General features: G+C 40.0%; 3 protein-coding genes across 4 annotated transcripts; 2 read left to right on the forward strand and 1 right to left on the reverse strand.

Annotated features, from left to right (window-relative positions):
- Positions 1–756: 756 nt before the first annotated feature.
- Tbc1d8b (TBC1 domain family member 8B) lies at positions 757–76,390 on the forward strand. Its single transcript, XM_052171148.1, has 21 exons — positions 757–1,056; positions 14,468–14,578; positions 20,870–20,988; positions 22,195–22,420; positions 23,166–23,406; positions 27,807–28,014; positions 28,812–28,976; positions 37,723–37,872; positions 38,592–38,742; positions 39,207–39,421; positions 47,903–48,020; positions 49,812–50,097; positions 51,707–51,836; positions 52,346–52,444; positions 57,332–57,400; positions 57,554–57,794; positions 58,753–58,818; positions 60,628–60,711; positions 61,760–61,816; positions 72,387–72,484; positions 73,897–76,390. The coding sequence occupies exons 1-21, from the start codon at positions 927–929 to the stop codon at positions 74,284–74,286; spliced, it is 3,354 nt and encodes a 1,117-aa protein (XP_052027108.1). The 5' UTR covers positions 757–926; the 3' UTR covers positions 74,287–76,390.
- Positions 76,391–98,806: 22,416 nt separating this feature from the next.
- Ripply1 (ripply transcriptional repressor 1) lies at positions 98,807–101,388 on the reverse strand. The gene is made up of 4 exons (XM_052171911.1): positions 101,258–101,388; positions 100,275–100,350; positions 99,645–99,709; positions 98,807–99,150 (listed from the first exon to the last, which is right to left on the reverse strand). The coding sequence occupies exons 1-4, from the start codon at positions 101,386–101,388 to the stop codon at positions 98,874–98,876; spliced, it is 549 nt and encodes a 182-aa protein (XP_052027871.1). The 3' UTR covers positions 98,807–98,873.
- A 19,261-nt stretch (positions 101,389–120,649) lies between these two features.
- Positions 120,650–130,974, forward strand: Cldn2 (claudin 2). Of its 2 annotated transcripts, none has more exons than XM_052170737.1 (2): positions 120,650–120,905; positions 128,166–130,974. In XM_052170737.1, the coding sequence occupies exon 2, from the start codon at positions 128,350–128,352 to the stop codon at positions 129,040–129,042; it is 693 nt and encodes a 230-aa protein (XP_052026697.1). In that variant the 5' UTR covers positions 120,650–120,905; positions 128,166–128,349; the 3' UTR covers positions 129,043–130,974. The 2 variants fall into 2 exon arrangements, with proteins under 2 accessions (XP_052026697.1, XP_052026695.1); XM_052170735.1 differs by having other exon boundaries at positions 120,650–120,892.
- The last annotated feature ends 10,554 nt before the right edge of the window (positions 130,975–141,528 follow it).

The following is a 141,528-nucleotide window of genomic DNA, read 5'->3' on the forward strand; positions in this document are numbered from 1 at the left end:
GGCTGCCCTGCAAGGAATTTCTTTTTTCTTAAGACAGCTTAAGAAAAAAGATATACCCAAAAAGTTGGAGTAGAGATTTTTTCAGCCGTTTGTACCAGTAGTCAGAGACACCATGGGGGATGGGATAGTCACAAGTGTGTGTGATGAGGTTTTCTAAGATTTATATTCTTCTGTTATGAACCATACAGAATTTAATTTAGGCAAGGCTTTTGGATAATGAATCTTTTCACCAACTGTGAGACCGTGGGTAAGTAACTTCAGTTGTTAGCGCTTTCCATTTATTAGCGAGCAAAGCGGAGGATCCACTTTAACAGATTTCTGTGAGGACTACCTGAGAAATCACCTAGTACCTAGTCAGCACAAAGTAAATGGAAGTTGCTCCAGGCTACTGCTTCCTGGATGGGCTGTTACTCAAAAATGCCTGAAACTTTGTTTTCAACAAACTAGTCTTCTCACTACAAAAGAACTAGGAGCACTGCTGTCATACACTGGGTTAGCTTATTTGAAGAAAAAAAAAAACCGTAACTTTACACAATCAAAACTCTCTGAACTGGTGGCTGGAGCGCCTCAAAGGCGCCCCCAACCCACCCAACTAGAACCCAGTGTATTGTGGGAAATGTAGTCTAGCGCTATATTAGAAATAGTATGGAAAAAATGGATAGAAAACTACAACTCCCAAGAGGAGGTGAAGCGGGACTATTTCCCTGTCTAGATGTAGCTCTGTGGGAGGGAGTTGGCACTCTCTCTGCCTACGTGGGAGAGAAGGCACGGTTGGGGGAAGTGTGGAAAACCTCCGGAGGCGCCGCCGCCGCCGCCAACGGAAGACTTGGTAGGAGGAGAAGTAGAGGGGTAAAGACAGGCTGGGAGGGTGGAGGTGAGGAGGACAAATAGGTCGCCGCTCCTGAGGCGGCACAAAGTTCTTCAAGATGTGGCTGAAGCCCGAGGAAGTGCTGTTGAAAAATGCGCTGAAGCTGTGGCTGATGGAAAGGTCCAACGAGTACTTTGTCCTGCAACGGCGTCGAGGCTACGGGGAAGAAGGCGGAGGGGGACTTACAGGTAAGCGGTGGCCGGCAGTTGTGGCCAGCTACACCTGCGTTAGGGCTGGGTCCGCTGTCGCTGGTGAAGCAAACAGTTACTAGTCGCTGCCCGCCGCCTCATCTTAAACCTAGGGCGACTGATTGAGGATTCTGCTCCCGCCACCACCTTTCCTCTGCTTCCACAGAGTCCCGATGGTCCTGCACAGGACTCCCAGTTGCTTTTTGGGTCTAACAGGGATGGGAGAAGCTAAGGGATCCAGCACCTGATGGGTCGCTTCCCATGGCGAAGGGCGCTGGTGGACTGTGTGCTAACTAGACTAGTCCCGTTAAGACCGGCGAGGAGAGCGGGTTGGCGGGTGTGGACTTAACTTTTTTTCCAAAATAATCACCACCCTAGGGAGTGAGTGCGAGTGTGTTGGGGACATTGCTAGGATATGGGGATCCTAAGGAGAAAGAAGTGCTCCAATCACTCCTTGAGAAACAGGCTGCACGTGAGGATTGGGTCTGGGTGTGGGGCTGCTTGATGCTGGGGAAGTGGAGGGGTAGCACCTCCAGAATTATTCACCTCCTCCCAATTTTGCATCTTTCGATATCTATATCTATCTATCTATCTATCTATCTATCTCCAAGTTTCCAACCTTTGGGATCTCTGTTTCTTCTAAGAGTATGTTTCTCTCCAGCGAGTTTGGCCCTGCCTCTTCCTTCAAAGATGTGTAAACCAAACCAATAAAACAAGAAGGAAACTCAACTCTTCTAAGCCAATCTCCCACAGTTGTTAATCTTAACAATTCAAAACTGGTCCATGTCTGAAGATTCCAAAGAAGGCTATTTTTAGATTCTTAGTCTTGGATAGGGACTTTTTAATAATTTGGACCTTGTGGAGACAAGAACTGTTTTTCACTGTAATTCCTAGTTTGGTATTAGGGCCTTGAAGTGGTGGAGCGAGCTTAATTTGGGGAGGATGATGTAGAGCGAAGAAGCAGAAATCTGACAACCTGAATTTTGATCCTGTCCTTATCTGTTGGCTGCTGGTTGCAATCTTAAGGCACCACTGTGAGCTACAGTTATAATTTTGGTCACCGCCTTTAAAGTGCTGGGTTAAGAGAGGAGGGTAGAAGTAGACTAGGAAGCTTAGCTAATTTCCTAGGAAAAAAATAGAATCAGAACCAAAGGACTACTGACGGGTTGAAGGAAGAAGCTTCTTGGCTTACCTGACATTAATTTCTCCCTTTGGCTAAAAAGAATGGTGCCTACTTTATGGAGATAAGACTGTAAAATGGAAGATATTAAATGGCAGTTTCATTTCAATAGAAATTTCTTTTTAATTATTTCATTTATTTACATTCCAAATGTTGCCCGCCCTCCAGGTCCCCCCCCCCCACTCCCAGAGGTCCACTTGCCTCTGCCTCCCAAGTGCTGGGGTTACAGGCGTGCTCCATCACACCCGGCTTTCTTAATTATCCTAGTTTACAACACAATGGAAGTTTTGTAAAAATATTTTTGTTATACCCTAAGTTGTTATTGTTGCCTTGGTTTTTTTGTTTATTTGGAGACTATTTTAACCTAGATTTTTCTAGTTACCTCACTTTCTCCCTTGCCTTCTCATGGTTGATAAAGGTAAAGACTTCACAATTGCAGCTAAATTTAGCCTCTTGTTTTATATAATTAAAATAATTTATGCATACTTGGCTTATTAAGCACAAATCAGCAATTTTCTCTGCTTGGCAGATGAAAGCCACTACATAGACTACCTCCTGTTAAGTACTTTCCTGAATGTGGCTTAGGGAGACCTGCCAATCAGGAAGTCTAAGTTGTTTGTTGAGAGAATTTTACTCTTGAGTTTTCCATACCTGAATAGTGGTAAGCAGGTTCTTAGACACTGGATTTATAATTACCACCAGCAGACCTCTTTTAAATTTCTGAGTTCGAGGCCAGCCTGGGCTACAGAGTGAGTTCCAGGGCAGCCAGGACTCCACAGTGAAACCCTGTCTTGAAAAAAAAAAGACAAAAGTTTGATAAACAATCCTTAATCTAACCAGATGCCCACTAAAATGTAGCTTATAATTCTAGAAAAGGGACCTTGGGATTCTAATGTGAAGACTTTCTTGAGAGAATCATCATTATAAAAGAAAAATTAGTCCACCAAGCTTAGTGTGGTAGTGAATACCTATCATACGAGCACTTGGGAGGTTGAGGAAGGAAAACTGTGAGTTTGAAGCTGACCTGAGCTATATAATTAGACTCCCCCCCCAAATGGAATCAACTTATTTCATCAAATCCATCCTCAAGATATAATATTACAGGAGTGGGGGGTGGGGGTTACTCCCCAATCATCACATATCAAAGAAAACCAAACTTAAAGCACAATAATTAACATTTCTCAAAGGCCACTATCATTTCTCCATTATACAAAACATATAAACTACACTTATAAAGGGGTAGTACATAACACATCAAATAAATGAAATGGACAAAGGCAAGTTTGTGGTGGCATATACTGGTGCTCCGGAAATGAGGACAGTGCAGCAGCTCTTAGCTTCACAAGTTTAACTAAGAAGGCGGCCATGAAAAGCAGCAAACACTTTTGTTCTGGACCAAAAGGAACAAAAAAAGCCATTTAAAGCATCTCTTTGCTCCTTTTTTAGTTATTTTGTTAAATTTATATGACTTTGGTGTTGATTTCAGGCATTTTATCATTGTCACAAGTAAAACAATCATGCAGATACAAATTGACTATAAGTCACTTGTCACAGCAAGTATATGCAAGTGATAGAAATTTTCATTTATTTCTTCAGACAAATTTCCTTGTGTTCTAGCAATGGGGAACTAATAAAATAGGTGAGTGGGATAAAGAGAAAACCAGTTTTAATTGACCTGTTTGATACCCCCAGAGAAGGGGGATGAGGGGGGAGGGGGACCCTCACAGATGTGAAGGGAGATGGGTTATCAATTTTCTAGCTTTTAAAATTAAGCTAAAAGGTACATATGTTACTATTTAATACTATAAAACTATTTCTCCCCCCAAACCTTTTGCATATAATCTGTGTAATTATGACTTTAACTCTTAAGGACTACAGGTTCATGGCACTAAGGTGCATAGGAGTAGATATTCTACTCTTTGCTGCAAAGGAAGGGATCCTAAGAGTAGATAGGGGAAGGAAAATGGTGACACATACAACAACAAGTACCTAAAACAGCATAAGGCTTATAGTTAGGCAGTCAATAATCCTTCCTTTTATCAAGAAAACAAAATGACTAAACTGACCATCTTCATTTCTCAAAACTTCAACTTGGCCTTTCATATTTAAAGAGATGTTATATGCCTTTGGAATTTATATAGATATAGATATCACAGGCAAAGAAACACACACACACACACACACACACACACACACACACACACACACCTACACCTTCATAGGGATTAAGATGTTCCAGGCAGGCACGTAGGGGAAACACAGTATGAAAGATTCCCCATCTCTGGATGTTATAGAATTTTTGCTTCAATAATTCAACTTTAAGCCGGCATTCACAGTGTACAAATGCACCATCCAGTGATGTACTTCCTTCATTAACCCTGTTTCTTTTACCTTTTTACCCTTTTTGGTTCTTTAATATGTATTTGGTCCCCTTAGAGTTGAAAGTGTTTTTTGTTTTTTTTTGTTTGTTTGTTTTTTGTTTTACAAATAAAGGCTTAGCTTACTCATCTATGAAGTAAAGATAACATTGTCTTCTCTATCTCAGGTCACTGTAGTGTAGGTCAAATGGGTTTTGAAATCAATTCTCAGTACCCACGTGGCAGTACCCAAGTGTGACAAACATTTCATATTAAATGCTATTTTAGGGCCCCAAAGACCAAAGAAATCAGTCTCAGTCCTCCCACTCTCTTCCTCGCTCCCCAGATTCTGTATATTCCCTAACCATTTTCCCTAATAATTTTCCATGTATATAGAAATAGATTTGAAGGAATAATATTTAATATGTCCAACATAATGATAACACTGTAAGAGCAAAATACTGATAATCACTAGAGAATATTATGATGCTGAGTATGTATCTGTTGTTTGTAATTGAAATAATTTAAGAGAATTAGGATAATTTATCATGACCAAGTTCCCTTTGATCTATGATTGCTCTAATCCCAGAAGTCCCCTAATAGTACTTTTACAGATCTAAGTAGCACTTGTACTGGAGAATGTTATTGAAAAATATATATAATTTTGGTTCCCCTATTAGTATTTTTAAAGCATAATTCTTGAAAAATGAATAACAATTTAGCTAATGAAATCTCTTGTTGCATGTAGACAGTTCAGGAAGGACTATGGGTATAAAGTAAGCTGAAAATAATAAAAGCATTTTGATATTTGCCATATTGCTGTAATGGTGGTTATATGGGCTTTGTGTTGCCTTTTTGTTAGGAAATTTTTCCTGTTTGCATTTTTTGGCTACTGCTATGTAAGTGCAAAGGATAATACAAAATCTCAAATGTGATGGTATAAGCATTTGCTGAGCAAAGTATTTACTAAATGCCTTCTAACAAGGATTGGTTTGCTTGTTTTTAATTGTGTGTGTATGTATATTTTGACTGCATGCATGCATATATGGGTATATGGTGCCGATGGAGGCCAAAAGAAGGCATTGGGTCCCATGAAACTAGAGTTACAGATAGCTGTGAGCCTTCGTGTGGGTACTGGGAATCATACCCAAGTCTTCTGGAAGAGCAGCCAATGCTCTTAACCACTGAGCCATTTCTCCAGCCCCCAAGAACTGTTTTTAATTGCTGAAGATAAAGCAGTAACTAGGGCTGGAGAGATAGCTCAGCGGTTAAGGACACTGACTGCTCTGCCGAAGGTCCTGAGTTCAAATCCCAGCAGCCACATGGTGGCTCGCAACTATCCTCTTCTGGTGTGTCTGAAGACAGCCACAGTGTACTTAGATATAATAAATAAATAAATCTTAAAAAAAGAAGAAAAGAAAACAAAACAAAAAATAAAGCAGTAAATGAAACAAAATTCTTTTTCATGGAGACTCATTCTAGCTGAGAGGGATAAACAGTCAAATCCTGTGTGACATGAGTGGAGGTGATAAACAATATAAAGAATAAAGTAAGATGTTCTGATAAACAAGGAAGGGGTTCATATTTTAGATAAATTGATCTGTGAGTAGATAGTGGGGAGATTTAGAACATGTGAGCCAATTTTATCTGGTAACAGAATAAATTGTACTAATTCTTGGAATGATTTTACTGTAATCAGATATAGTGAAATGGGGTGGTAACTGGTCGTTGTTACTGATTTTGGCTAATAGAATAGGCATGGTTCCTATAAAGTTTGCAGTCTTCTAGAGCAGTTGACAAACAAGTAAACAAATATTTTATTACTGGGATAGTCAGTAGCTCAGTTTGTTGACTTATCTAATCTATGAATAAATACATATTGGAAACCTCCAGTCCAGTTTTCTATACCTAGCTCTGATATAATTTATGATTAGCAGAGGTGCTATAAAATGAAACAAAGGTTTTCTAAAATCAGTGATAAATAACAATAGCTGGAATACTTGTAGCAGAATTCCAGTGTGGCATCTGTGGAGCTTTTTGCCAAAATCCAATTTAGATCATTTTTTAATTAAATCATTTGTCTGTAAGCACTATCAATATCTGGGAGGCTGTATGCTAGGGAAAAGAAGGTGTTCTAACTGAGGAATGATAATATAAAGCAAAACATAGCAGTTGTTGGGGACAGAGAAAATATTCCAGATGCATTTATTTGGAATTTGAAACATGAGACTCAAGATATGATGCTGTTAATAACTATATAAAGGTTGTTGGAAAAGAACATCTTCATCTATACCAGAGGAAAAACTGAAACAGTGAGTTAAGAGACCTACAAAGTTAACATTTAATTGGTCTTTGATGATATTTCTTTTTTTATTGAATATCGTCTTCATTTACATTGCCAATGGTAAAACCTTTCCCTATATCCCCCCTCCCCTAAGACCCCCAACCCCTCCCCCTCCTCCTTCCCCCTGCCTCCATATATATGCCTCTCTACCCAACACACTCCCTCCCCCCCCTCGGTTTCCCTTTGTTTGGGCCTCTGTTGAGCCTTTACCTGACCAAGGACCTCTCCTCCCACTGATGCCCAACAAGGCCTTCCTTTGCCACATTTTTGGCTGGAACCATGTGTACCCCTTGGTTGATGGTTCAGTCCCTGGGAGTCTTGGGGCATCTGGGTGCCTGAAATCATTGTTCTTACCATGGGGCTGTAAACCCCTTCAGCTCCTCCAGATCACCCTCTAGCTCCTCCATTGGGGACCCCATGCCCAGTCCAATAGTTGGTTGCTAGCATCTGCCTCTGTATTTGTAAGGCTCTGGCAGGGCTCCTCTGGAGACAATCATGGCATACTCCTTTTGGTATACACTTCTTGTCATCCATAGTAGTGTTTGTTGACTGTTTATAGGATATTTCAATGTAAAGTATAGGGGCTTGATTTTCTCTTCCTTATATAGAGTAAAGGAGTAAAGTTTTAAAGCAATGGATAATAACAATTTCTGGTTTTTATTATCTTTATTTTCTCCTTATTTTAAATGAGCCAAAATGTTTTTAAAATGTTCAAGGATGAAAAATAGAACCTAAAGAAGAATTAATTTTCATTAACTGTTTTCCAAAGCTCTTGGTGTAAAATTGGCAGCTTTCAAAATGCCATGTGGCCATTGGGTTATTCTAAAATAAGCACTCACAGTTCTGTTTGAAGGGTTTAGATCTGTTAGCAAAATAATAGAATCAGGAAAATCTATAACCTCTGTTTAAAACACTTTTGGCTTATTTGAATATGTTTCTTACTAAGTGCATTGGCAGTTTACTAATTAGTTTTCTTATTAACTTTTAATGAGACTGACATTATAAAAAATTCAGTAAGGGTGTACTGGTTAGACTTTGTAAACATGACAGCTTATGATTAAAGAATCAGCTGTAAGGTTACAACAATCATTACTATGGACAAAATTTATAATCAGACATTTTATAGAGACTAGAAATGAATCCTATTGGTAATTGGAAAGTTCATTTACATTATTCTTCTGTAGCTAGAACAGTGTTGTATTACACAGTGCCCTCAATCTATTTTATAAGCAGAGATACTTCCCCAAAAAAGTACACATTATTTTGTGTACTAGACTAGAATATTGGTAATGAACACTCCATAGTTTGCTTTTCTGTTGCTGTGATAGAATACTCTGATCAAAACCAACTTGGGCAGGGAAAGTTTTATTTTATCTTATATGTTACAGCCCATTATCTGGGGCCAAAGCAGGAACCTAAGGCAGGAGCTTGAAGCAGAAACTAGGAAGAAACACTGCTTACTAGCTTGCTTCCAGACTCTTACCTTCCTTAGACAGCCATGGTCCACCTGTCTAGGGATAGTACCACTCACAGTAGGCTGGGTACTTGTACATCAAATAGCAATAAAAAAATACCCCCACAGATGTCCCTACAGGCTGATTTGATGGAGGCAGATCCTCAATTGATGTCAAATTGACAGCTAGTATTAGCCATTAAAAGCACCATCTTCAATCTGTAGCTCTTTCAATGGTATTTACTTTAACATTCAAGTCTTGATAATTCCTTGCTTAATCACAATCATTGCTCCAATACAGACAAAAGGCATTCATTGTGTAAAAATTGGAAGGGACAATCATTGGTCTGTGTACTTTTTTATTAGATTTTATTTGTTTACTCTGATGCTCTGTATGTGGGTGTGTATGAGGGACAAGAGGACAAGTAGAAGTCAGTTCTCTTCTTCACTGTATGGGTCTTAGGGATCAAACTCAGTGAGGCAGATTTGGCAGCAAGTACACTAACCTACTGAACCATCATAGATCTATGTGTGTTCTTAGCATTGGCTGCCTGTTAGATTTGCCTGAGGAACTTTTAAAAGTTACTAAATGATATTGCTGCATTTATGGAGAAATTGATGTTTTGGACTTAATTTAAAGTATTTCTGGAAAGAAGACAAAATAAAAGTGTTGATAATTATGGAAACTAGATTGTAGATACATAGAAATTCTGCTATATTTTAAGTGAAGAAAAATAGAACAATATTAACCCTTGTCTCCAGTAGTTTCAAAACTTAAGTTTTAAAACTCCTCTGAATGACTCAAATTTGTTGTTTGAGTTGAGAATCATTGAGGTGGTTTGGTTTGACTTGTTTTGGAGATGGGTCTCAGGTAACCCAACTAAGTCTTGACCTTGCTGTGTAGTGAAGGATGACCTTGAACCCATGACTTTCCTGGCTCCATCTCTAAAGTGTTGTGGTTATAGAAAGGAACCACTATATCTGTTTTAGTAGTATAGTTTGAGTGACACTTTTAACCATTATAACCAGGATAGGCTGTGTAATAGGTAGAACTAACTGCAAAGTGAAAACTAAATAACCCTTGAAATCATGAGGATTGCAGGGTATTGGCAACAACATTAAACAAAGCAGAGTTCTCCTGTACACAGAGGTCTGTTTACAGATCATAAACCCAAATAACGGACCCTGACTATAACCTTTGGGAATACAAGTCCTTCTTTATTTTAGAAATAGGAAGCCTTAGAGAAGTAAGGGCAAGGGAAACTATGAGGAGATAAATGTGCTAGAGGGTAGACTCTGACTAGTCAGGATATTTTTCATCTCCAAAGTCTGTGGTTCTTTATCCAGCCAAAAGTATTGGCTTGTCAACAGTAATCATTGTTCATAAAAAGCTGCATTAAAAAAATCACATAACTTGGCATTTTTGTAATCTCACTGTGTGAAATAAAAAAACATTTTACATTAATTAATGTACTTATTTCCTTAAGAAGGTAGATATAACTTATTTTTCCAGGATGCTACCAAAATCCATGGACATTCTAGAACATTGCTTGATGTCTTAGCCATTCAAAGGGTAATTTGAGTATCTGTATTTTCAAATTTCTTATTCTACCATGAAGCTGATAGTGCCTCATCTCTTTTGAATTTACAGTAGATACAAAGGTTTCCCATGAGTAGGCTGATTCTTGAGCTTCAATGGTCAGGCAGTCAGGTGATGAACCCTCTGTGTAATATGGAAAAGCAACCCATTGTCGCTTGCTTATTTTCTTGTACTTTTAGAACTCAGACATTGGCACACATTAATTCCTGCACGACTTGCAGGGACTTCATGATAATTACACCTTAATGAGCTGCGAGAGTTTCCCCAAGTGACTAGAAATGTATTGAGTGCTAGCTTCCAAATTACTTGTTGCACAGTTTTATATTAACTAACTAATTTCATGCACTTACAAAATCTTAACAATTTCCTTTTATATTATGTAAGGCATAATGTTGTCAATACTGCTGTTGCTCCCCCAAATAGTAATAACCTTTCTTGTTAGTGATTTGGACCACTTAGTCCCTAGTGTCCCAACCTATCAGAGGACTGTTGTGTCATTTAGAAATGATTTTGTGTCCTCTTCCTGTGCTCTGTGCTTCCTCAGACATCAACAATGCCAGTGTTCTTTCTGTCAGACTTTACCCATTTATCTTTTCACCAGTTCTTCTAATATTATCTTTTAGAATGTGTGCAAAAAGGAGGAGAAATAACAATTGAGCTAGTTTTATTAAAAATCTCATAAATAAATAAGTAGCTTTCCTTGCAACTATACATTACTCTTTTCCCCAAGCCTTGTTTAAAATTAAACTCTTGGAAGTTAAATGTCAAATAAACAAGCAGCCAAACTGCCCTGTTGTAAAGAAATACTTATTGTTTCCCCTTTGAGATAGGACATATAGCTCAGGCCAGCCTCCAACTAGGTATGTAACCAAAGCTGGCTTTGAATGCCTGATCTTCCTAAGTGGTAAGATTCCAGTATACTTGCAGAGGTTTTAATTTCTTAACTTTGTTAATTTGCTCTATGTATTTGTACACGCACACGCACACACACACACACACACACACACACACACACAGATTTTCAGTCCATCTCTTTTGATTGTCATTTGCTACTTACCGTTTTGTCTTTTGAATATGTTCACTGTCCTGCCTTCAGATTGAGAACATTCCTCCTTTCTTCATTTCCTGGGTAATTTCACTCACATTATTCTTAGACGACTATCTGCGTATGTTCAACTCCTCTTTCTTTCATCCTTGACCAAATGCCCAAGTTCTTACAGCTACTACTTTGATGCTTAATTATCTTTCTTTGTATACTGAATTCCTCTGTTTCTTTCCTCACTATTGAAGCATTATCATTTCCCCATTCTCGTTTCAGTTGTCTCTTATCCAGTACCTCCTCATAAATAGTATCTGTCTAGATTTTCTGATCCTTGATTCTTCAATAAAATCTTCAATTCATACCTTACTTTTGTTTATCTTTTGCAGCACTGAAGATCAAACTTCAGGGTCTCATGCATGTTAGCAAGCACTCTGCCATCATGCACATCCCCAGCCTGCACCCTAACTTTTGACTGTATCCGATTTATTTTTTTATAACCTACAAGATGCCATTGCAGAACTCTTTTTTTTTTTTAAATCTTGCTTCATTTTCTTATGTAAGGAATGAACTACTTGCCATATGGCTAGAAAAGCATAGCACTATACAATTTTCAATAGGCTTAATTTAAATCCACTACAGGGTGCTATCCTAGTTTGTAGCATGTCAGTAGGTAAAACTTTGTCCCATTTTATTATTTTTTTTTACTTTTATTTATTTATTTGAAGAATTATCCTTTATTTTTGAGACTATAATTACACCATTTTCTTCTTCTCATACCTTCCCATGTAGCCCTCCTTGCTTTCTTTTTAATCCATGGGCTCCTTTTTCAATAACTGTTTTTATATATTCCTAGATATAACTTGCTTAGTTTATATGTTATTTGTATGTATATTTTCAGGGCCTGCCATTTGGTATCAGGGTGCACTGGTATCATGTATGCTTCCTTTTCAAATTTGTATACAATGTATTTGAACATATTTTTCCCCTTCCAACTCCTTCCAGATCTTCTTCACCTCCCTGCCCACCTAAGTCCATGTGTTTTCCCTGTTTCTGTCTTTGTCTCTCTGTCTCTGTCTGTCTCTCTGTCTCTGTCTCTCTGTCTGTTTCTATCTCTGTCTCTCTCTGTCTCTGTCTCTCTCTCGCTCTCGCTCTCTCTCTCTCTCTCTCTCTCTCACACACACACACACACACACACACACACACACGCGCGCGCGCGCGCGCGCGCGCACACACACACACACACACACACATACCAAAGGTCAAAGCAAACAAAAGTTTTTAGGTTTCTTTTACTTTATGTGTGTGAGCATTTTGGCTGCATGTCTGTGTATGCACTGTGTACATGCCTATCGATAGTTGTGAACCATGTGGTTACTTAAGAACAAGTGCTTTTAACCACCAAGTCATCTCTCCAGACCCCAGAAATTATTGAGGGATTTTTTGCACTATCCAAATCCTTGGTCACGTTACTAAGTTACATTATACTACATTCCTGACCCTTTTTATTTTATATTTAGTCTCTATCCTCACTCGGCTGCGTCAATGTTCCTTTCTATCTTTTATTCTCTATTTTGCTTCCATTTATGATTTTGATGATTTCCTGTCCCATTTATGTCAGCATACTTATATCTTCATTCAAAGCTAATTAGAAATATGAACTCATTTCAAATGGGTAAAAATAGGAAAAGAGTCAAAAGCTTGGTTTGTATTTGTCTTTAATTTTTTGAAATTAGGTATGCTAAGTTAAAAAATGCTCATAGAGCAAAAACATCACTCAGCCAACAAATGCTTTTAAAAATAGAAAAGTGGATGCATATAGTTGAGCCATTCCATGACATAGTTAAGGCCACACACTATGCCTCATTGTGCTTAGATTTAAGATACAAACCCAGAGGTAGGTAACATAGTTATTTTCAGGGAATATATATGAAACTCTTAGAAAGTAATTGTAATAACCAACCTAATAAGTAAATACCCAGTTATGCAGTATTTAAGTATTATAAGTATCCAGAGAAGAAGGAAAATATTGCTTGGCATTACTACTAGATTTTATAGGGAAGTAGGTCTTAAAGGAACTATGTACTTTGGATTAGCTGGACTGAGTTGGAACACTTTTGTTAACATTTCTCAGTAAAAGGATAATTGTTCAGCAAAGACCCTAAGGGAAAAATTAGCTGGCTGTGTAAGAGAACAGAAAAATTTGTTCCAGGAAGTAGTAGGAAATATAATAAGATAATTACAATGGAACTAATTGAGCAAGATCCTTGAATTCCTCAAAATTGAGGAATTAGGAATTGTTGAAAAGGAAATCATTTTGCCAAAACATTCTCAATAATGATAATTTCCCCCTTATTTACATATGTAAAATGTTCTTATATATTACAAAATAAATAATATCGTATGTTCTACTGTGTACTGAGCATTGCGCTAAGTCCGCAGCTCTCAATGTGTGGGTTGTGACTCCTTTAGGAGCGGAACAACCCTTTCACAGGGGTTGTATATCAGATATCCTGCTTATCAGATATCTGTATTATAATTCATAACAGTAGTAATTATAGATATGAAGTAGCGATGAAATAATGTTATGCCTGGAGGTCATCACAACATGAAGAGTTCACAGTATTAAGAAGGATGATAACTACTGATCCAAGTAATAGCTCATTTAATGTTTATGGTACCCTTTGCAGTTGAATCTGTTTTATCCCCCCTTATTTTAAAAATGAGGATAGAGACATGGAAACTACTTTAACATGTTCAAATTGGCATAAGTGACAAAGCCAGAATGCAGCTCATCTAGTTAGTCTCAGGTACTAGTTCTGCCTCCTTGTCTAAATAATAAAAAAAAAGCCTTATTATAGAACTTTTTAAGTACCTCAAGTAAGAGAGTTGGACAATTGAGCCTCACATATTTTTATTAAATTAATCATTTTCCAAAACACCACTGATATTTATCAGTGTTGGTTTTTCCATTCCAAATATATATTCTTTTTTGTCTGTATTACGTTTGGGTAGGTGTGAGCATGTGTGTGTCTGCGCATGTGCTTGGAGAGCAGAAGACAGCCATGGATGCTGTTCCTCAGGCATCATCTACCTTTTCTCTCTTTGAATCTTGGTCTTCTATTGGTCTGGAACTCACCAAGCTGACTAATCAGTGAGCTCCAGGGACCCAACATGCCTCTGCCTCTCCAGTACTGGAATTGCAAAGCAGGTGCCATCATTACTGACATCTTTGATTTAGATTCTGGGGATTGAACTCAGGTCCCTGATTGAACTATTTCCCTATCCTTCGTGTATATATATATACTTTAAGGAAAAAAAATCTCAGTAATGACTTTGGAGTAGATTTTAAAAAAAATAGGTCCATTAATTTGACATATAAATTGATACTTATTTTATCTCTTGTAAAGTCTCTAACATTTTTTTCTCTTACAACAGGGCTGTTGGTTGGGACTCTTGATTCTGTCTTAGATTCTACTGCTAAAGTAGCTCCATTTCGCATCCTACACCAGACACCAGATTCTCAAGTGTACTTGTCAATTGCATGTGGTAAGTGTGGATGTTTAGAAAGCCCTACAGTTCAAGTAGAATCAAGATACTAAAGATAATCATTAAAACTAATAGAGCTTCACATTCCAAATTGAAGAATTAATAATTACTGAAATGAAAATACTTTTACTAATCATTTTAACTAATGAAGATTTTAATCATATTTAAATGTATATAAAACCCAAATCACCTAATATTGAATGTCAATGCACTATTGCATGTGCTTTGTATATAGTAAAATGAATATTAAACTTACTTGTACTTTGCAGTTGTTTTGAGATTTGGAAGCCAACTAAATGCAGCTATTCATTGAGAGAATTATAGGGTCTCTCTTTAAGAATGATTATAAGTTATTGGGTGATTAAAACTCCATTGATGTGAGAGACCTGAAGTATGTGGTTCAGCAGTGCAGATTCTGAGCATTTGGTGTTCCTGCTACCTGACTCCTTTTTATCAACTCTTTAATTTCTTTCCAAACTGCTGGGAAGATTGGATATCCCCTGATTAAGTATAGGCATTCATTATTTTTTTTCTTCTTTTTCTTCTAATAACTGAGGTGAGGAGAACTTGGAGTTTGTGGTGAGCCTAAAATTAAAGGTAGTTCCCTGAAAAAGTGGAAGCCTGAATATTTGAAATTTACTTTTGTTCACATACATGCAGTTTCACAAAAGCATTGTAACCTTAAAATACAGAGGAATGATTTACAAGTAGTGCTATATAATCATTCATGCTCAAATTATCCAGCTCTTTCCACAGTGTATATTAGTGGTGTGGAAAAGAAATAAGTCTTCCTAATAATACAGATCAGATTTTTTTTTAACTCACAATGACAGTTTGGTATCTTCTATAATTCCATTGTAGTATTAAACAAAACTAAAAAAATACCTCATCATTTCTAGTCTTTTAAAAATTGTATTTCTTTACATATGTATGTACGTATGTATGTATGTATGTACGTATGTATGTATGTATGTATTTTACTTTGCACACATTGTTGCTTTGCTTGCTTGCATGTCTGAGGATGTCAGATCCCCTGAAACAGGAGTTACAGGCAATTGTGAGCCACTATGTAGTTGCTGGGAATTGAACCTGGGTCCTCTGGAAGAACAACTACTGAGCCATCTCTCTAGCCCCTATTTATGGCTATTTATTTATTTATTTATTTATTAGTTCTTTTTTTTTTAATTCGATATAGTCTTTATTTACATTTCAAATGATTTCCCCTTCCCTGGATTCCCCCCTCCTCAAAAGTCCCATAAGCCCTCTTCCCTCCTTCTTTTCCCCCATTCACCCCTTCCCACTTCCCTGTTCTGGTATTGCCCTACACTGCTGTACTGAATCTGTCCAGAACCAGGGGCCACTCCTTCCTTCTTCTCAGACATCATTTGATATGTGGATTGTGTCTTGGGTATTCCAAGCTTCTAGGCTAATATCCACTTATCAGTGAGTGCATACCATGATTGATCTTTTGAGACTGGGTTACCTCACTTAGGATAATGTTCTCCAGTTCCATCCATTTGTCTAAGAATTTCATGAATTCATTGTTTCTAAATTTACCACATTTTTTGCATCCATTCCCCCGTTGAGGGATACCTGGGTTCTTTCCAGCATCTGGCTATTATAAATAGGGCTGCTATGAACATAGTAGAGCATGTATCCTTATTACATGGTGGGGAATCCTCTGGGTATATGCCCAGGAGTGGTATAGCAGGGTCTTCCGAAAGTGTCGTGCCCATTTTTCTGAGTTTCTTTTCTATTAGTTTCAGAGTGTCTGGCTTTATGTGGAGGTCCTTGATCCACTTGGAGTTGAGCTTAGTACAAGGAGATAAGAATGGATCAATTCTCATTCTTCTGCATGCTGACCTCCAATTGAACCAGCACCATTTGTTGAAAATGCTGTCATTTTTCCACTGGATGTTTTCAGCTCCTTTGTTGAAGATCAAGTGACCATAGATGTGTGGGTTCATTTCTGGATCTTCAATCCTATTCCATTGATCCACCTGCCTGTCACTGTACCAGTACCATGAAGTTTTTAACACTATTGCTCTGTAGTATTGCTTGAGGTCCGGGATACTGATTCCTTCAGAAGTTCTTTTACTGTTGAGGATAGTTTTAGCTATCCTGGGTATTTTGTTATTCCAGATGAATTTGAGAATTGCTCTTTCTAACTCTATATTTGGATTTTGATGGGGATTGCATTGAATCTATATATTGCTTTTGGCAAGATGGCCATTTTTAATATATTAATCCTGCCAATCCAGGAGCATGGAAGATTTTTCCATTTTCTGAGGTCTTCTTCAATTTCCTTCTTCAGAGACCTGAATTTCAATTGAGTCCATTGATGTTAAGAGGTATTAAGGAATAGTGATTATTACTTCCTGTCATTTTTTATGTTATTTTTATATTTGAGTGGTTATCTTCTTTTGGTTTTGATGAAAGAAGGCTACTCTCTTGCTTTTCCCAGGGTATAGTTTCCCTCCTTGTATTGGAGTTTTCCACATATTATCCTTTGTAGGGCTGAGTTTGTGGAAAGATATTGTGTAAATTTGGTTTTGTCATGGAATATCGTGGTTTCTCCATCTATGGTGATTGAGAGCTTTGCTGGGTATAGTAGTCTTGGCTGACATTTTTGTTCTCTTAGAGTCTGCATGAGATCTGCCCAGGATCTTCTAGCTTTCATGGTCTTTGGTGAGAAGTCTGGTGTAATTCTGATAGGTCTTCCTTTATGTGTTACTTGGCCTTTTTCTCTTACTGCCTTTAATATTCTTTCTTTGTTTAGTACATTTGGGGTTTTGATTATTATGTGACGGGAGGTATTTCTGTTCTAGTCCAGTCTGTTTGGAGTTCTGTAGGCTTCTTGTATATTCATGGGCATCTATCTCTCTCTTTAGGCTAGGGAAGTTTTCTTCCATAATTTTGTTGCAGGTATTTGTTGGCCCTTTAAGTTGTAAATCTTCACTCTCATCTATACCTATAATCCTTAGGTTTGGTCTTCTCATTGTGTCTTGGATTTCTTAGATGTTTTGGGTTATAAGCTTTTTGAATTTTGCATTTTCTTTGACTGTTGATTCAATGGTTTCTATGGTATCTTCGGCATCTGAGATTCTTTCTTCCATCTCTTGTATTCTGTTGTTGATATTTGCATCTATGGCCCCTGATTTCTTTCCAAGGTTTTCTATCTCCAAAGTTGTCTCCCTTTATGATTTCTTAGTTGTTTCTACTTCAGTTTTTAGATCCTGGATGGTTTTGCTCAGTTCCTTCATTTGTTTCTTTGTGTTTTCCTGTAATTCTTTAAGAGATTTTTCTCTTTCCTCTTTCATGACTTCTGCCTGTTTATTCAATTTCTCCTGCATTTTTAAAGTGTTTTTTGCGTTTCCTCTTTATTGGCTTCTATCTCTTGGCCCATATTCTCCTGAAGTTCTTTAAGTGATTTTTGTGTTTCCATTGTAAGGGCTTCTAAGTAATTCATCTTCCCCTGTATTTCTTTAAGAGATTTATTTATGTCCTTTTTGTGTTCCTCTAACAGCATCATGACCAGTGATTTTAAATTCAAATCTTGTTTTTCTGGTGTTTGGGGGTATCCAGGACTTGCTGTTATTGGAGAATTGGGTTCAGATGCTGCCATATTACCTTGATTTCTGTTAGTAACGTTCCTACATTTGCCTTTTGCCATCTGGTTATCTCTGGCATTAGTTGGTCTTGTTATAACTGGCTGGTGTTTGAACCTCCTGTGAGCCTGTAAGGCTATTTCCGCACTGATGGATGACTGGGTTCCCCCTGGCACAGATTGCTGATGTGCTGTCCTCCTCTTGGGTGCCCTTGGAGCCCTGTTGTGTCTTGCCCCAAGAAATGCTATACTCGGGTTGTCTCTGTGAACCTGGTGCTGCCTGTCTGCTCTGTCAGGGATCAAAGATGGCGGATGCTGCAGGGGACCTTTTCCAAGTGCTGATCACTCTGCAGGGCAAATGACCCTGGACAGAGTTGGCACATAAATGGCCTGCAGAGCTGCCCAGGCCCTGGGTGCAAAAGCAAAGGCCTAACAGGCTGATACCCATGCGATGTTAGCCTCAGGCTATGTCTGCATACTTGGAGCTGTCTGTTAGATCTCTCTGGCTTCCGGGATCCAAGATGGTGGAGCGCCCCTCCAAGTGCCAGGCAGTTTGCAGGGCAAACAACCCTCGACAGGGTTGGTCCTCAGATGGCCCTCAGAGATGCCCAGGCCCTGGGTGCATTCAAAAGCCTGATAGGCTGAGACCCAAGCAATTTTAGCCTCGGGCTATGTCTGCTTACCTGGGGCAGTCTGTTAGATCTCTCTGGTGTCCGGGAGCCAAGATGGCGGAGCACCCCTCATTTATGGCCTTTTAAATAGTGGATGATTGATTCTTTTTTTTCCAAAGAGTATGTTTTTGAAAAAATACACATAAATTTGTAGATGGTTCATATTTGTGAAAATATAGCATACAACTACATTATTAGGATGTGTGGCTTTTAAAGACATTTTCTAAATTTCCTTTAGTCTTGCTGCTGAGTCTTTTTTCTTGGTCTTTTTTAATTAGATTCCCTCAGAACTAAATGCAGATAAGATTAAGACAATTTTGTAATTTTAGCTGGTTGGCCAAAATTGTTTTAAAGGAATGTCCTTTCCATTCTAAAAGAGGTAAAGGTGACTGTTCTTGCAAATGAAGCTGATTACATAAATTTAGTTTGTATTCATAACATGAATAAAAGTCTAGCTGGATTATGGAAAATAAACAATTTTTCAGTCTCAATAAAATTTTACTGTGATCCTCTACATATATCATGGGAAAATTCTATATGGTTTAGATTATTCGTTTTGAGATCTGTATAATCCATATCTCTAGGAAGATTCTTTTTATTTAGGAATTTTTTTTGCTCCACTATGTCCATAGCTGCCTTATTTATAATAGCCAGAAGCTGGAAAGAACCCAGATATCCCTCAGTGGAGGAATGGATACAGAAAATGTGGTATATAAACACAATGGAGTACTATTCAGCAATTAAAAACAATGAATTCATGAATTTTTTAGGCAAATGGATGGAACTGGAAAATACCATCCTAAGCGAGGTAACGCAATCACAAAAGAATACACATGGAATGCAGTCATTGATAAGTGGATATTAATTAGCCCTGATGCTCTGAATACTGAAGATACAATTAGCATATCAAATGATTTCCATGAAGAAGGAAGAAGAGGGCCCTAATCCTGGAAAGGCTTGATCCAGCATTGTAGGGGAGTACCAGGACAGAGAAAAGGGAAAGATAGGAGAATGGATGGAGAGGACTTATGGGACATATGGGGGGACTGGGAATGGGGAAGGCTTATAGAATGTAAACAAAGAATATAGAAAATAAATAAAATTTTAAAAAGATATATTCTTTATTTACATTTTGAATGTTATATCTTTTCCTGATTCCTCCCCATCCCCCTACCCCACCCCCACCCCCACAAATCCCATAAGCTGTCTCCCCTTCCCCAATCAACCCTCCCCTGCTTCCCTGTCCTGGTATTCCTCTACACAATGGCATCAAGTCTTTCTAGGAAGATACTTAATGATACTGAGTAATGGGAAGAGTTGGTATTGATAATGAAACTTTCTACAAGTAAAATCAAACCTATAAATAATAATATTTAACATGATCTTTGGTAAGACAACTATCACTGATGCAGTAGGTCTTAGGGTTTACTATTACCACATGGTTCCTGACTTCTATTATGAAAATCCTGTAACTTTGTTAGGTTTTTAAATGAATGGTCTGGTTGTTACCAAAGATTTATGTTTTGTGACTATAGTAAAAAGTCCTCATTTATACAGCAGTATGAAGCACTGTCACGTGCTTGCTGTTATAAGCCATGGAGAATTTAGACATAATGCTAGTAGTTGTATTTTAGGACCAAGTGGTAAAATGTGTGTGTGTGTATGTGTGTGTGTGTGTGTGTGTGTGTGGTCTGTTCTGTGTGTTTACATGTTTTTTAAGGTAATGATTACTTTGTAGGTACTAATTACTGTTCAGAATTTTTTTTATATTTTCTCATACACTATAATCACCTTTTCCCATTTCATTAAATACCGCAGTTTTTCATTTATAATAACTATAGCTCTACTGTTCATGCTATATACTCAGATAGAACAGAGAATAAATGTACTATCTTTGCTTTTATATAGCCATAATTTGTGAAAGTAACAGATTTCTTCTTAAACTAAATTTAAGTATCAAGAAGTTTATTAAGGAGTTTTTCTTGAATCTTTCTTTTCTATATTATAAATCAGGAGCCAACAGAGAAGAAATAACAAAACATTGGGACTGGTTGGAACAAAATATCATGAAGACTCTATCTGTATTTGATTCAAATGAAGATATTACTAATTTTGTACAAGGCAAAATAAGAGTAAGTGGGATGGATGAATACATAAAGAAGATGTATATATTCACAGAGGAGTTTATTCCCCATAAAGAAATTAGATCATTTGCGGAATATGTATAGAATTGAAAATAATTTTGTTAAGCAAAGTAATCTAGATTCAAAGTCAAGTATCCCATATTTCCTTCATATACAGAATTTAAATTACACACACATACACACACATAGAGGCACACACAGAGGGATGCACACGTGGGCGCGCGCACACACACACACACACACACACATACACATACATATACACATACTCAAAGTGAAGGACAAGTCTACACGGAGGAAGGAAGGGAACTAATGGGAACACAGAGAGAAATGGAAATAAAATGAAAGACAAATAGTGCATATTTCTCTCATACACAGATTTAAATGTATATTAATATCCAGATTGTAGGAGGAGAAATTGTTACATGTTTCTCATGCACAATATAAATACATATTAAAATTTATACACACACACACACAAAACATTGAAATTAAACGTAAGAAGGGATTTTTAGGAGTTCAGTAGTGGGGGACAAGAGAGGCCTATGGACATGAATGATGAGCAAAGTACAGTGATACAAATGTGTGGAAATGTCATAGTGAAACCCAGTATTTTATATCTTTTTTAAATAGTAAGAATTTATGGATATCAAGTTACCTTCCGTTTCCTCATTGCTTAGACAGTTGGTATGAGTTCTGTAAGGGCCCCATATAAAATGTGCATGATTCCAAAAACAGAAAGTGTATGGATGTATTCTCTGACTGGAGAACTAAAATCTTCAACCCTCTTACATAAAGATTGGAAGTGACATGCAAGGTCATCCATTTGCTGGTACTTTTTTCAGAAGCACATGCATGAACACCAGGATGAGTGTTTCAGAAAATTGTAAAATGGCTCGGTTTCAGTGCCCTTGTAAATATTCCTGTTGGTATTTTCATTTTATTATATCTTAAATTGGATTGTGAACAAAGCTTTTGTTCATTCAGATGATGTTTGATACCTACATTTGTGATATTTTCTTATGAAGAAAAAAATACTAATACAAAACTCACAATGTGCTCATCTCTTTCCTAAGAGAAGTGTGCATATTCATATTAGGTCCATTTGATCAACTATACTTAAAACTAAATATGAAAAAGATTTTTGTTGATAGGTGATGGTAAGTTTTCAGAAGATATTTTTTTCTCTTCTAGGGACTAATTGCTGAAGAGGGAAAACATTCTTTTGCTAAAGAAGATGATCCTGAGAAATTTCGAGAAGCCCTTTTGAAATTTGAAAAATCTTTTGGTTTACCAGAGCAGGAAAAACTAGTAACTTATTATTCCTGCAGTTATTGGAAAGGACGGGTTCCTTGTCAGGGTTGGCTCTATCTAAGTACCAACTTTCTGAGTTTCTATTCTTTCTTGCTAGGATCAGAAAGTAAGTGTTTATTGTTTATCATGGGTTTTGATTTTGTGACTGTCCTTTCAACTCAGTGGTGTTAGGTTGTCAATATAGTAATGGGATTGATATTAAAAGTAATTAAATTATACACATATCAAAAAGGTTTCAACCACAGAAAGAATCCCTTTAAGGCTATTTATGTAACACAGGGAACAATTAAAATGTGTATAGAAAAATCTTTGACATTGTGATTAGCGGATAAATTTTAAAAGATATGCATGTAGTATCTTATAGAAGTTAGCTACCTACTGGCTTTAATGTGTGTTTTAATTTTTGTCTTAAACATAGAACATAAACTAATAGCTATTGTATCTCATGAGTTACATCTTATTTTGCAGCCACAAAGAATCAAATGCTACTACTTGTAACATATGTATAGCTTTTATATCAATGATTGTATAATTTAATAATTATATATAAAGAAAGATTTAAACATCAAAATCATTTTCTAATTCTTTAAAATGATATCTGTTCCAAGTATTGGATATATAGCTCAGTAGTAGAACACATGTGTGGTATGCATATACATTGGGTTTAATCCCTATAATATTCAAAAAACATAAAAACAAGACCATATATCTATTTTTAGAGTCACCGACTATATATATTTATGACACTGATTCAAAAAATACTGTGGCATTTTGCCGGCGGTCATGATAGAGTAACTGAATTATAAACATAAATCAATATTGAGAATTTAATCACACTTACTTATTTGCAGTTAAACTCATTATCTCCTGGGATGCAATCTCAAAACTTGAAAAGACATCAACTGTTATACTAACAGAGAGCATTCACGTATGTTCTCAAGGAGAGAATCACTATTTTTCAATGTTTTTGCACATTAATGAGACATACCTTCTTATGGAACAACTGGCAAACTATGCCATAAAGAGACTTTTTGATAAGGAAACATTTGATAATGACCCAGTCCTTGATGATCCTCTGCAGATTACCAAAAGGTATTCAATTATTAATATTTACTTCTCTCTTTCATTTATTATTTTAGAGGTTATGGGGGAGTCATGCATTCCAAGGCATGAGTAGAGAGGTCAAAGGATAGCTTGCAAAAGTCAGTTTTTTCTTTCCATTGTATGTTGATTCTGGCAACTCAGGCTTGGAAGCAATCACCTTTAGCCTGTGAGACATGTCACTGGCCCCAGTGTTTACATTTTAAAGTATTTCTGGCTATAAGAATCATAAAACTGATTAACATTAAAAGTTAACTGTTCTTTATTATATGATTATTTTGCTCTGGGGCTGATCATTGATGTATATATTTGTAAGCTTATTTGAACTCTTCCTCCATGAAATTTTATTCTAAGAGATAATAGAAGTTAGGTTTTGAAATTATTTTTTAACTTAAATAGGATTCCTATTAGAGTATGTCTTAGGATTTCTGTTGCTGCAATGACACACCATGATTAAAGAAACTTGGGGAGAAAAGGGTTTATTTGACTTACACTTCCATATTCACTGGTCATCATCAAAGGATGTGAGGACAGAACCTCTCCAACAAGGCAGGAACCTGGAGGCAGCAGCTGATGCAGAGATCTTTGAGGAAAGCTGCTTACTGGCTTGCTCCCCAATGCTTGCTCAGCCTGCTTCCTTAGAGCACCCAAGACTACCTGCTAATATATGGTACCACCCACAATGGACTAGGCTCTCTCCCATCAACCACCAGTTAAGAAAATGCCTTACAGGCTTACATACAGCCCAGTCTTTTTTTTTTTTTTTTTTTTTTTTTTTTAAGATTTATTTACTTATTGTATGTGAGTGCTCTGTCACTTTTTCAGACACACCAGAAGAGGGTGTCAGATCCAGTTACAGATGGTTGGGAGCCACCATGTGGTTGCTGGGAATTGAACTCATGACCTCTGGATGAGCAGTCAGTGCCCTTAACTACTGAGCCATCTCTCCAGCCCCATACAGCCCAGTCTTATGGGATTTTTTTTCAGTTGAGGCCCAATCTTCTCTGATGACTCAGCTTGTGTCAAGTTGACATAAAAGTAGCCAGCACAGAGTAGTTTCAAAAATGCAGACATTTTAATGTGTTTAGGTAACTCCAAATTTGTCTATTTGTAGTCTAGATCACTTTAATTCTAGAGTAGTTAAACATATTGTTTATTTTTTCTATAAATTTAATGATACTCTAACATGTTTTATGTAGAGACAGGTTAATTGAACCAGTGGAGCATAGGCTTTAGTTTGAGAAAGGAGAAATCTCTCGAAGTTATCATTATGCAGGGCTTCTTCCCCTCTGACATTCTACCTTTGTGGACCCTTATTAGGAAGGAGCAAAATGTGTGGTGGTTAAATATAAAAGAATGACCTAAGTACTAATCATTATTAGTGCCTAAATCAGAAGTATCTGATTAGGTGGGAATGGGGACATGTATACATAATTCTGGCTCTTGGAAGGCTGAGGCAGGAGGATCACTAACTAATTCTAGTCCAGTCTGGCCTACACAAGGAGACCATGTCTTCAGGGAAGAAAAAAAAACAATATCTGACTGATCGTTGTTCATCGTTATATTCAGTTTGCTGAAACTGAACAGAGCCTTTCATTCTGCTCAACACTTAAACAGTTGACTGAAAGGAACTTGCCAGTGGGGAGGAGGAAAGGGAAGGATCCAGAAATAACTAGTGCAAGCTGCTTTTGGCAAGGAAGATGAGGATATAGACTGGGAAAGTTTCAAAGAGGCCTAATCCAGAGTCCTGTGGATAGACTAGAAGAAGGAATATGGAGGCTTGGTGCATACTACCTAGCCCTAATCAGGTTTCACATGGTTCTTAAACTTCCTAAAATTCAGATGTATAAAGGTTATATTGAGAGTCTGCTTTTCTAGAAATTAGAATGAGGTGACTTTGCACTTTATTACCAAAGTTACATCTCTGTATGATTTCTGAATGGAACTATTTCATTAAGAATTTAAAACTCAGAGATGGCTCAGAAAGTAAGAGCACTGTCTGCCCTGGCAGAGGACCAGGGTTTGATTCCCAGCAGCCATACAGTGCTTAACAGCTTCCTGTAACTCCTGTTCCAGGGGTTGGACATGCCCTGGCCTCCTCAAACACCTGCATGCACATGGTCCACATAAGCTCATACATTCACATAAATAAAAGGAATTTAAAAATTCACTTCATATTACATTATTGCTGGCATTTGTTTCTATTACAAGTAAATAATCACTGCTGAGAAAGGGAGGATTAGTCTTATCCAGGGCTGAGCCCCTAATTGGTTACCTAATACCAAGTGGCCAGCCCTAAAATCGTGTATACAAGAGACACTAAACAGACTTAGTAAGTTGTATTTATGTATTTATCCATACATATATCCATACATTCATATAAACATATACATAATAATTAAAGAAAAAGAAACTATGAATTTGAGAGGGTGAAAGGGGTGGGAAGGTTTGGGGTTGGAAGGAGAAGTGATATAATGTTTTAATTAAATATAAAACTTTCGGGCTGGAGAGATGGCTCAATGGTTAAGAGCACTGGCTACTCTTACAAAAGACCTGGGTTCAGTTTCCAGCACACACATAATGGCTTACAATCATCTAGAACTCCAGTCCCAGGAGATCCAACACCCTCTTCTGACCTCTTCAGGTACTACATGCATATGGTGTGCTTGCTGATGCAAATGCAGACCAAAAAAAAATGTACACAAAAGTAGATAAAGGAAAAAAATCTAAAATTTAAAAAAAATATAATTTGTCCCTTAAAATAGGATGTAAGAGATCTTGTTTCAGTGAGTTTATCCATTGCTAAATCTTTATTTAAATGAGATATAGTAAATTTTGTCTTTATATTTTTGACTGAGAATATTAAAAGTTATGTATGCCTAAATCATTTCTCTAGTAAGTTAAGAATAACTTACTAGGACAGACTTTAGAGCACATTTTTAAATGGGAACTTTCATGCCTATGTTTGCTTTATAAATATGTACTCTATAATGTAAACAATCTGGAAGCCCTATTGCAGACATTTAGTATATATCCATTCATGTGTTTTATCCCAGAAAAATTTAAATGTCAGCAAAATTAGAGCTTAACACAACATACTTCTTTTTATTTTGTAGTAATATGCCACAGAATTTTTTTTTCTATTCGCACGAATGGGCTGTGATTAGTCATTCATTTAATTATGAAATAACCCATCAAATTGCAACTTAAATAGAGTAAAAATGTACATGGGTTTCTGGCTATATATATATCAGGATTATTTTGCCAGACACGATGACGTACTACATTTTCCAACTGTTGCTGCAGGAAGGATGAATTTAGTTTCAATTTTGTTGGCTTTGAGTTAGAACTTGCATAATTTCCTTACTACCCCAGATGGCATTGCTGCTTAGCGCAAGGTATTTAGTGCCCCTAGAAAAATCATGCTATTTAGAGCAACAGCTTTGTATTTATATATTTATCTGTCAGTTTCCAAGATTCATCTGTTTATCAACTCTAGTTCTCTGCCCAGCATGGTGCAAGCAGTGTTGTTTTGTTCTGCTCCAACTTTGGACGCTTTTAAACAATCATGTAAATTTTTGCTTAACTGAATCTTGATATTCTGCTTTATTTTTTTATTGGATATTTTCTTTTTTTAAAATTTATTTATTTTTTATTGAATATCATCTTCATTTACATTGCCAATAGTAAAACCTTTCCCAATATCCCCCCTCCGCTAAGACTCCCAACCCCTCCCCCTCCTCCTTCCCTCTGCCTCAATGTATATGCCTCTCCACCCAACACACTTACTCCTCCCCCCTCGGTTTCCCTTTGTTGGGGCCTCTGTTGAGCCTTCACCTGACCAAGGACCAGTCCTCCCACTGATGCCAAACAAGGCCTTCCTCTGCCACATTTTTGGCTGGAACCATGTGTGCCCCTTGGTTGATGGTTTAGTCCCTGGGAGTCTTGTGTTCTTCTTTAAACTTTAATGCTACCAATTTTCATTATTTAATTTTGTTTTATTTGTATTGCTGCTTGTTTATCTAATAATCAAATATGCAATTATTGTATTCTAAGGTTGGGTTTAGCCATAGGAACATATTATTAATGTATTATAATACTAGTCCTCCAGAATAATCACTTCTAACACATCATGTTGAGACCTATATTATCCCTAACTTTGTGTATCCTAATCTGTGAATAAAATGAGATTGGAATAAAACAATAAATGAAATTTATCAGGAATCTACGTGTTATTTTTCCATTTAAGAATTCATGGAAGAGCATACCACTTAATGTTTCATTTTTTCTGCTTTAGAGTTTATATAGCTTAAATACTATTGGTATATTCATACTGTAGAATTTATCTCTTGAGCCTCTCCCTCCTTTTTTTTTTTTTTTCTTTTCTGCAGAGGTTTGGAATATCGAGCCCACAGTGAGCAATTCAAAGCCTTTTTTAGGCTACCCAAAGAAGAGACTTTGAAAGAAGTACATGAATGTTTCTTATGGGTACCATTCAGCCACTTCAGTACTCATGGAAAAATGTGCATTTCAGAAAACTATATTTGCTTTGCAAGCCAGGATGGGAATCTATGTAGTGTAATCATTCCATTACGAGAGGTAATATAAATTTGAGTACATTTAAGTTTTTAATTTATAGAACATCCTATAATTCTGTGAATTAGTAAAAGGCTCAGGAAATGTATAGTTTTAGCTATTTAAATAATCATTTGAGTACAAAATTACTCTTCAGGTTAAAAATACTATCTTACGGGATATTTTTAAATTCCTTTTAGAAAAGCTTTGAAAAAAGTGGGGAGTTTTTAAAGCAGATAAAAAGGTTTAGGGCAGTGGTTCTCAACCTTCCTAATGCTGTGACCCTTTAATACAGTTTTTCATGTTATGGTAACCCCTAACCATAAATTTATTTCATTGGCACTACATATCTGCAATTTTGCTACTCTTGTGAATTATAATTTAAATATCTGATATGCAGGATCTCTGATATGGCCCTCAAAGGGGTCACAACTCGCAGGTTGATAGGTGATGATTTAGGGTCACACAAAATAATTTTGATCATTCTGACCCTTAAGGTATGATTACCAAAGTTTAGATTGTCATATTTGATGTATTTGATCATCAGGAATAGAATTGGTAACTTTCATGTCAGTCAAAACTTAGTATTCATCACTGAATGTTTTGTTTGAATTGATAAGTTTAAAGGCCATGTTAATTTAGCTTTTTCCTTGAAAAGTAAAGTAACTTGAACTGAGGAGTTGTGAATCATCATTAGCATAATTCGTATTCACTAATCTCTTAGTAAGTCATACCACAGACCAAACTTTCAACCAAGCACATATCTGAATATCAGCCCTAGGAGAAAGTGTGATTGACTTCTTTATCTTTTTACTCCCCAGGTCTTAGCTGTAGATAAAACTGATGACTCCAACAGATCGGTCATCATTAGCATCAAAGGAAAAACAGCTTTTCGCTTCAGTGAGGTTAAAGACTTTGAGCAACTGGTGGCAAAACTCAGGCTCAAGTGCCGGGCAGCTTCAACTCAAGATGATGTTAGCACAGAGGTAATTTCTATAGCAATCACATAGTTTTGAAGAAAAACTTTGTCTTTAGAATAGTTTGGTATTCCAAAAGGAACCCATGGCAATTTTCCTGTTGATATCTGTCTTATTGTAAAAGCCTAAGTCTAAAGAAATTATATACTCTATATTATATGTAAAGTAAAAATTAAGGACTTCAATGTGTTTAGGAACTAATACATTAAGAAATACTATAATTTGATGTTCTACTTTATTTGCTGTGTTTCAATAAACATAAGTTATATGTTCATACAACTTGACTTTTTAAGTCAATCTATATTTGAGAACTTAATAAGACCTTAATTATTCTCTTTTATTGGGGCTGGAAACAAGGCTCAGTGGTTAAGAGTACTGACTACTCTTACAGTAGCTCTTGATCTCAGCATCTGCATTTGGCAGCTCACAACCACCCATCATCCCAGTTCCAGTGGATCTGACCCCCTCTTCTGGCCTGTATGAACATGCAGCACATATATACCATGCAGGCAAAACACACATACACATAAAATAAAATAAAAAAGAATTAAAACTTTTCTTTTTATTGCCATAGAGATAGTGATTTTAAACCAGATGAAATATTTTAATACCTAATTTTTCAACTTTATTAATATAATTTGGTCCCAGACAAAACAGTGGTGTAGGCATTTATTAGGAAAATATTAGGGGAGGGGATGATGAGATGGCTTGGCATGTAAAGCCCTGCTTGCCACACAAGCCCTGCAACCTAAATTTGATTTCTAGAACCAAGCAAGGATGAAAGAAGAAAATAAGTCCACAGAGTTGTGTCCTATGATTTCTGTACACACATACCTGTATACATACAAAGTGTAGCAATAATAATTTTAAGTTTTAAATATACACAATGATTTTGCTGAAAATTTTAACTTATAAAAATGTTAGAGATAATAAATACTCTGAACGAAGAGTAGTTAGAAACCTGGTTTTTATTTTTAGTATATTTTTTAAGAAAATGTAGACAGATTGACAGATTGAATTCAAATGAATTTTCAACTCTGAATCCAGGAGTGTTATATTTTTACATATTTATAAAATGTACCAAATTTAACCATTTATTTTTAATTAAAGATTCACAGGTAAATAATCAACATTAACTTTGCTGGTTACATTATTTTATTTAGATTGACATATAGAACCGTTTATCACAGGAGAATGAAGACTAAATGATATGCGAATTCATTTATAATACAGTATTGGTAGACTAAGTCTTCCCCTTCAATAAACTTCAGTATTGTAATAAATGTGTGTCATCTGAGTCCCAGATTTATATAGGCCATGAAGAATTTTTCTTGCCCATATTTGCTGTCACAAATTTTTTTAGAATATTTTTAGCCAGAATATTCTTTAGCCAAATGCAAGGACACAAATAAAATTTAACCAGTCTTGATAATTACTCTCTTACTAGTCCCATATTCCTGCTTATAGCTAATCTGCCCTACCCTTTTCCTATATCTCAGGTTTAGTCTATGTTAGATCCAGTGTTTATTCTGAGTATCCTTCACTTTCCTTTCATTTCCCACTAGAAATTTTCTTGGACACTTCACATGTCTCTGGTAGATGAGTGTCCTTCATTGTCAAGGAAAGATTTTGTTTTAAATGTTCATTTCTAGATGCATTAAAATGCTAAGGATTTCTAGTTGTTCTTTCCTATTTCAGAGGCTTTAATATAGGGATATTTACAATATACTAATCAGGGTAAGAGCTTGCATGGAAATATGATTTTTTTAATTCTTGTGTTTTATTTTGACTGATTTTAAGTGTGTGTGAGGTGTGTGTGAGAGATGGGGGAGGGGATCATGTAGCTGTCAGTATAAAATGACTTCTGGGAGTCACTTCTTTGCTTCCACCATATGGGTCCTGGTGATGGAACTCCGGCTAGCAGCAGACTCCTTTACCTGTTAAGCCATTTCACTGGCTCATAACTGAAGATTTTCATCTTAGCAATGGTGAATAATTTTGGCCCATTTTAGTATTATCTGTATATACCTTGCTATTTATGTAGGACATCATAAAAAGTAATGAAGAGAAACCTTTCTAAAACAAGAGCTAGGGGATAGAGACACAACTCAATGGTAGACCACTTATTTATCATGGCTAATGTCCAGTATTAATTGCCTAGCATTAAAAAAAAGGCATTGCATTTGATTTCTAAATAACAGAAGTTGTCACTCCATTCTTTTATAGCTGTAATCAACTTATCTGAACAATGAGAAAAGTGATTATGTAATTTTAACAAACCCAGTGACTTTTACTATAACACTTTTTAAATCTAAATCTCAGAGTCTAAATCAACACGTTTAAATCTGAGCACAGAAAGGACTTCAGGATGTTTTTCCCATGTCAAAGGACCTGTGAGGACATAAAAATATTTTACAAAGGACAAACAGTTCCAGAAGTAAATGAGATTATGCATAAAAACCAGCTCTGTCCAAATTTTAACTAGGTATCAATTACCGTGTTCTACAGTTTAATAAGTTACACTAAAACATGGGCACATGAACAGGTTTCATAAAATCCTGACCAACTGTTTTTTGATGTGTATAATAAAAAAAATAGTACTTGATAAAATCTGAAGCTACTAAGTATGGGAACGTTGGGCTCTTTTAGTTTAGCATGAGGCAAAGTGGTTCCAAAGACTAGAAAGAACTATCAGAGATCCATTTATTTTAAATTGCATTATAAATGAATCTAAGACAGTGTTTCTCCACCTGTGGGTCTTCACTGCTTTGGGGATTGAATGACCCGTTCACAGGGGTCATCTAAGATCCCTGGAAGAAACATACTTACATTACAATTCGTAACAGTAGCAAAAATTACATTTATGATGTAGCAATGCAAATAATGTTATGGTTGGGGTCCCTACAATGTGAGGAACTATTAAAGGGTCACAGCGTTAAGAAGGTTGAGAACCACTGCTATAGAATGTCAAGAAAATAGAGCTAGATTTATGCTTTAACATGTTTAGATAGGCAAGTATTTTCTACAGATTATCAAAGCATATGTAATTAGTTCTTGGGTTTTTTTCTGAATTTGTACATTTTTAATTGTAAGTAGTGAGTTCTGGGAGCACGTGTTCTACTTGACATAATGATGTTGCCTAATGCTAGAATTGCAAATAAAAGCTGATGGAGCCAGGACCTGTAACCCCAGCTCCCTGGGAGGCTGAGGCAGAAAGATTACACGTTTAAGCACAGCCTAAGTAACTAAGGGAGACTGTTTAAGAATTAAAAAATAAAAAGGGTTGGAGATAGGGTTCAGTTTTACTTTTGTATAGCATGCTTATATCCATGGATTCTATCCATATTTAAAACAAAGAAGCAAAGGAAGTTATTTTTAGTCAAGGACATTTTTATTTTATTAGTAGTATATCTTATTATTTGAGTACTTTACATATGCATACAGTATATTTTGATATTCTCACTGTTACTTCTCCTTCTTACTCCTCCCAAATCATCTCCCAGCTTAATGATTGCTCTTTTTTTAAACAACCTTCCTAATCCAATTTGTGCTGCTCATATGTGCAGAGATGTGGAGTTGTCAGCTATACATAGGACCCATACCAATGGCCACACTCTTAAAGAAAGATGACTCTCGTTCCCTCAGAAACCATCAATTTTCCATAGCTCTTCAGCTAGAGGTGGGGTATTGTGAGCCTCTCCCTGATTTCATGCTAGAATGCTGACCAGCTTGATGTTACTCCAGCCTTGTGCAGCAGCTACCTACAGATGCTGTGAGTTCCGTGGCACTGAGTGCTTCTGTCATGCCTAGAAGCCACTTTCACCTGCATCCTTCCATAACCTCTGGCTCTTAAGACCATTCTTCTTCCTCTTCTAAGATTTCTCCTGAGCCATGGGGAGAAGGTATATGATATTTATGTCTCATTTACACACACACACACACACACACACACACACACACGTACACACACACACAGACACCTGATACACACATACTCATACACTTTCCTACCATGCACATACACTAAATAAATGAAAATTCTTAAAGATAAGAAGAGTATTTTCTGTAACTACAATTACAAATAGGAATCGTAGCTCTTGGGGGAGGGGAAGCAGATTTATTTCTGAGTAAGGAAACCAGAAATTTTGTTAGAAAGAAAATTAGCAATCTATTTTACGTTATGGAGATGAATGGGCTGCCATTTACAATAAGCTTCTTGTATTTGAAAGAAGTCTTTCTTTGTACATTTTGTCTTAATTTTTTATTTTACAGCTGAACTCTAACTCTCAATCACTATTGATTGTGCTGTTTGTAAGATATTTTAAGTCTATTGCTTTATAGAAAGGTTATACACAAAGAAATATTAACCTTTGCCCTATGTTTCCTTCTCTGTTAAAGACATATTCTATTTCTAAAATCAGTGCTTGATACAGAAAAGGAAGAAAAGGGATAAGGCAGGTTTAAGTGTACTTGCCGCAAAATAACCTGGGTTACTTTCTAAATGGGAGTGGATTTTGTTCTGGCCACAAAATGTATTGAGTGCCAAGTTTATTTCTTGCATAATTGTGAGCACCTAAATCAGTGCCACTTAGAAGTGGTATAGCCATGAAGTAAAAGTCAAGGGAGAAAAAAAACCAGAATTGACAAGAATTACGCTTTGTTGCTTAAATAGTGTAGTTCACTGCACACTTTGAATGATTCAAATACTCAGTTGTTTCAAGCCACCGTCAGTATAGGTGAATGTGATTTTATGAACACTTCAGAGGCAGTTACAACGAGGATACATGCCATTACTCCTGTAAATTTATATTTAGGGTTTTGTCATGAGCTTTCTTTGTCTTCCTCTAAAATATTTTTCTGATAGTTTGAGTATATTATCAATAGTTAGTTGCTGCCTTGGTCATATAGTTGTGTATTACTTGAGATTCAACCTGCAAACATCAACTTTTCTATCTATATTTACAAAAAAGTACTATTCAGCCATTAGAAACAATGAATTTATGAAATTCTTAGGCAAATGGATGGAGCTAGAGAACATCATACTAAGTGAGGTAACCCAGTCTCAAAAGATCAATCATGGTATGCACTCACTAATAAGTGGATATTAGCCTGGAAAACTGGAATACCCAAAACATAATCCACACATCAAATGAGGTACAAGAAGAAAGGAGGAGTGGCCCCTGGTTCTGGAAAGACTCAGTGAAGCAATATAGGGCAAAACCGGAACAGAGAAGTGGGAAGGGATAGGTGGGAGAACAGGGGGAGGGAAGGGGGCTTATGTGACTTTCGGGGAGTGGGGGACCAGAAAAGGGGAAATCATTTGAAATGTAAATAAAAAAAATATATCGAATAATAAAAAAAAAGAAAGCCTGAGAAGACAAAAAAAAAAAAAAAAAAAAAAAAAAGAACGAAAGAAAAAAGAAAGTGTTACTTTCCATCTGCCTCAGCTCTGGGCATTATCTTTATCTTTCTTGAGCTGGGAAAATTTAAGGGGTTCAATGAGTTTTCTTTTAAATCACTTACGATCTCTGAGATAGTTAATTTTTAGAAGCTGGGTAAATGATGTTATAAAAGTAAAAACAGAGGTAATAAAAATCACATGGGAATGCAAATAACTTAGGAAAGATGAATCAATACTGAATACTGGGTGTGATGGTGCATGACTCAGTCTCTTGGCTAGTACTCAAGAGACTGAGGCAGGAGGATCTTGATTCCCAGGCCTGCTTGAACTGTAAAACTCTGTCTCAAAAACAAAAGTAAAAGAAGCAAGTAAACTATTAGAAAACCGAATTTTAATACTATACAACTATAATACACACCATGGTGATCAAAGCATTAGCATTGACATATATGAATGTAATTGAATAGTGTAGAAAGAAACCTCAACATTAGCAATCTATTGATTTCCAACAAGCACAGAAGTTAATTCAGTAAGGGTAAAAGTCTTTTCAACAACTGGCTCTAGGAGATAGCTGACCATATACAAAGAGTGTACTTGGACTCTTTCTTTAAAGTACTTATAAAATTATGTCAAAATGAATCAAAGAACAAAACTGTAAGCCTAAAACTTCATAAATCATAGAATAAGTGTAGCAGTAAGGCTTTATGCCTTTCAATTGAGGACAGAATCAAATAGGTATTTCTCTAAACGAGATAATGAAATAACAAATAACCACATGAAAAGATTTTCTCTATTGTTTGTTGCTAGGGAAATTCATCTCAAAACCATAATAGGGCATTATCCATTCATACCCGCTAGCCTAGCTATTATTTAAAAAGTTGATAATAATGGGTGAAGATGAATAAAGAGCTTGAAAAGCCCATAGACTGCTGCTGGGAATGTTAAGTGTTGTGCTGCATTGGATACATTTGGATAGTTCCTCAAAATGTTGAACATAGATTTACCGCATGCCTAGTAATTCTACATACATATTAGCCCATGAATACTAAAATGTTCTCACAAGTGCCCTTAATGGATGTGCCCAGTGAGATTACTTGTAATCACCAAAAAATGTTTAAAAACATCACTGTTCACAAAATGACAATTAAATGTAACTATTCATGCAGTGACATATTATAGGGTAGTAGCAAGAAATGAACTGGTATTATATAACATACATGAACTTTGAAAATGCTATGCCAAATGAAATAAGTCCAACACAATACAACATGTATCATCAGACTTTGTTTATATAAAAGCCAGTTTATGATGATAAATATAGGTGGTTATCTAGAATCTGAGTGGGATAGGGAAGATGATAGGGAATGATCACAAGTGGTAGGGGCTTTCTTTTTTTATTGGATATTTTCTTTATTTACAATTCAAATGTTATCCCCTTTCCCGGTTTCCCCCATTTCCAGAAACCCCCTATCCAATCTTCCCTCCCCCCATGTCTATGAGAGTATTCACCTACCCACCCACTCCTGCCTCCCCACCCTCAATTCCCCTACCCTAGGGCATTGAGCCTTCATAGGACCAAGGACCTCTCCCATAGATGCCTGAAAAGACAGTCCTTTGCTGTGTATGCAGCCAGAGCCATGTGTACTTCTTGGTGGCCTAGTCCTTGGGAGCTTGGGGGGGTGTGTCTGATTGGTTGATATTGTTGTTCTTAGGTAGGGGCTTTCTTTTGGTGGTATAAATAATCTTTTAATTCCAGACTGGCTTTGGGCTTACAGTATATTTCAGGCTGGCCTTGAACTTGCAATCCTACCTACCTCAGCCTCCTGAGTGATAGAGAGTTAGAGGGTTAGAGACATGAGCCATGTTATCCAGCCTGTTGATGTTTGTTTTTAGTTTAGCCATTTTTTAATTCATGTAATAGGTGTTCTACACTGGTATAAATTTGTGCTTCTTTAAACATTCAGTAACTAATGAGGATCATCAAACTGTATGTTAAGACTGTGTTACCTTTGTAAGAACTGCCAGCCCATTTTTGCAAAGTAGCTACCTCACTTATTTTTTTTTTTTTTACCCAAAATGAGTAAGAGTTCTTATTTCACATCCTCACAGTCACTTGGTATTGTCAGCTTTGATTTTAGTAGGTGTGAATTGTTTTTTAAAATGTGTTTAGCTAATGCCGTATGATGCCAGATATTTTTATTCGGTATCACTTCCTATCTTTTGCCTACTTTTTTTTTTTTTGCCTACTACCTATTTGCCTACTATTTATTTTCCTTTCTTGTTCTCTCAGTTCTTCCCATTCAAGTCACAAATAGTTCCTTTAAAATTTATGTGGGCTTCTTATGAGTCCTTGTAAATACTTTCTCCTTCCTATTAAACCAGCATCATATTCACGTCTCTGTCTCCTTGGCCTCCTGTACAAGTTTACTCTTTTCTAATGCTTTACAGAAAGAGTTAACATATTCTTAGAGAAAGGGTCTAGGAAGCACCAACTTGATCTTTATGATATCTTACCAAAAGGTTCTTCAGTTGTACCCTTAGCTTTTACTATTTTACTAATAGTGGCCCTGGCTTTTATCTTTACCTAGAAGCTAGATCTTGTTCTCAGAATTGTCTTGTCATGTATGAAAACTTGAGAGTGAAGCATTTCTAAAGCATGCAAATTATAGCTCATTTATATTTAATAGTTTGTTTCTTAGCTTCCCTTACTGAGAGAGGCAGGTTTGAATCCATGCCTATATAGCCCCCAAAGCTTGTCCTCCAGAGCTTGTGATGTAGCCTGTGGTAGAGTGTTTGCCCTGCAAGGAGGAGATCCTGGGTTTATTCTTCACATGCCAATAAATTAAACAAACAAACTTGTCCTCTTGCCCAAAGGGCCTGGTAGCTCTATGCGCAGTGGAGCAAACAGACATCTCATTAAATCCCCCAAAGAAGGGATTTAAAGAGGGAGAGAATAAATATCAAGGATTCCACTTGCGTCAAGTTAGAAATGGAGAGAAACGTTATATTAGCAGAGAGCCAGGCCAAGATCAGAGTGTGATTCTAATTCTCTTCCTTTTGCTCTGTTATTGGAGGTCACATTGATGACAAACTCAACTTTGACAAAAAAATAAACAATTTTTTAAAATTTTTGATATATCCATAGATTGTGGCTTATGAATAAAAAACATTAAGATATTTTTCTTTTTTGATTTATTCTTTCATACATTATATCTTGACCATAATTTCCCCCCTTCTACTCCAATTCCCAACCCCCTCGCCCCCCTTTCCCCACATACACTTCTCCATTTCAATGCATTTTTTTGGAACTTTTGAACATATATTTGACACTCTCACTCTGACTTTTCTTTTTAGGGTGCTGTTAGTTCTGACTCGACAGGCCCATGTGAGAATTTTGAGGAGCAACCTTTGACATGTCCTAAGGAATGCAGCAAAACTGTGAACACTGAAGCCTTAATGACAGTATTTCACCCTCAAAATCTGGAAAATCTTGATTCTAAAATGGTAAGGAAACAAGGTCATTAAATCTATGGATTAGAGTAGTTGATGAAAAACAGTTTGAAAACACAGAGCAGTGGCTCTTAACCTTCCCAAAGCTGCAGCACTTCAATGCAGTTTTTCATGTTCTGCTGACCCCCAACCATGACATTATTTCCATTGCTACTTCATAACTGTAATTCTGCTACTATTATGAAACATAATGTCAATTTCTATGTTCTGATGGCCTTAGCCGACTCCTGTAAAAGGGTTGTTTGACCTTAAAGGGTTTACGACCTACAAGTTGAGAACCACTGGTCTAAATGGTATCCGAACAGAAAGGTTTACTTTGGAGGTTTGAAGCACATCTTGTTTGGTTCCACAACACTCAGACTATTATCAATGGTGAAGATAAAAGAGGAATGTTGGATATCAAGTTTTCTTAGCGTGAATTTCTAATAGTCTGCACTAACATGGAATTGATTGGGGAAGAGTGATGGTTTGAAGCTTTTACCACCTGGGTGTTATACTTTGGCAACTTTTAAGAGTTTAACTAATAATGATAGTACGTTGGCCTGCCTTTAAGATTTTGTATAGTAATGGTCTAGTGCTTTAGAATATGAATATGATTTTTAATTTTCTCAGTTTTTGCTCTGCATATATTGTTTCATGGTAAATTGAATGAACGAGTTATTTTAAAGAAATAAATTTTTCACTGCTTAGTTGTCTTGCTTTTTCTGTTCCAGTTGAAAGAAAAGATGAAGGAACAATCGTGGAACATCTTGTTTTCAGAATGTGGGCGTGGTGTTAGCATGTTCCGGACAAAAAAGACTCGAGATCTGGTGGTAAGAGGGATTCCAGAGACTTTAAGAGGAGAGCTCTGGATGCTTTTCTCAGGTATTACATTTATTTGATTTCTTCACTGAATAGACAGTAAATATGCCTCTTCTAGGACTTAGGCTCTATGCACAAAGATGACCAGGACTTGAGTTCAGACTACTCAAACAGAGAAAGCTATAGTTACATGTTCTTGCCTAAGTATCTACATATCTACTATCTGACAAGTTGAAGTTATTAGGCAAAAGAATATAGAATTGGGAGTATAGGGTCCATATCTGTAGCATCAAGGAAAAATTAAACGAAAGGACTTCCCGAAAATGTTATTCTTGAAAATAGTGTTAACTTGACATTGTAGGCTCTTGTGCATTGCTTCCCTTTCCTTCAATTTCTTTTTGTGTTCAGATATTATTTAAGCATAGAGCTTAACTTCAAGATAATAAATAAAACTATGATGCCACTATATGCAAATCTTAGCTTTAGTGTATTATTCTATTTGTATGTCAATGCAATTGTCTTTGCAGGTGCTGTTAATGACATGGCAACTAACCCTGGCTATTATGCTGAAGTGGTTGAACAATCCTTAGGGACCTCCACCTTGGCTACTGAAGAAATCGAGCGTGATTTGCGTCGCTCTCTGCCCGAACACCCAGCATTTCAGAGTGATACTGGCATATCTGCTCTAAGGCGGGTGCTGACAGCTTATGCATACAGGAATCCCAAAATAGGATACTGCCAGGTAGAACATCACTGTGACTCCCAAATATTATGTGCATATTTCAAATAATATTATCAACTTCAACTCCAGAATTTGGGGACATATGATAATGAGAACAGAGATAGGGTAAGATTGATAGTGAATATTATTAAAGTAAGGAGGTTGACAGTGGGAGCATTTTAAAGTATTGATGTTTCATCATTTTCTTTTTGAAACCTTTGTTTTTATTCACCTGTATGTGTATATCTCTGGGAGGGTATTTGCCACATGAGTATAGGTAGCCTTGGTGGCTGGAAGGGGGCATTAGATCTCCTGCAGCTGAAGCTACAGACAGCTATAAGCTGCCCAACATGGGTACTGGTAACTGCACTCAAATCTTCTGAGTTCCTAATCACTGAACCATCGTATTTTTTCATTTAACAAGTATATAAGCATACGTCTACATGTATATGGATTATTCTTCTGTAAAAGGCACTGTGTTGCATACTTAAGGCTATATAAAGATACATCACATAATGACCTTGTCATTAAAAATATATAGATCAAGTCTGAGAAGGTGTAGCTCAGTGGGTAAGATGCTTGTAGTGCAAACTTGAGGACCTGAGTTCGAATCTCTAGCACTGATGTTTAAAAAAAAACAAAAACAGTTATGCATTGTGCATCAGTAACCCTAGAGCTAGGGAGAGGTGGGGACTTCTAGAGCTAGAGAGAAGTGGCTTCTGGGGGCCTGCTATCCAGCTAGTCTAACTGAAATGGCAAGCTTCTGGTTTAGTAAAGCAAAAACTTGTCTCAAAAAAAAAGATGAAATGGAATATCAATTGAAGAAGAACCCACAGCATCAACCTTTGGCCCTCACATGGGCCTGCCACAGGAGAGCACATCCGTATTCTGAATATATGCATATGCACACAATAGAGACATAGTTAAATGAATATTTATTGGGAGATTGAAAAACAAGGGAGGCAAAAATATTAGATGAATACAAAGTGTGCAGGATCTGTAATAAATTAGTTTGATCTGGGAGGATCAGAGAAGGCTTCGTGGAAGGGGTAGCACTTGCAGGTCAAGGCAGTTTATTAATTTTGAACATACAGAAATGGAATTTAAAAACCTTCTAAGTGAAAAGGTTGGGATAGTCCCATAAAAATTGCAGTAAGTAAAGAATATGTATAACGTCATATACTGTTTAATAAAACGAAGGATGACTAAAGCAGCAATGTATTTAGAGAAAACACTGGGTAGTTTGGAGTTGATTAGGCGTGTCTTAGTTAGGGTTTTACTGCTGTGAAAAGACATCATGACCAAGGCATCTCTTATCATGACAACATTTAATTGGGGCTGGCTTACAGGTTCAGAGGTTCAGTCCATTATCATCAAGGCGGGAGCATCCAGGCAGGTGTGGTGCAGGAGGAGCTGAGAGTCCTACATCTTCATCCGAAGGCTGCTACCAAACACTGGCTTCCAGGCAGCTAGGATTAGGGTCTTAAAGCACAGGGAGTGTGGGCCAGAAAAGGGGAAATCATTTGAAATGTAAATAAAAAATATATCGAATTAAAAAAAAGTCTGAAAAAAAAGCACACCCCCACAGTGACATGCCTACTTCAACAGGCCACACCTCCCAATAGTTCCACTCCCTGGGCCAAGCATATACCAATCATCACAAGGAGTTTAATTTTTAAATATATTCTTCTCTCATACAATATATCTCTGCTTCAGTTTGCTCTCCACCGCTTCCTCCCTGGTTCTCCCCACACTTCCCCCCTCCCTTAGATCCACTTTTCTGTTTCCTTCCCGAAAAGAGCAGGCCTCCCAAGGATATCAACCACACATGACATAAGAAGTTACAATAAGGCACAGCTGAACAGTGCTGGTACATACCTTTTAATCCCAGCACTTGGGAGGCAGAGGCTACTGGATTTCTGAGTTCGAGGCCAGCCTAGTTTATAGAGTGAGTTCCAGGACAGCTAGGGCTACACAGAGAAACCCTGAAACAGTATTCGGCAAAACCAGAACGGGTAAGTGGGAAGGGGTGGGAGGGAGGACAGGGGAAGAGAAGGGGGCTTACGGGACTATCGGGGAGTGGGGGCCTAGAAAAGGGGAAATCATTTGAAATGTAAATAAATTATATCGAATAAAAAAAATAAACTCTGGAAAAAAAATCCAAAACAAAACAAAACAAAAAAAAACAAAAACCTTTGGGGCTGGAGAAATGTCTCAGCAGTTAAAAACACCAACTGCTCTTCCGAAGGTCCTGAGTTCAAATCCCACAACCACATGGAGACTCACAAACATCCATAATGAGATCTGATGCACTCTTCTGATGGGTCTGAAAACAGCTACAGTATATTTACATATAACAATAAATAAATCTTAAAAAAAAAAAAAAGACTAGGCACAAATGCTCATCTCAAGGCTGGATAAGGCAGCCCAGTAGGAGGAAAGAGGTCCCAAGAGCAGGCCAAAGAGTCACAGATGCCCCCCCCCCACTCCCATCTTCAGGAGCACCAGGCTACACAATCATAACATATATACATAGAACCTAGCATAGCCCTGTATAGATTCCCTGATAGGTTCAGTCTCTGTGAGCCCCTATGAGCCCAGGTTAGTTGATTCTGTGGGTTTTCTTGTATCGTTGACCCCTCTTGCTCCTACAGTCTTTCCTCCCACACTTCTGCAGTATTTCCATAGCTCTACTTAATATTTGGCTGTGATTTGGCTGTGGGTCTCTGCATCTGCTCTCATCAGTTGCTGGATGAGTCCTCTCTGATGACAACAATAATACCCTTCATTAACTCTTTTTTTTTTTTTTTTGGTCAGTCATGTTTAATTCTACCCTAGGTCACTGAGATATCTAGTCTCTGGTTTCTGGCAATTCAGGCAGTGTTCGGCATGGGTCATGATATGGGTCTCAAGTTAGACCACTCATTAGTTGGTCATTCCCACAAGATTCATACCAGCACATATCCCAGTCCCACCACTGTGGTGGTGGTGCACACCTTTAATTCTGGTACTTGGGAAGCAGAGGCAGGGCCTCTAGAAGAGCAGTCGGTGTTCTTAACTGCTGAGTCATCTCTCCAGCCCTGAGTATTTTTAATTAAATAGAAACAACTATTTAGGTCAGTAGACAGTTCTCTTTCCTGAGATTATTAAGGGACTTAGGATATGGGTTCAAAATGTCATCTTAGGGGGAAAAAAAAGCTAAGACTTTGACAGCCATTACATGGATTCTGCAGATCAACTTGGGGAATCATACATGTTGAGAACATTAAGTCTTTCAAACTATGAACATAGGGTGTTTTCCTCTTTATTGAGGACTCTGGTTTCTTTTTCTGAAAAAGATTGTTTGATAGCTTTCAATGTACAAATCTTAAAATTTCTTTGGATGATTTTTAATCTCTAAGTGTTTTAATCCTTTTGAAATTATAGTAAATGGATTTCCTTTTTGCTTTTTTATTTTTGCTAGTGCATTAAACAGCATTATATATATACCTATCTTGATTTCTTTAACTAATTGGCTCTAAGAAATAGTTTGTGGGTTTCTTTCAAGTTTCAATATTGAATCACAAAATCTAAATAATGACATGTTTTTCTCCAATTTTGGTCTGAACACTGTTCTTCCTTTCTCCATGCCTAAATGGATAACCTTCAATATAATGTTAAGTGGAATTGTTAATATTATTATTTTACTGTTATAGATGCCATCTAATTATTATTCAGTTTTGTCTAGTTCTCCTGGGCTTCAGTGATCTTCTCACGCCTGCCTCTTAAGCATCTGGGACTACAAATGTAGCCCAGCACACCTGGATTGATAGCTGTATGAATATTCTAGTCTTATTGTCTTAGAGAGAGACAGTCTTTTGATTAAGTATACAGTTAACTGTGGAGGGTTTTATATGTAGATATGTTGAAGAATTTCCTTTATATTTCTAGTTTTGGGGGATATAGATGTGTGTGTGTGTGTGTGTGTGTGTGTGTGTGTGTGTGTGTGTACATGTTATATATATATATATATATATATATATATATATATATATATATATATATATATATATATGTGTGTGTGTGTGTGTGTGTGTGCATATGTACATTTTATATGTATATATATATATATGAGAGAGAATATTGAAGGTGAGTGCAGTGAAAATATACCTGTAATCTTAATACTTAGGAGCTAAGGCAGGGGGATCTTGAGTTTAAGTCTAGGTTGAGCTATATAGTGGGCTCTGTAATAAAAAGCTAACCAGGGTAAAAGTATTTAATTTTTAGTTTTTTTTGAGATTAATTTTTGATTGCAACATTTCCCGCTACCCTTTCCTCTCTTCAGAACCCTCACATAAACTCCTTCCTACTCTCCTTCAAATGTATGGCCTCTATGTTCACTACTTTTTATTGCTTAGATACATGTATATACATCCATATATTTATAAATATAACCTGTTCAGTCCATATAATGCAGTTCATATGTATGTTCTCAGGGCTGACCATTAGACGTTGGATAAGCACTCAATGTGCTCTTTCCTGGGAAGACTGCCTGCCTCTCCTATTCCCAGTTTCCTTAGATGCCTGTACTTCTTTGTATAAGGTTGAGGCATCTGGAAATTTTGTCAAATGATTTTTTTCTTTGTGTCCATTAAGATTATCATGGGTTTTCTGTTTTAGATAAAATGACATGTTTCATTATTTAGTTTTTATATTTTTTACTATTCTTGGGTTCCCATTATAAATACCAGTTGTTAGTATTTAGTATTTTTGTATGATCTTGAGCTTGGTTTCTTATTAGTTTGAGGATTTTACATTAATATTCATAAAATACATTGATATGTAGTTGTCTTGTAATATCTTTGTCTAATTTTTGTGTCGGGATTTCTAGAACAAGTTGGATTATGTTTCTTCCTCTTAGGTTTTACATGATTTGTGAAGGACTGGTGTTATTTCTTTAAATGTTTAGCAGAATGTGCCAGTAAAACCATCTGTTCTTCATTCTCTTGTAGGAAGCATTTCCATTACTAATTCAGTCTCTTATTGTATCTCAATTCTGAGTTTTCTTTCCTCTATAGCCACTTTTAGTAATTAGTATTTTTAAAGAAAGTTACATATTTTATCCAATATTTAACAAAAAGTTGTTCACCACATTCTGTTTCTGTAATGTTGTTTGTATGTTACTTCTTTTCATATGGTAATAATTGAAGTTCAGCCTTTTGTTTTTATCCTTTTTGTGAAACTACCTAAAGATAGGCAGTTTTAAAGAGTGCTGTCTTAAAAATATTTTGGTGAGCCTAACTTATTTGTTGTAATTCCTTTTTATATTTTTTGAAGATTTATTTATTTATTTATTTATTTACTATATGTAATTAAGTACACTGTGGCTGTCTTCAGACACACCAGAAGAGGGAGTCAGATTGCATTTCGGATGGCTGTGAGCCATCATAAGGTTGCTGGGATTCGAACTCAGGACCTTTGGAAGAGTAGTCATTGCTCTTAACTGCTGATCCATCTCTCCAGCCCCTAATTCCACTTTAAATACATATTTTCTTTAGTCCTTGGAGAAGTTTGTACATTTTAGACACATTTACCATCCCTGTTCCAACTCTTTCCAGACTCATCCTTGTTCCCTTCCCACCCAACTTTATGTTCTTTTTCCGTCCCTTTCTCATCAAGGCCAATTTGTGCTACCTAAACATTCTTGGATGTGTCATTGTCCACTAGCACATGGCATCACATGGCAGACATATCAAGATACACATAGAGAAAACTGATACTTTCTCTCCAGGCAGCTAAGATTTGCCAATAACTCCTCAGCTAGGGATGGAACTTTGTCCCAACTATCTTTTCCATGCTGGGATTTGGTCTGGCTTACACGTGCATATGTCTTATACATGCTGTCAGAACCACTGTGAGTACAAATTCACAGAAGCCCGCAGTATCCAGAAGGTACTGTTTCCTTGTAGTTGTTCACCACACTTGGCCCTTACACTTGTTCTTTCCAGTGTTCTTCTACAGCGACCTCTGATCTTCTAGAACAGGAGTTCCAGTTAAGCCTGAACATTATGTAGCCTCTTATTCTTTGCCCTTTGGCTAGTTGTGGCTCTTTGCCACATTCCCATCATCTACTGCAAACAGTTCTCTGATAAGGGTTAGGAGATACCTTAATGTGTGGGTATAATGATATCACTAGGAGTTGGCTTAATAATGAGTCATTTAGCATTCATTTAGCAAAATAGCAGTAGAAGGTTCTTTCTAGGATCAGTGATCTTTCTAGCTAGAATTTCTTGGCCCGATAATGGTGCCATATATGGGTTTCATTTTGTGAAGTGGGTCGTAAATATAATAAGAAAGTGTTTGGCTATGCCTGTAACATTTGTACACTGTTGCACTAAGAGATGTTTTGCAAGGCCAGCTCTTAATGCTGTTCATAGTTGAATAAGACAATGATGTTGAGTTTTCTTATCTTTTCCTTTTTCCATTTTCTACCACTTTATGCTTGCCCTATGATGAGAGCTTGGCCTTTTTCTTTCTTAGCATACATACAGGCTAAAATATAGTGCAGTAATACAGTGCTTGCCAAGCATGCACAAAGCCATGGCTTTCATACCAAGCACCTCAGAAAAATATACAGAGAGCTATAAATATACGTGGACATAGACTTCTAGATTCTTGGATATGCTAAAGTTTTTCAAAGTCCCCGGATTTTTTCAACTGTTTTTTTTTTTTTTTTGCTAATTTCTTGTTTGCCCAGCTGTTACCCACTGCCTCAAGCAGCCACATGTTCAGTAGATACCTCTGATAATTTTTAACAAACACTTCTGAGGAGAAAAGCTTCTGTGCTACATGAACTTGGTGTCAGGTCAAGTAAAACAACTTTGTAAGTGGCGTCTTCAGAGGAGTATCAGACAGATAGAATAATGACAGTCCTCTTTAAAAGAGCTCCAACTCCTTTTTTTTCTTCCTTCCAGTAAAAACAGAAAGTTAAGTAGGAATGGAAATGGAGAAGAAAGAATAAACCTAAAAAAACCTATTTTGTATCCATTCCTCCGTTGAAGGACACCTAGGTTCTTTCCAGCTTCTGGCTCCTACAAATAGGGCTGCTATGAACATAGTGGAGCATGTGTCCTTATTGCATGCTGAAGAATCCTCTGGGTATATGCCCAGGAGTGGTATAACAGGGTCCTCAGGAAGTGACATGCCCAGTTTTCTGAGGAACCGCCAGACTGATTTCCAGAGTGGTTGCACCATCTTGCAATCCCACAAGCAGTGGAGGAGTGTTCCTCTTTCTCCACATCCTCGCCAACACCTGCTGTCTCCTGAGTTTTTGACCTTAGCCATTCTGACTGGTGTGAGGTGAAATCTCAGCGTTGTTTTGATTTACATTTCCCTAATGATTAATGATGTTGAACATTTCTTAAGGTGTTTCTCTGCTCTCCGAAGTTCTTCATGTGAAAATTTGTTTAGCTCCGTACCCCACTTTTTAATGGGGTTATTTGGTTCTCTGGGTTCTACTTTCTTGAGTTCTTTGTATATATTAGATGTTAGCCCTCTGTCAGATTTAGGGTTGGTGAAGATCCTTTCCCAGTCTGTTGGTTGACGTTTTGTCCTTTACTATTCAGTCATTAGAAACAATAAATTCATGAAATTCTTAGACAAATGGATGGAGCTGAAGAACATCATACTAAGTGAGGTAACCCAGTCTCAAAAGATCAATCATGGTATGCATTCACTGATAAGTGGATATTAGCCTAGAAACTTTGAATACCCAGGACATAATCCACATATTAAATGATGTCCAAAAAGAATGGAGGAGTGGCCCCTGGTTCTGGAAAGACTCAGTGCAAAGTATAGGGGAATTCCAGAACAGGGAAGTGGGAAGGGGTGGATGGAAGAATAGGGGGACGGAAGAGGGCTTATGGGACTTGTAGGGAGTGGGGACCCAGAAAAGGGGAAATCATTTGCAATGTAAATAAAAAATATATCAATAAAAAAACAACCTATTTTGTTAGTAGAAACTCGAGGATTTGAATCAAAATTGCATGTACCAGATAATGAGAATCTACAGTGATGAAAACTGGAAAAACTAAGAAGACAAAGCATTTAACTGGGGTGATGTTCCATTTTGTGCATAGTGAATGGTGATTGATTTCATGTCCAAACGATATTCTCCACTGGATAAAGTTTGTTTTATGCAGTATTGGGATATCATTTACAATTATGTGTTTTGTTTTAAAGGGTCATAATAATTAAGACTGTTAACCCATTTAAATCAGCCTAATTAGATTGTAGCCATGATGCTACTGCTTCATTTCCCTTTAATATTATGATATAAAATATCCAGCTAGCAAATGGTTGCCTAATTGTACACTGCTGTTTTGAACTAGCTGCAAGTCCTTACGATGCCAGTATTTAGTCATTTGTCATTACTGTTGTTGAGAAGTTCTGTACTTGAAGAAAGAAATACAGTTACTACCTGAGAAATATTTATTTTTTTCATTTCTTTCCTATGAAATTTAGGCAATGAACATTTTGACTTCAGTATTGCTCCTATATGCAAAAGAAGAAGAAGCTTTTTGGCTTCTGGTTGCTGTATGTGAACGAATGTTGCCTGATTATTTTAATCGTCGAATCATTGGTAAAAACAAATACAAAAAACATACAACACACACACACATGCATATATCTACACATAGATGCCGACTTAATCTATTTTGACATTTATTTTAATTAGTGGCTCTAGAGGCTGGGAGGGCCAAGAGCATCTGCTCAGCATGTTGTCAGGGTCTTATTGCTTCACAGTAACAGGACATATGGTATCATATGGCCAGTACACTAGAATTAGCTTACTTTTAAAAAATAACAAAACCACTTCCATTATAATGTACTAATCTATGAGTTAACTAATCTATTCATTAATATTCTTGTCACTTCATTAAGGCAGAAGCCTAATCACTTCCCAAAGGTCCTAACTCCAAATACTATTAATATATGAACCGAGGGGTGGTTTAGTTTCACATGATTTTTTTCAACCACAGAAGACAATATATTTAAAACATTTTTTATTAGATATTTTCTTTATTTGCATTTCAAATGTTATCCTCTTTCCTGCTTTCTGGTTCCCCTCCAAAACTCCCTATCCCATCCCTCCTCTCCCTGCTCACCAACCCACCCACTCCTGTTTCCCTACCCTGACATTCCCCTATACTGGGGCATCTAGTCTTCACAGGACCAAGGGCCTCTCCTCCCTTTGATGTCCAACAAGGCCATCCTCTGCTACATATGCATCTGGAGCCATGGGTCCCTCCATGTGAACAAACCAGTACCCCCAGAGCTCCCAGGGACTAAACCACCAACCAAAACAATTTCTAATGTCTATTGTCTATTTGGTACAAGAGTGGATTTGTTTGTGAATTGGGGAACAGGGTATTTGTTGAGACAAGATCTGATTGTATAACTCAGATTATATGACTTCAACTAGCAGTCTTCCTGCCTCAGCCTTCCAAGTGCTGAGATTACAGTAGATGTACCACCATGCCTGGCTTCTCGCCTGTTAAATTACAAGTCTAGTGGAAGTGTTGGTAAATTAGATTGAGAAAGACAGAAAACACAAGCAATATCAAAATGTCACATTGGCAGATGCTTTTGGGAAAAGAGCTTCTGATACTGAAGGTATAGTTGGGGAAATGTTTTATATGTTACTTAAAAAAAAAAATAAGGACGTGGTCCGTAATGAAAGGGAAACTTATTTAAGTTTATAAATACTATATTGTCCAAATAATGATTTGAGACATCTAGAACTACTAAGGATAGTTTCTCAATGAGAAAGAGATTTTAATCAGCTTAGAGTCTCTATATGAGTTTACATATAAAATAATTGAGTTTTTGTTTGTTAATTTGTGATATTATCTTTAGTTATCAAATATATAAAGATTACCTATTTTAACGTCTATAGATAATCTGTGTCCTTTGTACTTTCTTTCATAGGTTTTCAGTATTGTGCCTAGGTTTTGATTATGTTGCCTTTAATATAGCTATGTGTGCATTATTAAATTCTTTAAGGTGGAAGGATATAGCTTAGCCATAGCACATTTGCCTAGTATGCACAAGCCCTGAATTACACCCTACTACCACAAAAGATATTGAATTCTTTGAAGAAGAGTTCACACCAGTGGTTATAGTATATAGTATATGTCTCTGATTGTTAGAAGGACTCAGGAACCCTTCAAACGAATTGCAAGTGAGCTTCTCAAGTAATTTTAGGGTCATGACACTTAACTAGCAGTTGCAGAGATGTACACATTATAGAAAAGTTCCTAATGGGGTCCTGTTTGAAGGAAGTAAGATGAGCTCTGTCCTGAAGCTAATGAAAGCAGAGAGGAACCACAAGGAAAGCCTTCTGAAAGGAATTCACTTTGATGTTTTCCAGGTGCCTTGGTGGATCAGGCAGTGTTTGAAGAACTTATCAGGGATCACCTTCCTCAGCTGACAGAGCACATGACCGACATGACTTTCTTTTCCTCAGTTTCTCTTTCATGGTTCCTCACACTTTTCATTAGTGTGCTCCCCATTGAAAGTGCAGTCAACGTGGTGGACTGTTTCTTCTATGATGGAATAAAAGCCATTTTACAACTGGGATTGGCAATCCTTGATTATAATTTAGACAAACTTCTGACATGTAAAGATGATGCTGAAGCTGTGACGGCACTGAACAGGTACGGTGACCACTGTAGTGTTTAAATCTGGAGGTGGGGCTCCAAAGATGGACTAGCAATTGGCAATGTTGACTGCTATCCCAAATGAGTTCAGTTTCCAACACCCATGTCAAGCTGCTGCCCAGCTCCAGGGGACCTGATAGCCTTCTCTGGCCTCCATAGGCCCCTCAACATATCTGGTATGTAGACACACATACACACTAGTAAAATGTTTAACTCTTTAAATCCAGTGGAGAGCTGAGTGATTTCATTATTCAATCTCCTTGGTTTACCAATAAGAAAACCCAGCTTTAGAAACTTCAAATGACTCACTTCAAGTCTCACATAGCTCGTTGAAAGAAAAAGTCAGGCCCAAAGTTCTCTCCTTTGTTTCTAAATAGAATGCTGTGAAAGTAAATCACTTTGATGTGAACACTTAGGTTCCTTACACATTCGTGCTAATATCATTAATTTAGTAAATCATAACAATAATTCTAGTTTAAGCTCAAATGTGTGTATATAGACAGTAATCTGAGGGGCAGAGAGCTAGGTAGTAACATTAAAGTATCCTGTAGGGAAAATAATCTTGGTTTCCAAGTGGTATCAGTCAGGTAGGTTGAGCTGTATTTTCCTGTTTGGTTTTGTATGAATGTTGTTTTGTATTGAAGCACATGAGGTTTGTGTATATGCATGTATTTTGTATGAGCTAAGTAAATGAAAATCAATTGGCAATTGTTGTCATGCTTCCTTAAACTCCATTCTGTACAGAATAATATAGACACCTTCCTTTGGCATTCAGAACTCTTAAGGCCTCAGTTTTCCTTTTTAAAACTGATTTCCCATTTCATCCCTCTACAGACCTGATATTCATTCCATTCTGAATGGATTTGGAGTATTTGCTGAATACGTGCTGAACCTATTTTGTAGCTGGTCTTTGCTGCGCTGTGGGTTCTTCTTTTTCCCGCCCTTGATCCCCATGGTTTCACCCACTAGCACTAAATAGGAAAGAAACAAGGAGAGAGGGGAGAGAAGAATTAGGAAAATTCCTGAATCTAATTTCTTTCCTTTGTTTCTTCTTTGACCATGGATACTAATGAATCACAACCAACCTCCCTGAATGACCAATAACCACCCACCTCTCGGGGCCCTAGCATTTGTATACCCTCTGAAAAGCTCCCAGAATTGCAAATATTATACAATTGCAGAAATTATCTGCAGCTGGCAAAACCAACTCCCCTGCTAGAGCATGAAGCAAGTCATAGTCAGCTGTTGTGGCCAATCCGAAGCAGCCCACATCTCTACGCCTGGGATTAAAACAGATGCACTTTCTTATAAGATTTCTGTGTTTTTTTTTTTTTTTTTAAGAAACCAGAATTCCAGAATTCTCAAAACTTTTGCTGCACCTGTTCACTTCCTTCATGTTTTTTCTCCCAAAGAAATGTTTGCATGTAATTCCTTCCACTTATTTTCCTTTCTTCCAACCACCTTCATATTCTTCTTCATACTCCTTCCCGAGAGTTCTCAGTTATAAAATTGATCTCTGACTAACTCGGGAGACATTAGCTGTGGTTTTCTCTGCTACTACTGTTTGACTTCCACTAACTCTTCTATTATTGTCACTTTTGGATAGGTTCTTTGACAATGTCATTAATAAGGATAGCCCATTGCCTTCAAATGTTCAGCAGGGTTCAAATATCAATGATGAAAAAAGCAATCATACTAAAGTTGATATTACAGATTTGATTAGAGAGTCCAATGAGGTAAGGATTTTTTTTATACCATAAATATGATGACATAACATATTTAAATATTTATAAATAATTGCATGGCATACTTATATATTAAAAGTAAGATAACAATTCAAACAAAGAAACAACTTAAAATCTAACTTTACTATAAAATTTAGTTCTAGTTTGCATAACTGCCTCTTTCTCAATTTATTTTTCATTAAATGATATTAAATTCCCTTGCTTTCACAAATGGTATTCATCTTTAAATATGTATCAATGCATAAAAAGTTAAAATGATTCTCTTTGCAGGCTAAGAGTTTTAAAAATGTTTTTAGTCAAGACACATAGATAAAATTTTCTTCAGTGACTATTTGTATAAATATACAAGCTGGAATGAAAATGTGCAAAGTCACTGAACAGATCATGAAAATAGCTAGAAATTGAACCAAGACCTCAGAGAATTGAGTCTGATGAAATGCAGTTGTACGAGAAGTGGCTATTTATTATGAATGAGTAGCCACTGAAATCATTTCTTGCAGAAATATGGTAGTATTCGCTACGAAGATATACACAGCATGCGCTGTCGAAATCGGTTGTATGTGATCCAGACCCTGGAGGAAACAACAAAGCAGAATGTGGTAAGGCTCCACTCCCTAGGGGGAAACCCTGGAGTAACTTCTCTTTCACTTTGTTTAAAATTTCATGTGAATAAAATGCAAAAAGCTAGACTTTAGGGCTAAGCTCTTGCCTTAGCTTGACTCATTGTAAGGTTTTAGAGGAGCAGTGTTGTTTGCTTCTGGATGAATGATTCTGTGTACTTCAACATGTTCAAAGTATTGCTTGGCCTTCAGCATTCCTGTGAAGCAGTACTGAATGCTATGATTCATTCACTAACATTCAAAACACATTTATGGCATGCTCCTTCAGTAAGAAAAGCTTGGGCTGGAGAGCTCAGCGGTTAAGGACATGCTCTTCTGGAGGATGCAAGTTTGGTTTCAAAAATCCCTATTGAGCCAGCTACAGTGAATCCAGCACCTTCTTGTGGCCTCCACGGGCATTGCACTCAAATGTACAAACCTACACTTGTACATATATGCACATAATTAAAAATTAAACCTAAAATTAGAGATAACCAGCTGACCCTCATAATAGTCAGTGTTTCTAGTAAAATTATTTCTCTGTAATGCCTAAAGGAAACTTTAAAGGGTGTAAAACAGAAATCCATTCTTAAAATATTTCTATGGTTCCATAGGTGACTGCTGATATTGTTTTCCTCTGGTCAGTGAGATGAATCCTGATCCTGTAGAGAGAAACTTTATTTTGCTGTTTATGTTGATATACACTGTTTAAGTTTTTTATCATTATGTTTTATTGTTTTATAAACTTCCTCACTTAAAAACTAAGTCCTCAGAGATACAATCTAGGAGGATTAACATTAATGAAGATCCTAGGTTTAAGTTTCAATTAAATAATTAAGAAGTGGTACTGTGACATAAGATAGAGAACCTTTGGTTTTGTTTCTAAATATTAACTTAAAATATAGTTACATATATTTATTGCAGATAATTAAATCATTTCAGAAATATTTTTAAAATAAAGTTTTCTTACCCCACAATTTTTAAATCATTTGGAAGTATCCTTACATTTCTTTTTACCATGTAATATGATAAAATATATGCATGTTGATAGGAAGAGAGCATATACATTTAAAAATGAAACCACATATTATATCAGCCACTCAAATATATAATTATCATTGCATATCAGTACAATTAAATCTCACTCATTCTTTTTAGTGCACAAAGTAGTCTACCATGGTATAATTCCTTGAAATTTTCATACATTGTATTTTAATCATATTCATTCTCTTCTACCAACTCCTTCCAGATTCTTCCTCACCTCCCTAGCCACTCAACTTCATATTCTGTCTCTTTTGAATCCATTGAGTTCAGTTTCTGTTGGCTGTGTACTCCTGGGAATGGGGTTTGTCCTGGAGTACAGTCAACAAACACTAGAAAGCTGATACCGCCTCTCCCAGTAGTCATCAAATGCCAATAGCTCCTCAGCTCAGAATAAGATTTTGTGTCTGCCTCCCTCCTACATGCTAGGATTTTTTGTGTGTGTGTGGTTTGAGATTATATGCATATTATCATAATCACTGTGAGTTCATATGCACATCCACCCTCTTCTATCTGGGAAACTGTTTCCAGGAAGTTATCTGAAACCTTTGGCTCTTATAACCTTTCTTTTCCCTCCTCTGCACAGATCTCAGAGCCTTGTGAGGCAAGGTGTGATATAGACATCCAGTTTAGGCCTGAACACTCCAAAGTCTCTTATTCTCTTCCCATTAAGCAGTTGTCCATTTCTATACCGATTGCTGTCTGCTGCAAGAAGCAGCTTCTCTAATGAGGCTTGAGAGATGAACTGATCTATGGGTATAGCGAGAAGTGATTGGGAAGTAATGGGTTCTGTCTTGTGGAGGGCCTTAAATCTAACCAAAATGCAGTTAGCCACTATTGCACCAACCAGCAGGTATTACCAGGCAGGCATTACTGTAGCTTACAGAGTTCACAACTGGATTAGACTACAGACATATTGCACTCCCCAGCACCAGCTAGATTTGTCCATGTTCTGTGACTTCAACAATAGAGTCTTAGTATCAAGTTCTGTAGGATAGACAACCGATTGTTTTAAATAGTTTACTAATTATTAGTGTGTTTATTAGTTTTTCTTGTTTCTTAATTGATTAGTTGTAGCCTTTTGCCATTTTCTATGACATTATCTTATTAATCTTGGTGTATAAGATCTCATTGATTATTAGTAGTATTAATTCTTTAAAAGTTATCTTTGTAACCCTACACTTCTCTCATTTCTGTCATGTTTTTATAATGTCTGTCAGAATATACAAATTACAGATTTACAAATTACAGATTTGTATGTTAGTCAAGTCTTTCCTTTTTCTTGCATAATACCTAGTTTTCATGTAAAATTTGGCCTTTCTCTATCCAAATTATGTCTATTTTAATATTTCATATTTTAATATTTAACATACAGGTTAATATACCTGGAAGATTTTAGTTTTATACATGTTAATATTTTTAACTAAAACCATTCGTTATCTGAAAACTAATTCTCTATTCTTACTGTATTATACTTTTTTTATATTCTGAGCTCTTTTATACATACAGAAAAGCACTTCTATATTTCTGTTGTTGCAATTATGTCATACATTTTTGTATCTTTAGAGTATACTTTGAAATCTGGGGAGACTTTTTTTCTTTCCAATCTCTATTGTAGTTATCTGACTTTTCAAATGTCCTTTAGCAAGCATTTACAGTTCTGATCCTGTCCACTATCTTAGTTAGGGTTTCTGTTGCTGTGATGGAACAACATAACCAAAAGCAAACTGAGGAGGAAAGGGATTATTTTTCTTACATTTCAGTTTCACAGTCTGCCATTCAAGGGAGTCAGGCAGGGACCTGGAAGAGCAAGAAGCTGATACAGTGGCCATACATAGAAGAGTACTTGCTTAGTCCCCATGCCTTGCTCAGGCTGCATTCATCTGAAGCCCAGGACCACCAGCTCAGGGCTGTACCCACCCACAGTACGCTGTATCCTCTCCTATCAATCACTAGTTAAGAAAATGTCCTACAGGCTTGGCTGCCCGCACCCTGATCTTATGGAGACATTTTCTCAACTGGGGCTCCCTCCTCTCAGATGACTTTAGCTTGAGTCAAGTTGACATAAAGCTAGCTAGCACAAAGGCCTTAAATATTTCTTGTTGATTTTGTCCTGAGACATTTTACGCATAACATGAACGAGACTTGTTTCTTTAAATTTTCCAACTATTTATTGGCATAAATGCAAAAGTTCTTGATAAATGCAACTGCCTTGTGTGTTGTTGCAGCTATAGCACCGACTTACTGATTGCACTGATTGTTGGTTGGCTTTTTTTTTTTTTGATATCCCAAATAAAGAGTGTATAATTTCCGGTACCAAGAGTTTTGATCCTTCCTAATATGTGCACTCTTTTTCTTTGTGTGTATATATCTTGAGACCTTGAAGAAATATTGAATAATAGCAGAAGTAGGCCTTTTAGTCTTATCTCTAAATTTAATAGAAATGCCTCTCATATTTTATTACTATTGATTTTTGGAGGATATCCTTTATTAAACTAAGAAAGTCTTATTAAGTTTCTAGGTTGAAAAGTAATAGTAGAGTGTTTGCTAAGCACACACAAAATTCTATCTGGAATTTAGAAAAAAATATTTTTTAAAGAATGAATAGTGAATGTTAACTTTGATAGAATGATGTTCATTTCTTGAGATTGTGTGGCTTTTTACTTTAATATAGTAAATTTTATTAAAGACTTATTAGAATCGCATTGCATTTTTAAATGAACTAATTTTTAAATTATTTGACAATAATATTTATTTGCATTGTTTTGGTAATTTAACTAGTTTAGCAAGGTTCTCTGCAGCTGTGTTAAAATTACATTGATTTCAGAATTTCTTTTGCGTTTTTAGAGCATCATTGCACTGTGTAGCCCTGGCTAGCCTAGAGCTCGCCATGTAGCCCAACCAGCCTGCCCTGAAACTCACAGCGAACTGCCTTTTGTTGTCTCCCAAATACTGGGATTAAAGGTGTGCGCCACTACGCAGTTAAGATTTTCTTTTTCATGTGAATGCTAATTTTTAGATCAATTTTGCTTATGTTACATAATAAATTTTATAGTAAACTCATATTTTTCTATGCTCTGGAATAATTTACCTTACATAGAAAGTTTGAGAAAACAAGACTATGAAACCTTTTATGTCTGCTGAGTTCTAATGATGGTGGCTCTTTGCTTATCATTTCTGTTTTGTGTATTCAGGGTCCTTTTTTGCACATTTGAGTTTATTTTGGTGACATATTTTCCAAGAGAGTTATCGATTTTGCCTCAATTTATCTCATTTTATATAATGAACACCTTAATGACTTCCATATCCATCTTTATATATTGCCTTTTGAATTTTTTATCATATTTCTCTGTTGGAGTATGTACTCACGTCAGAACATGCATATGGGCCAGAGCATACATTATGCCATTGTCCTCCATCAGCATGGCTTCCTGCCCTTGAGCTCGGCTCATCAGGCTTGGGGTGTCTTTATCCACTGAGCCATTTTGCTAGTTCATATGTTATACTTTTCTTCTCATTGATGTTTATTTGTGATATTTTTATTACACTAAAAATGTATTTTACTCTTTCAACTAATTAACAAAAATGTTAATAGTCTAACACTATATAGTAACTACACTAAAGTCAAATAGTATTTATATCATAAACACAAGGTTAATTCAACAGTTCAAAATACCAAGAACTAACTTGGCTCTCATGAAATAGAGCTGCAGTAAAAATTGATGTGTAGATTTAAAAAATAAAAAAGAAAACATTTTCTCCTGGGAGAGGGAAACTTAGAGTGAATTCAAAGAGAGTTTCTAAACAGCAATGTTACAGTCTACTTTGTTTTTAATCTTTTTAAAGTTGCGTGTTGTATCGCAAGATGTGAAAATGAGCCTTCAGGAATTGGATGAACTATATGTCATTTTTAAGGTATGGTTGTTCCTCTGTAATGAAAGCTAATCTTTTAGCAGAATTTTATCACAATTACTCTTAAATATTTTTATGTTTTAATGGACATGTTTAAAAGAAATATTTTACTTTTTTCTGATTTAATAATCTTCCTTTTTTATTTGTTTTTGATAGAAAGAGCTGTTTATATCTTGTTATTGGTATTTGAGTTGTCCAGGATTGAAGCATCATGACCCCAGCCTGTCATATTTGGAACAATATCAGATTGACTGCCAGCAATTCAGAGTATTATATCACTTGTTGAGTCCCTGGGCACATTCTGCAAACAGAGACTCACTAGCTTTATGGACATTCAGATTGTTGGATGAGAACTCTGATTGCCTTATAAACTTCAAAGAATTCTCCTCTGCAATTGGTAGGCTGATGCCCTTTAAATTTCTAAATCAATATCTTCCCTACCTCCCAAAAATGTTGTATACTGCTGCCTATTACTGCTAGTTTAGACAGATGTTTCACTCTGGATTACATTATCTTCAGGTTTAGTAATTTTGGGGCTTTTGACATGTTAGTTGCTAAATCTATGAATAAACCTTTTTGTGGTTTTTTTTTATTTCTTGTACATTGGTGTTTTGCCTGCATATATGTCTGTATGAGGGTGTTAGATCCTCAGAAACTGGAGCTCTCCTCAGACAATTGTGAGCTGTGATGTGGATGCTGGAAATTGAACCTGGGTCCTGTAGAAAAGCAGCCAGTACTCTTAACTACTGTGCCATCTCTCCAGCCCCACATATTGATCTCTTTTTGCCCAAACCTCTCAAAAGAAGCAAGCTGTTCATTGTGAAAATGTTAATGCTTTAAAAGGCAGGAAGAGAATGTCCTGGATTTTTCCACACCAGATATATAGATGCAAAGAAAGGATTTCTCCTCAGGTAAAAATCTATCCATATAGCTTAGATAAATAACACAGAAATAGTAAATGAATGAGTTGTGCCTATAGTTGATATGTTGTAAATTTTGTTTCTTTGGTTGCCATATCCTCCCAGCAATGATTTTTTTTTCATGGGTTATCTTGAAGAGTTCTTTCCACAGATGAATTGTAAACCCTCATTCAAAGTAAAAGGCAAATACAAGGTTGGGCGAAAGGAGCTACTGAAGTGAGCATGTTATGTCCCTGGTGGAGTGTTTGTGCTTCCATGCTCTGAAGAGAAGAGTCTAACTGATTGATTTGTTTGTTTAACTGTTATCTTAAGAAACACAATGTTTTGGATCGTAATTCTTAGCTGCTTTTCTATACCAGATATCTTTAATCATTTGGTTCAAATCAGTTGAATATTTAGATAACACGATTTTTCTGATTGAATTGTATTGAACAGATATAATGTACAATGGAAGTTTTACTGAGAAGCTCAAGCTGCTTTTTAAGCTGCATATTCCTCCAGGTAAGAATTTAACTGTCTTTAAGGATGTACAGTAAGAGCTCATTCCATTGTAACAGGCATCATTACACAGCTAATTCTATTTAAAAATAATTTTCCATTTGACACAAGATTATTGTTTCATTATAACCCTCAAGTAGTAGCATAAGTATTTTTATTGGTGTATATATAGATATGGATGGAATAAAATCTGTGGGAGAGATTCAATATAACAGGGGGATCCTCAGTTTCCTATTAGGCACTTATTTATATATGTATGTATAAATGTGCATGGTTGGATATAGGATCTCAATATGTATCCTAAGCTGACCTCAGCCTCAGAAGTGCAAGAATGGTCTGTGCCATCATGTCCAGCTAACTGTATCTTAAATGGTAGCTTGTATAAGAAATTATGTATCATTGAAATATTGGGCCAGTGGTGAATTTCTGCTATCATTGTCATTAGGATAGAGAGTCACTGTAGGCAGAATACCAAACTTGCACATGATGCAAATTATTCAGAGAATAGGACCAGATGACAGGTATAGTAAATCCTTACAAAAAGAAGCAGAACAAAAGCTATGGTATTGAGCATATGCTATGTCATGTTATTCATTTCATACACAATGTGAGCCTTAGCTCCATATGCATAACCACATACATTATAAAACATATTTGTATGCACTCTCTTATTTTAGCCTCACAGTCTCTGAAAAATTATGTCATCCTTCCAATTTTTACAAAAAGGAAGCTGACAGTTGGGAAGATTCAAGTATGTGGCAAATATCACATAGTTGATATGACTCCAAAGCTCTTTGCTCCATCCTACTGGACTTCCTCCAAGTGACCACGCCCTTTCAGTTCTCATAGAGTTCTTTCCACTGACCTAAGAAAATTACTTTCCAATGTATCCCTACTCTAAAAAAAATTATTGCAAAAAGTAGCTTGGGTTGGGTAATTTATAAAATCAAATAGCACCTCATAATTTGTCTAATGCTCTTCCTGGCTTCCTTTTAAAGCTTTTTAAAGGCTTTTCATGTTATCAAGGAATTGTTGTTTAGCAGACAAAACAAGTTAAAAGCATCTTTACCCTTCAAACACTTGAATCACAAATGCAATGTTAAAAATAAAAGATAAACTGTATAATAACTGAATTATAAGAATAATTTCTGTTCTTACATTAGGTTACCATTTGAAGGTTTAATTTTTCCATTTCATGTATTTTTGTAGAGGGATTAAAAGTAGGAATATTAAATAGAATAAAGTATAAAATAGGAAATATGGTTCTGTTAAGTAACAGGTGGTAAGCAAAGTAAGGCACTCTGCTTTGTGTTTCCTTATTAGTGCAGGAGGTTTAAACATGCCGAGATTCCAGGTTCAGATATAACCCAAATGCCAGATTTTCTTTTTTCAATGTGTAACGACTCTCAGAAATTTACTTTAAAAAGCACAAAAAGTGGGCTACCCCTGCTCTAGTGGATGCCCCTTAGCATCAAATGGACTCAGTGGGTTGTATAAAAGAGCCCATGAAATTAGAAGGGCATAGTTGTAGTGAAAGAGGGAACATTGCAGGAGAGGAAATGGGGAGATGGCTTTGATCAGCTATGGTATACGAATATATGACGTTCTCCACCAATAAAAAAGAAAAGCACACATAGGAGAGAGCGGAGACTGCAAGGTGATCAAATGCTTATTTGGCATTTTACAGCAGAGCAGAGCAATATTACTTCCACCCACGTCACCTAATTCCTACTCTTTAACTTGTCTGGGCAGTAAGAACTACTTTCCTGTCTTTTGTTGCTAGTAAATGTGATTTGGGTTATATGTTTTCAGCTTATACTGAAGTGATGTCTAAGACGTCTTCAAAGGGCGACGAGCTTTCAACAGAAGAATTACTTTATTTCAGTCAGCTCCAGGGTAAATATTTGTTTGACCTTTTAACAGAATCTGGGTTGTTTCTGAGTTGGATCATGCTGTACTTCCTAGACCAGTCTCAGACTCTTGGCTTCCAGTCATCCTTCTGCCTCAGTCTCCCAGGTAGATGGGACTAAGGACGTCTCGATGATGGCTTCACTTGTGGAGATCTTCCTGACTTGGAGCCACTGCACTTTCACTTTTTGATACCACAATAGCAGTTAGCAAAGCCTCGAACTATTTGACTCATCAGGCCATATTTAACAATTTCAATACGTTTTGAAATTTCTTATGAAAGCATTTAAAAGACAGGATATATAATACATATATTGCATTGAATTTTATTAAAGAAATCTCTATGCTATATCAGATCATGTTTGTGCTTTGATTAAGGACAATGAAGCCAATCAGATCTTTGATGGTTTACAAGCCATAGCTCTTATTTAAAGCTATAGGGATGAATGTGCTTTCTCACATAACTTGTAAGTGATACACACTGTGTCATTTGATTTATTTTCATAACTATCAATGGTCTTATAGAGAAAATTTATGTGTGTATGTGTCTATTTGCTCCTATATATAAAGTATTACAAAAACCTCAAATATTATCTATTTAAATCTTCCAGTGTTATATATAAAAGCACTGAGTACAGAAACAAGTGAGTTGTATAGGGTTTCACAATGAGTTATTACCATATTTGGGATTTGTGGCTTGTTCTTCAGACTCCCATTATGTAAGGAGCCTTCCTCCCACTAATAAAAATAATACAACTTAATTTGAAAACAGTCAAATAAAGAAGCTATCACTCAGAAACAAGTATTAAATTTGGTTTATTATCCTCTATGATGTTTTTAATATTAATATACAGTGTTCTTTTACTATGAATGTTTTTAATACTTTGCATTCTAATGTTAGGAGGTCAGGTTACATAAGTGCTTTGGTGGGTAAGAAAACTAAGTGTCTTTAAGTCTTTGTGCAAAATAGTACCTAACTTTTAAAAGATACCTGTTAAACAGTTTACAGTATTCACTTGCCCTCTTTTCCCTTTAGTTTCTAAGCCTGCAGATGAGAAGGAAACAGAGTCGGGAAGAAATAGCCCTGAAAAAGGTATTACAATAACAATGTAGGCATATCATTCAATTTATTAAATTATTCATTCTATAAGTAGGGATAGCTGTAAAGGGCGGAGATAGAGTTCTTTAAAGGCTGTATCTCCTTTTATGAAAGTTTTTTTTTTAATGTGGCTGAACATTTATTATGGGATGCATTACTTCTTTTTTTTCATTTTTTTTAATTTATTGATATATTTATTTACATTTCAAATGATTTCCCCTTTTCTGAACCCCCATTTATCTATTATTATATGTAAGTACACTGTAACTGTCTTCAGACACTCCAGAAGAGGGCGTCAGATCTCATTATGGATGTTTGTGAGCCACCATGTGGTTGCTGGGATTTAAACTCAGGACCTTCGGAAGAGCAGTCACTGCTCTTAACCGTTGAGTCATGTCTCCAGCCCCCACAATGAAGGTTTTCGATACATCATATTAATATAACAATTTATTATTTCTTCTTGTGGTATTTCCATCTCAGAAGTTACAAAAATTTAACACTAAGTGATCCACATATTCATTTTTATTATTTTAAATATTCTATTTTTTAGAGATTTATTTATTTATTATATGTAAGTACACTGTAGCTGTCTTGAGACACTCCAGAAGGAGTCAGATCTCATTACATATGGTTGTGAGCCACTATGTGGTTGCAGGGAATTAAACTCAGGACCTCTGGGAGAGCAGTCAGTGCTCTTAACCACTGAGCCATCTCTATGGCTCCCTAAAGATTTTATTTTAATTACAAAGTAATAGATAATATTTGTGGCTGGAATTCAGATAACATGTAGTCTTTCTTACCCCCAGATAAACATAACCAGAAGTAAAGGCTGTAATAATTTTGGCTATATCCTTTTCAGACTTGTTTCTTTTTATACATAAACATGTAGACATCTTTCTTTTTAAAATATCCATAAACAGTTTTCTACTGGGTGCTATTTTCTTATTTTGTAATTTTCCATGTCTATTCATTTGATCTTCCTTTTGACTTTTAATGGGAACAGAACATTTCACAATTTAATTGTAAGACTTTTTTTCAATCACTGCCTCAATACTGATGGACATTTAATATATTTTCAATTATTTTCATTGCAAACTATGATGCCAAACAATTAACATATACATTTCAGGATAATATAAGAGATATTTCTTTAAAATCAGATACATACAGAGAAGTATAAGAATATTGAATAAAGTAGTATGTGCACTTGATATTTTAATAGAGACTATGGCATTACTCATTTAAAGCTCATCATTCTTCATTTTAAAACATTAATTAAATATAATTCCAGAAGATCTAGTTGAACATAACACTTCCACTATTTTACCCAGCTTTCAAGAAGATTTAAATGAGAATTTAAAGGTCACAGAAATATCATCTTAACTGAACCCTTTAAACAAATGAATCAATAAGCAGTGTTTTTCAATTCTTGAAAAAGAGCTACCATTAATGACTTTCATATGTACATATGAAGAACTGGATATAGGGTGTATAGCTACATGAAATTTATCTTGGGATCAAAGTATGCTGTTTTAATCTAAATACATCATTTTTCGTCTTTGCTCATATTTTTTTTTTTGCTATTTCCCAAGTTTCCCAAAGAAAAATTTTGCTCTAAATCAGTGATTCTCAACCTTTCTAATTGTGGTGACTTGAAAATGCTTGTCCCATAAGAAATTGCACTATTAAAATGTATGGCCTTATTGGAGGAGTCCTTGTGATATTTTGGTGAAGAATGTGACAGCTTTTTGCCCTTGTCTAAAAAGTCTGCCTGTGGCTAAAGAGATTTAGATTAATTCCATTGACAAAGGAAGTCTCAAAAAGCTTAGCATTGACTCTGCCCTATGGGTCACTCTTTTTTTTTTTTATTCTATATATTCTTTATTTATATTTCAAATGATTTTCCCTTTCCTGGATCCCCCCTCCCCCAAAGTCCCATAAGCCCACTTCCCTCCCCCTGTTCCCCAATCCACCTCTTCCCACTTCCCTGTACTGGTATTCCCCTACACTGCTGCACTGAGCTTTTCCAGGACCGGGGGCCACTCCTTTCTTCTTGGGCACCATTTGATATGTGCATTATGTCTTGGGTATTCCAAGTTTCTAGGCTAAATATCTGTTTATCAGTGAGTGCATACCATGAGTGTTCTTTTGAGACTGGGTTACCTCACTTAGGATGATGTTCTCCAGTTCCATCCGTTTGTCTAAGAATTTTATGAATTTATTGTTTCTAATGTCTGAATAGTACTCCATTGTGTATATATACCACATTTTCTGTATCCATTCCTCCACTGAGGGACATCTGGGTTCTTTCCAGCTTCTGGCTATTATAAATAGGGCTGCTATGAACATAGTGGAGCATATATCCTTATTACATGCTGGGGAATCCTTTGGGTATATACCCAGGAGTAGTATAGCAGGATGCTCTGGAAGTATCATTCCCAGTTTTCTGAGGAACCACCAGACTGATTTCCAGAGTGGTAGTACCAGCTTGCAACCCCACCAGCAGTGGAGGAGTGTTCCTCTTTCTCCACATCCAGCACCTGTTTTCTCCTGACTTTTTGATCTTAGCCATTCTGACTGGTATGTGGTAAAATCTCAGGGTTGATTTGCATTTCCCTGATGACTAAGGATGTTGAACACTTCTTTAGGTGCTTCTCAGCCATTCGATATTCTTCAGGTGAAAATTCTTTGTTTGGCTCTGTACCCCATTTTTAAGGGGGATATTTGGCTCTCTGGAGTCTATGTTCTTGAGTTCTTTGTATATCTTGGATATAAGCCCTCTGTCATATGTAGTATTGGTAAAGATCTTTTCCCAATTTGTTGGTTGCCATTTTGTCCTTTTGGCAATGTCCTTTACCTTACAGAAACTTTGCAGTTTTATGAGGTCCTATTTGTCAATTCTTGATCTTAGAGCATAAGCTATTGGTGTTCTGCTGAGAAAAATTTCCCCTGTGCCCATGTCCTCAAGGGTCTTCCCCAGTTTCTTTTCTATTAGTTTCAGTGTATCTGGTCTTATGTTGAGGTTCTTGATCCACTTGGACTTGAGCTTAGTACAAGGAGATAAGAATGGATCAATTTGCATTCTTTTGCAGGCTGACCTCCAATTGAACCAGCACCATTTGTTGAAGAGGCTATCTTTTTTCCACTGGATGTTTTCCCGCTCGTTTATCAAAGATCAAGTGACCATAATTCTGTGGGTTCATTTCTGGATCTTCAATTCTATTCCATTGATCTACTTGCCTGTCACTGTACCATTACCATGCAGTTTTTAACACATTTGCTCTGTAGTACTGATTGAGGTCGGGGATACTGATTCCCCCAGAAGTTCTTTTACTGTTGAGAACAGTTTTAGCAATCCTGGGTTTTTTGTTATTCCAGATGAATTTGAGAATTGCTCTTTCTAAGTCTATGAAGAATTGAGTTGGGATTTTGATGGTGATTGCATTGAATCTGTAGATTGCTTTTGGCAAGATGGCCATTTTTACTATATTAATCCTGCCAATCCAAGAGCAAGGAAGATTTTTCCATCTTCTGAGGTCTTCTTCAATTTCTTTCTTCAGAGACTTGAAGTTCCTGTCATACAGATCTTTCACATATTTGGTTAGAGTCACCCCAAGGTACTTTATATTGTTTGTGGCTATTGTGAAGGGTGTCATTTCCCTAATTTCTTTCTCAATCTTTTTATCCTTTGAGTGTAGGAAGGCTACTGATTTGCTTGAGTTAATTTTATAACCAGCCACCTTGCTGAAGTTGTTTATCAGCTGTAGGAGTTCTCTGGTGGAGTTTTTTTTGGGTCATTTAAGTATACTATCATATCATCTGCAAATAGTGATAGTTTGAACACTTCCTTTCCAATTTGTATCCCTTTGACCTCCTTATGTTGTCTAATTGCTCTAGCTAGAACTTCAAGTACCATATTGAATAAATATGGAGAAAGAGAGCAGCCTTGTCTAGTCCCTGATTTTAGTGGGATTGCTTCAAGTTTCTCTCCATTTAGTTTGATGTTGGCTACTGGTTTGCTGTATATTGCTTTTACTATGTTTAGGTATGGGCCTTGAATTCCTGTTCTTTCCAAGACTTTTATCATGAAAGAATGCTGAATTTTGTCAAATGCTTTTTCAGCATCTAATGAAATGACCATGTGGTTTTTTTTCTTTGAGTTTGTTTATGTAGTGGATTACATTGATAGATATCCATATATTGAACCATCCCTGCATCCCTGGGATGAAGCCTGGTGAATGATTATTTTGATGTACTCTTGGATTCGGTTGGCAAGAATTTTATTAAGGATTTTTGCATAGATATTCATAAGGGAAATTGGTCTAACGTTCTCTTTTTTTGTTGGATCTTTGTGTGGTTTTGGTATCAGTGAAATTGTGGCTTCATAGAACGAGTTGGATAATGTTCCTTCTGTTTCTATTTTGTGGAATAGTTTGAAGAGTATTGGCATTAGGTCTCCTTTGAATGTCTGATAGAATTCTGCACTAAAGCCATCTGGTCCTGTGCTTTTTTTGGTTGGGAGACTGTCAATGACCACTTCTACTTCTTTAGGGGTTATGGGTGCGTTTAGATGGTCTATCTGATCCTGATTAAATTTTGGTAATTGGTATCTGTCTAGGAAATTGTTCATTTCATCCAGATTTTCCAGTTTTCTTCAGTATAAGCTTTTATAGTAGGATATGATAGTTTTTTTGGATTTCCTCCGTTTCTGTTGTTATATCTCCCTTTTCATTTCTGATTTTGTTAATTTGGGTACTGTCTCTGTGCCCTCTGGTTAGGCTGGCTAAAGGTTTATCTATCTTGTTGATTTTCTTAAAGAACCAGCTCCTACTTTTGTTGATTCTTTGTATAGTTCTTTTTGTTTCAATTTCGTTGATTTCAGCCCTGAGTTTCATGATTTCCTGCCTTCTACTCCTCTTGAGTGTGTTAGCTTCTTTTTGTTCTAAAGCTTTCATGTGTTCTGTTAATCTGCTAGTGTATGCTCTCTCCAGCTTCTTTTTGGAGGCACTCAGGGCTATGAGTTTTCCTCTTAGCACTGCTTTCATTGTGTCCCATAAATTTGGATATGTTGTGCCTTCATTTTCATTAAGTTCTAAAAAGGTTTTGATTTCTTTCCTTATTTCTTCCTTGACCAAGTTATCATTGAGTAGAGAATTGTTAAGCTTCCATGTGTATGTGGGCTTTTTGTTGTTTTTGTTGCTATTGAAGATGACCTTTATTCCATAGTGATCTGATAGGAGGCATGGAATTAGTTTGATCATCTTATATCTGTTGAGGTCTGCTTTGTGACCAATTATATGCTCAGTTTTGGAGAAGGTACCATGCGGTGCTGAGAAGAAGGTATATCCTTTTGATTTAGGATGAAATGTTCTATAGATATCTATTAAGTCCATTTGGTCCAAAACTTCTGTTAGTTTCACTGTGACTCTGTTTAGTTTGAGTTTCCCTGATCTGTCCATTGGAGAAAGTGGGGTGTTTAAGTCCCCCACAATTATTGTGTGGGGTGCAATGTATGCTTTAATTTAATTTAATGTAATTTAATTTAATGTAAGGTTTCCATTATGAATGCAGGTGCCCTTGTATTTGGGGCATAGATGTTCAAAACTGAGAGTTCTTACTGGTAGATTTTTCCTTTGATGAGTATAAAGTGGCCTTCTGTATCTTTTTTTGATGACTTTTGTTTGAAAGTTGTACTGGCTAGTTTTGTGTGTCAACTTGACACAGGCTCGAGTTATCACAAAGAAAGGAGCTTCAGTTGGGGAAGTGCCTCCATGAGATCCAGCTGTGGGGTATTTTCTCAATTAGTGATCAAGTGGGTGTCAATGTTTTCTATGGTATCTTCTGCACCTGAGATTCTCTCTTCCATTTCTTGTATTCTGTTGTTGATGCTTGGATCCATGACTCCTGACTTCTTTCCTAAGTTTTCTATGTCCCGAGTTGTCTCCCTTTGTGATTTCATTATTGTTTCTACCTCCTTCTTTAGATCCTGGACGGCTTTGTTTAATTCCTTCACCTGTTTTGTTGTGTTTTCCCTTAATTCTTCAAGGGTTTCTCCCTGTTTACTTGTGTTCTCCTGTATTTCTTTAAGGGAGTTATTTATGTCCTTCTTGAAGCCCTCCATGATGCCCATCAGCATCATGACCTGTGATTTTAAATCCAAATCTTGCTTTCTCATGTATTGGGGTATCCAGGACTTGCTGTTGTGGGAGAATTGGGTTCAGATGGTGCCATATTGCCTTGATTTCTGTTGGCACCGTTCCCACGTTTGCCTTTTGCCATCAAGTTATCTCTGGTGTTAGTTTGGCCTGCTGTCATTGGCAGGAGCTTGCGCCTCCTGTATGTGTGCCTGAAGGCTTATCTCAGCAACCTTGGGTGAACTGCTTTCCCCTGGCACAAATTGCTGTGGTACTGCAGAGTTCTTGGGTGCAGGTGGAGTCCTGGTGTGATGTGTCCCAAGTGATCCTCTACTCAGTTGGAACCTGCCTACCAATCTGTTGCACAGTCATAGAAGCAAAGATGCTCGAGACCCACTCTTGTAGTTGTATTTGGGTATGTACCTCTGTGGCCCCGATCAGCTCTGGATGCAGGCTGTTCAGGTGGATCCTCCTCTCATCAGGGCCAGACTCACCTGTGCAGGCTGTCTCTTCCTAGCTGGCCTCTGGGTATATAGCTGGCTTCCTGCACTGCTTGGAGGTGGTGCACTGTGGCCAAGGCTGTTCCTGATCCAGAGGTGGAGACAGGAAGGCTCTTTCCAGAAGCCTCCAGACTGGATCCTCCACTCTACAGAGCTGGACTCACCAGTGCAAGCTGCCTCTTCCTAGCTGGCCTCTGGGTGTATAGTTGGCTTCCTGGACTGGTTGGAGATGGGGTGCTGTGGCCAAGGCTGTTCCAGATCCAGAGGCGGAGACCTATGGGTCACTCTTATGAAGATTATTTTTGATCAAGCATAGCAAGCTTAGAGTAGAAAAATATGAAATATGTGGTTCAAGTATTAAAGGGGCACCAGGAAGTAGAATGGAGCTGAATCCTATATTCAAGGAGATAAAGAGATTCAGGGAGTGACCTTGGAGCAAGATTCCATCGAACTAAGTTTATTGTGTATGTTTTTGCATTTGAACAAGAGATAGTTTTATCATATTAGGTATTATTATGACCTAGATATTGTTTTTGTTTGGACATAAAGAGATATGATTGACAGATTGACAAGGGTTTGATTGTGATGGCTAGTCTCTGTTGTCAACTTGGCATATTTCAAATGAACTACAGTACAGAAATGGAGAGCACACCGGTTATCCAGATTTTGAGGCATAGTGGCCATGTTTATAAAGATCTTGTGAAAATGAATTAAAGTAAAGCTTACATCCAGGAGTGATGAAACATGCCTTTAATACCAGGAAACAGAGAGAAGTAGATCTCAGGTCCAGGAGTGGTGGTTTATGCCTTTAATCCCAGTACTCAGACGATAGAGTCATACAGATCTCTAAGGTGTAATAGAACAAGAGGACTGTGTTCCAGTTCCAGCAAACAGTGAAACTCAGCAGCTTCTACCTGTGGCTCTGGCTTTAAAGTCAAGAGTAGAAGGGGTTACTGGGACAATCGATGTGGTTAGCTGGAGCTAAGAAATTAAAGGTGATTAAAAAGAGGCCAACATCATGGAGGTGAAATCTTCTGGGAAGTGTTTTCTGAGAGCACAAAGAAGCTGTGTTCCAGAGATAGCCAAGGTTGTACCTCATGCTGCAGTTGTACTTGGAAATATGTAAGAATCATCCAGATAGTACTGGTTTTGAAAGCATTAAGGAGTCATGAAGAGCAGCTGAGGCTCGGCACTGTGAGAGGTCAGGGAAGGCCACTGGTGAGAGTGCAACCTCAGTATCAGTTGATGGCCAGGACTGAAAGGGTCATGCAAAGCAGTTGAGTCTTGGCCCCATGAAGAGAGTCTGAGAAGCTGTTGGTGAAGCCTAGTTGTAGCAGAAGACACTAGTGTATCGGAGATTCCAGTTCTATGGGATGATCACAAGAACAGCAGCAGCAGTGGAGTGGATCAACCTGAGCATAGAGTGCTACAGAGGGCAGAGCTGGAGAAAGGACACCAGCCCTTTGGAGGAACTCAGAAGATCATGTGTGGATCACAGACATTGGAACAAGAAGCTGTAACATGAAGTTGCCTTGGAGACTCCATGATGTTCAAATGCCAGAGCTGTGGGCTGTCTCCTGAGAAAGCTGCTAACAGGGAGTGGAACCAGCCCAGGAGAAAGAACTGTGTTGCAGTCAACAAAGATGAAAAGAGTTGTCATTAGTCATCAGGGAAATGCAAATGAAAACAACAATGAGATTCCACCTTACACCAGTCAGAATGGCTAAGATTAAAAACTCAGGAGACAGCAGGTGTTGGCGAGGATGTGGAGAAAGAGGAACACTCCTCCACTGCTGGTGGGGTTGCAAATTGGTACAACCACTCTCAAAATCAGTCTGGCGGTTCCTCAGAAAACTGGGTGTGTCACTTCCGGAGGACCCTGCTATACCACTCCTGGGCATATACCCAGAAGATTCCCCAGCACGTAATAAGGATACGTGCTCCATTATGTTCATAGCAGCCCTATTTATAATAGCCAGAAGCTGGAAAGGACCCGGGTGTCCCTCAACAGAAGAATGGATGCAAAAAATGTGGTATATATACACAATGGAGTACTATTCAGCCATTAGAAACAATGAATTCATGAAATTCTTAGGCAAATGGATGGAGCTGGAGAACATCATACTAAGTGAGGTAACCCAGTCTCAAAAGATCAATCATGGTATGTACTCACTAATAAGTGGATATTAACCTAGAAAACTGGAATACCCAAAACATAATCCACACATCAAATGAGGTACAAGAAGAACGGAGGAGTGGCCCCTGGTTCTGGAAAGACTCAGTGAAGCAGTATAGGGCAAAACCGGAACAGAGAAGTGGGAAGGGGTGGGTAGGAGAACAGGGGAAGGGAAGGGGGCTTATGGGACTTTCGGGGAGTGGGGAGCCAGAAAAGGGGATATCATTTGAAATGTAAATAAAAAATATATCAAATGAAATTTAAAAAAAAAGAAAAGAAAAGATGAAAAGAGTTGGACGTCACGCATTGAGATGCAGAGTTTGAAGTTTTCCCAGCTGGTTTTTGCTCTTGCATTGATCCAGTATTTCCTTACTATAACATTTTGGAATGGTCATGTATAGCCTGTGATGTTGGAACTATGTGATCTGCTTCTTGATTTTGATTTTATAGGAGATTGCATGAACCTTAGAAGAGACTTTAAACTTTATACTTTTAAACATTGTTGAGCTTGTGATTAACTATGGGGACTTTTGAAATTGGACTAAATGTATTTTTCATTATGCTATGGCTAGGGTATGACCCCCATAGACTCATGCTTTGATTAAGCCTATGGAGACCAAAGAATGGAATGTGGTGGTTTGAATCTGATTGTCTCATGAGAAGAGGTACTATTAGGAAGTATGGCCTTATTGGAAGAGGGGTAGGGTAGTCTTGTTAGTGGGCTTGTGTCACTGTGGGAGTTGGCTTTGAGGTCTCCTAGTGCTCAAGCTCCACCCAGTGTGGAATCATAGCCTCCTGTTGCCTATGGAACAGAGTCTCCTCTTGGTTGCCTTCAGATCAAGATGTAAAACTCTTGGCTCCTCCAGCACCAAGTCTGCCTGCACAATTCTGTGCTTCCCACCTCTGAACTGAACCTCCGAACCTGTAAGCCAGCCCCAAGTAAATGTTGCCCTTTCTAAGAGTTGCCTTGCTCATGGTATCTCTTCACAGCAATAAAACCCTAAGACGCTAATGCAGTGACCCTTTAATATAGTTCCTCATGTTGTGGTGACCCCCAACCATAAAATTATTTTTGTTGCTATTACTGTAATGGTTTGAATATGCTTGGCCAAGGAAATGCCACTATTAAGAAGTGTGGCCTTGTTGGAGTAGGTGTGTCACTGTATCTGTGGTCTTTAAGACCCTCATCCTAGCTACTTGGAAGCCAGTATTCTTTTAGTAGCCTTCAGATGAAGATGTTGAACTCTCAGCAACTCCTGAACCATACCAACCTAGATGCTGCCATGCTCCTGCCTTGGACTGAACCTCTGAACCTGTAAGCCAGTCCCAAGTAAATGTTGTCCTTATAACATTTGGTCATGGTATCTGCTGTTCACAGCAGTAAAACCCTAAGACTTCCTAAGTTTAATTTTGCTACTATTATGAGACATAATGTAAATATGTGTTTTCCCATAGTCTTAGGCAACCCCTGTGAAAGGGTTGTTTCACACACACACACACACACACACACACACACACACACACAAAGGGGTCACAACCCACATGTTAAGAATCATTGATATAAATAGAAGTGGAAAATGTATTCTGAAGGCCGGTGAGTAAGATCAAAGCTAAATCCAGATCATGTCCTGAACCAAAAGAGATGGACTCTTTTACCTCAGTGAAGTAGCTTTCAGTTTCAGTTATTCTTTTTGAGATTTGGGGAAATGTTGCAAGCTATTCATTACAAAAAATTCTGTATTTCTTTTATTCAGGCAAAGGAAAAATTGATATTCAAGCCTATTTAAGTCAATGGCAAGATGAGCTTCTCAAAAAAGAAGAAAACATTAAAGATTTGCCAAGAATGAATCAGGTATTCATTTTCCAATTCAATTTTCTAAGTGAAAATTCTTATTTTTTTATTAATGTGAGTGTATGGCACCCATGGTTCAGTCACCAATATCACAAAATGAATAGATATAAAAATAAAATAAGTTACATACAATCACAAAAAGAGTTAAGTAATCTACACGTTATCGTCTTTATATCGTCATGATTTTCAGGAAATCATGAAAGAGGTAAACATTCTTTAAGTTATTTTACACTTTAAACATTTAAGTGTTTTTAGTGTTTCTATAGGAAATCCTGTACATAGGACATATTTCCGGCATTAAAATATATATATTTACCGAGTAGACATTTAGTTGTCTACCAGATGTCAAATCTATTGCTAGTTACTAAGAAATTGCTAAGATAGATTTTACTTTAGTGCCCAATGATAATGTAGTTGACACTGCATAGGCAATACTAAGGACTAGTATAGATATGGTTTAAATTGATCTCTTTTGTATACATTTCCCATATGGTTTTATATTCTTTAGCAAAAGACTGATTGATGCTCTCATACTGAAGTTTCCCAGAACTTTGCAAAAACAAAAACTACCAAATACCTTAGAGTGTCTTAATAGACTTGCCCACTTGATAGTTAAATAAATCCTTTGTAAAATAAGTGTATGATATATTTATTCTTCACCCTTTATAAATGATTGAAGTACATTATAAATGTGCTATAAAAAGGAAGGAGAAAAGCATTTTTACAATATATTTTATGAAACATATTATTTGTGCTTGTTTTATATACATATCAATCTTTAAGGTTAGATGACTGAATTGTAGAACACTTGGATTTGAATAGCTTTTAAGTTGATAAGTATTTTCTAGGAGTATGTAGAATTTTCTCGGGACAGTTAGCAGACTAACTAGCTTTTCCTAACTTTGACCCCATGTCTGCCTTTAAAGACAAGCATATCCAAAGGGATTTCTTAGATTCCTTTCACTACTAGGTAGGTCTCAAAAAGTCATTCTTCCCCAAAATCAAATCACCTTCATTTAGTGTCTAGTGTAGCCTTTTAAGATCAGATGAAGTCTATATCCTTTTCTTAAAATTGGTTGATGAGAATTACATGGAGGAAAATATGGAATTTTGAATAACCAAAATTGCCACTCAACACTAAATAACCCTGGCAAGCCAGTATATTTAGTGCCAATAAACCTGCCAGAAATGTTTGGGTATGATATTCTTTGGGCAATGTGTGAGATGACTTTAGTGGCAGGTTCTTCCATGGGTCATACGTACCTTCCTTGAACAAAGATGTATCATGGATTCAGTTCTATGGTGAAGGTTAATACTATAAATTTTATACAGGATGCTATCCGCTTCTGAGTTCCACTTATATTTGCTAAGTCTAATGTTTAAATATTCTATTTCCAACTTGTGTCTTCTAGTCACAATTTATTCAATTTTCAAAGACCCTGTATAATTTATTTCACGAGGACCCCGAAGAAGAGTCGCTGTATCAAGCCATTGCTATTGTAACCAACCTTCTGCTCAGGATGGAAGAAGTTGGAAGGAAACTCCATAGCCCTGCATCATCAGCCACAGACTCCAGGACAGCCTGTGATTCTAGACCCAGTAAAGAGAATGCAGAAAGCAGTGTAAAGAAAGATCCTTCTTCTCCCAGGGAAGAACAGCAGTGGTCTTTTGCATTTGAGCAGATTCTTGCTTCCCTGTTAAATGAACCAGCCTTGGTGAGGTTTTTTGAGAGACCCTTAGATTTAAAAGCCAAGCTAGAAAATGCGAAAAGCTCCCAGTTAAGGTCTAGAACCAAGATGTAAATCTCTGCTATCATCAGGTTTGCCAGGATTCCTGTACTATCAGCCTGATGCCTGGGAATACTTCTCAGGGATATGTTGCATTACTGATATGTTCCAAGGCAGAAGAAAAAGATACTCAGAAGCACAATGGTTCATTCCTTTGTAATAATTGCACTTTAAAAAATTCTCCCACTCCCTGTCACAAGATAAGCAGCATCAGGGCCACATGCTCAGAGGAACCACCAGAGGGCGCCACCATATCACTATAGTGAGTCAGTCATAAATTTTGCTCTTTCTGAGATTACTGGTGTTTTGAAAAGTGGTAGTTTATTTATTATAATGCTGATATGGCATATTGGTAAGCTCTGTTTTTCAAATCGCCCCAGTCTTTAAAAAAAACACTTTACAAAACTGGCCTTTAGAACTGTAGCCTTAATTATCTAGGAAGTTGCCTTTTAGGGCCCTGATTTCCAAGTTATATAATGGAAAGATTAACTTCTAAAACTTTAATTTTATTCCATACACTAATACATGGTTTTTAAAAGCAACTTCTGCATTCTCTGTTCTTGAGAGATTGAACACTTGGTGGTTAACACTACTAACTCTGTTGCTGATAAAATATAAATCAAGAAGTCTAAATTCTGGACTGATATAAAGAAAAAGAACACCGGATTTAGACTTAAATCAAATAAAGCCAGCATTTGGGGGAAAAAGGTCAGAAGGCAGTTTAGTTGACTATACAGCTCGTTCAGTTAGACCGAGACATAACTCAAAATCCTTGAGTGGCACTGTTTATGACTTTTGTTTCAGAATAGCTTGTGATTGCTTGTGCCCACTTTATATTTTGAATTTTCACCCGTTGTATTTTAATGTATAGTAGGTAGTGTGGAAAAGTTACACTAAGACTGAATTGCTGTATTACTCTGGCAAGCACGTGAAGTATACTTCATGTCATACTTTGTAAGGTACGATGTAGAATTGCCAGCATCTACCTAAAAAGGTTTGACTTAGATGTGCAATTTTTACATACTTTATGCTTCTTCTATGACAGTCCATTGAAATATAGATGGACTTTGATAGCACTTTAAAAAGAACAAAACAAACAAACAAAAAGGAGCAAACCATGTGGACCTGCCCTGTCTTCTTCCCCTTTTGAGGAGTAATTTATGTAGCTGAGGACTTGGGAAATGGGCAGGAACCATCGTGTGGAGCTTCTGTCTTCACACTAGACTTTGATTTGAGCCTCTGACTTGGCTAGAAGGCAAATGATGAAAGGGTAGACCTCCTTCATGGGGACCAAAGTCTCTCTTTCTGGGAAGGAATTGGTGTGGTCAGCCTTCAACAAGAATGTACTGTGACGAAAACCTAGCTGTATTACCATACCACATACTATTTTCAGTGAAGTTAAGCACTTCTCAAATTGTGTCTTTGAAAATTCCTAAGCTGGATTTGGTCTAATGCTGGTAGATTTAAGATTTGATTATGCCGTCTTTTCAAAGAAATGACTACTTAAAAGAGAGTTTAAAACTAAACCTTTCTGCCTCAACTGAAAAATGATTAGCTAAAATATGCCCCAATTTTCAATCGTAGTTAATAGTTTATATGAGAACCATCACACATCTGCCATTATGCAGTGATGGTTAGATTATACAATAGCTCTAGAAAAACATATGGTCTGTGCTTGTATACAAAGACACCGCTGTACACACTTTGTTGAATATTTTGTCAGCTGTATTTACAACAGATACTTTCTTAAGAGAATATGTTAATTAGTTTTTGATATTATTTTAAAGTCAAAATAGTAAAAATGACAGAATATTGTATTTTAGTTTAGATTAATTAAAAATAAATTCTTCAAGAGATTTTTGAGTTTCAGGAAGATTATAAATGAAAGCAAGACAACAATGTATTTTCTGAGTCTACAGGAAAAATACGCAAAACATGTTATAGTTTTATAGCCGCTGCCTTGTTAAGCAAAGGAGTCATTCAGAATATTTTGTTGTGTCAAACTGGACCAGTGCATTATGCCTTTTACATTAAATGTTATAACATGACTTTGTCTTTATAAAACTAAGTATTAAAAATCTATTATATTAAATATTAAAATGTTTACTAAAAAGCCAAATGTTTTATTATGCATTTTACTTACACATAACTGAAATATCACTTGAGTGTGTCCTTTCTACATCAGTTTAGGGTCTAGCTGCAAGAAAACTAGAGTTCATTATCAATTAGTTTAGACAAGAAAGTGTTTATCACTGGGTAAGTAAGCGGCTTGTATCATTATTAGAAGGACTAGCTAATAGTCTTTAATGAAACTTTCTTTTTTTTTTTACTTAATTGAAAAATTTTTTTTACTTGATATAGTCTTTATTTACATTTCAAATGATTTCCCCTTTCCTGGATCCCCTTCTCCGAAAGTCCCATAAGCCCTCTTCCTCCCTCTGCTCCCCAATCAACACCTTCCCACAGCAGTGTATTCCCCTACACTGCTGCACTGAGCCTTTCCAGGACCAAGGACCACTCCTTCCTTCTTCTTGGGCATCATTTGATATGTGGATTGTTTCTTGAATATTCCAAGCTTCTAGACTAATATCTGCTTATCAGTGAGTACATACCATGAGTGTTCTTTTGTGATTGGGTTACCTCACTTAGGATGACATTCTCTAGCTCCACCCACTTGCCTAATAATTTTATGAATTTGTTGTTTGAAATAGCTGAGTAGTATTCCATAGTGTAAATATACCACATTTAATTGGATTTTCAAACACAAGATCCAAGACCATTCCCTTCCCAGACTACCAGGAAAGCTGCTAATTCTTGTATGATTAGTAAACTTCCAGAGTGAAAACACTCCTGCTACCTCCAGAGACATGATTCACTTGCAGATGGGTGCCAAGTTCCTTGCCCCTCAGCACCCAGGCACTCATGACTAAATTGCAGCAGAATAGCTAAACATCTTCACACGCATCTCCAGCAGCAGATGTCAGGAACACAGTGTCTACCTTGCCAGCCAAGAGTCAAGAATCATCAAGGTCCAGAATCATGGTGGTAAAGAAATGGGAGAATTATGCTTTTTCCTTCTGAAGTCCAACAAAGTCCCAGGTGGGCAGTGGTGGCACACGCCTTTAATCCCAGCACTTGGGAGGCAGAGGCAGGTGGATTTCTGAGTTCGAGGCCAGCCTGGTCTACAAAGTGAGTTCCAGGACAGCCAGGGCTACACAGAGAAACACTGTCTCGAAAGAACCAATTCCTAAAAAAAAAAAGTCCCTCATGTCATCCATTTATGTATTCTCTCACAGGCCTTGCCAGCCACAATCAGTTATGTACCTTATAAAACAGCAGGTGATCGATTTTCCAGCATCTTTACCCTTTATAGCCTTGGAACTAAGGAATGGTTAATCAGACATGTGTTCCTAGAATTTCTGAATGATTGGCAAGCCATAGAAAAGGCAGGGATCACAGTTCATTCTGGCAATGGAGGTCTCTGGTTCTGGAGTAGGGGTTAAAGTGATTTTGAATGCCTACAATTTATCCCCCACCATTTTTAATTGGATCCTATTAGTATTTCAGTACTTTCCATTTTGTTTTTTATCAGCTATATTCTGTTTGAGAGCTTGAAGTAGAAATCCAGGTGACATAGATGCCCTGAATCTCTGAAGGCAAGGCAAATTATTCCAGCAACTTCATTCCTAGGCATACAATCAATCATCAGGAAAAGCACATTATGCTACGGTTTCTATTTCTGCCATTAGAACTACATTTTTGCAACCATCTCATCCATCAACAGTCAACCTAATTCCACCCATCTCCCTTTGCAGGTATCACCTTTTTGTGATTAATTCTAAAATTATTTAATTTTTATTTTTAATTATGCGTATATGTGGGGTGAGTACATCCATTTGAGTATAGGTATCTTTGTAGTCCAGAAGGCATCAGAACTCCTGAAACTGGAGTCATGGGCCATTTGTGAGCCACCTGATGCGAGCAGGGAGACCAATTCAATTCCAGTACAAGAGCAACAAAATGTTAATTGCTGAACCATCTTTCTGATTCCTGCTTTGAAGATATGTTTTTAAAGAGGTATTTAGTTTTATTTTATGTGCATGAGTGCTTTTCTATGAATGTGCACCACATTCATGTTTTGTGCCCATTGAAGCCTGAGAGGGGGTCAGATCCTCTGGATCTGGAATTACAGATGGTTGTGAGCCACCATGTGGGTACTGGGAACTGACCTTGGGACCTCTGGAAGAATAGCAAGTGCTCTTTACCACTGAGCCGTACGTCCATCCTCATGCGTTTAAGATCTTGATCTGTCCAGTGGTCTGCAGTTTCTTACAGTTTATCTGGCTTTTAAACATATTTATTTTATTTCATGTATGGGTTTTTTTTTTTTTTTTTTTGCCTACATATATGTTTGTACCTGATGCTCACAGAGGCCAGAGGGTGGCACTAGACCCTCCCTGGAATTGGAGTTACAGATGGTTATGAGTTGCCATGTGGGTGCTAGAAACTGAACCTAGGTCTACTGGAAGTACCCAGTGCTCTTTAACTACTAGCCATCTCTCCAACTCAAGTGTGTTTATCGTTCAAATTGTTAGAGAGCAGGAAGAGAGATGAATGGTAAGCCATGGCCTTCCTCTAGTGAAGACTATGTTTTTCTCAATTCTAGATTCACAGGAAGGCCTGAATTGGTCCAGTGATTCTGTCTCCATTTTGATGTTTCTCTGGATCATCCTCTGCTGCTAAATATTCTCCTGCTTTAAAAGACTTCTGTCTTAATTGTCTTAACTGGGGTTAACCAGTACCCTACCCCTCACCACCTTCTAATAGAAACAAACATTGAGAAGAGGATTTTTCCACCTTACAATTTATCAGGCCATATGATAAAAAGGTCACATCAAGGAGCACATGAACATCTTCCATCTCCACATTTTGGCAATGCTTATCTTTAGTCTTTTTGATAATAGCTATTCTAACCAGTGGGAAGTAATAGTTCACAGAGGTTACAGCTTGTATTTCCTGTGTAGTTAGGTGTGGGGGTTTTTTGTTTGTTTGTTAACTGCACTTATACGTTCATTATTTATCTTATTTTAGAAATATCTTTTCAGGTCTTTGTTTATTGGTGGAGTTTGAATGTCCATGTCTCTCCTTGCTAAGTTCACATATTGAAACATAATCCCCAACACAAAATAGTATTAAGAGGACAAAGTAAACATTAATTAGGGACCTAGAGAGATGGCTCGGCACTTAAGAGCACTGGCTGCTCTTCCAAAGGATCTGAGTTCAATTCCCAGCAACCACATGGCAGCTTACAGCTGTCTATATAACTCCAGTTCCAGGAGATCCCACATCTCCACACAGACATATATATTGGCAAAGTAACAATGCAAATAAAATAATTAAAAATGTTAATTAGGTCACAAGTCATTAGTACCCTTGCATAAAAGACCTGAGAGAGCTATCTTTTGTGCCTGGTGAAGACAGAAAGAAAGGTACCATCTCTAAAGCACCTTGCATCTTGGTCTTTGACTTTCCCAGTCTCTAAAACTATAAGCAATACGTATGTATTCTTTATAAGGGTGTGATGTTACAGCAAGCAAAACAGACGAAGAAACTCATTTTAAACAGATTTTTCTGGCTAATGAACTTGCTTCTTACATGTTTTGGATATCTGCCATTTATCAGATGAATAGATTGCAAGTGCTTTCTCCCAATCCATGTGTTGTTTCTTCATGCTGGTGGCTGTTGCCTCAAAGATATCAGAGCTTTTAGTCTGATACACTCCCATGTTTTTGGTTGTGGCCTGTTCTTTTGGATTCATAGTAACAATTTCCTAGAGTTTTACCATCTTTAATCCACTTCCTATGATTTTTATATGGTTTGAACAAATAATCCATTTTAATTCTCTCGCTGTTAGAAGTTCAACTGTTGTGATTTATTGAAAAGACTTTATTATCTGATCAACTTCAATGAAGTCAACTCGCCATAAGGTGTACCAACATGTGGCACATGCCTTTAATCCAAGCACTCAGTAGACAGAGGCAAATGGGTTTCCGTGAGGTTGAGGCTAGCCTAGTCTGCATAGCATGTTCCAGGACGACCAGGGCTCCACAGAGAGACCTTGTCTAATAAAGATAAAGCCATTGGTACAGTACTTGCCTAGCCTCTTGTTCTAATCTTCAGCATCATACAAAGTAATAAATGAAGACTTCTGTAGGGAAGGGGATGCTCTACCCTCACTTGATACATACTTCAGTGAGGCATAGTCCTGTCTTTCCCTAAATTGTGTCCTATTTGCTTCTCAGTGTGAATTCTTGTGTTGATTCTCTGTACCAGTCACCACTCTTTTCTAAATGAATTAGACTAGTTTAAAATAAAGTGTAGCCATTCTTGAAAGGTCAAAGCTATAGTGGTAAAGGAGAGCAGCAGATGCTCTGGGTTTCAGGGTATGGGTCCATCTGAACCACAAGGAAGCACCATGGAGTGTTAGGAGATGATGGAACTTTGCTGTGTCCTGTAGTTGAGGCTGACCTCTAACTCATAATCCTTCTGGCTTCTCAGGGCCATCTGCCTCAGTACTATACCTGACTTTATTTTCTTTTTTTTAAAAATAATTTTGGGACATTTAAAATTTTTTAACTTGATTTATTACCTGGGGTGAGGCACACCACAATGATCGTGTGGAGGTCAGAAGATAGCTTGCTTGCAGGGCTTGGTTCTCTTCCTCCACCAAGGATTCATGGGATCAAACATAAGTCATCACACCTGTACAGAAAGAACTGAGCCATCTTGCTGGCCCTGGGAATTTTTCTTTTTAAAGATTTATTTAAGTAAGTACACTGTATCTGTCTTCAGACACACCAGAAGAGGGCGTCAGATCTTGTTATAGATGGTTGTGGGCCACCATGTGGATGCTGGGATTTGAACTCAGAACCTTTAGAAGAGTAGTCGGTACTCTTAACCGCTGATCTATCTCTCCCACCCCAGGAATTTTTTAAAATGTGTTTATACACTATATTCTGATAATAATTCTCCTCCCACAACTCCAAGACCCTCACCCAAGTAGGCTATGTCCTTTCTTTCTCTTTCTCTTTAGAAAACAAACAGGCAAAAAGCAGAAAACAAACCAGAATAAAAAAACTACAAGATATAGACAGAGAGAGAGAGAGAGAGAGAGAGAGAGAGAGAGAGAGAGAGAAGGAAAGAGAAAGAAAGAAAGAAAAGAAAAGAAAACATAAAAATACAAAGTTGGAAACTATAATTTAAAAATGGAGGCCCAGTAAGACAAAACATGCCCAAGCAAAGCAACATGCAACAGTCTATAGAAATACCATGGTGTTCATTTTGTGTTGGCCATTTACTGCTGGGCCTCGGGCCCATTCTCAAGTGTGGTAAATATAACTAGTGACTCTCCATTGAAGAAAACTATTTTTAACTTTGCAAGCAGTTGTCAATTGGAGACAGATTCTTGGTTGGGCATAAGAGCCCATGTCTATTTCCCCTTGTTAAAACTGATGCCCCAGGGTAGAGGAATGCTAGGGCAGTGAGGGGGAAGTAGGTGGGTGGGTGGGGGAGCACCCTGATAGAAGCAGGATAAGAGGGGATGGGACAGGGAGGTTGCAGAGGGGAAACCAGGAAAGGGGATAACATTGGAAATGTAAATAAATAATCAAATTAAAAATAACATATAAATATACAAAATGGGGAGGGGAGTCCAAATTAAAAAAAAAAACAAACTAGGACTGAGTCACAGCTCCTGGAAATTATAGGTGAATTATTTTGCTATGTGAACCTAAACACACAATGGACTTCAATGGATGAAGTCTTGTCAAGTGAACATAGACCCCAGGGAGCATTCTAGAGCTACTGTCCCCTGCTGGCCTTAACTGTTCTGCTTCTCTCTAGAGATAACAATACTGATTTTTTTTAATTAGATATTTTCTTTATTTAAATTTCAAATGTTATCCCGCTAAAACTCACAAATTTGTTTTATCCATTTTTGAAAATTATATATATGGAATCTTTCATTTGTGATGAAATATGTATTCTTTTGTCTTTAGCCTCTGCTTCAGCATTATGCGCATGAAATGCACTTATATGGTCTCCTCAATCCTTGGTTCCCTCTGATTGTGCTCTAATATTTCATTGTATAGCTATAGTTTAAAGATTCATTCTACTTTTGATGGAGATTTTGCTATACAATTTGGGAGTATTATAAATAATGTGTCTGTAAAGATTGTTGTATTTGGATTTTGTGCCCATATTTATGCATTTCTTTAAAGTATTTATATATCTAGAAATATAATTACTGAGGCAAATGGTAACTCCTCCTTGAGTATTTTAAGGCACTGACAGATTGTTCTCTAAGGCGCTTGGACTGTTTTACATTTTCGGTAGTACTGGGTCAGGTTTCCACTTTCTCTGCATCCTTGCTAACACCTGTTAGTTTCTGTCCTTTTATTAGAGCTGTCTTAGTATGTAGTAATATCTCAGTGCATGTTTTCATTAGTAGTAGCCTGACACTTACTATTGAACAGTGTTTTAGCATCTTTATAGTTACTATGAGATGATATTATCCACCTCAATTTCAGATATTGAAACCTAATTCCCATTACCTCATAACATGAATTCGGAAACAGGGGTTTTAAAGAGATGATTAAATAAAAAAATAAGGCCTTGGGCATATACCCAAAGGATTCCCCGGCATGCAATAAAGACACATGCTCCATTATGTTCATAGCAGCCTTATTTATAATAGCCAGAAGCTGGAAAGAACCCAGATGCCCCTCAACGGAGGAATGGATACAGAAAATGTGGTATATTTACACAATGGAATACTACTCAGCAATTAGAAACAATGAATTCACAAAATTTTTAGGCAAAATGGTTTGATCTGGAAAATATCATCCTAAGTGAGGTAACCCAATCACAAAAGAATACACATGGAATGCAATCTCTGATAAGTGGATATTAATTAGCCCAGAAGCCCTGAATACCCAAGGCACAAATTGCATAACAAATGACTCCCATGAAGAAGTATGGAGAGGGTCCTGATCCTGGAAAAGATTGATCTAGTATTGGAAGGGAATATAAGAACAGAGAAAAAGGAGGGAGGTGATTGGAGAAGGGATGGAGAGAAGAAGGTTTATGGGACATATGGGGAGGGGGGATCCGGGAAAGGGGAAATCATTTGGTATGTAAACAAAGAATATAGAAAATAAAAATATTACAAAAAAAATAAGGCCTTGTCCCAGTAAGAGCCAGTAGTTTCCCAAGGAGGGATGACACCCCATGAGCTCCCTCCCTATAACGGATGGGAGAGAGAAAGAAGATGAGAGTCATTAGAATACATTACATACATGTATGGGGTCACCAAAGAATATATTGGGGCCTTTAAATTGAAGTATTAGTCCAGCAAGAACGTTTTCATGTTAGGAAAAGACAGACCTGAACAATATATATATGAAATTACCTAAAAACAAATTTAATTGATAAACAATTTCCTGCATGCATAGGAAAGGAGCTCCTAAGGCTCCAGTCCTATGGGGGGGGGGGCAGTTACCAGTTGATGGCTTGGTGGAAGAACAATCACTTTTCTTTAGGGGTGCTCTCACTGGTAGGTTGTCGGGGCCCCAATGAATGGCCCCACAGTCTCATAAATATAAGCATCAGTAATTGGACTCAGTGGAGGAGAAAGAGAGAGAGAGAGAGAGAGAGAGAGAGAGAGAGAGAGAGAGAAACAGGAAGTGGAAGAGGCGGAAGAAGAGATGAAGGAGAAGGAGAAAGAGGGAGGCATTGGAGAGTGGTGAGGGAGTGAGGAATGAATATGATCAATGTATTATATACTTACACAAAACTTCTAAGAGTAAATACAAATATTTTAATTTTGGAAAAGAAAAGTAGACACCATGGATGGGTGTGTGCACTGACATGGAGAAGCTATGAGAAAGCCCATCTACAGCCTGCGGAGAGAAGCTTCAGAAACCAGCATTGGGCTTGGCCCTTGAGTCACCAGAATTGTGATAAATTACTACTACTACTACTAGTAGTACTAGTAGTAGTAGTAGTAGTAGTAGTAGTAGTGTTTAACTCACACAGCCTGGGCTATTTTGTCATGGCAGGGTCTAGGAACTGAATGTAGCTGATAACTCTGGTCACCTTCCCATATGCTGGTTTGCCACCTGTATATCCTCTTGGTGACATGGTTGTCCCCTGCCCTTTGTCCCTTTCCTGGCTGATGTGCACATCTACTTTTCTGCTTGTTTTGTTTTTGGCATTGTGTTTTGAGGACTGTAAAATCTAGATGTCTTTGTTCTTTGTGGCTTGTAGTTAATGACTCAAAGGATCTTTAACTGAACTCTGATTGTTATTTAAATGAGGCCCAGCTTATCGGGTTTCCCCCCTTGTAGTAAGGTAAGTTCGCCTTGGCACTCTTTGCCTGCTTGGGGATCTCAAAGATTTTCTGCTTTTACACTGGTCTATGATCCATTTTTTTTTAAATTCTGTCTTTATGGTATTATGTGTGCCGTGCGTTTATTGTATATATGTAAGTGCATGCACACACATGCCGTGACACAAGTGTGTAAGTGGGAGGACATCTTCGGGCTCTCTGTTTGCACTCTGTAGGTGTGGGGAATTGAACTCAGGTCATCACATAAAGTACCTTTATCTGTTAAACCATCTTGCCAGCCCTGTGGTGCATTTTGAGGTTTTGGTTTTAGTTTAATTTTTTTTTATTTGAGTTTATTTTATTTATCTATCGCACGCGCATGCATGTGTGGAACAAGTGAAATTCTGAGTAAATGTGTATTGTTTAACCTGGGCATTGACATGTCAGAGACCCAAGTTGTTTGGCCCCATCGGAGTGGAAATGCCTTCCCCAAGCCAGGTTCAGAGGTTAGGCAAAGCCTTCTTTGGGACTGTGTGTGAATGTAAACACTGGGTACAGAAAATATCCACTGTAGCTTTCTCCCAACCCTAGCTGTTTAGGGCCTGAAGAATGCTGCCTTACTAAGCTTGCTTCCTTATTCAACTGCAACAGCCCCTGTCCCTGGTCAACCGAATATACTAAACAGGCTGCACCTTGGAGCACCCAGCTCACTAACTCAGCTTTTATGGAACGTGTCTAGCTTTTCTTTGTTCCCTCGTCGCCACCAGTTACTCGGGATTCTGGTACTCAGCATGTGTGTGCTTTGTTTTATTGTTAAGAGATTTTTTGTTGTTGTTTAATCTTACATTGTCTTTAAAAATCACAGATAAGGGCTGGAGAGATGGCTCAGCGGTTAAGAGCACCCACTGCTCTTCTGAGGGTTCTGAGTTCAAATCCCAACAACCACATGGTGGCTCACAACCATCCACAATGAGATCTGACTCCCTTTTCTGGTGAGTCTGAAGACAGCTTCACTGTACTCACATATAATAAATAAATCTATTTTTTAAAAATCACAGATAAAATTATGTCATGATTTTCTAAAGTGTGTTTGCATTGTGGAATAACCAAATCTCCCCGGGTAGCAGACCACATTACCTTTACATAGTTCTAATTTTTTTGTGCTGAAAACATTTAACCTCCTGTCCTTTACTTTGTAAAGAGACAAGAATCTTACTATGTAACCCTAGCTGGCTTGGAATTCACAAGCTATCTCAGTATGTTTTAAGCTTGTAGCTGTCCTCCTGTCTCAGCCTCCCAGGTACTGGTATCAGGTGGTGGCATAAGGCACTATGCTTGACTCTGTCAACATTTCCAAAACCGCAACCTTTTGTCAATAACCAGAGTCATCATAGCGTGCCCCCATGGTCCTTCTTACAGTATGCACAATAACTCATAAACAAATAGCAGATGAATGGCTCTGTTAGCATTTTTTCAAAACTGCAACCTATTGTCAATAACCATAGTCATTTTGTATCCTTTCACCACTTTGTATCCTTTCTATCCTGTATCACTTTGTATCCTTTCTATCCTGTATCCTGTATCCTATATCACTTTGGATCTTTTCTTTGTGCTCTAACCTCTGACCTGAGCAACCATCCTCTGATTTTTGGGAGGTAAACATTAGGAGATGAGATCTGTATGTCGAAGAGATATTTGTGCTCCTGCGGTCCTTCTAGCACTCTTCACAATAACTTAAGTAACCAGCGGGTGAATGGATGAAGAGAAGGTGGCATGCATGCCCAGTGCAATGCTGTAAATAGAAAGCCGTCCTGCCACTTGAGATATAGATGACTGCAGGGCACCGTGATCTTAACTGAAGCCACCCACAGAAAGACAAATTCGAGATGATCTCACTTATATGCACAATCTGAAAGGGTTGATTCACTTTGGATTTTTAAATAAAGGATGAGGTGTAATTGGAGCTTCAGTGTTTTGCGCCTCTGCCTGTGTAGTTGGTCTACCAGTACAGATGTCTGGTTTGGTTTGGTTTGGTTTGGTTTGGTTTGGTTTGGTTTGGTTTATTCCCCCTCTAACTGGCTGAACCCTTAACTTAAACTCAAAAAGAGCAATGTAAGCCTTCTAAGGAACATTTGGAAAACAATGGAAAACAAATGAAAATCTCACAGATAAGCACTTGCAGAGACTGTGTATTTTAAATAGTGTTTAACCTGCTTATGTCCTTTTTAAAACATTTATTATTTATGAATTAATGATGAGTTCTCACCATTTAATTCAGGCTGGCCTCAAACTCACAAACTTCCTGCCTCACCACTAGAGTGTTGGGATGACCGGTTTAGCCACCATGCCAACTTTATTTCTCTCTTCTTGGAAACAGAAGGGTTTGTTAGTTGGTTTCATGTGTGTGGTGTGGGTGCTCAAAGATGCTGGAAAAGAACATCGGATCACCCACGCCTGGAGCACAAGTATTTGTGAGCCAACAATATGAGTGCTGGGAAGTGAACCAGTGTCCTTTCCAGGAGAAAGATTCCCAACCACCGAGCCATCTCTCCAGCCCTTATTTCTCTCCATTTAATTCTATTGTCTTCTTTCTCCATTATGGTGTTTTCATTTTTTTTCACCAGAAATGTCCAGATTCTAGACTGTAAAAGGAATGTTGCAAGTTCAAATCCATCCTAGGCTACTTAGTGAGCTTCAGGCTGGTTTTGGATGTATGTCAGTTCTCTCAAAACAAACATGCTAAGGGAAAAGATGGTACATATTCAACACAAGCGCACACCTAGAGAGAAATGGCATAACAAATACTGGCACCCACTGCTGAGCCCCAAAACCTACTTTGATCCCTACGACACATGTGGAGAGAGATCTGGCTCACAGAGAACTGGCTCCCACAAATTGTTCACGGGCACTGTGGCAAACACATGTTCACAAACATCCAGACACACAAAATAAGGAAATGTTAACTTGCACCGTTTCAAAGTACTTTATATCATTTAAAAAGGAACCCAATTCTCATCTCACCACCACCACCCAAAAAACCCTAAGGTCTGTTAGTAGGCTAAAGATTGTCTCCCCCCCCCCTTTTTTTTTACATAGGAGGATACTAAGCCACTCATCCAATATTTTCTTGGTGCTATGACAGAACTTAAACAAGTGCCCAAGTCAGGTCTCCTAATAACCTGTGCTTCTTTTCCATCACAGTACCCTCATCTCAGAAATGTTAAACATTAGTAGAATCTCCTACATTTATAAAGAGTAACCTTTATCCAGGCATGATGATGAAAACTTAAAAATGTCTACACTATAGTTCAAAACTATCTTTCTTGGCTGCGTAGCATACTCAGAACAAGCCTGCAGTACATGAAACACTATCTCAAGAAACAAGAGAGCAATTTTGCATTGCGAGCCTGTTTGGTTTTAACATGCACAATAGTTTCCCAAGAATGTTCTGCTGCTCAAACAGGTTTCCATGCTTGTGTTCAGAGGATGTTTACACTGTTATCCTAAGACAAAGCCCCTACACCCAGACTAAGAATTTCACTACATGATGACCATGAAAAATCTGTGACTATCCGGAAGCCTCACGGGTGTGCAGCATTTACACTGAATAAGTGAAGCCCAGAAGAGGGAGGCTTTGCGTTCCCACTTGCATGTGGAAATACTGGAGAGTCTCACAGGCACTAGAAGATGAGAAGAGTGTGAGAGAAGAGAAACAAAGAATGATTAAAGGGAGCAAGAATCCAGAGGAGTGAGAGAAATAACTCCTTACGTTCTATATAGAAGAGTGAGATTACTAACTGACAGGAATAAAGGAAAGACTTCAAAATGGCGGGTACAGAAGAATTAGAATGGCCTTAACACAAAGTAATCTTTGTAGGGGATGATAAGCTAATTACCTGATCCTGTCATTACTTGTAGGCAAATGGATAGAACTAGAAAGTGTCATCCTGAGTGAGGTGACCCAATCACAAAAGAACACTCATGGTATGCACTCACTGATAAGTGGATATTTGCCCAGAAGCTCAGAATACCCAAGACATAATTCACAGATCACATGAAGCTCAAGAAGAAGGAAGGAGTGGCCCCTGGTTCTGGAAATGCCCTATGCAGCAGGATAGGGGAATACCAGGACAGGGAAGTGGGAGAGGGTTGACTGGAGAACAGGGGGAGGGAAGATGGCTTATGGGACTTTCGGGGAGGGGGGAACCAGGAAAGGGAAAATCATTTGAAATGTAAATAAAGAATATATCTAATAAAAAATAATTATAAAAGAAAATGCATTGGAATACCCTCTCCAATAACATGCATAGTTGCTGTGTCAGTTTAAAAGTTATTAACATAGTTTTTAAAAATTAATTTGATGTATGCTCCTGGTCCTCAGGTCAGTGATGGGTGTGGGAAATGAATATGTGCTCCCCCCTTTCTACTCACAGTGGATAGGGGCTGGGATGGAGCTGAAACCCTGGGTACTGTGGATTCAAAGGGAAGGTTTCATACCTGAGTCTTAATGTTTACCATTCTTACAAACAAAGCAGTAAATATTAACAAATTATTACCTTGATTTGGGAGTTCAGCATCTCCCTCTCTCTGACAATTTCAGGGGACTCTGGTTTTTGAAGAATTGGAAAATTTAGCACGATACTTCTCTGTCAGCCTGGGGAGCCAAAGTCTTCAGAACAGATTTGGCCTGACCTAATAATCTTATAGCGCATGGACTGTGTACAAAGGATGGATACTGGTGTTTTGCTGTGGCATCTTGGCTGTGACAGGGGGCCCAGTACTTGATCTGCAGCTAATCCGATTTGTAACTCCCATGTAGAAAGATTGAAGACAGGAAGATATGAAGGGCCTGGAATTACAAGTGACAGTATTTGCTCTCTGTCATAGACCATGGCTAAAGCATGGAAAGAGGGTTAAAAATGCTCTGCTTTCCGAATATTACAGTGCTCACTTGCTGTTCCACAAATGCCTATTGGGAAGAAATCGATCTCAATGCTGGCTCCTCAGTTCGGGTTGTCATGGTGATGAGAGAGTGAAGAGCAAGTGACAGCGCAAAGAGAAATTCAGTGTCACTCAGAAATCCAGCCAGAAGAAGTAACATGATTTCCCCTCTCGGCAGAGCCATGCTTGCCAGAAGCTCCCCTGTCAAATAAGGGCTAGGGAGGGGATCTTTGGGCTCTGATTTATCTCAGTCCCGCTTGGATGGTTGCCAGTATGTTAGAAAAAGACAAGACAGCCTCGGGTAGTGACTGTCAAGCCTGTGTTCTCTGTCCCTGCGACCTGTCAAGTGACACTGGGAGCTTTGAGTTATTTAGTATCACCACGCCCACCTGTGCCTGCAAAAAGATGCTGCTTACCACTGGGATCCACACTGAGGGTCCAGATCAACACTTCCCCATCTTGGCATCAACTAGAGGCAAGTTGCCCTTCTGAGACCAAGTGGTTAGTTCCAAGAGGAGATGAGCAGCTAAACCAAGCTGGCTGTGAGTGCAGTGTCCAGTGCTTGGGTGAGGAAATAATGTTCATGTCGCTTCAGCCCTGTCATCTAACCTTTGCTCGCACTCCTGGCCTACTTTTAAGATGTGGCTATTTTGGGTCACCAGGCCTAGCAACCTGCTGCCAATTCTTTTATGTGAAGACCTCTAATTTGACTGTTTCCCTGGTGGACAACTTCATTCAGCCTCTGTGGAAATAGGAAATGGGGTATCAGAGTATAGCGATGCGACTTTCAAGAGTCAACCATGTCCTGGGGTGCAAATGCCTCATGCTTGGGTAGAACTCAGGGCAAAGCACCGAGCTTGACTTGAAGACACTGGGTGCCGCTGGTCCTGACCCCTGTGCAGCCTTGAATACAGCATTTTCTTTTATACCGCATTCCATCTCTTTAGTGAGTATAAAAAGAAACAAATAAGAGTGCGGATGTAAAGTTGCTTTAAAATGCAGAGACAGATGCACGCCCGTGTGAGGCAACCTTAGTGTCTGCAAGAGACTAGAAATTCGCAGTTGAGAGTCTTAAAAATATACACTGAATAAATCAAGTGTGCTGGTCTGTCTGGCCCACAAGCACTGAAACAGCATCTTAAACACTTCTCACTTATGACCCTTTATACTCAATGAAATTCTGCACAGCCTTGGGCATATAAATATATACAAAGGTCACACAAGTCAAACATTTGCATGAAATAAATGGTAATAATTTGTTTTTTTTAATTCATTAGTATACAAATAAATTTCACCATTTGTTAAAGATGAAAGCAGAGCTGGCTTACTGGTTCTGATGCTTCAGTAGGTAAAATACTGTGATAACCTGCTGACTTGAGTTCGATATCCAGATCCCACAATGGAGGAGAGAGGATGGACTTTGAAAATTGGTTCTCTGAATTCCGCATGCACACTGTGGTCTGCTTACTCCTATGCTCACACAGGCAAGCACACACAAGAAGAATGATAACAAGGGTGTATAATGAAAACAACTGGCCTGCAAATGAGATAGACGTGCTTGCCTGTTTTCACATAAAGAATTAAACCTTGGTGCATTATTTGATCCTGCAGGCTCTAGAGCATCCTTCGCATTTTCCAGAGTTACTTTGATATATTTTGACAGTGCTCAGTGCTGAGAATGCCATTTTACCTAGGTAAAAATATGTTGAGGACCATTGCAGAATTTATGGGATATGTTTTATTAATTCAAAGCCAAAGTTCATTTGTTTGTTTTTGGTTTGTTTTGTTTTTCGTTTGGTTTGGTTTGATTTTTTTTTTTTTTTTTTTTTTTTTTGGTTTTTCGAGACAGGGTTTCTCTGTGTAGCCCTGGCTGTCCTGGAACTCACTCTGTAGACCAGGCTGGCCTCAAACTCAGAAATCTGCCTGCCTCTGCCTCCCAAGTGCTGGGGTTAAAGGCATGCAACACCACTGCTCAGCAAAGAATTGGTTGTGTGTGTGTTTAAGATTTATTTATATGAGTAGTAATTGTTTTCAGAGACACACCAGAAGAGGGCATCAGATCCCATTACAGATGGTTGTGAGCCACCATGTGGTTGCTGGGAATTGAACTTAGAACCTCTGGAAGAGCAGCCAGTTCTCTTAACCACTGAGCCATCTCTCCAGCCCCTGATGGTTGTTTTGATGAAACTCAAATCAGCAATGCCAGCAGCAAATTTCAAAATCAATCACGTTCTGATAACAATTCAAGAATGGGCTAACTTGATCATTCTGAGAAATGACAGAAAGAAACTGATCAAAGTCTTTGTTGACTATCTACCCAAGCCAGAATACTCCTGTAAGAAGAGAGAGCTCATCAAGGGTAGCAGAAACACAATTCATGAACACAGTCATCTTGGATCTGATCCAAGGCTTCAGAGAGCGTTTATTGGAGCTCCATGCTGTGACTGACACGAGCAGTGCAAAGGCTGCAAGTCACGTAATTAGCAGTAAGACATTAGTGACGCTAAGGCTAAGAAATGCTCCATGGTGAGCATCGACCAAACACCTCAGATTCGGGGTGTTTGACTGGAAAAGACATTTTCACTTCTTCTACATAAATTTTTCATACAATGTATTTTGATTGTATTTCCCCCTCCTCCTACTTCTCCCAGATTTTACCTACCCACCCAACTTGATTCTCTCTCTTTCTCTCTCTCTCTCTCTCTCTCTCTCTCTCTCTCTCTCTCTCTCTCTCTCTCTCTCCCCCTCTCTCAGAAGCACAAAAATGAAAATCAAAACAGAAAATATGAAAAATGCCAAAACAATAAATTCACACACACACACACACACACAATGGGAACTAGGGAACTGCCTTGGAGTTTGGTTACTATACCCATTGACCCTCTGTTGGAGAAAACTGATTTGGAAAATTACATTTTTATATATGCATTCAGAAAGTTTTTACTGTTGCTCAAAAATTTTTGCCACCCCCTGACTCAGTAACACAACCCCATATAGGGTCAGGACACACATGATTGTCAGCACTGCATCCTTTGGGACAAGACAGTGGGATTGAGGCAACCAGAGATAGAACAGTAAAATAAAGAAAGGAAACAGGGTGGGAAGGGGAGGGGAAGTTGGAGATGTGACTACTAAGTATTAGTTTAAAACAAAACAGTCAGCCTGGTGCGGTAGTGCATGCCTGTGATAGCAGCACCTGGAAGAAGAAGGCAGGATGGTCAGAAGATTAAGGTCATGGTCAGCTGCTATATAGTGAGTTCAAGGCCAGCCTGAGCCATCTGAAATTATCTACAAACATGTGTAATATGCATATATATAATGGGTGCATGTTTAAAAAGAAGGAAGGGAGGGAAGAAGAAAAAGAGGAAGAAAGGGAAGGGGAGGGAAGAAAACTAAGCCTTAAGAATTGTTCTACTGAATGCATAGTTAGAGAAGAGAACTTGAATGCAGATTTAATTTCATTGCACAGCCGGTCCCCGTTACAACCTGGCACTAAAAACTGCTCCCCTCTGGCTTCAGGTATGGTGTCACGTGTCCGTAGTCTCAGTTATCTAAGTGTCAGAGGTGGAAAGATAGCTTGAACTCAATGTCCAGCAAGACCCACAGGAACACAACAAAGTGCAAAGAGCTGACTGACTTTTGTAGGTTTTGTTAACAGTTGATGGGTGATGCATTTTTATATCAAATCAGGTAGTTAGACTTTTAAGCTGTACTGAATCTATGGACAAATTGAAAAAATCTTTTGTAACATGCCAATAGGGCTACAATTCTATATGGTTTGAAAACAGTTGTCCTACTGAAACATTGAAAATAATTTTTTAAATATTAATGCTTCCATCCTAGTCTCGTGTGGCAAATTAGTAATATTTAACGTGTAGCTCTCCCTCCCCCATGAAGGAAGAAATATTTTATGGTAATATTTTCCCTTTAATGTTATTTACTTCAGCTTTCACGTATACCTTCTTCAAACAAGATTTCTGAAAGTGTTTCATAGAATTCTTAATGGTACAGACAACCCGTTGATTAACACATCAGCTTATTTGTTTACTCAGACAATACATGGAAATACATAGGAATACAGTATAGTCATAGAATCCAAAAAAACTGTACGTTTATGGCTGAACCACGAGAGGGCGCTGTGTACCTTTCTGGTAATGGACACCAGTTGAACCCAGAGCGTGGCTCACACCTCCTGATTCCAGTTAGTTGTAGGGTTGTCTCTGTGTTTTACAATCCACACTTCCCCTCCGGCTTCAGGTATCAAAATGACAGGTATAGGTGAGCGTTGACACACTTTCTCCTGTAGTCTGTAGGAGGCGGTTTGCTTGCAGGGCTCTTGGGAACTTTTCCGGGGAAATGGAAAGAGGGCCCTAGTAGTTCACAAGCCAGGACTCTGTAGTTGTACAGTCTCCCATCTCCGGCTGTCCCACCAGATGACTATTGCCGGGCCACTCCACTTCTCTGAGTCACGTGCACGTCTGCATGAGGACAACCTCAGCTACTCTGCTGGCCTTTAGTGGGGCACTCTCTCGGGTGAAAAGCAGTGCGTTTGTCATCTAGGGAGTCTCAGCAGTGCAGAGTTCTGCGTGGCTTCCCCGCCCTGCTGGAACATGGTCTGGGCAGATGAGGCCTGGCCCAGTCTCGAGCAGTGTGGCACTGAGGTGGTGCTATGCCTCTCTTATGTCTCCCAACAGTACCCTGCCTCTGATAGCTCCGCGCCTTTAGCTTTCTTTTCGGTGGCCAGCAGCAGATCCCCAAAGTCCCTTCTTCTGTGACTCCTTTCAGTGGCCTTCAGCTTGTCCTGATTACTAGCCCAGAGTTCACATTCTCTGCCTCACTTCCCTCCAGGCAGAACTTAAACTTTTTCTTCTTTTCTTCCCACAGGAAGAAAAGAAACCCTGTTCATTTCCCCTCCTAGGGCACGGGGCTTCAGACCTCAGGACCCCAAACCCTAAGTCTTCCACTCCCTATCGCTGTCAGCACGGGCAAGTGCAGACACTTCTCCAATCAGTGTTTAGCATGAGGGATACTCCTAGTATGCGTGTGACCATGAGCAGCTCATTTCTTATCTCTGAACCCCCATTTCCTTGTCTATAAAAATGAGGGTGATGATAGTTACACCTGGGGGTGTTGTAAGTGAGGTGATGGCACTTGCGAGTGTCCAGGTTATCGGTTTTTATAAAACCAATCAAAGCCTCAGCTTCCATAACTACCGAGCTGCTGTGTGGCAGTTTCATGGCGAGTCTCCAAGCTTCAAGAACTCTCTGGGCTTCTTCTGCACCTCACAGACACTCTTCCCCCTGTGTGTGCTCTTTAGGAAGAAAAAAAAAAAAAGCTGCCTCTTCCAGTTCAGTGTCATCTCCAACTATACACACACCTTTGACCGGACCTTCTGTGGACCATTTGTCCCCTTTCCTCCTCAGACTCTGGTAGTAAAAATTAGGGTCTTGAGACTGGAGATATGGCTTAGTAATTAAGAGTCCTGGCTCGTCCAAAGGATCCAGGTTCAATTCCCCATACACACACAACAGTGATTCACCACTATAACTCTGCATCCAGGGGATTCTATGAATCTGCCAGCCTTCTGGGGCACTGTATTAGCATAGCGTATTGATATAATGGCAGGTAAAAACTCACAGATATTAATTGTTGGAGCTTTCTTATTATATTCTTTCACATTATATGTTTTGATCATGTTCTTTCTCCTCTCCTGACTCCTCCCAGAGCCTCCTCACATCCCTACCTTTTTTCTTTTTTTTTTTTAACATGATAACTTTACTTAATGGTTTGATCTCTCTGGGCCCTAGCACTTGTTGTACTGATGTCCATAATTGAAGACCCAGATCCAACACAGCCTCACTTTTGTCGAATGTTGTCACCACGTAGGAAACAGTCCATGCTGGGGTGAGGATTGATGGAGCACTAGGGTGCAGTAAGTTGGAGGTACCGGAAAGTGTCTGGGTTTTCGGTAGATATTTCCTCCTGAATCTACGGCGTGGCACTGCAGTTGTTACAAGGTAGGGCTCACTGGCTGTGCCTAATTAGAACAGGACATTCCAATCACTAAGCAACCGTGCACGGGAGGAGGATTGGAAGCCATTTCAGGACACAAGACTGGGAGGAACATAAGACAAAATGTCAGTCCAGGAAACAGCGTGTGAGCAATACGGAGGAGGGTGAGCCGCCCTCCCTGGAGTAGGGAATTACTGCTCCAAGGGTTTTAGGGTCTCTAAACCCATGAGGATTTATGGATTCATAATTCTAAGCTATATAATACTTTAAAACCAAGGATATTGGGATTCCAAGGACTTTAAATCCTTACAACCTACAGTAGAAGAAGAACTTGAGCAAATTATTAAATGCTCCAAACTTAGGATCCAAAAGAAGGATTTTAGATGGAACACTGGTCAAGTTAAAATACTAATTGATCCCTCTTCAGTTTCAAACCATTCTTGGCTTTACCCTTGGGACAGTGTTTCCAAATTGTCTTCCCCCACAGTCTGGGATCCTTGAAGGTATTTCCAAGAGAGGATGGAGAGAGCTTGCTTACCAAAGAGAGTAAAAGAGGGATTCTGCCCACTCCCTTTCCCCACAGTTCAATTTTTGGGTTCCCTGGTACAGCTATGATTTTATCTGATTTACTTGTTAGACTTCCACATTCAGTTCAGAAGAAAGGGTTTCCTGCTAAAGCCTGTCAAGTCTTAAAACCTCTGTCCCAGGACAAAGGAACATCAAGTCTGGGGACTATTTGAATGGAGCAGGCCCAGCAAGCCACAGTAGGGCCTCTTTTGTGTTTTAATTGTTAATCAACACTGTAAGCTTTTCTTGGAGTGGTAAATCATCAAATGATGACAAAGATTAACCAAAGAGGCCTCAGACATACTCATTAGTTAAATAAATGAGTCATGATCACACTCAACCCTGGAAACACATTTCTTTTATGCTATCAATAGTCCCTAGTTCAGATGTTACCACTATGGTGACTGCACTTGTGAGCAGTTGTCCTATGTGCCTGGCCAGTGCAATTTTCTTTATTCCATCTCACTGAATCAGCACAGCCTCCCTGACAGCAACTGTCACCAGTATCCTCATGACAGGGATAAAGAGACTGGAGCTCAGGGTGGATAAGTAACTCACCCAAGGTCATGCATCTGGCTCCTGGGAGATTCCATTTCACTTAGCAGAAGAAACAGAATGGACTGAAGGAATTTAAAGAGGTCAAGGGTCGATTGCCTGTTAGCATCCTTCCCAAACAAATAACCGATAGATGGCCCCAGTTCCTGAGTCTGATGGCCTATTCCAGCATGTCCATTCCTTTTAGGGAAGTCCCTGCCAGGGCTCAGAGCTAGAGCAACAGGGAAGGGAAAGAAAAAGAGCCATCATTTTGCTTTTCAAGAGGATGCCATTAGCATATCCCCTCCATGTGTAAGACAGTGGGTTAATGGGTCAGTGTGTCTCCCAAGAGCCACTTTGTTCTCAAAGAACCAGAGGAGTTCTCCTTTACGGGTTTCTGAGCCCTCTTTTGAGCAGCATGCTAAGCTAGGAAGTTGCATGGGATATCAAATATAGGGAAGAAAGAGGCAGATGCTATCATAGACAAGACAGTGAGTGTGTGCAGTTATCCAGCCTGGACTTGGGAGCCTGGGGATGCTCCCCATAGAAGGGTTGTGTGAGGTATTTCTATGGAATGAATGAGAGTTTAAAGGGTCTGTAACATTGGAAAGCCATAGCAGGCAGGCGTTTTAAGCCACAGAGGAGTTTGAAAGTGTGCTACATTCCAGGGCAAGCAAGACAAATTTTAAGGGTAGAGAGACGAATCTGAAAAGACCAGCAGAAATTGATGACTAGCAACAGGCATTGTGGTATATACCTGTAGTGTCAGTGAGAGTTAAGGCAGGAGGATTGCCGTGAGTCTGTGTCCAGCCTGGGTTGCACAGTGCCAGAACAGCCAGGACCATAAAACAAGACCATGTCTCAAAACAAAACAAAAGAAAAAAACAAACAAACAACAACAAAAAAAAAAAACAAAGGCCACAAACACAAAAGCATGTGACTAAAACAAGCCAGAATAGCACAGCAAAGACCTGATTTGTGAAGGTATAGCATTGGATATCTGTATCCAAGCAAGCACGTGCTTTTTCTAGGGAAAGAAGTCATAGTGCCTCTTGGTAATCTGTGACATCCCACTTTCAACAAAGAACAAGCCTTAAGCCATATGTTTGGTTGTTGGTGAGGGAAAGCCACGACCTGATTTGGTGGCCAGTGTGTAGACAGATTGTGAAACAAAGGGCTGAAAGTAAGACCAAGAGGGGATGAATAATTGGGGCAGGAGTTAACAGAGCTTGCGCTCTGGTAGATACTGAGGGAGCCAAAGAGATATGATTGACAGGAGTTACTGGGTGCTTAGGTGTCCCTCCCCACATCAAACAACAGCCCCCAAGGATTAAATGACAAAGCACATCTCACTTCTACCCAAGTCCACAGTCTCTACCTGTGACTCTCAAGCTGTGGTATGTGTGTGTGTGTGTGTGTGTGTGTGTGTGTGTGTGATATTTTTCCTTCCTTTTCTAAGCTACCCTTAATGTTTAATCAGGCCTGATTTTACAAGTGAACAGGGAGGGCCTGGTCAAGAGGCTCTGACCCAAGCATTGCATTCTCAGAGGTCCTGAGATAGAGGTAGGGCAATGAGCTGGCCTTGGGTTGGTCTCTGACCCTCTGCCTATGGCTTCACAACATGGGCAGAGTTCAGTTAAGAAATCAGCACGATTCCAAGAAAAAGGCAAACATCATTCCATTTATTTATCTCCTGACTCATCTTAGGCCAATACCCAGACTAACTGAATAGCAGGCAAAGTGGGAAGCAGGTCCCCAGATAAGCAGATTCTTCAGATTCCTTTTCCCTTCCTTTCCCTTCCCTTCCCTCCAGGTGCCTTAGCATTGCTTGGAACTGATGGTGGTGTCTTTGAAAACTCAAAGGGCCCTGAGGAGTAACCGCTCTCTTGTACAAGGGCATCCTTCGCATTCTACTTCATGAGGGCTTCAGAAATCAAGCCTTCTCTCTCCCCCCTCCCCAAGGCCTGAAGAACCTCCTACTGTTGGCACAAGAGCAGCCCAGGCAAGAAGATGCCAGAGGCCTAGACTTGCGGGCCAATCAGGAAAGCCAGGGTGAGCTAGACAGCCTCTGATCACTGGTTTCAATCCAGAGATGCGCTGTCTGGAGACTCTTTGCTAATCAATGCCCTTGGAAATCTGCCAAGCATAAACTGGGATTGTTTCAATTTGGACAGGTTGAGTGTGGGTCAGGGGAAGGAGCTGTGGCCTTGTGTGGTGCGGCCTCTTGTATCCCCATACACCCTTCTGGTTCACTTTCATTGATATCTTCCTCTTCCTCTTCCTCTTCCTCCTCCTCCTCCTCCATCTTGTCTTCCTCATCACCATCACTGTCGGAATCCTCATATAAGTTGATGGTGGCCTGGACAGGGAAGGTGTGTAGTAGTATCTCCCCAGCACTGTATAGATAGTCAAAGGAGCGGGACTTGGGCCAGTAGAGCCTGTGGACAGAGAAGAAACAGGGCACCTAACTTAGGCAACTCTCAAATGCAGAGGGGCCAGAGGACCAAGAAGAAAGCCAACTCTTAAAACCAGCGCTAGCTGCAGTCAAGGGCTGAGAGGGAAAGGAAGAAGGAGCTTTGGCACAGAACCTTTACAACTGTTCCAAAATGGTTCCAGGAAGGAACATCACCTCTGACAAGCCTACCACCACTGCCGTAGAGAGTGAGTCAACCCAGAGCCTCTCAACTCTAGTGCCAGCCTCACTAATCGCTCCTTCACTCCACTCTCTCTTTTCCTACTAAGGCATCTTTCATTGGTTGGAGTCACAGGGTTTCATTCTTAGAGCTCAGGGACAGAGAGGGCCTCTGGGGAAAGTCACTTTGGCCTATTAAGTCACATGGCCTCTTTCCTCCTGTGTCATGGCCTTGTCAGGATCATACATGGTGCTTGCGACTATTTGTCACAGTCTGAACTTGTAACACCAGACGCTTACCTGACAGGGTGATGGAACTCAGAGTCAGCCTTGGTGGTGTCAGCAGCTGTTGCCCCACCAGCAGCCTGTCCAAAGCAAAAGCGAGCATGGGGCTTAATTGCCTCTCCCACATCAAAAGTCAGAAACCTGCAGGTTTTGAAGATCTCCAAAATACTTCAGGCATCCCTAGGGAACCAACTACCTCACAGCCCCGCCCTACAGCAACCAGTCTTCCATCTGGTTGAAAACAAGTCAAAAGAGTCCTGGGGACTGTCTTCTTCCCTGATCCTTTTTCAGTGCCCACTTGGAGGCTGTACAGGGGGCAGAGTTCTCTTAGAGGGTGGAAAGATTCAGAGAGCTCTGAGGCAAGGTACCCAGAGACCTGAATCCCAGCACCAGCTCCACACCACACTGACCAACCACGAGTCCAGCCCAGGTCCCTTACCCACTCTACGCTTTGATCTCCTAGTCTCCTTGGTCATGGAAACCTTGGTCCTGCCTTCCTCCTAGAACTTCCCTGGGGACAAAATGTTAGCAGAGTTGGCAAACTGTTGCCCCAGATTGGCATCCTTGGACTGGAGTCAGGGGATTTCTGAGAAGGGATATGGCTCTAAGTGTCTGTGCAAACATGTCACTGGGCCTCAAACTCACCCAGTCCACCAGACTCCTCGCCTGCCTTGGCTGGTCGTTTATAGAGGACAGCCAGGGTCTCCAAAGATAAGCTGCTCTGTGACAAAGAAAAGAGATAAATTGGTACAAGACCTAAACATTGGCTTCCTGTGGCCACAGATGTGACCTTCTGAAAGTTTGGCTCACAAGCCATGTGCTCCAGGATCCCTTTTGTCCCCTGACAGCTGAGCCAAGGCTGTGACAGATACCCCTCTGCTCTGCTCCAACAACCTTATCACTGCTCTTATCTCACTGTTCCGTCGTTGGCTGCTGGGAGCCAGTTTACGATGAACGCTATGTATGGGCATAGCTGAATCTTTAACCCCTAGTACAATGCCTTGTGCAAGGAGAGACTTGAGCAAATGTTCGTGGAATGTGACCATGAAATGTTTGGAAGACAGAATTTGCGCTGTATAGGGGAGTATTTATCTTATCGCCTACTTCCGGTATCAAATAATTCAGAACAGAACCCTGCCATCTTTCTCGTTGGAGAAATGGCCCAGAATGCCCTTGGACCCATTGCTTCTCCTCTAAACTGCCAGAAGCAAGGAAAAGCAAATGTGGCATCCTCAGGACAGAGGCAGCACCACAACCTCTGTAGACTTTGGCCCTTTCACTCTGTCACCTGCCACCATCTAGGTCCCATAGTCCACTGTAGCCTTAAGCTTAGCTTCCACAGCAGCCTCTCCTGTTTCCTCAGTGATTTGTATGGACTCCCCCCCGGAAGGTCAGGCTAATTGGCTTCCAGCTTTGGCAATGTTCTCTCTCTCAGCCCCCTTCTGTCACCTGGAGTGATGAGTGAGGTGAAATCTTTCCAGCCAAAGGTATAGAGAGAGGGCTGAGGCTCTCTGTTGTCTCTCCCTTTCAAAGAGAGAACAGGAGCTGCCACCACCTTGAGTGTCACACCTTCTGCCCTCAGCTCCCTAAGCCCGTGTTCAGACTGGCAACGGCCAAGTTCCACTTACCGTTCATTCCCAGCACCTTCTTGTCCATTGATTTGTGCTAGGGCAGGGACTTGGGCCTGGCCAGGGGGGGCGGCTTCAGGGGCAGCATCAGGGGCAGCATCAGGGGCAGCATCAGGGGCAGCAGGGTCCATCGTTGGGACACCAAGCCAGACAGCTCTTCCAGTTCTCAGAACCTTCAGCACTCTTTTGGCTTTTCCCCTAGGGACCCTTTTATAAGCCCTGCCTTTGACTCATCAATTATTCAGGCAATGCGAGGATGGGGGATGCGGGATGCTGGTAAAGATCTCGGGAGGGGGATCCTGGAGAGAGAGTGCGCGCGCGCCAGAGAGAGAGAGTGCGCGCGGTGTGTTCTTGGGTGTGAAATCTCTCCCAGTTGAGTAAACAGGGTCAGGGGTGGAGGTGAGGGGTCTGCTATAGCTCCAAGTCAGTAAGGAAAACAAAGAAGGGGCAATTGTGTGAATTCCCCAGGCAGGATCAGGACCCAAGGTGGGAAGGAGGGGCTCTCATTAGTCCCCAAAGGCACCCAGGCTTGTCTGGGACAGAAGGCTGAATGCAAGGGGCCTTTAGCAAAGCTGCTTCCTGGTATGAAAAGAAGAGTGAGAGACTCACCAGCTATTTCAGCTCAAATCCCAAGGAGATTTGCCAGATGGACCCCCGATACAGGGTCCCTGCCATGAAGCATGTCACGTGGCTTAAGATAAAGAAGGGTTCTGGGTGGAGCAGGTCCAGTCTCCTGCAGGGTAAACCTCAAGTCATCTTTCAATGGGCTCCCCACCCCTCCTACTGCTCAGTTGACTCGCAAAAGTGCCTAAAGCCCCTCCGCCTCCGCAGGGAGTGCTGTGGTGTGGAGAGCTGAGCCTGGCCCAGGGAGTTGGCAGGGCAGATTCCAAATGGCCCCAGCTCCTGTTTCTAGTTTAGGAGCCCAGGTGCTAGAGGCTGGGAGGGTTCTGCCCAGCACTGGGTTGCCAAAGGACCATCCCAGGCCTCATCTCTCACGTGAGGTGAGGGTGCTGGCTCAGTGGTCCCCCAGACCCCGCCAACCAGAACACTCTGTGACAAGCACTGGGTAATGGGTAGTGACCCTAGAGAGCCAAAAGGTTTGAGCAGAGTCCTTGGCATTAGCCAGCTTTTGGGCCTTTGCCAAGAGGGTTCCAGTTACAACAACTGGCAGGCACTTCATGCTTAGAGGTTTCAAAAATATTCCTCCTGATCTCAGTGGCCTGGCCGGCACCTGCCCAGATTTAGTGTCTTGGATATTCATCACAGCCTGGCTTGTAATGGTCAGAAATTAGAAACAACCTCAGTGTCCAATAATAGGAAACCCGTTAGATTTGTTAATTGTGGCCAATCTTGTAACCACATACTAAGCAGAGAGTCAAAATCATTTTATCAATGCAAAAACTTGCAAAAGCTAGATGCTAAATCCTGTGACTAATGGTATCCAGTGGTTTCTTATCAAGACCCCACCGACTGCTTGAATTCCGACCTTATTCAGATAGAGCAAAGAAAAAAATTTAAAGACCAAGCAAAGGATATGGCTCTGTGGGAGAGCAAACACACAGCTGGGTTTGATCCCTATTCCCAGAAAGAAAGAAAAAAAATGAAAAGGACTTCATATTAAAATTGTCCTGGTGGAAGAACGTTCTGGTGGAAGAATGCATAAACAGCCAATGTGTTCAAGAGGGAAAAACATCGTAAGTTTCGAAATATCCCTTAGGATAATCCCATTTGATAAGGGAAAAATGCGGAATGTTCAGAATGCACAGGGGAAAGGGGCAACTGTCAGCTCTGCAAGTAAAAGAGTAAGATGGAGGTTTACTACCTTTATGATTTTATGATGTTTTGAAACAATTTCCACACCTGAATCAATATTATTTGGTGAATAAAAAGTAAAAAAAAAAAAAAAAAAAAAACAAAAAATGAGGGCAGAAAAGCTGAGAGGGAACAGACATGGAGCTGATCTGGAAGGGGTGGCAAAAACAGGCTGCATAACTTCCCAGCTAGTAAAAACATTATGTTTATGTTTTCATAACATAAATATGTTATTTATCCTTTCTTCTAACTAGAAGAAAACTAAACATCATGTTTTTTTTCTGTGCATACTGCACATTCCACAGTTTTTCCTTATCGAACTGGGATAGTCCTGAGTGAAACTCAGCCTTTTCACTCTTGAAGACATGTTCAAATATATATTGAATACATATTTAAAGACTATAGATTACAAACAGTATATATTATCTGTTTGAACTGATGAATAAAATTGTATGTATAAAACATTTATCCATGAAGCAAGAAATTTCTTGGGGAGATGGCGGCCATTTTGAAATACCCGAGGATTGGACCACAATACTTGTCCTGTATGACTTCGGAGACAGAGAGAGGCCCATAGATAGGAGCTAAAGGAAGACTCATTCTGCCTCAATCTAAGTACATTTTTCTAACAGTTCAACCACCTAAGGGCCTGGCACTCTACCTGCCATCCACAAAGAGAGGTTTATTATATGAAGTGAAATGAGCCCTAGGCTACACTACCTAGGACCGGGCCAAGCTCTGTGATGCTGAATTTTAAGTTGGAGCTGGAGACTGGATCTAAGATGGGGATCCTGTGGAACTTTTCTAAAAGGAGGGGTGAGGCAGAGAGAAGGAAGGAATAAAGGCAAAAAGACTGGGCTGAAAAGAGAGAGCATATGAATCAGACAGAACCCAAGACATATTATCACACTCTGGGATCTTTTTGACCTCTCTCTAGGTGACCTCACACAATCCAAAAGAGGTCAGAGGGAAGGGGAGGGGAGCACATATTTCTCTAGAGGTCCCAGGTCACTCTCAACCTGACTGAGTTACGTCACTCCTTAAAAATGGTATTCCTTCAGCTACTCCCTTTCCCTCCCTAAAGCAGGCTTCATGGATTGCCTGAGACTCAGTGCCAGTGTGCTCTCCAACTCCCAGGGACTGTTCTGCCTGTCTCCAGCTGTCTCTACAACTGTTCATTCTCCAGATACACCTGCTCTGACTGCTGCCTTGTGAGACTCAGCCAGCCATGGAGGAGACAAAGTCACTGGCCCCAGGTGTTGATTCGAGGCCTGTTGCTGAACTGAAATATCAGAGCTTGGCTGCTCTCTCTCTTGTAGTTACTACAAAACAGGAATGGGGTGGCCAAAATGGTGGCAGGAAAGATCAGCCTAAGCCAAACAGTGCAACTGCTAATAAAGGCAATTAGATGACACCTATTTTCTCTATCAACTATAGTATGCGGGGGCTTTTGTCAGTTATCATTTCCTCAGACTTTTCTGAGAGGAATATTTGCGCTCTCTGGGCCCAACACTTTGTTAAGCATTGTTTGGCAAAGAGATAGGCTAGAAAGAGGAAGGTGTTGTGGCTTCTGCCCCAAAGGGCTCACAGCTTAGTGGGTGGAGGAAAACCAATTAGCCTCTGCCAAACCGGAACCCCTCCACCAACCTCAGACAGGTTCCCTTGTCAAGGCCCAGGAGCAGCCTCCAAGTGTCTCTGGGCCTCATTCCAAATTTCCTTCAGCAACCTACCATGTTCCTGCCCCACCCTTCTCTCTGCTCAGAACAACTCCTCCTACTTCCCTGAGAAAACAAAGGCCTTCAAGCATGGATTACCTCAGTGCCCTGCCCAACCCCCAAAACTGACTTGCCTCTCCAAAGTCCTTCTCTCCCTCCACCCTGTCCTAACAAGGGACAAGGTGCCCCTTTCGTTAAAGGCTAATCCCTTCTCTCCTGAGCCTTGGCCTCATCTACCCTTCTCTGTGCCCTCCCTCCAGAACAGTATCCTCCTTCCCTATAGAAAAACTCAGCTTCCCTACACCAGAGTATTAACTCGCTAAAACAAGGGAGCTCCCTCCTCAGGAGGAGTCCTCTTACTCCCCTAATACACACTCTGTTCTCTTTCTTCCCCCACCTCCTTCCATGTTCTGTCCTTTCCCTCCCTCTTAAGTCTGTTGAAAGGAAAACCTCACTTCTCCATGCTTTTCTCAGCCTCCCATTCACACCTCAGCCAATGGCAATTTGGCTCCAGTCCCATCATCTCCATGAAAAGTCACTGAAAAAGGTCACCAGTGACCTCCTAATTGCCAAATTTGATGAACGCTCGGAACTGTAGGTCCTCTTTCTAGTCCATTCACTTGCTAGGCAATGCCCAGCAACAGACACTGTTGCCCAAGGGCTAAGGTTTCAAATCTGTCTTCCTCTTTTGGCCTCTATGACACTCGCCCTTTTTTCTTTCTTTTGTTCCCTGTCTCCCTTCTTCTCCATAATTTCTCTTCTGGGAATTGAACCTCACAGTTTATCGTTGTTGTTGTTATTATTGCTGTCGTCGTCGTCGTCGTCGTTGTCATCATCATTAATCATCATCATTAATAGTAGTATTTTGAGTCAAGTTCACTGTAGCGTATCATCATCATCATCATCATCATCATCATCATCATCATCATCATTTTGAGTCAGGGTCTCTGTAGCCTGTACAGGTCTGGAACTCAGAGTCCTTCTGCTTCCACTTCCTGCTGAGATTCCAGGCCTAGCTCAACGTCTTTGACCTCCCGTCCTCTGCTCATTTCTCCACTCAGTGAGCCTCGGATCTAGTGGTGTTTTCAATGGACCCCAATAAAATGAGGAAAGAAACGTCAATAGGAGAATTTTCCAACAATTTACATTTATTGAGTTTATTAACAACTGTCCTTCATTCTGAGATTCTGTCCTTCCTAATTTGGGGTGATAAAATAATCTCATTTTCAAAGTGAAGGTGATAGTGAACCCTAGCTTATATCTTAATGTCCCCACTTGGGAAAATGAGATGTTAATTTCTTAGTGTCTCTGTCATAAGTATTTATTGAATCAGTGAAAGAACAAGAGTTATAGTTCCAGCCTGGCATTGTCTCAGTGGGCATCTCACATTCATCCCAAAGTCTAAGGATTCGTCTCCCGCCTCATAGGCAGCATCATAGTGAAGCAGTCACTCAATCTCAAATCTCTTGTGTGCTGTCAGTTTTACTCTTCTGCTGTCCTTCACACTTGCCTTCTCCAGCGTGCCCATGTTCCCACTCATTGATTGACGGCTCCCTCTGTCCACTCTCACCTGGACCTTGAGTTGCTATAAAATGTGCTGGGCTTTACATAATTGAAATCTGCCATTTGATGTTACACTAATACATTTCTCAATAAGTGTGGTTATGTTATATACCATTTTACTGTACATTCTTGCTTTCCATCTTTTTCTTAATGACATATTACTTTTTTCTTTTGTTGTTGTTGTTTTGTTTTGCTTGTTTGTTTGTTGTTTTGAGACAGGGTTTCTTGTGTATCCCCAGCTGTCCTGAAACTCACTCTGTAGACCGGAATGGCCACATGTGTATTAATATTTTGCCTGCATGTGCACCATGTGCTTGCATAGTGCATGGAGGCCATAGGCAGGCATTGGATTCCCTGGAACTGAAGTTACAGACAGTTGTGAGCTGTCCTGGTGGGCACCGGGAATCGAACCTGGGTTCTCTGGATGAGCAGCTTCAGCTCTTCCACTGAGCCATCTCTACAAGGCCCTCCCTTGATACTTATTTTATACTGTGTAAATGATGCTAGACAAAAAACAAAGTCAAATGATTTTCCTATCAAAGTTCACAGTTCTTGTACAGCAGCAACAACAGCTATCAACATATTTAGCCCAGGAAGTGCCAAAAACCATACAGTGCAGTAGCTGTTTAGAAATGTTTCTAGAGAGTGGATTAGAGTTTTGAAGATGACTGGTTACAAGAAGTTAACAATGACCAATCCAAACAGATACTCTTACAACTAGAGTAGACACTGCTGAAGATTTCACTGGAGACTGTTTAATAGCCATTCAGAATGGAAAGCAAATCAATGGGGTGCTTCATAAGCTATCTAAAATATTTTTTAATCGTCCTTTTAGACTACCATCCTCTCTTATTCTGGTCAACATCAACTAGCTATTTCTTAAATGACTGTGTGATGGAGCATGCGTGTCATTGGACAAACTGGTGACAATCCTCTCAGTGCTTTGATTGAGAAATTTTAAAACACTTCCCAAAGTTAAACTTGTATCCAAAACTGGGTCTTGGGCCCTATTGGGTGGTGTGATGCTTGCTTGATCCAGTACAGCTCTCTAGCTCCCTAGTGAAGCCATTACATCCTAGCAGTATGGTCAGCACATTGAGGATATGAACCAGAAACTACAACTAACACAGTGTTGTCCACAGAAGGATGATGATGATGCCTCAATTCTCCACGACAATATCTGACCTCACATTGTACAATCGAAGCTTAAAGGGGACATGTTTGGAGGAGGGGTATTTACATGGGTGAGAGACCAAAAAAATGGTTAAGAGTGAGAGTAATTTTTAATTGTCATTTTAGACTATCACCCTCCTTTATCCCAGTCATCAACAATGAGCCACTCTTCAGCTGGCTGTGTGTCGTATTTATGTATTAAATTACCACAGGACAAATTTAATTACTAAAGAAAGGAAATGAAGAACTTGAATCTTGCTTCATCTGTTACTTTCAACTAATCTCTCAGCACGTGGCTCCCACTTCTTCAAGCAGCTAGACAATATTTTGCAGAAAAAAACACTTCCCCAATCAGTAGGATGGAGAAAAGTGCTTGCCAAGAGTTTGTCAAATCCTGAATCACAGACTTTTATGCTACAAGAATAAACAAACATTTCTTGTTGGCAAATAAAAGTTATTATGGTTTCCATTTTGATCCATGAAAATATGTTTAAGACTAGTTGTTTTTTTTTTGTTTTGTTTTTGTTTTTGGGTTTGGTTTTTTGTTTTTTTGTTTTTTTGTTTTTTTGTTTTTTTTGTTTTTTTGTTTTTTGTTTTTTGTTTTTTTGTTTTTTTTTTGGCTTTTTTTGGTTTTTTGAATTTGTTTTTTTTCTGAGACAGGGTTTCTCTGTGTAGCCCTGGCTGCCCTAGAACTCACTCTGTAGACCAGGTTGGCCTCGAACTCAGAAAATCCACCTGCCTCTGCCTCCCAGAGTGCTGGGATTACAAAGGTGTGTGCCACCACCACCCGGCTTGAGACTAGTTTTAATCATTTAACACTCATGGTCCAAACCCATAATTCTTTTTGAAGCAACCTAACTTCCTAATTGTCTTGACTTAGCTTTGCCAACCCAATGTGCAATAATCTTCCTATCAGTCCTATGTGTGATCTTCCTCTGCTTACAAACTGTTAGTTACACCCAGTTAGTTACTTATGGGGACAAGCCAAACTCCTCAGTATGGCAGTTTCTTGTCATTTCCAAACATGCCTGCCTCTTCCGAATCTCTGCAGTTCCCAGTGACTCCATTTCTATTTCACAAACAGGACTTTCATCGGTAACCAATTCATGTTTTTCAGCCACTGAAAAATCTTATGCTCACTCTGAATGGAGTATATCAGAGGGTCTTAGGGTTCTCCCCGGAGGCTGTGGTTCTCAAACCAAGGCTCATGAACTCTTGGCAGGCTTCAAAACCAGCTTGGTAGGATGAGATCAGCATTTAAGAACAGGAATAGTAAATGTCCGAAGGAACCCTGCCTGGATGTGGTAGCACACACTCTCAGTACCAGCACTCGGGAGGCAGAAGCAAGCAGACCTCTGTAAGTCTGAGACCAGCCTGGCTTACATACTGAGGTTCAGGAAGCGAGAGATACATACTGAGACCCTATCACAAAAGTAGATAAAAATGAAGAAAGAATGAATCCCATTTCACAAAGATGAGACGTATTCTGAAAAACTTTTATTTTACTCAGATAGATAGATAGACAGACAGACAGACAGAGACAGATTAGATAGGTAGATAGATAGATAGATAGATAGATAGATAGATAGATAGACAGACAGACAGACAGGTTAGATAGATAGATAGGTAGATAGATAGATAGATAGACAGATAGACAGACAGACATGGATGGGTGGGTGGGTGGATGGATATGGATGGATGGGTAGGTAGGTGGACTGATGATAGATAGATAGACAGACAGACAGACAGACAGACAGATGTGTGTGCTGAGTTGTGCTGTAAGTATCTATCTTATTGGGGGTCACAGTAAAAGAGAATGTCAGCATTAGAGCAGTGCATGTCATTCTGTAGTTCATGGTGTTCACATACTTCTATGTTCTTCACAATAGAATGGTTGATTCCAGGGGGCAAAAGAAAACCATTGGGTGAGGAAGAAAATGCACTGAGCCGAGTTTAAGGATATGGCAAGAAGGAGATGTGATGTTGGTGTACACAAGTAGCTCAGAACAGATACTAAGAGCAGAGAACATCAGTAGAACTTTTCAGGGTTTAATTTAGCCTCACAAGCAAATTTGGAGGAAAGGTATCCCTAAAGGCTTCATTCTGCAGGTGAGATTAGACATTTGCCCAAGGTCAAAGAGCTTAAAGTGACAAAACTGGGCTGTGAACTCAATCACTGGGCTCTTACCAGAAGCCCCCAGAAGCCAGTGAAGAAAAGGAGCTACCAGGGACACAGGAAGTGCCTCAGCCAGCAGGCATGGATCGTGCAACCCCTGCAGGCTGGGCTGAAAGTCCTAGTAAGCAGTGTTCTCTCCTGTCTGGAAACTGCATCCCACTCTATCATTACAGTGTCTGGTTCTTGAATCAGCATCCTGTGCTGGGGACACAAAGCCTGAATGCACAGTGAAGGGTGCAGGGTGGAGGAGGCAGGGAGAAAGGTGGGCAGAGGCTGTTCACAGAGATGAGCAAAGAAAGGTCTTCTCTACAACGCAAGCATGCTCCCAACGCGCAGAGAACAAATGGAGCCTGGGGCTTCTGTCCTCAAGTCCAAATGTCCCAAATGTGCCATGTCTTGGACTCAGCCTCTCAGGTTGCTGGGCCGGGGCGTTCCCTCTGGAGAACAGTTTGTTTCTATGCAGCCTCCCCTTCTGCGGCCCCCACCATGAGTCCTGGCTGGGGCACATGTGGTGTTGCTCTCTTGGCAAAGCCTCGCGGCTCCCCATTTGCTCCTCATTTGGAAAGCAGGGGCCTAGAAAAACAAAACTATAGGGTAAGAAGGAGGCTAGAATGCGTCCCCTCCCATCTGCACTCAGACGGGCCAGGTCTAGGCCTGTCTTTTGTGTCCCAACCTCTCCAGCCTGCCCCTTTTAATACTGTCTCCTTTCCCTCACTCGAATGAGACTTTCTGAAGATGGGGCTGAATTCTCGGTGGTACGATCTTTTTTTATTATTTATTTTTCCTTGTCTTTTTAATCTTCAGACCCCTATGGTCCTGGCTAAAGAAATAGACACTGGTAAGCAATGACAGACGCCTTCCCAGGAGGCAGGTCCTAGCAAACTAATAAAATGGCAACAACAAAGTAGTTAACAGGTTTCCGTGCTCAGTATTTCTCAGTCGGCGTGTTAAGGATTTTATTGTTGTGTTTCATTTATGCCTTATAAAATATCTTGCAAGAGATTATTGTCCCCACTCAAAGATAAGCAGAAAATGGAGGCACAGAGTGTTTGATCGGCTAAGGGTCAAGTAGCTATGGAGTGACTTGACGGCCAATTGGGCTTGAAGCCCCAGTCATCTTATGCCTGTGTTTCTGCAGGAAAACTTTAAGTGGAAAATCTTGGCTCTCTAGTTAGAGTTAGGTGCAGGGATAACAATGATCGTTACCTCAAAGGCCGATAGAGAAGCCGGAGAGAAGCAGTGTGTACATCTTCCTTGCAGCCTGATGCGGAACTGGCGTTTAGGGCGTGGTGGCTCTTCGCCTTTCTTATTATCCCATTATCCATCCATTGCCGTGAGCACACTCAGAGCTTGGACTGTGCTGATCCTAGAAATTCCTAGGCTGGAAGAACTTCTCTGCCGTCTATCAACCGCATGACTTTGAATTAAATAAATTCATCCATCTGGCTCTCAAATTCCCATGAATAAAACCACCAAGGTCCATCTCACAGGGCTGGAGGAAGAAGCCGAGCAGATCCATTGTTTTCGCTCTTTTGGTGTCTCACGCCTTTGGGTAATTTCCACACATTGGGCCAGATGTGGCTTTACTGCAATTGTCTCCCATCCACCTCACGCACATACAGTAGCAATTTATGCCTGGCTGAAAGGGATCAGGCACCTACAACATGTTCTTATAGTTTTGCTTTGACCTCCAACATCGCACAGGGTCTCTCTCTCCCATTTTTATTATTACTACTGTGTACTCCAGGTGCCTCCTTCACGTCTATAACAAGAAATTACCCAGCTCATAAGTTCCTCCATAAACGCACATGGACTCTAGGGAGCCCTCAAGCCACAGGAGTGTCTGTCTTCTGCCAGAAGGGGTAACTCCTTTCCCTTCAGTCTTCTCTGAAGAGTTCTTTATGTAGGAGTTCTGGGAATATGGACTAGCCTTTACCTCCCCCCCCCCTTAGCACCTGGCTTTGGACTGCTTCCACAGCAGGCAGGTGTTCCTTCTCTGTGAGTAGAACGGTGTTAGACACAAGGTATTTGGTGTGAGAGACAAACAGATCTAGCCTAGCTGAGCCATGGGGAAGCAGGATGGACTGGCAAACACCAATGGCAGGTGCCCGGGGCCTTGACAGGATGCTTTGTTGGTTTTTTGGCCATGAGATACAGAACGTGTAAAATCTCAGGATGCAGACAGCCTTAGAGAGCAGCTACTACCTTCAAACACAAGGTAAACCAGGGGCAGGAAGTGCAAGTTCTTGGGAGAATGAATTTAGACATTTTCTCTCCACTTCCTTAGAGCCAGCACATTTAAAATTTGCTTCCCATCCCTCCTAGCCTTGCCTTGGAAAAGCAACTCTAAAGTATGGTCCAAAGCAAAAGGGGGCCCTAAGATTCTGACGGTTGGATGGACTTTGGTAAGGCTGAGCCACTAGTTATCTTTCTCTGTCAAGAGAAAACAAAACAAAACGAAAAAATGAAAAAACAATACCATGATGGGGGGAGCACCATTGTCTCAGTGTTTTTGACTCAGTCTTCATAAGCGATGCACTTACCCCTGATAGAGGAAATGTCATTTCAGAACATCTAGACAAGACGATCTGAATTACTGTATTGCAGCTAGCTGGGGTAGCCACATGCCTGGAGTCAGCACTTTAGGAGGTTGAAGCAGAAGGATTGTGAACTGAAGCTAGTTCTGTCTCTTAAAACAAACATACCAAATGGGCTCCATGGCTGTGGGCCGGTGGGGAAGCACCCTCATAGAAGCAGGGAGAGGGGAGGGGGGTTGCAGAGGGGAAACCGGGAAGGAGGATAACATTTAAAATGTAAATAAATAAAATAACCAATAAAATATATAGAAAATAAATTTTCAGAAAAGTGTAATGGGTTATAGAAACAAGCTCAGTAGGTAGAGGTATTTGCCTGGTGACCTGACTACTTGGGTGGAAGTGAGAAAGAAGAAGGAGGAGGAGGAGGAGGAGAGGAAGAAGAAGAAGGAGGAGAGGAAGAAGGAGGAGGAGGAGGAGGCAAGGAAGAAAAGGAAGGAAGGAAGGAAGGAAGGAAGGAAGGAAGGAAGGAAGGAAGGAAGGAAGGAAGGAAGGAAGGAAGCTCCACAAGGTTGCCTTCTTCTGGCCTCCACACATGCACTACACAGATATCCATGCATACATATATACAATAATGATAAATGATTTTTAAGTTAGGATTTTATTCTATGCCAAATAATTCAGGATATCTTTTAAATACTATGTATGCCTATATAGAACGGAAACATTTCCACCTCACCCCAAAGTATGTCTTGTTCTTGTTGTTGTTGTTGTTGTTGTTGTTGTTGTTGTTGTTGTTCTTCTTCTTCTTCTTCTTCTTCTTCTTCTTCTTCTTCTTCTTCTCCTTCTCCTTCTCCTTCTCCTTCTCCTTCTCCTTCTCCTTCTCCTTCTCCTTCTCCTTCTCCTTCTCCTTCTCCTTCTCCTTCTCCTTCTCCTTCCCCTTCCCCTTCCCCTTCCCCTTCCCCTTCCCCTTCCCCTTCCCCTTCCCCTTCCCCTTCCCCTTCTCCTTCTCCTTCTCCTTCTCCTACTTCTAAATGAGCACGGCCCAAATTTTTTTGTGGGACATTTTCTTTATTTGAAATCAACAGACAGGCTGTGGTTATTTAGAGTTGAGTACTTGGCTAGTCTTTTGTTGAAAATTAACAAAGCAATGCTGTCACCATGAGGAAAACAACTGATGATATTTACTGTCAGCCATTAAATTTAAGCCGTTGGGTAAAACATACAAGTCTGAAAACCTCTATCTTACACTGCAAGCTTGAGAACTTCCTTATATCCTTAAAGACCTTTATGATAAGATTAGTAATATTAGGTGAACATGAGTTATTTATATTGTGTAGTCAAGAATGAGTCAACATTCAGAAGCTCTCTATAACCAAGTGAACTGATATTTTTCTAATGACTAATGTATGATGTTCTAAAAACCATGCACAGATAATTGATCCATTCAAAGTACAAGATAAACCGATGGGTTTTAATGTAATAAAGCACAATAGATTCATTGATAGGGTCTTAGTTTCAACATTGCAAATAAATATTAAGAAACTGCTACTTGCGAAGTTTGGTTATCATAAAAATTCCCACACAATTCATTTTCTATTGCTGCCATAACAAATTACAGCAAACTTAACAACTTAATACAACATCATTATCTCACAGTGACGTAGGTCAGAAGTCCAGATGGGTTCATCTGTGTTCTTTGCTTAGGATCTTACAAAACTGAAGTCATATTATCAGTTGGGCTGGGCTCTTATCGGAAGGATCTGAGAAAACATTCACTTCCAAGGTTGATATCAGAATCCACTTTCTAGTGACTATAGTTTGAGGTTCCAGGAGGCCTTGCTGGCTGTCACACAAAGGCAGTTCTCTGCATCTACAGACTACCCACATTTCTTCTTCTGTAGCCTCAGTCATTTGACACCGTCAATGACACATCAAATATGTTTCATTTTCAAATGTCCCTGACTCTGGAAAAGTGTCTGACTCTGGAAAAGTTCTTATAATTAGATTGGCCCACTTGAGTAATTTCCATTTGTCTTATAACTAACACAATGGCAAGAGTATCCCATTATAAATATCTATTCTCAAAGGCAGACAATTTACTCATAGTTAAGAGTCATTTGTAGGCCAATCTTAGAATTGATCCTGGAAAGGTTTAAAATGCTTCTCTTCGTCAACTATCTATCGTTATGAGACTGGATTTTCGATATATATACACTAACCCCAGACAACATATAGCAACAGTTTGAGAGCAAGAGCCAAACTGAGAATCCGGCTGCCCTTCATCAAGTCAATTTACAAACATGTATATGCATTGCTTTTGTTTTAGAAAACAATTATTTTTCACAAATATGTTGTTTATCATATAATAGATTTAAAATATACAAGGGCAGATACATTTGATGTTTTGCTGTGCAGCTCTATGAAGCTTTTGGTTTGAGACATGCTCTCAGGCTGGCTTTTAACTCAGCATGTTACTGAAGATTAACTTCTGATCCTCCTGCTAGAATTACTCGTATGCACCACCATGCCTGGATCCCCAAAGGCATAGAGCAACAATTAGAGTTCCAATAACCAAATTAACTTCCTATGCAAATCACTTCTTTCAATTCTTTCCCCATTCCCATCCATACAACCAACAATCTCTTTCTCATCCCTATAATTTTGTAATTCTGAGAAGGTTGTACAAATGGAATTATACTATAAGCAGCCTTTGAGGTATGGCTTCTTTAGCTGAGAAAAATACATTTGAGCATTGATTCATATAGTTGTAGAGATCAGAAATACCATCAGTAGTAGCTAACAAATACCTTTCCTCTAACAAAATCCATCTGCATGAAATTTAGTGAAACCCCAGCACTCTGAGACATGGATTGGTCATCTGGCAGTTAAGAAACATGAACTTGGCCTTTCATAATGCCTCATTCACCAGAGGTTTCTTATTCTTTAATTTAATGCAGCCGGGCATGATAGTCTTGCCAATGTGAACCCTAGCCACTGTGCCCTTGGGTTTCCCAAAGACATCTTGCATACCTGTCTGTAGTCTGTTGGCCCCAGCACAGGACTACATCTAGTGGATGAATTCCCTGGAGAAGACTGATTCTCCTTCTCTTCATTAAATATGATATTAATAATCAAATATAGCTCTTTATCTAGTGGTGGCACCTTGTGAGATTTCCATCCTGTTTCTCCTTCCAGTGCATCATAACAGTCTACTCCCAACTTCTCCACCTAGATCTTCATATCCATGTCCTCAATAACCATGATTGTCTCTTTCCTCACAGAGATATTTGTAATTCTTTCTCTTGCATCCTCAAGGCATCTTCTCCATCTGTGTTTCCACTATAGAATCTTATGTTATCCCCTTCTTCTCCCATAGTTCTCCCATCCACGATATAGCTACCATTTCTTTTCTTACCATGTTGTCTTGTCAATTCAGTTTAATCCATTCTAAGGAAAACTTACTGTATGCCAATTACATAAGCTGTAGTTGAGTAGAACAGCTTAATGAAAAGGATAAGGTAAAGCCAGGCTCTGGGCATTTATAAACCAATGGGGAAGAAGCAGTCACTACAGCTCAGGAGGATGGGAGTGTGGTGGGGCTGGAGGAAGAGAACATAACAAAGTACTTTGGGGGCAGAGGGGAAGCAAAGGAACACCAGGCATCAGGTAAGTGATACCTAGACTGAGAACTAAAGGATAAATTGTGTTCTTTGATGATATCCTGCAACCTGATCATTTCCTCCACCTTTTCTTATTTCTCTCCTATTCTTGTTAAAATTCCCATTTTTTTAAAACAATTTTTTGAGGCGCTGGAAAAGGAAGGAACCTTGGTCCCTAAGTATCGTAGACAAACACTTTCCCACTTAGTTATAACCCAGCCCCTTAAAATATTTGGAAATATTCAGTAGGCCAGTAAGGTGGAGCACAGTGTGATGTTTTGATGCAGGTGCATGGTGTGTAATCCTTACATCCCAGTAACTGATACAATCATCACCCAAAACAAATTTTAAAAATTGCTTTATTATTTCATGTGTATGGCTTTTTTTTCTGTACACCACATGTATACAGTGACCTTGGCGGTCAGAAGGAGGAGATGGATCCCCTGGAGTTACAGACGGTTGTGAGCAGCCATGTGTGTGTGTGCTGGGAATAAAACTGAAGTCCTCGGCCAAATCGGTCAGTGCTCTAAATAGCAGAGCCACCTCTTCAGTCCCATCTCAAACAATCCTTACTTCTCTTTATGGTGAACATTCACGATCCTCTTTGCTAGCTATTTTGAAACAGACAATTGTTTTTAACCATACTTTATGATGACACAGAACGTTAGAAGCTATGCCCTATTCAGTTGCACCAATGCGCCCATAACAGTTGCCCACCTTCCATTTTCCTTCTGAGGCTCTGGTAACCACTGTTCTGTCCTCTGATTTCATAAAACACTAATCTTAACTGTCTGAAAGAGGAGAACTTGTCAAGAAAAAAGGAGTTCAAGAGCTAGTGTGAGGGTACCAGGGGAGTGCTGTGTCAGAAGCCAGGAGGAATGCTGCAGGAGGCCTCTTATGGAGGGGGCAGTGAAAGCTAAGGCCGGCAAGGCAGCCACTGATGGGATGGTCAGGAAGCCATCTCTCGAACCTTTCCTCGGCCATAGATACCTAATTCTTCCCAGAATCCTTTCCTTCCAGTCTTTTCTCAAGTTGCTGCTGTTTCTCCTTCTAGACTTCTCCTTGAATTTTGTTTCCTTCTCCTTGTCCCGATTACTATTATTGCTATTATTTGAGGCATGACCTCATTCTGTAGTCCAGGTTAGCTTGAAACTCAGGTTAGCCACAAATCCATGGCAATCCTGTTTCACCCTCTAGTTGTATAAGAATCCCAGGCACACACTGTGGCCCAGCTTTAGGCCGTGCTATGTACTGAACCCAGGGCTTCCTGCACATTGGACAAACATTGTACCTATTAAGCTCTATCCCTGATTCTAGACTTCTCCTCCCATTGCACTATCCCTTCCCTCTCTGTTAAGACCCACTTTATCTTTCCTGCTCTTCTCCTCACAGCCTTCTAGACCTTTATTGTCCTCCCTTTGACCTCACACCACTTGCTCTTCTCCTTACCTGGCATTGCTGTCCCTCGAGTGCTACTCTGCCCTCTCCTCTTCTCCATCAGCTATGCTACCTAGGCAGGCTGGCTGGGTCTCCACTGGGGGTCTCAGTGAAATGATTCCTAAGATCCCTCCCACCCTCTGAATCCAGGGCTAATACACTTTGGCCTGGTGCCACCAAGATCTGTCTGTGCCAGAGACCTGTGTAAAGCATTGTTAGAGCCTAGTCCTTGAATGCTTGCCAACATGGTAACCACATCCTTCGAACAGGGTGCCCTCATCCGCCCTGGCACCTGTCCCCACGATTCTGCCTTTTCCTATCCTCAGTTGCACAGTATCACTGAGAACTGATAAAGCTGCCCCACTCCCCACAAAGCCAAACATACCGCCCTCAAGCCAGGATTTTCTAAGTGTCCAAGCATTTTCAGATTCATTAGTACAGGCTTGAAGAGTCAGCTGTGGGGAGCCTGGAAAAATAAAAAAAAAAAGAGGCTGGAAAGATTTGCTCAAGGTCACAGAGCTGGTTAGAGGATTAGCATGTTGCCCTTCTTGCCCCTGTAGCCTTGCTTGCTTTCATGCTGAGGCCCCAGGCCTGAGTTCAGGCCTCACTGACCTTAGCCTGTCCCAGCCTGCCAAGGGGCACAATCCTAAAGAGTCTCTTGTGCAGGAGTACTGTTTGGGGATCAGTGACCCATTCATACCTGCAAGGCAGGGATGGGCCATCTTGGGAAGGTGGATGAATTCTGATTTGCTTCACTGAATTCTCCCTAGGCAACAAATCTGTTTGCATTGATACTATTTAAAAAAAACAAACAAAAACAAAAAAACCCACACACCTAAAGTACAAAGGATTCAGAGTCCAAGACCAGTGTTGGCCAGTACTCTGCTTGATTCTAGCTCAGTAAAGCCATGCATGGGAAAAGCCTTGGCAAAAGGCCTAGCACCCCCAACTGCATAGAGGCCTATGACCTGAGCATCTTTTACCTGAGATTCATTGGGAGTCACAGCCAATTTGCCTGAAATTTTACTCCACTAGACACCCAGATGCCAGGTCTAACTCATCCTGAGTTGTTAAGTAATTTGTTCTTCCATATTTTGGGGCTTAAATGTCTTCAATAAAACAGCAGCAGCCAGGCGTTGGTGGCACACACCTTTAATCCCAGCACTTGGGAGGCAGAGGCAGGCAGATTTCTGAGTTCGAGGCCAGCCTGGTCTACAGAGTGAGTTCCAGGACAGCCAGGGCTATACAGAGAAACCCCGTCTTGGAAAAGAAAAAAAAAACCAAAATAAAAAAGAAAACAGCAGCAGCCATCTTATTTTTTTGTAAAATATTGTATTAGCCTTTAAACATAAAGATTAAAACCAGAAGGGGAATAAAATCTGGAGTGTAAAAAAATAAACAAAAGGAAAAAAATAAGTAAAGATTCTCTAATCAAGCAATTCTTGGCAGAGGAATTTATCAGGTTGTGTGGAAAGATGAGATTTATTTTTTTTTTAAGCAGTAAAGGTGAGATATAACAAAATGTCTGTTTGTGGCTAAAGAAATCATTTTACAGGATGGAATGCACTATAGGTAGGTGCTCTGGTTTCTAACTGATGTGGGAACAGCTCCATGATACATTCTTTAGAAATGATAGGTTACAAAACTGTAGATAGTGTGTGCTTCAGTTTTGTAAAATGCATTTCCATTAATGCTTTCCCAATGTTAGCAAGGTTGATGGCTGGCCAGTAGTACTGGGGGGGGGGCTCCATTTCCTTCTTTTATATTTTATTCTCTGAATTCTTTTCAATAGAACCAGACAGGTGGTTTCATGTGTGTACTTTAGAGCCAAAAGGATTGCTTCAAGTTCTAGGCCAGTGGGTACATTTGAAGCTAGCCTGGGCTACTTAATGAGGAGCCTTAATCAATACACTATACAGAACTTTCCAAGGGGCTTAAGTGGCATACCATAGAGTACTTCTATGTTTGGTGGTGGGGAGAAGAGGCCTACTAGTATAGTCGCCTCATCAGCCTCACTGGGCAGAACCTGCTTTGAACCCACAGAGACTGACTCTGTAATCTCTTCTAGGTAGGAGAAAAGATACTCTTTTGTGGGAGGAAGAGACAGAGTGTGAAAGGAAGGAAGGAAGGGAAGAAGGAAGGAAGGAAGGAAGGAAGGAAGGAAGCAAGAAAGCAAGCAAGAAGGGAGAGGTGGAGAGAGAGAGACTGCACTCATATCCCTTTTATTTTTATTTTATTTTATTTCATTTTATTTTTGAGCCAAGTCTCATTGCGTTCAGTAGGTCTCAAACTTACTTTGAACCTCTGTACCCCCTACCCCCATGTCCCATGTGCTGGGGTTATAGGCATGGAATACTGTGCCCAGTTTTATGGGTGATGGGAGTCAAAGCAAGCTCTCCACCAGCTGAACTGCATTCCCTAGCCCAGAGAGAAGATATTTTTTAAAAGAAAGATACTTATGTCTCTCCCTTGGGCTATCAGGCCTTTGAAATGATCAACCAGAAAGAATTCAAATGCCCCCAGGGATCCCATGCAGGGAGAAGGGCAACTCTGAAGCCTGGGAAGAGGAGAAAGAAGGCTAAAATCCTCGACCAGGAGAACTTGCTTCCCAGGAAGAGATTTCATATGAGTTGTCAGACCACCTAGCAGGACAGGGAAGAGCTAGAAACAACAGACAGCCAAAGATGGACAGGACTGCACCTTGGCCAGGCTTGCTCAATCACGCATACCTTCTACAGAATCCTAATCCTCATGTCAACACCCTGAAGATAGACTTGAAGAAACCCTGAGCTCTTTCTTCTTCTTCCCAAAGTGGTCATATTGCATAAATATTCCCCCCCCTGCTTTTTTTTTTTTTTGATATAACCTGAGTCTTTAATCTGTGTCTTAGAGACAACAGTGAAACCTAGATTGTTGGGCCTGCCAGAGCCCAGGTTTTCATCCTAAAAATTCTGATCACCTAAGGTACACATGTTTTTCCTTGGGAAGTTGGTCTTGGAGCTAGAGTAGGGCTCGGGTCTTAACCAAAGAGCCACAGTGAGTTAAAGCGTTCCTGGAGGCCTGGCAGCTAAGAACTGCCGTGCCAGGCTGCTTGGGCCCTGCTTCACCCAGGCTGTGTTTATGAAGGCTTCCTTCCTGCTGAGCCTTGGGGCTGCGCGCCAGGAACACCTAATGGGCATAACAGAACACCCTTCTCTCCCCTCCCCCCAAAGCAGGAATGTTCTAAATTCCTCCTTGGCCCAAATCCCCCTCCCCACAAGGTTTCTCCTGGCCTCACAGGGGTTCACCACACAAAAGCCCAGCTGGAGTTTTTTTTTGACAGGGTAAATATAAAACCCACCAAACATTTTTTAAGAGTACCTCAATCTTTTCCAGCCTCCAGGGGTTTAATTCCCATCTGTAAGAAGGCTCAGAGTTACAGGTGGATTTTACAAAGCTGTGGCTAATAATTAGAAACCCCTTATCACCACAGCCCGTGGCCCCTTGGACCCAGTTCGCCTTTCTCTGGACCTAGTCCTCTGCTCAGGAGCATCTCTTCCAGAGTTCTTCGAAAGGACAGCTCGGTGAGTATCTGCTGTAAGTATCCCGTATCCCGTATCCCGGTGGGGCTGCTACCCTTCAGGCTGGCTTAGGCGGCTGGTTTTTAAACCTAGCTGCTGTTACTGGAACCCATGGTGGAGTCAGGGCGGGCTACCTTGGGCTGTTGAGGGAAGGTTTATGGAAGTGGGCACATGGTGCTATGTGTTTTCTTCAAGTTGTGATAAGATTTGCAGTCTGACGGGGCCAGAAGATCCTTTCTTCAGATCAGATCATCGGAAACGAAGGAGCCAGGGAGCAAATACAGGAGGAAAGGAGCTAGAGTTTTTCCCTTTTGTTGAACCACAGGGATCTAAGCAGGCCCGGGAAATTCCAATACTCTCCTGGACATGAGAGTTCAGGGGGGCAGCAAAGGGTGGGTTCTCCTGGGACTCTCCTTTTGAGCCCTTCAATCGTTCTCCATAAATGCCCTGCCTTAGACACGGTCCTTTTCAAGCATTCTTAAAAATGGAGTCGGAACCAAACCGTTCATGGCACTTACACGTAGAGAGATAGTGATGCTTCCCCTCCCCCATCCCACCCTCTATCTTCTCTTTCTGTGTTTCCCGGTGCTTTAAAGCATGCTTGATTTTACTTTGGTGACCATGACGAAAAACAAGTTTGCTTTTAAAGACAATTATAAAGTCTCTCACTTTAGGTGCAAGTCCTCCTCCCTAAACTGGTGCAGAAAGGTGGATTGCAAAGAGATGGCTTCGCCACCTACTGGAGCCCTTGGCTTGTGGGAGTAGCTTACCAGGATAGGGAGCAACCATCCCAGATTCCTCTGCGGGGCTCTAGAAACAAGGGGCTGGGAAATGAGGATGGCCAAAAAAAAAACCCCAAAACAGGCTTTAATGGCTTGCCATTCATAACAGAAGGCTGCACATATCATGTCCTTCCTTGAGCTGGGGACTTTTAATGGTCCTGTCACACCCATGGTTGTAAGACAAGATGCCATGCAGCTTAGATGGGGAGACCATCAGAGTGATTGCCCTGGTGAGAAGGAGTTAAGTGGGGAGCTGCTGTCAGTCTTTTTCCTCTTAATCCTCTCCTGCAGTTCCAATCCCTCCCCTAAGGAAGATTAGCTAAGGGTCCGGAGGGAAAGTTTCTTGGCTAGCTTTTAGCTATGGAGGCTGTTGACTTTACTCCCAGGAGACAAATTTCAGTAAGCAAGGCCTAGAGTGTCTGAACCCCCAAAGTCTCTGTAGGTGGCTTTTAGGAGAAGCCCTGAAAGAAAGGTTTCTTTTAAAGCCTTCTCTACTTCAAAAGTGTTTGTTAAAATGGCCACCTGTCTCCACCACCTGCTTCCAGACAAGAAAACCTTATCGATGAGCAAAGCCAGGGGCGAGGAACTGATTTCTTCACCAGGTTCTAGGCACAACTGAGACAAGAAACTAGAGCTTTTGCCACTCAGCCAGGGTCCTTTAGCTGCTCACCAGAGATGAAGCTATCCTGCTGGCTCACCTCACCAGCCAGTCACTGGCCAGTTGGCAACCTTGCCATCTGACCCTAAGGGAGAATTAACCCCCAAGGAGCCACTTCTTCCGTTTGAATAAACTCTGAGAGTGTCCCTTCCTCCTGCTGAGCTATGGCAACCCATTTTCTGAAGATTCCAGCCTTCAGTTCGGGTAGTTTCTAGACTGGACTCCAGGAACTTTTCTCTTGTGACTCCCAAGTAAGTCCTGGCTCTCTGGATAGGATTTCCTCCTGGAGAACCTTTGATTCCATTACTGTTTTGTTTTGGTTTGCTTGCTTTTGAGACAGAGTCTTCTATGTAGCTGATACTCCCTGGAACTCGCCCCTGTAGCCCCAAGCTGGTGTCTAACTCACCACACTTTTGTGTCTACCTCCTGAGTGCTGGGATTCCAGGTTTGTGTGCCACCATGCCTGGCTCAAGCTTCTGTCTGTCACCATCCCAAGAAAGCAGGGGCCCAAGTGCTTCTCTGGCGGCAAGGGTTTCTTGGCTAACAAAATCTTCAAGGGAGCGCTCCACTTTTCTGTGTGTATTTAACTTACCCCAGGCAAGGAGTGGAGGAGAGTCCAAGAACAGTTCTCAAAAAATGGATGATTATAATGCTAAAGGATGACCAAGATGGCTGGTAAGGCAGATGTGGAGAAGTGCACCTACTCAGATACAGCTCAGTTGGATGTACATGTGTTGGGGGTCAGTCTAGAAGGCATAAGGCATAAAATGGGAGGTTAATGGTTAGAGATGAAACTCAGAAGTATGAGTTCAGACACTAAAGAGCTTCCCCTGGTTTGCTACTGAACCTCATATCAAAGGAATCAAATGTTCCTAAAGTTTTTTTAAGCACGGCAAAGTGTGGCATGACTGTTATGATTGGATTCATACTTTAGAAATATCCTTCATGACTATCTTAATGATTGGTCTCAGGGACAGGGCTGAAGTGGGTAGAGAGGCCAATCTGAGGGGCCTATGTGATTTCCAATGGACAAGTGATGTTGACTGTATTGTCTGAAAGGAGTTGGACAGTAGAGATGGAGAGAAAGATAACATTTGTGTTTTATTTTGAAAATATATCTGGCAAAAGAGCATTATGATTATAAGCCAAGAAAATGTGAGGAAGCCAGCTACGGTGGTTCATCCCTATAATCCCAGCATTCAGAGGCTGAAGTGGAAGGGTTGGCACAGGTTCAAAGTCAGTCTGGGCTATATAGCAAGACCCTATCTCAAAAATAAGAAAAGATCTAGAAAACAGAAAGGCTGAAGCATGAAGAAATACTGGCTTGGGTTATACAATGGCTGGTTCTACTACTAAGATAGCATATACTGTATGAAGAGTAGTTTGAGGATGGGGGGAAAAAGAGGGCAAGAGACTTCCACTTTGTATATGTTGAGGTGCCACTAATGTCTTAATACATTCATGGGTGGCCATTGAGAATGCAGTCAACTATCCAAACCTTGAGTTCAAGAGAGACCTCTTTTGGTGTGGATTTGACATGAAAGAGGTATGGGCTTAACAGCCATTGTCAAACTAAGGCAAGAAGATTGCTGGGAGTTGGAAACCATCTTGGGCTACATAGTGAGGAGCAAGGCAGCCACAGCTACATTTTAAAGGGTGGTCTCTAAAAAGACAGAGGAATAGCAACATTGGCAGTGGCACTATAGAAAACGGTAGAGAAGTCAGTTTTCCAAGGGGAGGGGCAAGGTCAGGTGGCAGCTATATGAGTCTTAGATGTTAGAATAAGAAAATGATTAACTTTGGGGAGAACATTCTCAGTGGACGGCAGATGCAGGGCTACAGCAAGCAGAACAGTGTGTACAGAGGTCAAGAGTGCTATCGTTTAGTATCGGGTTGAGGAGCTTGGCTGAAAACAGAAGGGTCAAGACGGACAGTAATAGCTGCATAACAAGGACGCTTGGGGGAGGGGAGCTTCAAAAAGTGTAGGCAACACGAGAAGCATTTGACTGAAGGATGCTCTTCACGGAGAAGCAGGATTATTACCAAGCAGCACTGGAGGCCTTGCTGAGATGTTCATTTGAGACCTGGATAGGCACAGATGTGTCCAGATGAGCAGAAGAAAAAGCAGTGCCAGAAAAGGACTTGCCCCTGGTCACAGCTGATAATGGCAGAGTTGGCTAAATGTGCTCTGGCACCTGATCTGCCCTGCTTTACATATCATGTCATAGCAGTGCTGATGACAGTGCTATCAACTGTGTCTTATGCTGTGGAAGCAGAACAAAAATTTAGCATTTTTTTTTATTTACCTTCAACTGAATAGGCAAGATATTCAACTAACGGAGGGGGGGGGGGAGAGGAGGGAAGGAGGGGAGCATCTGTTAGTCCTCCTTTAGTTAGTCCCTCTCCTGATACCCTTCATTCTGCTCATGGGTAACATTTTGGAAACCCTTACTCTGCAATGTTTACATGACTGAGTCTCATGGGGGCCCTTCAACCCCGTTAACTGCTTTTATTATTTCATTAAGAAGATATATTTGAAGCTGGGTGGGTGAGTTGATGCATGCTTGTAATCTCAGCATTTTGGAGAATGAAGTAGGAATTCAAGGGAAACCTGGATTACATTTCAAGTACCAGATCAGCCAGAACTATATAGAAAGAAAGACCCTGTCTCCAATTTTTTTTTAAACAAAAGGTTGTTTGAACAGTTACTTGAGGGTAGGGTAATGTGTAAGGTACATGAGATATAAACATGAATAAGATACCAATGTCACCTTGAAGTAGCCCATGGACCAGCAGAGAATGAGTTTAAATAGGAAATTACAACATAACAAAGTATATCACGACCTTAGTTTTCTCATTTATTATATAGTACAGATTATTGGTATATCTGTCATGAAATAGTTGATAATTACGTGCATTAACACATATAAAGTGCTTATGAGAGTTACCTAAGAAACTCTATATAGTCTGGTATAGTGGCGCATGCCTGTATTCCTAGCATTACGGTGGTTGAGGCAAGATGATCATAAGTTTGAGGCTTGTTTGGCTACACAGCGGGTTCCAGCCAGGTCTGGAGTGAAATCTGACTCTAAACAAAATGAAAGAGAAAACAACAAAAAGAAGAAAACATTAGTGTGTATGTGTAGTGTATATTATGATTGTTGTTATAAAGATAATAGAAGTAAATGAATATAAGGTACTGTAAGACTACAGAAGACTATCCTGCAGCAATTGCTCAGTGGTTAACAGCACTGGGTGCTCTTCCTGAGGGCCCAGATTCAAATCTCCACATCAACATAGTGGCTCACAACCATCTATAACTTGAGTTCCAGGGAATCCAATGCCCTCTCTTTGGTATCCAAGGGTCCTACACATATGGGTATACAGACATCCCCACAGGCAAGGCATTTACATACAGAAAAATAAAAATAAATGAATCTTTAGAAAAAAACTAATAGGGGCACAGGACCATGTCTAGAATGAGAGATATCCAAGGAAGTCAAGATATTTCTTACGGTACAGCCTGTGCTCAGACTGTACCACAAGTTAAACCCCACATGACAATGACTGAAGAGTCAGTAATTTAGTGTGGCCAGGGTATGGAGCATGAGCAGGTGAATGGCAAGAGGTGAACCTTGTGAGGTCCTGGAGTGCAAACAAGCTTGGACTTTATCCTTTGCCATTGGAATGTCCTAGAGGAGCAACTTGCTGTGAAAGCGGGACGATCAGAGTTCAGATCTGCAAGAACAATGTAAAAAGAGAAATGTGGGTGTGGAGGTGTGTGCACTCAGGGTAGGAGAGAAGGTGGCAGATCATAGGGCTTCACTTGTTAGCCAAAACAAGTTCCAGGTTCAGAGAGAGACCATTCCAAACTACAAAGGCGGAGGAGAATAATGTAGCCCTGTGAGTAAAGGTACTTGCTGCCAAGTCTACCCACCTACATTTGATCACCAGAACTCACACAGTGGAAGGAGAGGACCTACTCCCTGCAAGTTGCTCTCTGACATCCTCATGAGGCACAGATGCATGATAAAATAAAAAGCATCCAAAAAGTTCAAAAGGTAAAATGGAGAAAGGTCAAGGAAGATAACCCAAAGCCTGGTCTCCAACTCAAAGCCTGGTCTCCACAGGCTCAAGTACCAAGTTGAACATTTGTGTGTGTGTGTGTGTGTGTGTGTGTGTCCACACCCCCACATGCAGACACACATTCAAATAACGACCTCATCAGAATAATGTGTTGAAAGATCGTCATGGCTGAGAGACTGAATTGGAAGAGGCAAGACTAGAAGAGCAGTTAATAACCTATTATTTCCCCAGGCAAGAAAGGAAGGTTGATGAATCCCTACATTAGAAAGTAGTGGTAGAAATGAGAAACACGAGTAAGACATTTCAAGTAAGTTCAGGAGATAGAACTGGGTGAACTAACTAGTGGAACTTCCTAGTTAGGAGATGCCAGGAGAAAAGGGAGCAGGGTGTTAAGGATTACCGCAGGGCTATTAGTCTGGATGGAGAGGGGTCTCATTAGCTCACAACATGAATCCTGGGCAAGAACTGATCAGGAGATACAGAAGGAGAGGTACTATATTCTCTTGAATATGTCAAACATAAGGTTACCATGACATTTCCCATGCTCACCCCAAGCTAAATCCTAACTCCTTCTCACAGAGCTTTTTTCTTTTAAAGGTTCTAGAACTGGAATTACTGACAGTTGTGAGTCCCTGTGTAGATGCTAGGAAATGACCCTGGCCCTCTGGAAGAGAAACAAGTGTTCTGAACCACTGAGTTCCCTCCCTCCCTCCCTCCCTCCCTCCCTCCCTCCCTCCCTCCCTCCCTCCCTCCCTCCCTCCCTCTTTCTCTCCCTCCCTCCCCCCCCTCTCTCTGCCAAAGGAAATTTTGAGGGAAGTGAAGATGGAGTAGCAATGTTGAATTGGGTTAAAAATTAGTGGGTTGAATAGTCGTGCAGAAGGTGGGGGCGGTGTCTAACTTTGACCTTTGTGTCTTGAGCCTTGGAAAGAGCAATCCCTGAACAGTGCAGAATCCCACCTATCAGTTGTCTGCCTACCTCTTATCAAGCCCCCTATTTCTGGCGCGGCTCCCCTTCCCTTCACCTTTTCTACCATCTCTGACAAGCCTTGAGCACTTGTAGGACCTTCCCTAGAGTTTTCACATGTCATTTGAAAGGGTGGTTATGGGATTCTGTTAGGAGAGGAGACAGGAAATATCTGGTATGTTATACTTTTAAGGATCCTTATGCTACCTTGAAGGGAGGGATCTGGTCAAGGCTAGAAAGACCTTCTCTTTCAGAGTATGGTCAGAAAACTTTGTTACCTATTCCAATCTGCCTGGGAAGTACATTATTGCCATAGGCATAAATTGATTCAGAGCTAAGCTACATTTTAGTCCCTTTGAAGATTCAAGTAGCCTCTAACAAACTGGAGTCCAAGGCCCCATTCTAAGACTTGTTCCACATGATCCAGTCTCCTGGAGTTTGGCCTCAGTCTGCAACCAAGGGGCCCCGTGGTGTGGTTGCTTGGCAATATGTTAAATAGCAGGCCTTGGAAACTAGCAGTGGAGTTAGCACACCACAACTGGTATTGCCCTGACTGCCTTCTCGGAAAGCAGCCACCTGTCTGGCCCCTGCCTTTGTCTGACTGCCAGCCTAAAGCATGTGCCTACGCAGGAGGTGATGACATTTTGGCTCTGCTTCCAAAGGTTTTTTTTTTTCTTTCTCATGTGTTATTTTTAAAGATAGCAAAGGTCAAAAGGCATTCAGCGTTTTCTGGTTTCTCATAAGCTTCTGGTCAATATTTAATCTGGTTTATGGATTTTTTTTAAGGTTTTCTAGATGCCTTCTTGAGCCTGCTTGTGGCCACCCACAGATACTTGTAAGGAGGAACAAAGTCAGCTTGCCAGAGACACCACCGTGAAATGAGGGATTAGAGGCCGGGATCCAAGAAGCAAGAGCAGCAGCCAAACGACAAGCAAACAGGCTCTGAAGATCGTCTACTGAGAGGTCCGCCATGGCCTCCCTCGGTGTCCAACTGGTGGGCTACATCCTAGGCCTTCTGGGGCTATTAGGCACATCGATTGCCATGCTGCTTCCCAACTGGCGAACAAGTTCCTATGTTGGTGCCAGCATTGTGACGGCGGTTGGCTTTTCCAAGGGCCTCTGGATGGAGTGTGCGACACACAGCACAGGCATCACCCAGTGTGATATCTACAGTACCCTTTTAGGACTTCCTGCTGACATCCAGGCTGCCCAGGCCATGATGGTGACATCCAGTGCAATGTCCTCGCTGGCCTGCATTATCTCTGTGGTGGGCATGAGATGCACCGTGTTCTGCCAGGAGTCTCGAGCTAAGGACAGAGTGGCTGTTGTGGGTGGAGTCTTTTTCATCCTTGGTGGCATCCTGGGTTTTATCCCAGTTGCTTGGAATCTTCATGGAATCCTTCGGGACTTCTACTCACCGCTGGTTCCTGACAGCATGAAGTTTGAGATTGGAGAGGCTCTGTATTTGGGCATCATTTCAGCTCTGTTTTCTTTGGTAGCTGGAGTCATCCTCTGCTTTTCCTGCTCACCCCAGGGAAATCGCATCAACTACTATGATGGCTACCAGGCCCAGCCTCTTGCCACTAGGAGCTCTCCAAGATCTGCACAACAGCCCAAAGCCAAGAGTGAGTTCAACTCATACAGCCTGACTGGGTATGTGTGAAGAACCAGGGGCCAGAGCTGGGGGTGGGGTAGGGTGGTGGCTGGGACTATTAAAAAAAAAGTAGTGGACAATGCCCCCAGGGTCACAGGCAAAGGACATTGCCACTGAATCATGTGTAAGGTGCTGCTGAGGGTAGAATGACTTTGGCCATTGGATGGAGTGAAGGCAGAGATGAGAACAGGGGTGACAGCATGTAGATGGAATTGCCAAGGACACTTGCCAGGCTAGTTTCTCTATTTCCCTTGCTTGGCCTCACTAAGGTACCTCCTGTGCCTTGAATGCTCAACCCAAAAGTCCAAATCCCATCCCTGCCACTTTTGGCTAAGCCCAGAGGCTCTCTTCTGCCCTTTGGTTTACTTAGAGATCTGCCCCCAAGCTAATCGTGTCCCATTGACTAACTATCTGTGCTCAAAAGACCCTCTGAGGTTGGCTGAGGTTGGCTCCTAAGTCAATTACTAGGGAAAGGAGAGAAGAAAGAGGGGTGGCTTCTATGAGAATGTTTCTAGCTCCCTTCTCAAATCTCCAGCCAAAGAAATGGATTCGTCAGTAATGGGCCCTGAAGATTCTCTTCCAATTTTGCTATGAATGCAGTATGTCCAGACTGGTTTGTGAATGAACTGAAGGAAAACCATCTCACGGCATCCAGCAGAAAGCAGCTGATGGGATTTAAAGAAACAAAACAAACAGCAAAACCCACCAGAACCACTTCTCAGGACATCTCCTGTAATTCCCATACATTTGCTGGTCAGGGATGGAAGCACTGCTTTGGGAAAGCACAAGAAGCGCCTGGAAAGCACAAGCAAGGCTGCAGCCCTCTGACTCTATGCAGGAATTGCCCAGAAGCTGAAGTGAACGACTACCGACTACGACTACCGCTGAAAGCTCTGCCTCCCACTGGGGTGTCTGACCCAGCTTCCTGCTAAACCACAAGACTTGGAGCCCTAGACAAGGGTTTCCTTAGGGACAATAAACCAGGTTTTCTAGAACTGCCCTTTGTCATGGAAGCTGCAGGGGGCTAAAAAAGATACTACTCTTTAGCCCTGGCCAAGAAAGAATAAGGACTTTGGTATCAAAGAACTGGACAGAGTTGTATGGTAGCTGTTATGTGTGCTCCTACTGTTTCAGAGAGGCAGCCCTACCAGATACTTCAGATTTAATGGAAAAACAACCCATGGGGGTCTATACTCAGCACTACAGAGCCTCTGAAAGACCACAGCACCAGAGAGGTCCTTTGCCACTTTTAAGCACCAGAAGATAGTCTCATAGGTATGCAAAGTCTCCAGTGTGGAACATGTATGACCAAGGTGTTGTGTTCATGACCTGAGTGATTTGTGGACTTCTACCTGGGATTGTGCTTGAGCTGGGAGAACGGAGAGTGGTTCTCAGTCCAACAGTTTCACCTCCACATTCTTAAGATGCTCCATTTCCTCTATGGTAGACGGGAGTCAGAAACCAGAGACATCCCCCCCCCCCCCCACACCAGCTCAAAACCCCAGCACACCTCATCAAAATTTCAGCACCAGCAAGAGAGGCCCATATGTGAGGTTTCCTTTGACATGCCTTCTCTATTTCCACCATATTGCTTGTGTTCAAGCTGATATGCTGACCTGGAAGCCATTTCCTCTTAACTAAGTGGTTCCCATGCTTGGAGAACTTGCTCAGTGTCATCCCCTTCACTGAGTCTTCTCTGACCACTCCTTCCTGCTCTTTCCTTCCTCCTCCAACTCCCAATATATAAATTTCTTAATCCATATCATTTATAATTTTGATTGCTAGTTTATAATTCTTGTATGTGCATTGTGTGTGTGTCTATCTGTCTGTCTGTCTGTGTGATCTCAAAAGTTCACTATAAGTACTTAGATGGCAATTGCTATATCTTAGACCTGTCTATATGTACACCCAAGACTGTAACACTGCTGGGCACACACAAGATGATCAATAAATGGATGTTGATTAAGTAATTGTTGTATTGATTAAAAAAAACAACTAAGACAGGGCACGTGTGATAGAAAGAAAGGAACTGGGTTAAGACAGACAGTAGAAGCCTGTGCACAAGGGCGAGTAGAAAATTCTAGGGTTTGTGAATACAATCAGGATACCTGACGACACCCCTCACAAAAGAGATGAAAGGGTCTTGTTTTTGTTTTTTTTTGTTGTTGTTGTTGTTGTTTTATTTTTTTCAAAACATGGCTCCTCTGTCTAACAGAGCCCTGGCTGTCCTGGACTCACCTTGGTCTAGAACTTACAAAGATCTGCCTACCTCTGACTCCTGAGTGCTGCACCTGAGGCATACGCCAGCACACTTGGCAGAAGGAAATTCTTTACCTTGCCCAGGGCTCATTCTTTTTCAGAAAAAAAAAATTATTTGAAAATTACATTATTGAGGTTAGTTATTAAATGGCTACTAATTCCACTAATTGGAGGAAGGTGTCTCTGATCTAATCATCTCCCATCTGATTCTATATTTGGCATATACAAAAACTAAGATTCACACAAGTAAAGGTTTTCCCAGGGTTACATAGCAGGAGTTACTGCCCTAGTCTCTTGACAATGAAACCAGGAGTTTGCTGATGCAATAATATTCACATTTAGTAAGAACTACATTCCAAAAGTTCCCAGGAGAGTCTAAAAAATGTACTTAGGTCCAGCAACATACCAATGGGACATATGGGCTCCGCTGGTCACCCACGGAGGTGATCTGGGAAAGTGAGGATTCCTCAAGCATCACTGCTACCCACTCCTCCCGTGCTAGCTGTCCGACTAGGGGCATGCCAGATTGTCATCTAAGACCCAACACCTCAGTTCTAAAGTCCTCTAACTCTGGAGGAGTTTGAGACAACACACCAATGATTTGACTTCAAAAGCAAATAACAAAGCCTAGTAGCAGGAGTATAAAAAGAAAACTAACAATAGTGGGGCACAACAAGATTCAGCTTGACCAGCCCTTGAACTTAGGGGCCAGGGGCACATAGAAGCAGGTTATTACAAACACTGGCCTTGCACTTCTGAAGTGGGTCTTCTTTGGTGCAAAGGATTGAAGACAGTATCCAAGTTCATTTAAAAGGAAGAGCAGGGAAGGAGAAGGGCCCACATTGCATGGTAAGAAGTCATCTCTTATCTGGTACCAGATTCCCCAGTGCCTGAGTGGGGATAACTGGAGGCTAAAAGCCAGGTTTGCTTTGATAACTATGCTTTGATAACTCCTGAGTATGGCTCTGATTGCCCACCATCCGTCAGTCAAGTTGGTTTTTCACAGGAGATGAAATGGAGGACTAAAGAAGTGGATACAATCTCTAAAGTTACAGTCTGTCAGAATCTGGGTTATAAATTTGGAAACCATGGTAACTTGGGTCTGTGCTCAGATTTCAGAAGGTATGTGATGGCCCATGGCTCTTCCAATTCGAGAATCCCCCCCCCAACAGCCCCACCCCACCCCACCCCTGCTGCCACAGAATAGAAGAGTTTATGAAGGAAGTGAGCCTCATGCCTGTCTTAGGCTAAGGCTGTCCTGGTGGTTCCTACAGGCTTTCCTAATCTGGAAAGTTTCGGTGGAAGGAATTAAAAGTTGGGTCCCTCAGTTAGAAAAATCACAGAATAACTGATAAAAAAAAAAGCCAGGATCCCTTTGAGTGGTTGAGCAAGGAAAGCTTTGCTGTGAACGGCTTTCTAGAAATTTCCTGAGTCCTGGTCCAAACTGAACAGTCTCCAGCTCCCTCATTGCCTTTCCATCATAAAGTAATTTAGATTAACCAGAGACTGAGGCCATACTAAAGGCCATTGTGTTAATGCCCCCGCCTCACGGCTCCGACCCTTGCACAAAGAGAGATGTTTCTGGCCTCTTTCTTTCCTGTGATACCAGTATGACTCATGTTTTCCTGTCTCGGGGCCCTAGTGACCCATTATTGTGTGATCATTAATGGAGGTGGGGAGGCTGACACTGCCTTCTCAGTGGAAAGGCAAACCCCGACTTTCTGAGCCCTTTATGCAGTCAAATGGTCCTTCAACTGACCAGCCTTTTGAGCCAGCCAGTCGGCCAGGCCAAACCATACTACTTGAATTCTTATTCAATTTAAGATGTGCCAAGTAAGGGCTGCGAGGCTGGCCGGAGCGAACGATGGGAGTTGACAGCTAAGGTAGAAGGAAAAGTCGGGTGTGCGGAACTATAGCACAAAGCAGAACACAGACTGCCGCTCGAGAGATGGACCGGTACCTAAAGGTGTCTGGGGCAAATATTTGTGTAGATCCCCTTAAATGCCAACCCCTCTGAAATCAGGTCCCAACACTCTTTGAACTTGGAAAGAAAGGAGGAGGAAGATGGAAAGAACGACCCTATTTCTTCCAGCTGAAGTCCTCCAGGAGCCAGAGCACGGGCCGCATGAGGAGCCTTGGTAAGGAGCCTGCATTGGTAAGCCGGTATCCTTCAGAGCTGTTCTCACCAGACCTCCGACGGGCTCCAAGAGAGGGAGTGACCCCTAGAGTGAGCTCAGTCTTCCCTCTCTTATCCCCTCCCTTTAGGTAGTTCTTCAGAAATTGCTGGGGCAGAAGAAGCAGAGGCAAGCCAGGTATCCTGAGACCTTTTTTGGCTCTGGACTAGAGTATAAACAGAAACGTGTGAGGAGTGAGTGGGCGCTGGAGGCACTCAGTGTTCTAAGGCGAAGGAGGCTTCACAGTGAGGGTCAGATGCTCCTTCTCTGGCCAGTGAACACAGGATCTCTTCGTGCCTGCAGCTTCCTGCTCTAGGCCCCAGAGGCCACAGACTGTGAAGTGCCTATCTTCCTCCTCAGCTTGGCTGAAGCCGGGCCCTCTTTCAGCCTGGGTTCTCTGGCCAAGCGGCTCCATGGCTTTGATAAGAAATACTGTTATCTCAAGAAGGAAAAGAACTTCAAACAGGAAGTCCCGGCAGGTTATCTCTCTTCTCTTCCCTATGTGGTTGATCATTGAATGTTGTGGTGTGATAACTGATAAAAGATTAGCAGGTGGTTATCAGGTATTGTGCTACAGAGACTAGGGTCTGACCACGCCCTCTCCTAACCGCAGCTGACCACACTTCTGGGAACCGTAACTCTCAAGAGTTTTCTGTCCCAAGATAGAAGACAAGCAGCATTTGACAAAGCAGGAAACACCATACAAACACGCATCTCAGCCCTCGTGAGGAGTTGCTGCTTTGTCGTGCCTGAAGTTCTGTCTCTTTGAATGACCCTCTTACCACTTCAGGGGACACCTAGGGGGTCTTTGAAGAACTTTGAAAACACTTATGATCTCGTAGAGAGATAACCCTGAGAATACTTGTATACTTTTACCCGGCATAGGTAGCAAGCTGGCACACTAAATGGCAAATGAATGGTGTGTCAGACACGCCATCTTTATACACTTATCACTCTGAACTATTTGAGAAAAGCTCAGTGGGAGATGCTAGAGGCAGAAAGGCAAAGGGCAGTGCTCTAAAAGTTAAAATTAAAAAAAAAAAAAAAGCTCCTTGCAGCTTCTTTGCCTAAGTTTGCTCTGGGAATTATCCAGTAGGGTGTGAGAGAAGAGTGTAGCAGCTTCCGCAAAGGACTATCTGATGATTCTGGGAATTTCCTAATCCCTTGGTTTAAAGGCACTGAAGACTTTGACTTAAAAATCAAGTACATTTTCTGGGAAGAGAAACTTATGCAGCCACAAATCAGTCACTGCAACAGAAACTGCACTAGTTTTTCCATTTAGTCCTGAATGGAGCCAGAAGAATCCAATTTTCAAAAAAATAAAACTACAGCAGTAATTGCGAAGCACTGGGGAGCGGGAGCTTTTGTTTGGAATAACGCACACACATCCTTCAAGTAGATGATTCAGCAGCTTCAAAGACAAGGACAGCAGAGAAATAAGGGGAAAAAAGGCAGCTAGGGTAAGCAAGAGGGTGCTTCCATCCTGTTGGCAATTTCAGGACATCTCATGGGGTTAATTTTACTCTTCTCTGTGTAATAATAAACTAGTATGTTCTCAAGTGTCACTTTTTTCACTCTCCGAGACTTGCCCAACTCAGCATAGTCTGAGAAGGGGGGTTCAAAGAAGCCAGAGAGAACACTCCAGGCAGGGGGCAGCAAGTCCAAGACCTCCCAGAGTGTAGGAATAGGATCCCAACAACTGTTTTGATGTCAGGATAGCTGCCAAGGAACAGCCCAAGTGAAAAACCCAGTCAAGAGGAAATGAATTTCCAGGTTGTTTGGAGAGATATTCGTTACACAAGTGAACGATTTCCGATCATGAGGGCAGTTAAACATTGTGTGTGATTTGCGACCACTCCAGTCAGAGTGGGCTGCCTTTTCTAATTTTTTTCTTACAGAAACGAGAAACACTAGACTGGTTATATGGAACAATGGTCAAATAGCGAGGTTTCTGGGGTCAGAGAAACCTGGATTTAGATTTTCTCCTTAACATTTTGAGAAAGCCTTGTCAATTCTCTACACTTAACTTTCTTGTCTGTAAAATAGGGAGAATCCCTGTGCAGTCTTGGCACACAGCGAATTAGAAATCATTAACTCCTATCTAAACATGCTGGGGACAGTGTCTGTGCTGTATGGGGATAACAAATCACACAGCACACACACACACACACACACACACACACACACACTCTAGTCCAAGCTGGCCTCTACCTCCCAAGTGTTTAGGTCAGAGAATAGCAAATGCATACATGTCACTTGACTAAGCACACCATAGATGTGTGTGGAGGTCAGAGGACAATTTAAGAGAGTTCATTTTCCCCTTGTGGGTTCCGGGAACTGAACAAGGTAGGATGAGCAACAAGAGCCTTTCCCCACTGAGTCTGTCACCAGGCCAGTGAAGTGCACGTTCTACTACGGATCTGAATTGAATTTAGATGGGCAGCTGTCTTTTCCAGGTCAAAGCTTTTCAAGATTCTTTGCCTGAAGGTCTTGGATACATTTATATTCATGTGGTTCTATCAATAGAATAAACTGGGAAGGAAAGTGAGAGTGAGATAGCTCTTTTACCTATTCCTGTAATTGTGGAAGAAAACTAATCATTCACCAGGTCCAGCTGCTAGAGAGGAACCCAGTCCAAGGGCACAGTCGATTGGGACTAACTTCCTGAACTTAGGGACTGTTTAGGAGCTTTCAACAGTCACGTTTCTAATTCCCAGCCCCTTAAAGCAGTGCTAAGTTCTTGATTCATTCTGTTCCTTGTACTTCAAGTGGATATTCACCTTAAGCTTTCTGATTAACCTGTGTGTTCCTATAATTCTCTTACCACCGTGTGATTATACAATTCCGTATAACTGTAAAGTTCTCTAGATTGTACCATCTAACTCTTTTAGGTCTTCAGGGTCCATCTGGATGAGCAGACTTGGGACGTTGTGCACTTTTCTGATTCTTTATTTTCTGTGTCCTTCAGAACACCATGGGCAGATGTATGGAATGTTTTTGGCATGTAGAAAGCAGCCAACGCACTTGTACTACATTGTCTAAAAGTGGGTTGGGAGTTCACAGTGATTCACACCAAGATACTGAGTAACAAAAATTTGGTCTCCAGACTTTATTTTCCATCATAAAACTGGATGGGGGTTATAGTTCACTCGTGCCATGTATATTTAGCATGCACAAAGCCCTACTTCAATAGTACCAATAAGTAAAATAAATTGCTAGTCATGTCTCACTGATTAACTTTTGTATGCCCAAGACTCTCAGGTCAGTTCGTACACTTAGTTAATTATCCAAACACGTGCTTTGACTTTCGAGACATGTTCTTACTATGTAGCCAAGGCAAGCCTTTGTGTCTCAACCTCTTGAATGCTGAGCTTACAACCTTACACTGACTTTTTAGAAGATCTGTTTTATTTCTATTCACGTGTCTGCTCATATGTACAAATGGGTGCCTGTGGGAGCAGAAGAGGGTTCAAATCCTCTGAAGCTGGAATTCTAGGCAATTTCCAGCTCCCCAATATGGGTTCTGGGAACCGAACCTCTACAAGAGCACTTAATCTCTACAAGCTCTCTTAATCACTGAGTCATCACTCCAGCCCAGGCTGACTTTTGAATGTGAGCATTTGGATGGTTCCCAATATAAATTGTATGGTAAAGTGGTCATGGAACATGCCAGTCTTTAGGGTAAATCATGCTTGCCTTAGCATGATCTTAAACCTGCCCTTATTCCTCAAGAATTCTTGAGAAGACTGCTATTCTTTCACTCCTAATGTAGTGTTACAGAAAGTAGCTTTCCTTTATAGCATAGAATTCTTAAACATGTTCTATCTTGAGACTGCCCCCTGGGAACTAAGAACACAGCCTCTGCCTCTAAATTGTTAAGCTAGATAATGCACAAGTACCAGCCATGGGCGAACAAACCCTCCTGACCTCTGATGCTGCAGGGTTGCTGGTCTGTTCATCATCCTGGTACCCATCTGTTCACACAACAAGAATGTGCTGACCTAACCCACGCCCAGAACTTTCTGTCCTTCAGACTTGCTCTGTTCTTAGCTTTTGAATAGCTCTTCTTTTTATTGCTCCAAGGAACCACCATCGCTCTTGAAAAGACTGAAGAGGAGTTCTTAGTAATTTTTTCTGTTTGGTTCTTACTCTCAAGATCCAGTTGGTTCGGCAGTCTTCTGGTTACATTTTGTACTTCTCAGTATCTATTCAGGTTGTTTGTGTGAAGAACACTCAGCTTCCCTTTGTCTTTCACAGGCCGATGTCTCATACAGAAAAGTTGCTAACTGGTAACTACTAGGCTACTCACAACATTCATAACAATCATTTATTGCTCATTTCCTACATCCCAAATACTATGGTAAGCAGTAGGCTACAGTAGTTAGCAAACCAAGCATGGCAGTACGAACCATATTGACAGGTATATAGGAACAATGTGTGTTATATTCACCACTGGGGATCACACAGCACACTAGGTGCCCAATGAATACTTCTTGAATGAAAACAGCCAAGTCTACAAGCTTGCTATGAATTAGAAACAAAACAAGGGAATTGTGGGGAGATAATGGGGGTAGAAATATCGGAAAAAGGCAAGGCCTTTCTGGAAACAAAATTGAAGCAAGATGAGTGAGTGAACTGTGCCAAGACTGGAAACAGCCTTCCTGAAGGAGCAGAATGGGTAAAGGACATCTCAGGAGAAGGCACGGGATAGGTGACGGTCTGAGCTTAAGTGAGAGCTTGGTGTGCTTCAGGGGGAAGCCAAGTGTGCAGGGGAAAGTGGTAAAGGAAAGACCACTGAGGCAAACGTATGAGGTAGGCAGGGCTCTCATAGGACACTGTTAGCAGGGCCGGTGCTCTAAGTAAAATGAGGAGTCATTGCCTTTAAGCTGAGAATCACATGATTTAATTTGTAATTTATTTTGAAAACCACACTATTTCTAGTGCTAAGACAGCTATGAGAACAAGGAAGAGTCAGACATCTCTATTAGTCGTTACGATACAAGGTAAACAACTGATGGGAGTTTAGACTAAGGTTGTTGTGGTAAAAGTAAAGTCTTGATCATGCTTTGGAATTAGAAACAACATAGTTGTTGACAGACTGCATGTGGGGAATGGCAGAGAAGGAATTAAAGATGACTCCCAGGTTTCTGGCTGAAGCAACAGGGTAGGAGGAGCTGCCATTTTTGTAACGTGAAGAAAATTGTGTTTGTGGGGGGGGGGAATAGTCCTGGGGTATGTCACTCACTGTTTATTTTTTAACATGATTTACTTGAAATGTCTGTGAGATATGTAAGTGTAAATGTCAAGTAGGCAGTTGAATATCAATCTGGAGCTTTCTAATAGGGAACATAGGATCAGGAACTTTATGATACACGTCTTATAAACGACACAAGGCTTAAACCTTCAGAGAAACATTTCATGCCTTCCTGGGTGAGAGGAATTTTCAAAAATAAGTTGGCATTTGAACCAAAGGACAGATGATTAAGGGGAACATTCCAGAAGTGGAATAGCAAAGGCAGAGGACAACTCTCAAGGTGCATTCAGAAATGGACAGGTTTCCATGTGCGTGGAATATAGCTTGTGTGTCCCTTGTGGGAGGATGAGTGACCAGAAAGGGTGGTTATGGCAGACACCATAGGGCTCGAGAACCATGCTAAGGAATTTCCATAGCATCCTGTGGTCACTAGTGAGCAATAGCAGGTCTTTGAGCAGAGATACAACCTGATAAAGTTGAGCTTTTAAATAAAGAGATATTTAATAATATCAAGAAGTGCATATTGAGGAATGAGGGTAGGAGACGAGGGAGGCCAATTAAGAATTTATTTCATTGTCAAGGAATGATATAATAAGTGCCTACATGCTAACTGTGGCATGTAAAAGAGAAACATTTGTAAAGAGATTTATGTTAACCTAAGAGGAAAGCCAGGAGGTGGCACCTGGACTTGCTTTAATGTCAGTATCTGTCTTCATACTAAATCATGGCTTCCAGTAAGGATGCAAGGATGCACAACACTCTTTTTCTTTTTCTTTTTTAAGATTTATTTATTTATTATATGTGAGTACACTGTAGCTGTCTTTAGACACCAGAAGAGGGCATCAGATATCATTACAGATGGTTGTGAGCCATCATGTGGGTGCTGGGATTTGAACTCAGGACCTTTGGAAGAGCAGTTAGTGCTCTTACCCGCTGAGCCATATCACCAGCCCACACAACACTCTTTCTTTCCATAGTGGTATTTAACATATGTTCAAGACTCACAGGAATATCTATGATGGGCCACCTTTCGAAGTGTATTGTCCACACTAGAGAATCCCTTCATTGTAGTAAGGGTAAAGGATGGACTAGACAACAGACATACCAATGCAGCCCTCTGAGGACAGGTGACAGCCTGATGTGTTTCTGGTAGGGAGTCAAGCATGCCAGCGAACGTGACGAATGACAAAGGGCTGCTGAGACGAAGTAGAGGTAGGCAGCGGGTCTTTAGGACATTTGTAAAAGGTTAGAATTTTTAACTTGAGTGTCTGTGTTCGTGGTGGTGGCCAGAAAATGGGTAACCAAGCAATAGGTCTTGTTACTGGAGTGGACAGTGTTGCTGGAAGAAGCAGCCTGGATTGAAAGCATGGTCTGACAGGTCTGATCAGGAAAGTTTGTGCCGTCAGGAAGCACTGGTAAGGATGAGTTCAGTTTTTCATCTTTCTTCCCTGTTAAAACTGCATTATCTGCCTCCCCTCCCCCACACTCATCCAACAAATAGCTACCCAGGCTGAATTTCCCACTCAATGATATTCCTCCTCTCCTGGGCTCCCATTCATACTATTCTTATCTGTGCAAAGTCCCACCTCCTCCAGTCCCTATGTGACAAGTACCACTGAGAAAGTAAATGCATGTGTTGTCCTTCCCTTGCTAGCAATCCCATTCAGACAACAGAGGCCTCAAATATACTGATGCAAATGGTTGCGATGAAATGCCTACGATGAAAGCTAATGATACAGCTTGCTATAGCTGGGGTGAGGTAGAGTGGTGGAGCAGAGCTATGTTTAAGTACCGTTCTAATGGTGAAGCCTGGATATTGGGCTCCCCATATTATCCACAGACACACAGGAATATCTATCAGTGATAGGCCTCCTTTCAAAGGAGGTAAAATATCTTTAGGATAGTCTTATGAAGTTAATCTACTGAGGAAAACAGAATGACTATCCAATGTGTTTGGTCTGTACTCGAGAATCCTCTTACCGATGGTGGATTCTACCTTCGGTTATTCCTATCTTTTACTTCCTGGTTTTCAATGCTGAGATACACATATACATAGGTATCTATATATGGTGTTCACTTCTCAGTGACCCTTCAGGAGTACTTTAGCTCTTTGGAGACTATATACTATATAAATATAATAAAGCAATGAATTCACAAAACATCTTCTTTACATGCATAAGATGTTCTACTTCTGTACTCTGAGATCTATTTCTCACTCTGTATAGCCTAGAAAGTATGTAGGCATATTGTGAGGGATGTCAACTCAATCTTTCTATCCTAAGAGATTTCCCCTGCTACCTGAAATTTAAGATTTAGATTCTACATATTTATTTTCACATATCTGTTATTACAATAAAAAACTACCACAGAGAACTGGTGAGTTAACTGGTGGGTTCCCTATCTCTAACCTGTCATTCTTACTAAACATATGTTTCACAGTTTGGACTTTTTTGGCACATTTGTTTATGATGTCTCTCCAGAGGTAATATTATACTCAACATTAATTACAAATGTAAAATTACATCATACTTTCATAAATGTCTCATTTGACACCCAAATTCAAGCCTACTTGTTAGCTTTCAAAACAATTTATTTTGCAATGTAGAAGAGCAACAAGGATGTTAGAGAAAAATTTGAACAGGGCAAGAAGAGAGGAAGAAAAAAAAATCAACCATAATCCTACCACCCAAGCACCAACCATCATTAAGAGTGTTGTCATGTTCACTCTTGGAAGCTTCATTTAGGTCCCACTTATGGTGTACTGCCTTCCTTTAAACAACTCTCCTCTATCTTCCATGTCATGTGTAT

Source organism: Apodemus sylvaticus, chromosome X, assembly GCF_947179515.1.
Source record: "Apodemus sylvaticus chromosome X, mApoSyl1.1, whole genome shotgun sequence".
Lineage (NCBI taxonomy): Eukaryota > Metazoa > Chordata > Mammalia > Rodentia > Muridae > Apodemus > Apodemus sylvaticus.

Coding starts and splice junctions, on each gene's coding strand:
- Tbc1d8b (XM_052171148.1), top strand. CDS start 927: ATGTGGCTGAAGCCCGAGGAAGTGCTGTTGAAAAATGCGCTGAAGCTG. Junction 23,407..27,806: donor CCTCTGCAGATTACCAAAAG/GTATTCAATTAT, acceptor TCTTTTCTGCAG/AGGTTTGGAATATCGAGCCC. Junction 57,401..57,553: donor AACTATATGTCATTTTTAAG/GTATGGTTGTTC, acceptor TGTTTTTGATAG/AAAGAGCTGTTTATATCTTG.
- Ripply1 (XM_052171911.1), bottom strand. CDS start 101,388: ATGGACCCTGCTGCCCCTGATGCTGCCCCTGATGCTGCCCCTGATGCT. Junction 100,351..101,257: donor GAAGGTGCTGGGAATGAACG/GTAAGTGGAACT, acceptor TCTTTGTCACAG/AGCAGCTTATCTTTGGAGAC. Junction 99,151..99,644: donor GAGTTCCATCACCCTGTCAG/GTAAGCGTCTGG, acceptor CTCTGTCCACAG/GCTCTACTGGCCCAAGTCCC.
- Cldn2 (XM_052170737.1), top strand. CDS start 128,350: ATGGCCTCCCTCGGTGTCCAACTGGTGGGCTACATCCTAGGCCTTCTG.